We start from the raw sequence: 123,792 nt of genomic DNA on the forward strand, positions 1-123,792 counted from the left end.
GCTCGCTGCTCCAAAGTGAGGGTCCCATGGGAGCCCCGATGGACCAAGGGCTGTGTGGGGCCATCAGGTGCCTGTCAGCCTGCTTGCAGAGCGCCCGTGTCTGGCTCTGGTAGAGCCTTGCCCGCTCTTGGAGAGACCAGGTGGATTTTAATCAAAAACTCTCTATTTTAAAGGTATCCGTAGAATGTGTGTTTTCTGTCGTAGGTACTAGAAGGAGCAAAGCACAGCTGCTAAATCCTAGTTTTAAGAGTAGCTGTCCCTGAACCCTGTGAAAAGACATGGAATTGCTGTAGGAACCAGCTATATTTGGTCACGTAGGACTTGTGATGATGGGGAAGGCTGACGTTTCGTTGCCCACCCCCTTCTACCCATCTTCTCTGCTCTTGCTGTTGGCTCCCATCTTTCCACCCACCCACCCACCGGCCCTTTATTCACCAAAGGGTGGTGAGGGATTTGCAGTAAAAATAAATGGAGTTTGTTTTCAGGCACCCTCCTTGTCGGCTGCGTGGGGGAGCGCTGAGCAGCTCCTGCCGGGAGAGGAGACGTGCAGGAGCATCGTGGCGGTGGCAAGAAGCAGAAAGATGTTACTGCTGGGTGCCCTTTCAGCTCCGTGCACCATCATCTCGGGGGCTGTGTTGACCCCTTTGAGGTTATTTTCTTGTGGTGTGGATGACTTTGAGCCTTGCATCTTCCTGTGCGTCTCCAGTGATGGTCTCAGACCAGGAAGCTTCACAGTGGTGAAGCTGAGTCCATGGACAGCTACATGGTTGGAGTTACTGCTTAGTAAGGGGATGTAGTTTGCCACCGTATGGAGAGATGTTGTTGAAAGACAGACACCCCACAGAGGAGTGGAGAAAGATAAGATAGAGCAGCTGGCCTCTTGCCATCCCAGATACTTGAAATAACTCTAAGAAGGCAACAGATAAGGGAGCCCTGGCTTTGTTTTATCTCCCAATGCGTTTTGTAAGGCTTGTTTATCCCCCTGGGGCATCTCTGTGTTACGCTCGCAGGCCCAGCTAACCTAATCATGCAGGACTCACACTGGTGTTCACGTATCTGCTTGCATTTGTCCTCTGCCTTGTTAGCTGAAGCCTAATTGTGTGGTAGATGGGGGGTGATGCTGGATGATACCAGCCTTTTCAGGAAAAAGTGTTGCCTTCTGGAGCTCCTCTTGCATCTGTAAGCAGTGTCCCTTGGAGCTGGGTTGTAACAGGGGTGGCCTGTCAGGCTGACCACCTTGGAAGTAAGGGGAGAAGACACTGTAGAAAAACAAGGCAGTTTCACTAAATCTGTGAACCATGAACCACCCCCAAATGCCCTGCTGTTCAGGCAAGTCACAACCACTTTGTGCTTTATTGCAACTTTTAGCTATGCACTGCTGAAGCCCAAGCTCTGATCTGAGTGACTGGAGGCCTGAAGGAGCTGAGCGAGGTGGTCCCCCATGGTGGTGTCCCCCATGGGCTGCTCGGTGTGCTCTGTATTCCCAGGGCTCCCCTTCAGCACACCAGGACAGTTGTTGTGGGAGGAGGATTTGGGGGAGCTTAGGGCAGGGCATTGCAAAGAGGCTGGATGGGAAAAGTGGGGAAGACTCTGTTTAGTAAGAGCTGGGATTGTCCTTCCCCAGGTAAGAAGACCTCAACCTGGGGTTACCAAAGGACTTGTGTGTGAAGGCAGCTTGGACCTGAGTCTGGATAGGGGCCAGTACCCTGTACCCAACACCCGTACCCAGTGGGGGTGTCTGAATACCTGGTGTGTGGGAAGGGGAGGCCTCAGTGGTCCTCTCCATGGCTGGGGGTGTCCCTGTGTTTCAGGAAAACAAGTGCTGTTGCTCCCAGTGGTCTGTGGGGCACCACTGGGATGTGGCAGCATCCAACCTGCCATGGGTTGTGTTCACCGTGCAGTTGTTGGCTGTTCAAGAGGGAAGCCTGAACTGAACAAGGTTTAAGCAGGAGTGCTTTCAAGGCGATACATGAAGTGCTGGAGATGACCAGGTCTGTGAGACAGGAGATGTCCTCTGGGATCGAGTCTACTGGTGAGGACTCTGTGGCTGAGAAGATCCTCCAGGAGAAGGGGTGCAAGCGAGGGGTGTTTGCAGGGCAGTGGGAGCTCAGCACGAGGTGTCTAGGAAGAACAGACCTTTGAGAGACTCCTCTTTTAACGGGGTTGAAACCTAAGAGGAGTTGGGCCAGAGTGAGAGGGAGTGATTTGGACCTCTGAAATGGTGAGGGATGGAGGGAAGTGCAGAGTGTGGAGGCAGATGAGGGTCGAGGTGGTGGTGTTGAAGCAGGAGGACTGGCAGTTGTTGGAGTTTGTATTTATCTTTGCAGCAGTGGTGACTTCCAGCTAGTGGCTTGAGAGGATTAAACCTGAGGAATTGAGGTAAGAGCCGAGTTGCCGGTTGCAAGTTCCCCATGCTGAAACCTGCAGGGTTGTCCTCAACATCTCCTGCAAGGGTGTCAGTAGCGAAACACGTGTCGGGGCAGCTCCCAGTGGAGATGTCCGTCCTCCGGAGTGGAATTGGCTCTGGGCTCGCAGCGCCCGTGTGGGGGATCAGGCCAAGGGCGGCGGTGCAGACACCCAGCAGCAGCAACAGGGTAGAGGTCCTTGGGCAAGATGGTGCTGGTGCAGATGGGAGCTGCTTTGTTTGAGCAGATGTGCCCTGTCTGGTGCTAATTATAAGTGTTTCATGCACAACACACACTGGGAGATGTGCCAGATACTCTTTCTTTTCATGTTGAACTCAAAATCATTATAATTAAGGTTTAAAGCTGTAAGTAAAAGCTAATGAGGAGCACAGGTTTGCAGTCATGCTGCTTGCAACAGGGCTGGTGCCCACCAGGGCAGATGGGGGCTAGTGGCCACATCCAGCACAACGTTTGGGGCTAGAAGGTTGCAGGGAGGAGCTGTGCCCATCACGAGGAGCACAGGGAGCTTGCAGCATGGCGAACATCAAGAGACTTGGGGGCTTCTTGTTCATTTGTTTGTTTGAAGATCTAAAAATACTGAAGTTGTGCTGCTTGGCAGCTCCGGGAAGCGCTGTGCCGCGCAAGCTTGGTGTGCCTCCCGCGACGTGCTCCCCGAACAGGGAGAATCAGCACTACGAGTGGGAAGGAACTGTTTAGAGCCTGCCTTGGAAATGGGCTGCTATGTGGGTTTTAGGAAGACGAGCTGCTGTTCCCAGGCCAAGGCGCAGGCAGCGGCGCCCTGGGCTCGCTTGGGAAGCCCTAACGTGCGGAGGAGCTTTGGGGGTGGCCTGACCCAAACGTGGAGGGGAAGGGGCTGTGGGGTCGCAGCCTCCTCGGGCCTCTCATCCCGGTCAGCTGCCCCTGGGGATCGGAGGAGCGTGTGGTGCTCTCAGCGCAGCATCCTCGAGGAGACACTCGAGCCGCTCACAATAAACAGGTCAAGACAGGTCCCTGTGCTTGAAAAATTGGCTGCTGACCTAGATAGCGGCAGCACCTGTGGGTGCTGAAGCGAGTGGCACGTCCATCCCGGCCCAGGTGGGACGGGACGCGCTGAGCGGCCTGGGTTGGCACTGCTGGGCCGAGAGGGGCCGGGGTTCCTATGGGGTAGGTGGCGTGGTCCCTCCTGGTGCATGCGAGTCCCCAGTCACCCATGTCATGAGCTGAGGATAAGCCCCCCGGCCATGCCATGGCACTATGAGCCGGGGAGAAGGCATCCACCCAGTCTGCAGTGCTCAGATGCCCTTGGTAGCAGTTGTGCCCCAGAAAAGGGAACATCTGGGTGCTTCAAAACATTCCCTCAGGGGTCTCCAGCCACCCGTCACCACCCGACACCTCAGCCGGGCATGCGGGGCTGGTTGGGGCCGGCCCGGACTGGTTGGGGCCGGCCCGCGCCGGTTGGCACCGGCCCGCAGCTCCATGTGCTGCTTTATCTCCCTCAGGCTCCTGCTTCTGGGTGGCCGTCCTGGACGGCAACGTGGTGGGCATCGTGGCGGCGCGAGGCAACGAGGAGGACAACACGGTGGAGCTGCGCCGCATGTCGGTCGACTCCAACTACCGCGGCAAAGGCATCGCCAAGGCGCTGGGCCGCAAGGTGCTGGAGTTCGCCGTGCTCAACAACTACTCGTCCGTCGTGCTGGGAACCACAGCTGTGAAGATGGCGGCCCACAAGCTCTACGAGTCCTTGGGCTTCAAACACGTGGGTGTCGTGGAACATTATGCCCTGCCGGGGATGACGCACTCCTTACTAGAGAGGATGTTTTTCCAGCTCCGCTACCACCGCTACCGCCTGCAGCTGCGCGAAGAATAAAACACAACCAAACGCACACACCCACCCCACACACAAAATGATTTTTTTCTCCTTTCCCCACTCCCCGCCCTCAAAAAATAATAAACCCCCCTCCTCTCTCTCGTCGCTGTTTATTTGCCAGGCTCCCTCCCTTCGTCCTCCGTGTCCTGCCCGCTTTGCCGCCGGCCCCTCGCATGCTGCGGCCCCGGGCAGTGCCCGTGCCCGGCCCCGCTCCGTGTACATAGCCGTCCTCGCCCCCTTCCCGTGGGAGAGAGCATAGCGACGCCCCCGCCGGAGCGCAGAAACACCGTCTGAATGCAGGTCTGGGTATCCCATGCACCAGTAAGCAGAATATGCATTCGTCTTGCCCTCATTTACTGGTTATTACTTTTTGCGAAGAAAATGCAGAGAGGAAAAAAAATTAAATCCAACCAGTCGACCCACCCGCTTGCTCCAGTGCATGAAGAGGAGACGTGTGCACGCACTCGACCACATAGCACTACCGCGGTGCTCGTGTTGCACTTTTTGTTATTTTTTGGGTTTTTTTTTTTTTGTATGTGCCTCATTCTGCCAAATAACCTGTGGGAACCTCTGCGCATCCGCCACACCATGACTGCTCCATCCTCATCCTCCTTCCTAAGCCAGCAAGCAGACTCGAAGCGTCGGGACTCGGCCCCGTTGTACCCCAGTGTGACATGAGATCGGACCCCGGCATCTTCCACAGCCCGTGCGCCCCGTCCAGGCGCCGCATGTGCGTTGGACTCTCCTTGCTGCCTTTCTAGGCTGTGTCCTTTGATTCTTTTTCTTCCCTTTTTTTCCCCGTTTATTTTTGGTTATTACAATATTTTTTCCTTCCCCTTTCGGCTTTCGCTGAATGGTGTCGTTGAGGCCTAATGGAGTTTGCAGTTCCTATGGCAACACATTTGCACATTAATGTGCACACGGGATCTCGACACTCGGGAGGAGCAACGTGTGACGGATAATGGCGTTTGGGGGGGAGCGGGGCGGGGGGACGGACTTATTATCTTAACCAGCTGCTTGTTTGATAAATGTAGATGGCCTCACTGCAGCCTGCCATAAAAGGTAATTAACTGCTTTAATGATGTCAGATTTGTGAATTGTACAATGCAAAAAGCAATGCAAAGCAGATTCGGCATGCATCTGTACCTGGTATGTATGTACAGTGCCTGCCAACTAAAGAATAACCGAGACTACAGCTTCTTCTAGCCTGAAATATCAACTTTTATAACTTATTTAAGCAAATAGTAACTTTGCATGAGTTGCGGCTTGGGGAAGAGAAAGCAGTAGGTTTTAACTTTAAAAATGTGGTGACAGAGGTATAAAGAGAAAATATTTCTGGCTGCAATTAATGTGGGTTGGGTGGAGGGATTCAGCAGTGTTAATACGTACAAAGGGAAAAAAATAATATATTTCAGGGTTGGGTTACTCTTCTGTGAAATATTATGGGTATGGGGAAAAAAGGGTTATCATGATGCAACTGATGGAAAGGTGAGAGCAGATGTTACTCGTGCTTGTACTTGGGAACGCTGCAAACGCCTCGGCGCACGGAGCAGCGCTCGGGAAGGGGCCCGAGGGCGACGCAGGGGTGCAAGGAGCAAGTCAAATTGGGGCAGAAGGGGAGGGAAGAGGCAGCCGGGTCGCGGTGCAGCGCCCGGGGTGCGAAAACCGGAGCAATGAGGCCCCAAAAGCTGCCGTGGAGCCAGCGCTCCTTCCTCACGGGCGGCTGGGCCAGCAATAAGGGAAAGGATGAGGATGAGGAAGGGCGCTGTAGCAAGAGGCGGGGAGTTCCCTTAGCAAAACTGCTTTACGGGGTACTATATTTTTTAAAAAAAGTCTTTCTATGCTGTACATTTCTCCTGACGTGGAAATAATGTACTGTTGGTGGGGGGGGTTGTATAGTGTACAGAAATGGGCAGAATATTTTCTTGCTGCTTTCAGTGATTTATTAACCTGAGTAAAATAGACAAATATAAAAGCATTAGCAAAAGTGAAAGAGAAAAAAAAAAAAAACAACTCAAGACAATTTGTGCCTTTTTTAGTTTATTTTTCTGTTGCTATATAACCACTGCACTAAAACCTTTCCAGAGGTAAAAAAGAAATACTAGTCTCTTAATAAGGGAGGAATACATAAAGCCTGAATTTAGCATTAATTTTTTATTGGGATATTTAATTGCAAGAATGTTGCTGGTTTTATTTGAAAGCTGTGCCTTTGTCAGAAAATGCTGTATCCCGTCAGAAGCACCCAAACTGGAATGAATCCCACCAGATCGCACAGACACAGAGGTACCATCTACTTACCAGTATCTTTTCTGAAATGGCCTGAGCTCTGAAGATTGCAGTATCTGTTCGTGCTCCCCGGTGAGTTGCCTGAGGAAGGCGCTTTTAAAACGTGCAGTTCGGAGCGTTGCGGTGTTGGGAGCTGGGGCTGCCCGTCCCCACACCCGGCTTGTCCCTCCTGATGGCCACGGAGGTTTTCCAGCCTTACTTGGGAAACGTAGAGGTAGTGGAAGAGGTTCAGGTTGAGGTGGAAGATGTGCCGAGGTGGCCGTGCGCGTGGGGCCCAGCGCCTGCCCTTCCTGGCGGGTTGTCCCCGTGGGCCCCTGTGTCCCCGTAGGCCGCCCCGCTGCCAGCCCCATGGTAGTTTGGGCAGATTCATCATGAGGCGTCTGAAGAGACGCGTGTCTGAAGCAGGCTGGGTTTAACTGTCATGTAGCGAGACTGTGGCGGTGCCCTGGGCACTCGGGGTCTGTAGCGCTGGTTTTTGCTTTGAGAGGCTGTTACGGGCAGCCTGCGTGGGCTGTGAGTTGCAGTGTACAAAGCAGGGGTTGCTGCAGGAGTCGGGCCATGTACTCGGGGCCAGCTCCAGAGCCCTGTGTGCAGATCAGGGCAAAAATGAGCCGGGAGAGAAAAAGGAGGTAGCCAAACGCGGCACATCCCTGTCGGGATTGGGCCCGTGGGTGCCCGGTCCCCCTCACCTGCCCTGCTCCAGCAGCAGAACGAGGCCTGGAGGCTACAAACCACAACAACAGAAGTCAGTGAAGGCCTCGTGGCTGAAATCCCCACGGGAACCCCAATTTTACCAAACCTTATCACTGTATTTGCTGCCATCCCTTGCCTCACTGAACCTTATCCACCCACCATTTAAGTGCATTCTGCCTTTTAATTTGCCAGTGTCTTTTTTTTTTTTTTTTTTTTTTTTCTGGCTAAGGTGCAAATGGATAGAGACTGACTGCAGGGATTTCACAGTTGCCAAACACACAAGGGCAGGAACCAGCTCCAGTTACCTCTGCATTAACAGCCTGATTTCACGTTCGTTGGCCGCCTGTGTTTCATTAGTGCTAGTTTAATGCTGCTGGTATGCACTCTGTTTAAAGCCTAATGAAAGCATTTCAGTTGCACACTTAACTGGAGTCCTGTGGTAGAACATACCGTGCCACGTGGAGGGAACGAATGGATGCAAAGTACTAAATAAGATCATTTTCTCCTTTCTTTCTCACTCAGACTATCTCCACACAGACCCGTAAGCTGAAAAACTAAATGCTCTTGCCTCCCTAGTGATAGAGCCCATGCACTGAGTTTATCTCCCATTGAAAAAAAACGCTACCTGGATTCTCGCTGTGAGTAGCTTGCGTTGCAAATAAAGTAAGCCGGAGAGTAAGTTGAACAACAGAGGGTTTAGTTAAAACACAGCATCATTCCAAACAGCGAGCTCCAAGTCAGCATTTGGAGTTCAAGCACTGTTTCCAATTAGGGCTCAGTGCGGTCTTTGTGTTACCCGATGGTCAGCTGCGGGAAGATCATGCTCTAAAGTCTAAACAGGAGTTTCAGGTTTAGGTCAAAACATGGGAGTTTTTGAGACCAAGAGCATAAAACAAACATAATACAACTGTATATTTATTTACAAGTAACACATGTTTGAATGTGACGCAGCTACTGCTATTTAAGTGTAATGAGCATATAGCTAACATTGTTTTCAGTTTCTTTTCTTCCAAAGCTTAGACTTTTGACTTATAATATGTATATTTGCTTTTTTTTTAAAAAACTATACGATTAGGTTAAACAAAGCATCCGTTGCTTTGTGGGCTGTACTTAAGATTGTGCTGGGCTGTTTGTTAGCTTTAAGCAGTTTGTGTGCTGTGTTCTTTTACGAAAGCAAAAGTCTCCTTGAGACAAACGCGGTAAAGGTAAAAAATCCTTTTTTGTAGTGCTAAGCGGAGTGTGTGGAATGCGTTTGGAAAATGTCCAATGTCAGTTGAGAAAAAAAAGGGGGCTAAATTGTTTAACAGAACTGCTCATGTCTAAGGCTTTTTAAGCACATGGGTTACGGGTTTGACTCATGCCTAAAGAGAAACTCACATTCCCCTGAATAACCTCTTACTCTGCATCTCTTCACCATTGTACAAGACGGATGTGAAATGAGTCTTGTGTTTTCTATGTTCAGCATAGTATGTACTGTACTTTGTAACGGGAAGCGGCTACAAGTCCTCAAAGAAACATGAGCATATTCTAAAACAGCAATAATTACCAATGTAAAGCAAACGAGCATGTTGGGGCGAGAACAGGGAAAGAGTTAACGACGATGCAGTTGTGAGCACACTGGCATCAAGCGCTGCCGTGGACGTGGGGAGCAGAGCTGGGTGCTGTGAGAGAGGCCGTCGCTCTTTAAGACTGGGCGTCCTGTTTGCAGGTAACTTGCCGGCGTAGATTACCCTGCCTTATGGTGGATACTTATTTAAACATCTTAATCACAGAATCGGAGAGTGGTTGAGGTTGGGAGGGACCCCTAGAGATCATCCAGTCCAACCCCCTGCTCCAGCAGGGACACCCAGAGCACGGGGCACAGGGCGGCATCCAGGCGGGTTTGGAAGATCTCCAGAGAAGGAGACTCCACAACCTCCCTGGGCAGCCTGTGCCCGGGCTTAAAAAGTGGAGGACTTTTTCATGGTAGTCTTTAAGGGTAAGTTACTGCAAACAGTGTTCCGAGTCGGAGAGAGCGCCCCTTTCAAGAGGCACGAGAAAAGCTGTGACAGCCGCACAAAGAGAGGCAAACATTTATTGCAGCCGTCTCCCTAATCCAGCGCACGCCGCCACTGCTGGGATCCCACCACGGCAGAAAAGACGGCGCACGACCCCAGTTGTTGCGAGGGAAGGAACCAGCCGTCAGCCTGCAGCCTGCCCGCGTGCCTCACACCGAGCGGTGCCTGGAGCACGGCAGGAGCGCCACAGATTCAAGTTAGGCCTGCGTGTGCTCCTAGGCGTCCGCGTCCCGCGCGGCTGCTCCGCCGACCGACGGCTCCCAAGGAGCAGCAGCGCGTCCCTAGGGCACCGGGAGGGAATGAATCACTTGTGGGTACTTGAGTGCTGTTCCTGATGGCCGCTGTAACTGTGAAAATTAACCAGACCTGCTGTGATACATTTGGTTATATAAGGTTTATTTGGTTAATTTTTTATAAGTGAAAACTGAACAGATGAAAGAGAATTGTAATATGAAAGCAACTGCTGTAAATACTGTACGAATGAATAAAATCTAAAACTTACATCATTTTTTTCTTAACCTGCATCGCTGTCGAGTTACTGGCTCTGCATGCAGCCCATGCCGGCCCTCAGCACCTGCATTTGGTCCGGGCCTGATCCCAGCCCAACGCCGGTTGTCCCTGTGATGAGCAGGAGTACTTTAGACACCGTGCGTAGCTTTGGATCACTTTTCTACAGCCTTGCAGCTCACTGCCTAAGGCTGTGGTGTTTGGAGGAGCTGATATTCCCACACTGGGCGCCACATGGCCTCGTGTTACGCGATCCGCTAGCGCTGGGAAGCTCGGGAAGCACCCGGCCCTTGGGGCTCGGTGGAGGCCGGGGCCGGCCCCGTTGGGCCGTCGTGGGCCTCAGAACCCGGCCTCCCTGTGGCTGCTGCACGCCCTCAACCATGAAGCGCCCCCGAGCCCCCGTGGGCGGCACGCAGGAGCCCAGGGCCCCACAGGAGCAGACCTGGAGGACGGAGGGGATGGGGAGGGCTTGCCCGTAACAGTGGGGCGGCCGTGACCAGCTCGGGCCCGCTAGGGCGAGTGCCCATCTCACATGGGCGCTGTGGCTAGTGTGGAGCGCCCCTGGCAGGCCAGCCAGCCCCTGCGCCGCTGCCGAAGGCCTCGCCGTCGCCTCCGGCGCTCCTCGTGCCCGCGGCTGCCTCACATCCAGGCTCAATGCCCGCCTCAGATCCAGGCTGCCCTGGGAGGCGCAGGCGGGACCTCCTGGTGCTCATCCCACCTGCAAGGCCTGGCTGGAGGGCGCGTGTTGGGCCTAGCTAAGGCCACAGCGGAGGCCCAGCCCTCCCAGCAGCAGCCTCACGCAGAGGCCCTCGCCCACCACGTTCAAGGCCGGACATGTTTGGTTAGGCCAAGTAACACAGTGCACCCGCAACTGGAATTAAAACTAGGTGACTAGTTTTAGTCACTTTAGGTGAGAGCCTCATCATGAACCATTCCACTACTTTGGGTTTAAGGGAAAACTGTGACTTCTGCAGCCTCCTGCAAAAATTTGGTCTGTGTTTTGTCAAAATGCTCCAATAATTAGAGCCTCAGGTCTTCCATCCCCCATACTGTACTGTACTCCAACAAGCTCGGATGAATCTAACACGCGTTATTGCTATTTTGCCAAGGGAAAATGCAAGGCCGTGACTAGGGAGCTAGGGCGAGCGTGTCCCTGTGGTGGAATGTGGGCACATTTGTAAGGAGATGTAGGTCCAAGCTCAGCAGCCTGGCTGGGATGAACGTTGTTCTGAGGTACCCAGCTCTTGCCAAGGGTTTTCAAGGTCTCCCCAATACCTGCCTTCGTAGCAGGACAGAAAGGAGGGGTATTTGACCTAGCGTTGCCTACCAGACCCACAAAAAACCCTCCTTTGGTGACTTGGCTTCAGCCAAAGGCACCGCTTCTGCATCTGGCCATCACCAGGGCCTGCTTGGAGTGCCGCGGAGAGTGTGCACGGGAAAAGCTGGTTTCTTTTGCACGTGTGGCCACTTTCACCACCTTGTTGGTAGTTCATGGCCTTTCCCAGTTTCCACCTCTGCTCCCTGCAGCACCTCCCTTTTTTACACTACCACTTGCTTCTCAGTCATGCATACACAGATATCATAATATTGACTCTTTCTTCTTAATAAACAGGAAAAAAAGTGTTTTCCAGTAAAGGTGAATGTGTCTTTTCCCCAAAACTGTGCTGCAGCTAATTACAACACTGGTGGTCAAGAACCACAAAACAGACTCTTTTATTCCCTCATCACCTCAAGATAGGGCCACACTCCTCTGAGCTGCAAAGACCCCTGCAAAAACATCCTTTAGAAGTGGGTATCATCTCATCAGGCGGACTTAGCCACCACAGGATGTTTGCTCAGCTCACTGAAATCCACACAGCCCACACGTTGGCATTGGGCTTATGTACTGGTGCCAAGACAGATTCAGAGTGTGAACCCTGGCAGTTCTAGAGTTGCCACCTAGGTTTCCCAGGTGGATCTTGCCCAGGAGATGAATCCCCAAGGAGTCTGTCTGGGTTGGGGGGGGCTGCTAGTTCTCAGCTCTGTCCCTTACTGGAAATTCTAAAAAATGGAGTGATTTTGACTATGAGCACTGTAGGAAGATGGAGCAAGAAGGTTGCACAGGTTTGAAACAGGTTTCATATGTGGTCACAGGTTTGCTCACACAGTTTCTTACAACACTTCGTCTTGAAGCAATCAGCCCTTTAATATCTCTGAGCCACGTTTCCTTTCTCCTCTTTGCTTACGGTATTTGCAACATCAGTAAATTCAGCACCTGGAGTCAGTTATAGCAGAAGAGAAATGAGCACTGCAGGGAGATGCATCTTTTGCTCCTGCGGATGTCTAAAGCAGGTCAGCTGAATCATGCTCTAGATGTGCTCATTTCTCTGCATTAATGAGTCTAGACCAGCGCAGTGGTAGATGTCTGTACAATAAATATCTAAGGTGAGATAAACTCTGTCTATCTAGAAAAGCTTAATTGTCCATGAGAGCTCAGGGAAGCTGAAGGACAAATATTATCTATTTTATCAGCAAATGTTCACTGGGGCTCTAAAGGAAACTACAATCAGCAGTCACCTGAACCTGAAGCCTTAACAGTGAACCTTGCTCCTAAAATAATCTAGTGTTGATGACTCAAAAGTTTGGTGCTGTAGTAAAGACAGATTACTTGACAAAATTTGATGAATTTTATAAACTGGCTCAACTCCTACTGCTTTGGTTACCTGCATCTAGTAGGGAGAAGTATGAACAGCGATTGATATTTATATTACAGTCTAATAGCATTCTCTTAGATTTTTTCCCTAAGCAGGAAGAAGTGATAGAGCAGGGCGAGAAGAACCAGTATCCTGCTGCTCTGTGCTTCTCTGCAGAGCACCAGCTGGGATGGAAGCAGGGAAGACTGCAGCAAACCAAAGTACCTTCCCTGACTCCGCGTCCTTTGTTAGCAGTTGTATTTTGAAAAATAGCCATGAGGATATCAGCATCATCCTTCCAAATTGCAGCTTCCAAATTCTTCCGGATGCTGATGGGCCAGAGGAGTCTGCATTGAAGGGACCTTGCTTCTCAAACAGAGAGGAGAACAAGCTAGGATCAATGCCAAGCCCAATGCAGCAGCCTTAGGCAAAGCTTCCCCAGCCAGCACTGACTCACGTAGGTCAGTCCTGCTGGGTCTCTAACAGGCACAAGTGCACAACAGAAAAGCATTTTAGTGCAGCATGTCCCACGACTCATTACATAATATAACTTTGAGGTTAACCACAGAAAAAGAATAAAGCATTATATTTGATGGGGTTCTGCTTCAAAATCTGCTACAAAGATTAGCCTTCTGTTCAAAATAATCTCTAATGCAAAACCAATGAGGGCTAAAAAAAGCCTTTTTGTGATTATTAGACTGTGCTTGTATGCCAGTTTATCTAGCATCTCATAAAATTATCTCATAAATTTATCTAGCATCTTCTAGCACAAAAATACCAGTTTTCACTTATGAATGTACAGATGGGCAAACACCTTCAGTATTGTCACCAGGAAGAAGACTGCAATTCCCGTTCACGTTTCAGTGCTACGCATTGCTCACAAACACGTTTTTGAGATTTTTTTAGGCATCTTGGCAAGATTCTTCCACTGTGACTTGCAAGAAGATTGCATTCACTGAAGACAGATGCTTATTTTTTCCCTCATTCTAAGACAAGCACAATAGGTTGTGATAAAAATAAAGTCTCCAGAAATACAAAGGACATGATTCAGTTGGCTAAACATAAGCATTTTAGCATCATTTGAGACACCCTGTGTTCACATGGCTCGAACTGAGCCCAACCAGACTGCTGCTTTGGAGAAGCTTCCTGACCTGGAGAAGCGACACATAACCCCGTCCTCTCCCTCACTCCCAGGCTGAGTCATTTAAAGTAATTATATGGTGATATCGCTTAGGAAATAGGAACAAGTCACATAGATAGCTTGGGCATTTACAAGTTACACACTTTAAAACATGAATATCCTACCCTCCTTAGGGATCATTTGTCTTCCTAGCATCTGAGCATGCCAGAGCAGCAAAACTCCATCACAGGATTATCTAGGATTTCTTCAGCATCCTATTAATTAATATCACTGCCACAGTACCTCTGGTTTTAGAAACATGCCCTGCCTATGGGGAATTAAACACCCAGATGGATTTCAGTGGGCAAATAGTAGTGATATGAGCAGGGTGTGTAATACAACGGTTCCTTTGTCTGTGGCTCACTTCTTAAGCAAAATTAATCAAAACACTTTGACATGCTAATAAACAGCAAAATTATTCACTGAGATGGTTTGTTCCTTCACTGCGTCGCAGTGTCAGAGGATTTGTCACCAAAGCTGCTGCAGAGATGAGCAGCACTTTTTGCATACGTAAAGAAGTCTTAAGGGAAAACAGCACAGGATCCTGAACTGCAGAAAAGCTGCCGGGAGGGGTCTGATGTCTAAGATCTGTGAATTTAACCCACCTCGGACACGGAGGTCCTTTAAAAATGTGTAATTAAGATATGAAGAAGTATTTTTTCATCCATGTACAGCAGTCTAATTCTTCCTGTATGCAACTAGGGATTTAATGGAAGGGTATAAATTTAATCTGTAAGGTGCAGGCCAGAAGTCCCAGAGTTATTGCTTGCAGCATTCAATATCGAGGTGTAAAATCTGTGTTAGGTAGAGAATAAGGTCCAAGTCTTATTTCTCCTTCTCCCCACTGCTAGCCAGGCTTGCCAGCTCTGCTGATCATCAGGAGTCTCCATGTGCCCATTAAAGTCATCGGAAAGAGACTCAGCAGAAAAAACCTGGATGCCGCTCAGCTGTCCATGGAAGGGTCCGATAAATGAACGCCTGGACAGGGGCAGGGGAAGAGCAAAGCTGTGCCGTTCAACTGGCTTTTGGCTCCGTTTAGAAAACTCACATCTCATCCTCACTTCATTAAGTCAACCCTAACTCTGCCATTTGTGTCTATTTTAAGAGCCAAAGCAGGAGGGCCAGCACATCTTTGCCTCTCTTCCCTCCTGTCCTTCATGAGTGTGCACCAAGGGAGGCTTTATGGGATCCCTGTGCATCTAACCGAGTTATTACAGCAGGGGCTTTGTGCAGAGCTTCTTGCAAGGCATTCACTGCAATAAATCTTCCTGCTTATTTTGACGTCTTCGGGCTACTGAAATGGTGCTAAGAATGAATTCTTGCTGTGAGTATGGGAGCTTTCGCTGAAACTCACTATAGTAACTTCATTGTTAGTTTTTTGGGGACGTGAAGTTCTTGGAAGTGAGATATCTATCTCGGTGTTATTTTCCTTGTAGAATATTTTAATTAAAGAAAGACTTTTAGAGCCTGCTTATTTGTTACTTCTGGGAACGCTACCAGGGCTAGACATTTAACTTGCAAATGCCAAGTATTTGGTTAATCCTGCTTAGGCTAATAAAACCTATTTATTACTTCTACCCACAAACTGCCTCTATTATTACAAGTTCAAAGCTTTATGAGGGTCATTTTGATTCCCAACACATAAATAACTTAATATAGCCACATATAATTTAATATGTAAACAGAAGAAGCATCTACTTAGTTCTGGCACTGGAGTCCCCGGGCAGGGACTGTCACAGGTCACGGGTTCCGCTGTGTCTGTGCACTCGAGCTCAGGGTCGGCAGCGCTTGTGGACGCTTCAGGGGTGCTGATGCTTCTCATGCTCTGCACGGGTGGGCAGGAGCTCCCTGGCTTCCCCTCACCTGCAGAATCCCTGCGTGAAAGGCTGAAGAAAACGGAGTGAAGACACAGGCAGAATGTACAAATTCACATTATTGCAACACATTACTGTGTTTTAAATCTGTCTTTTCATCCAACAGCTTTACACCTAATTATCTGCTTCCCCTTTTCTCCAATACTGGGAAAGGAGGCACCTGGACATTAAACAGCCTGAAATATGAGGCCCATCTAGCCGGTAAAAGGGTTTAGATTCCTCAGTTTCCTACTATTACTGATGTGTTTAGTAGCATCACAGACAGGACAAGCCTTACAGCTTGCCGGACTGCAAATGGGCACATAGACAAAGAGACTTTGCTGCTGCCGGGAGTGGAAAGCCTTGGGCTAAGAAACCAAACAAATATCACTGGGAAATGTTAGGCAGTGAAGTGTCAGTGAGCAAAAGGGAGCAGGGGATGAATAACAGCCCTTGCAAAGACATGCTATCAAAGAAAGTGAAATAGAAGAAGGCTCAAAATGAGATTTAAGGCCAAGAGGGATGTGAAAACAGCAGACATGCTCACTGCAGAGTCAGGAGGTGAGAGAGGGTAAGTGGGTAAGTGGAGACAAGAAAGAGCACGCTTGTCTCTATACCATTAGTGCAGGGCATGAGGAACATGGAGCATGCATAATACAAGAGTGGTGCTAAGAGAAAAAGCCTCCAGCTCAGGGGCAAGAGATGTGCATTTCACAGGTTTGTACCTACAGGCAATCACACAACACTTAATTCTGCTCTTTTCCAATTTACTTTTTTGTTTTGCATACAACACTGTGTTTAAAACAGTGAAGGACTCACTGGATTGCACACTGGAACCAGTCTCTGCTCGTTTATGGGATCCTTGCAGACCAGGCAGCCACTCTCTGTTTTTTCCCTTTGAGGAAAGGAAGGTAAATATTGATCAGCACAGACCCTGTGGGCAGCCCCAAGAGGGAGCACAGAAAGCTCCTGGGCAGACCATCCTGTCATCTGGTGCTTCGTGCATCCTTGGGGATGATGGATGTTGAAAGGCTTTCGGAGAGAGAGATTTTCTATAATTTTCAGATAAAAGGACAGGAGTGGCGGCATCCATTGCCCTGGCTGCCTTGGCAAGGAAGGAACTGCCTCAGCAGATTTAGAACAGAAAGGCACCAACATCAAACGCGAGGAGGAGAGTCCCAGAAGAAAGGATTTAAGTCCCAGAGAGAGAGAGAGACTCACTCACACTCTTCTATCCAAGGAGGTTTTTTTTGGGTGCAGGCTACTGAAGTACTCCCAGGGATAGTTCTTCGGTGTTTTATGGAGTGCTAAGTGTACATCTGATCCTAAAAATGCTGCCTGACACGAGCAGACTGCCAGCTCCTGCTGCGGCTGCCAGGCTGAGCGGCGCAGAGTAATCCCGGTATTAGCAGCTGCTGAAAACAGGGGTCAGGAGTTCGTGTGCACCAAGCTGGGCTCCTAGATAACCCAAGATAAATTGCCCAGTTCAACAGGTCATTTACAAACTGGAATAACTTGCTACACAGCAATGACATCCGTGCCAAATGCGCGAGCAGTAAATGAAGCGCCGGGGCCGCGTGTGGGATGCACAAACACACTGCGTGGCGCCTAAGGGGAACAAAATAAACTATTTAATAAAGTTGTGCTCTGCCCTTCCGGCCTGCCAGCTGTCCAGAGGCTCGCCGAGAGGTTGGGAGCTCCAGGGGTAGTTACCTGTGCCCCATGTCCAGCATTTGGCACTGCGACCCTTATGCCCATTATGGGAGGTGAGCTCTTGGGCTGCATAGGCACATGTTTGTTTTTTCCCTTCAAAATCAAAGCAAGAATAAAAAAAAAATCTCTAAAAAATCCAGTTAATTGTGTATCCTACATGATATCTATCGATACACAAAAATAATAAGGACACTTAGGTTTCTTTAAGTTTCTTAGGTTACCCAAATTGAAACAAAACCAAAACCAAAAATCAAAACCAAAAGCCAAGCAACAGCTTCTGAAGGAAGACTGATGGTGACCACCTTTCCACCCTGCCCAGTTTTAAGAGTTTTTCTATAAGTGAGTTTTTCTATGAGAGTTTTTCTAGAAGTGTCTTTGGCAGTGACCTGTTGACTTTGCAGCTTGTTCCTAGGGAAAAGGCCCTAGCTTCCACATGGATGTATTTGAGCACTTACACTGTTCACAACGTCACATACATGGGTCTGACCGGGGACAAGGAAGTTACCCAAGCTGAGCGCAGCGGAAGAGCAGGTCATCTACAAAGTGCTCTTGGTCCAGATAAGGTTTCCAGCACTGATGCCTGAAGACGTCCTGCCTGGTCCAGGCAAAGATGCCCCCATGAGACTCGTGTCACTGACTCCCAGATGGTGACGGGTCTGTCTTGCCCCAGAGCTGCATCCCATCTCCTCGGTCCTAGCAGAGCTTACAGAGCATCACAGTCCTGCAGCCATGCAGGGAACACTATCCATAGGAAACTGGAAATATGCAATCAAGTGGCAGGCAGGTGTGTGTGACGAAGGGAAACAAAACAAAAAAAAAGGGGCCTGGACAGCTAAGATGTGCTTAATTTCAAGATATTTGCAGTGTGGTTGTGTTACAATAGCTTTAATTTCCCAATTTAACAACCTTGCCTCACCTGTAAGCCACTCTGCATGCGCTGCATTTCAAACCAGGTTAATGACTGCAGTAATATTTATACCTTAATTTATGAAATATGTAAAGCATTTTGGAGTATTTTATGGAAAGGGGACTCTATAAATATTAAGTTACATCAATAATCAATATATCTACTTATAAAGCATACATATGATTGTTGTTCTTTTTTAACATAGTTATAAGAAGCCCTTATAATTCTTTATTTTACCTATATTTCTTTTTAGAGCACCAGATGGGTGAGCCAATAACAGTCTACCCAAATTGAGCTTGTGCCAAATTGAGCAGATCATGTAAACAGGAAAGTTTACTTGGCTGCTGCTTTGTGGAAATTAGTATGACTATGAGGAAAAAAAGGCAACAAAAGCAAGCAACACTGCCCAAATATCCCATCTGACAGCACAGGCATCAAAATATCAAAAGTTTGGGGCTGTTGCTGAGAAGAACTAAGTCCTATGAGTATGTGAACAAGCTCTTGCTTTCTATATTCAGGATAAAACCAGCACATGTGTCTTGTGAAAGTGATATAGCAAAAATTAATTGAGTCAGTCGCTGAATTCACTTCCCAATGGGAACAACCCAGAAGACCCAAAACATTTACTAAAAATTCAGTTCTGTTCTGGAGCACGGACTGGACCCCTGAGAGGGGGAGCAGTGAAGTGGCTTTCCTGTTGAACCGCATCAGAGCAAATCAGGGAGATGTCCACAGATAACAGCAGTCACCAGAACTAGCCCTGGAAAGGATCCCCATGGGCTTCCCAGCCCATTTTCCCTGCCCTGGGGCAGGATCAGCTAAACATAAGTGGCTTTTCTGACAGATAGTCATCTAACCTGTTAATAAAACTTTCCAGGAAAAAAGATTCCACAAGCTCTGCTCAAGTCCATTCAAATGCTTAATTAACATTTCCATTCATTACAGAGGCTTGCTTAACATCTAGCCTAGTTCACCTTCTCCTTGACAGCCTATCGCCTATTGGATTATTGCTTCCAGGTCTCCTCAGTCTTCTCAAGTTAAATAACTTGAATTCTTTCAGTCTCTCCTCATGGGTGATATTTTCTATACCTTTGAACATCCTTGCTTCTCTCCTATGGATGCCAATTGCTCCACATCTTTTCTGCAATGCAGTTATCAAAACAGGGCTGAGTCTTGTTGGGGCAGAGCAGAGGGGATTGATTATAACACAAACACCTAAAAATCTCCAGATCTTCTCCTAAAATTGTTTTTGCTTATGTGTAACTTGTCCTCAACGAGTTGCTTATTTATTTTATTCTATTGTTTTACTAAGTTAAAACCCCTTTGAATTACCATCCTGATGACTAGAAGAAATTAAACAAGACTTAAATATAGTGACTCTACAAACGAAAGATAAACAAGATTCAGAAGCTTCCCAGAAGAGAAAGAGATGACTCATTAAGAGAAAATATTTGTTTCATCATACAATTATAAATATGTCTGGGAACAAAGAGTAGTACAGCCTAGGTGGGTAAAAAGAGTTAGGAAGGTGACAACCTTTCTGTGGGATAGAAGGTTTCAAGGATCATGCAGAAAGGTAGGAGATTTTTTAGGTTTAGATCATACATTAGATGAAGTTAGAAAACTGAAAAAAATCTGAAAGGTAACGCATTGGAAACCATAGTATCACGGCCCAGCTGTAGAATTTGGCTAAAGCACAAGATGTACGACACTTTTTTAACCTCATCTGTGACCTGCAGAGGCCCCAAGGGAAGATGTTGACTTCTCCCAGCTCAAGTGTTACAAAAGCTCATTATATTTAAGGGAAAAACTCCCTGAGAAGCTCATTTAATTTAACTTCACAGTTCAAGTGAATGGACAGGAAGATAAACAGAGATAGAGACTGCTGGCAGGCAAGAAGGGTGTCCCAGCTTTCAAACTGCTGCAGAATAAATTCATTGTAAAGAAATGAAGTTCCTGTAAGTGTTCTTCATACACAGCTTGGGGCAACCTGTCTGAGCCAGCCTGGGGCACAACTGAGAGTTAAAACATGAAGGAAAGAAAAACCCTATGGCAGAAGACCTAAAGAGATCTGTGCTCTTCAACATGACCAGATACCAACCAGAAATTTAGGCTACATCAGCAAAGGGCCAAGCTGAAGACTCCACTGGATATACACTAACATATCACTGCAAGGAAGCCAAGGTAACCAAGGAAGATATATATTTCACTTCAGCCTTTAAGTAACTCTGCACAGAAATGTAGCATAGCAGGAGGCAGCCACTTTTGGGGGTTGTGGGAAGTTTATTCTCAGGAGCTTGTAAATAAGAGCTTAACACACACATTTGAAAATAGCATTGTAATCTGATGCTTGACACTTCTGATTAATTAAAATGTGAGAAATTCAGTGTGCACAGCAGAAGAAACTGCCAAAGATTGAAGGGGGAAAAAAAAAAAGAGAGAAAACCAAAGAAAATTTATTCAATCTCTTTTTGATACCTTGGAAACACTAAACATGAAAGAAAAATGTAGAAAAAAATAGAGTTAGCCAGGAAATGGTGCCACAGATGCCATCACAGAGTCCCTATCAATTTCTGATGCAGAAGGAGGGAGGGCACAAAAGTTAGAAGTAGCAAGATCCACAATTTCCTCTTTCCACTGTGGACAGCAAACAGTGAGAACCTGACTACCTTTAACAAACACCAGCATCTGTGATGTGCAGGCAAAGAGTGAGCACTGGATCAAATTCACATCGTCAAAGCAAGGTGAGGAAGAAATAATCTAAAAATTGTCAATTAATTAATCTTGAAAGGAGAAGGTGATTTGGAAAAATGCACCACAAAAACTGGAAAACTCAGCTCAAGGTTGGACCTCCAAAATTTAAAAGACAATTATATGCAATTAAGGCAGCAGGTAGGATAATAAACTGTTTGTACTTACACTGGATAATGAAGACACACTTCATACCCTGAGAGGGTCTTACAGAAATGGTTAGTAGAAGTGCACTTTAAGGATGTCTCAAGAGAACCAACTGATTTAGACAGCTGTTTTCAGTAAACAGTCATCCTACCATGCTGTGGAAGCTTCCCAGAAAAGCAAACATAGAAAATGACTGAAGCCCACTTTAAATCCCAGGAATATTTTACCTCCTAAAGCTATGGCAGAATTGGGAATGGATTCCTTTCAGCTTCCTGAGTGCTTCTGACAACCTGCGAACACCAAGAGGAAGGATGGTAGCCAAAAGTGAGCCACTGAATGTAGTAAATGCTGCCACAGAATGAGATAACATATGTGGGAAGGAGGGACAACTTCTTCTCATACGTCAGTGTGTATTTAAATGTATTACAGCGGAATATATGAAGGGAGTTGCTAGTTCATCTTTCAAAGAGAAGTTTGCTGTCGTCCAAATGAAGAATCGTATTAGGATCATTCCTATGATCATGGATCCTAGGATCCTGGGAAAACTGATGTGTGAAGGAACCTCAGCAGATCTCTACCCCAACCTCCTGGTCAAGAGCTCAGACCAAGTACTCAGGGGTCCGTCAAGTCTGATCTTATGCCAGTTGAGTAGAAGAGCTATTTGGGGCCAATAAGGAAGTATATCAGGAAGAAATAATCCAACCTTTAACATGTCCTTTGGCTTCATTTTCAAATAATATTAAACAAGATGTGAGGATCAGGCTCTGTGGTCTCCAAAAAATGAAATTAAATTACTTTGAAGGGCTTTTGCAATATCCTTAAATGATGTCCTGCATGCTCTAGCAAAATAATCCTCTTACTCCACTCTGAAGCTTTCCAATATATGTTAATATGCTGGTTTTTCCCACATGTAAAAATACTGGATATACAAAATCTGCGGCCAAAGTTCAAACTGCAACAAGTTGAACCCACACTGAGGATCAGAGTCCTGCAGTTCCACAGTGCTGTGTGTACATAAAAAGAAATGAAGTTCTGAGCAGACATGCCCATGGCAAAGAGCTGTGCTCTTCCATTTCTCACAGTTTTATAGTGCATTCAGGTAGCAATCCTCCCCACTACTTCACATAGCAAGTCAATAGATTTACACCTTTTGCATTCCTGGTCTAAGGGAACATTCAGGCCTCCAGTGACACAACTGAAACTAAATCCCAGGAGACAGATTAGAAAGGATCATTACTGCATTCAGAGGATCAATTAGGGAAATTTCAAAAGGATAACTGAAGCTAAGCCATCTTTAGAGTCAAGTATGCTCAAAGGTAGTTTGCCAAAGGCCTGGAAAAACTGTACTTCTCTGATTTTATAGTAATACATAGATGAAAATATGAGAGTGGTAAAGCTGATGCTTTGTCCAAATGACTAAAACTAACTGCAAACACACTAATTGCAATCAAGGAGTTTGTTCAAGGGAATGACATTAAGAGGTATCTACTTCTGTACTTCTGTTAATTTGAAAAACACAACTGTTCTTAAAACTTAAATTGCAATATAGGATGGAGGGCAGACGGAATGGACTGCAAAATAAAAGACATCATCCCAAAGAGTCAGTTTTCTTCTCAAAATCTGAGTTCTTATATGAGATCCAGAGAAGAACTTGGAAGTCAGAACACTTCAGTGGGTTCTAAAAACCCAACAATCCACTGAACACAGTAGGGTAAGGCAAATAGTAAAACATAGGCATTTATCCAATTAGTCATGAAGAACAGAATCAAAAGGTCAAAAAACACATCACAGAATCATAGAGTGGTTAAGGCTGGAAGGGACCCCTAGAGATCATCCAGTCCAACCCCCCGCTCCAGCAGGGACACCCAGAGCATGGGGCACAGGGCGGCATCCAGGTGGGTTTGGAGATCTCCAGAGAAGAGACTCCACAACCTCCCTGTGCCAGGGCTCTGTCACCCTCACAGTGAAGAAGTTCTTCCTTAGATGGAGATGAAACTTCATTGGCCACCACCAAGAACAATTTGCCCCAATATTTGCAAATTTTTATAGTATAGTAGATGTTAGGTGAATGTACAGTATCAAAGAACTTTAGTCTCTCCCCTTCCACTATATGCCAACCTATACAAAGTGCATGACAGCCTGTACAAGGTCTGGGGAATTCTGTCTGCCATTCTTTTGTGAAGGGTTCTGCATGCAAATCTGCTCTATATGGTGACCCTGAATTTCTGCAACTTCATAGTCACCTAAATGTCAATTCACAGGACAAATCAGGTTCTTCATTTTCTTAAATGTACATTTGTTTTTTTTTAGGCTGAAGCTGTATGTTGAAAAAAGGCACTACCTTGTTTGAAAGTGCATATCTTTCTTAAGAAATAAATAATGTGGAAGTGAGCTCCGAGACGTATAAAAAATGTTGACATCTGTCATCAAATAGTGAGCTCAGCCTGTAGCCTTTGAGATATAAAGGTCAATGCGTACAAGTGTCCTGGAAGCAGTACATCTTCTAGAGGAATGAAACAAATGAGAGGATAGAACATTTCATGCTTATTCAAGCCCATTCATACATGCAAAGCTTGAAACTTCCATTCTTAACCGCTTTTGAGTTTAGTAAGATGTTTGTGCTCTTATTTATATAAAAATGTCATAAATAACAAGCAGCAGAAAACTGGTGAAAATTTCTTTGTTGGCAAGGTGGAATCAGTCCCTGCTTGCACAGAGCAGCCCCATGGCACAGCCCCGGGAGCAGGACTCACCTCCCTCAACCCAAGATCAGACCCACAGTTGCCAGAGAGAAGGTTCTGGCTTTGCTGACATGACAACCACTAATCTAAAAACTATCATCAGAATCGATTTTTAGAAGCAATAACTGACTCACTTCATCTGACAGGTTAAGTATGATTAACATGCAACATAAGAAAATGATGTTTAGTAGTTTAATGTTTAAACCACAATGCAAAATTGTTCAATGATAAAAATAAAAGAAAATCTCTGTAACTGTGTACATTTAAAATGTAAACTACATTATTTTGATCATTTGAGGTCTAACACTGTAAGATATGGAACATATCTTAAAAGTTTTGTGCCTGTTTTCATCTTCCAGACAGTTGGTCAACTTTAAGGATAGTTTCTTCTTCTACAGGGATGGATCAGCTTGGCTTTGGCAACTAATAATATTTCATAAACTCATTTGAAGAATAAACTCTACAGAACCCTAAAATCACAATCACAAAGCAAAACATTAAAGTTGAAGGCTGTATCTTAAAATTCACTCAAGCAAGTACTTATCACTATTTCAGTAACAAAAAACAATAAATCCTGCAAAGACTCCTCTAGCTCTGCCTCTACAGCAAGCTAAGACTACAGTGTCCGAACCAAGTGTGAAATTAAGGGAACTGACAATACTCTTGCTATTCTTAGTTGGCACTAGGCAATCAGGTTTTGTTTACTTGACTTGCTTTAAAATCCTAAATATAAATTAAGGCTGAGATTCTTCATTTCTAAAGAAAGCTGTCTTAAGGCTGTGGAAAGGACATTTAACATGTGATCGAATGCAAACCAAGCAGCTGCCTTCAACTCACAAACTGTAAAATAAGCTGAACATAACAGTTAAGCAGGCGCTAATGCCGTTCAAACAGTGTCCTTCTGATGCCAGATCACAAGTATATTTATACAAGCACTTCACAGAATACTTAATATTGGAATCTTAAATACCCATCTAATTCACATTTCTCTTCCGTGTTCCCAAAGGGTTAATGCTGTCTTGCCTCATTTCTTACACATCCTAATTGAGCGGTGAACAAAAGCAGCTCCCCACTGGTTACCTTGGCTAAAGGAAACACAACGAACTGGTAAAAACCAGTTTTATCTCCCTGCTGTTGCCTAGGGTACAGACAAAATGAAGTGAAAAAATGCACATGCCGAGCGCGAGGTGCTTAGGAACGATCCAGCAGCGCCGTTGCCTAGTGATCCACCTCACAGCACCCGCATGCACCCCCAGGACTTCCCGGCCGTAAGAATCACTTTCAAGGGAACCTGTCAAAAGAAAAAAATATATAAATATATGTATTTTTAAGCAAGCGCGTCGCATACAGCTGGATTACAATTTTTGTGCTTCTGTTTGGGTGTTGATGCTGATCTAGATTATGTACCTGAGGAGTAGGAAATGCCCTGCGTGCCTGCTAATGATTATCATTAAAAGGTTGATTAAAGGGCCCTAGCAATTAAGAGTAGCCTTTGATTTTGAAACTGCAAATACAGGTCACTGAGTTGCGCACAACATGCAAAGGTGCAAAGCCAAGCTCATCTTGAAGGACTCTCTCCTTCAATGCTGTGCCTTTTCAAAAGAGCTACCAAAAGCAGAGTCCTTATTATAAAAATAAGTCCTATAATACAACAACTTTGTATGGCATGCAAAAACATACATTTTTTCCTTTAACCATCTACTTGTTTAGTTCTGGAGTATTTTTGTTGCTGTTGTTTTGGTTTTATTTCAGTTTGTTTTGCAGTTACTGGGGCTCTGTCATACAGAAGCTTTTCTGACATGAAAGCTGTCTCATTAGCATGGCTGTTTTGGAAGAGAAGCTACTTCAAAGATAAAGCTGCCTTTTCCTCAAAGAAGAAAAAGAAAACTCCCCCCATTTCGACTGTATTTGTGCCCTACTTTAGTGACATTTTTCTCCATCTTAAAAATAATATTCATATTAACAGAGCACAAATACATATTTAGAGGAAGTAAGCGTGCTGAAGGAAACATGTCACAAAAACCTTTTCATCTTTAAGACCTCTAATCCTAAAAGCTGCATTCTTACTGTATAGGAGGACAAAAAACATGAGCACAAATCCTGATTTTTTTAAAAAAAAAATCACTTTAATCTGTAAGATCGAGCTGTTTTTACTCTAAGTTTGATATCTGCCTTCTGCACCGATCCATTCTTGACACTTCAGATGATAATGAAGTATCTTCATGATGTGTGTAGCCTAAAGTACAATAGGATTAAAAGTATGTCATGATTCCTGCAGTAATTTGCCCATGAAAAGGGAATCAAAACAAAGGCGACAGAACATGTGGCTCCAAATGCCTCTACTGCCAAAAAGAAGCCCTAGTATTTCAAACCCCACATGACTACCTACTGTCCAAGCATGTGTTTCCCTTCACCTGCCAAAAATGCAGCTTGCATTTGACAGACCCTTGCCATTCTCTCATAGAAACCAGCCCCCTGAATCCATTTACTAATGCATCTGCATTCATTTGTCCATGTGTTAGAGCAGACACTTCTTCTGAGATGCTGTGTGACATTCTGTCCGTAGGACATTAAAACCTTCTGCCAGTGCTAAGTTTGAAATATGCAACATTAAAATTATATCTTGTTCTATGGGCACTCTGGTTATTCATACAAACATTTGCATTTATTAGAAAGCTATTGCAAGGTTTGTGTTTTGTTTCAGGGCAATGAGTTCTTCAGGCAAAGTGCAAGTGGTGCAACACTAGTGGTGCAACACAGGTGTCAATGTGATTAAAATGTGTTTATATGTAGTACGCCTTAAAAAACACTGGCTGCATTTTCTCAGGACATGGTAACAAAAGAAGTTATGCAAGCAGAGGTGAGTGGCCTACAGAAATGTGCTTTATAAAGCCTGTGAGTATGCAGTGAAAGAAGAATATAATCCCAGCATCACCAAAAGCTATTTCATGGTCAAGTGTGGTAAGCAGGAGGGAACGCTCTTAACAAGGGTTAAATCCAACCCTTGTTGAGGGGGAACATCAAGAGAAAGCAAGTAACTTAGCTCTCAGTTACTTCTCTTTCTCCTCTCATGGCTTTTGGAGGAAGAAATTTTCAATAGTAATGAAAGCTTTACATTTTTTAAAAAGTCTATTTAAGGCACGTATTTCTGTACCACACCAATAAAAATTTCATGGCAAACAATGAAATATATTTCGAAACTAACATAAGTATTGCCAATTGAAAGGGTAGACCTGGCCATGCTTTCTAAAATGAAGATAGGATTTCTTTCCATTGTTTGCATTTGGAATTTATAAAGCTATTTTTAAAAGCTATTTCCTGCAAATAAGCAAATGAAACTACTAAAGTGAATTCAGAGTGGCTGTCTCTAGGTTCATAATTGGAAAACCATCACGTCCAGAACTGTAAATTCAGAAGTGTCCCTACCTTTAGCGGCACTTCCAGCGCTGGGGTTTGCTGCAGGGATTCCATTGTTCTTTTTACAAGTGCTAGAAGGCCAGGGAAGTAGAAAATACACAACCTGAGCTTCCAGATTCAAATTGTTAAAACAGAAAAAACCCACATACTTTATATTCTGTTATATAATACATTCTACATAAAATAACATTTTTTTCCAGATTTTTTAATTTAAAATTTATCAGTTGTGGAAGAGTTGAATTTCTATTTTGTATAAAGTACTATTTCTAAATTGTATTTTAGAGGAAAATTTGGAGCATTCTTTATATATGCAAGATTTATAAAGATACAGCACTAATGTACATCGATTCTGTGCAGATAGGCAGAATGTATGACTGCTGTATTTCTCAGCTTTTAAGGTTAGTATCCTTGGTTAATTGTTTGGTGCCATATTATATATTTTAATTTTTTTGTGTAACCATAAACCATAAAACTCAATCTAAAACAAAATGCTGAGAAAAAAAAATCTGTCTGAACTATCTATAATACATTATTCTTCAAACTAAGAGATCAGTTTCCAATTTTAAAAAATCTTTCCTATGGGATAGCTGAGCTATCAAGAATCTAAAACAATTAAACTTCAGTATGATTTATGGAACTTCATAGCCCATCACATCATAACACTATGCTCTCCATTACTGTGACAAATGTTTCTAGAATTATTCCAAATCGATCATGCAGGACCAGTTTTGTCATCCTTGGTCATGCCAATTTGTGTATCGCTGCTGCAACACATTTATGGTTCTAATAAAAACCAAAGGGACACTCTATAGATAAGCAGCTTTAGAAAAGGAGGTAACGTTTGGCTAGTGAAATGGGAACACCTGGCAGCCCCAGCACAAAAGGTATTGAGTGAACTCCACTGCAGCTGGTCAGATCTGAAATATCTGTCATCGTGTGCCATGCTGAATTGAGAAATATTGATGCATTATGTGGTGAAAACTGCTAGATTGAAAACCAAAGAATTAGAAGTATTCCTTGGAGTTAACTTTACAAACGTATTAACAGTCCTTTTGCAGCTGAGCTCAGACACAAAGAATTAAGTGACAAGAATGTAAGAAGCTGCACATGATTCGTTCTGGTCACCGCCGAGAGCTTTGTGGTGCTGGCAGTGCCCAGGAGCAACATGTGGTGCTGTGGATGGCTGCTGTGCTGCTGAGGTTGCTAATGCTGATGAGCTAAGCACACTTCTGCTTGAAGCTCTCTGTGCTGGTTCACTCAGACTTGCATGCTAATGAGTATCCAAAGATAATTTTCCATGAAGTTCAAACCAAATTTTGCACTAACTCCAAAGCTCTATGGCTTAATTGTCAAGGCAGAGGTAACTGAGACACATTTATGTATGTACTCACAGCTATACCTATACATTTGCTTCACATTGGACCCAAGGTAGCTTATGGTTCAGTGCAGAAAAAAACATGCTAAGCCTGGGCTGTGAAAGCCTCAGGAAGTGCTGGCCTGAGTAAACCCCATTTAAACCCATCCCACATGAGTGTGGCTGTCAGCAGGGGAGCGTTGCACTGGCCCCTTCCTGGGAAGCTCACTCTGAATTCCAGAACTACCATCGGAGCACTGGGACCGGGTGGCCTTCTGATGGCTAAGTGCATGGTCAGTCCCTTGGTAAACAGGTTCTCTGTTGGATAAGCTGTGTACCAGGCTATGACTTTACTAAGCCTTTGTGAGAGCATATTCTGCACGTATAGAGCAGAATCGCTCAGCACTGCATGTTCCAAAACCGATCAAGAACAGTCTAACACTCACCTGAGTGCAAGTTCTGACCATTTTTTAGAGCTGTTAGGCAAATAAGTAACGATGGAGAAACAGGAGGAAGAGGCTTCTTGACAAAAGGAGTGCTGGGGGACACCAAAGAAGGAGCCTGAGTGAGTGGCCCTGATCACAGGCTGACTGAGGTGCTGAGCAGCAGATAAAAAGTGCTCTAGAGCACGAAGCTCGCTGTACACCCACTGAGCAAGACCATTTCTCCCCTAGTCTCCAGATCCCTGAATGTATTTCTCTTTTTAGTTCCTTCCCTGTAATCATTATCTCCTAAGGGGGATTCATGATGGCAATGACAATTCAACACCTTTCTCCAGTGGCTCACACAGTTTCCACTTTGAAGCCTCTGGCACTTGGCAAATGCTGCTGCGTTCCTAACTGCTTTTAATGCTGAGGAGTGCAGATGAAAGTGGCCACATCAGTGAACCTGCTCCTTCACCTTGACAGCGCCTTAAAGAACCTCTCCCTGCGTTTGTTCCGTTTTCCTCGTTCTGTCGTGGTTCTGCTCCGGCTCTCTTTGGGTCATGCTGACTTCTCTGTCTCTCCCCAGTGCTTAGGGGGTGGTACAGTAAATCCACAACCCGAAGTTGTTTGGCCTGCATTTCAGCTTTTTGATGCCATAATTTAAAAATATCCAGAAGATTTGCCTGCATCTACTTTACAAGAGATTTTTTAATAAAATAATAACTATACAATCATAATAAATACCATGAAAAAGCAGCAAATTACCATTCCTGCTTAGTAGTCTCCTAAGAGAGTAAAGAGCAAAGAAGCATTTAAACTAAGTGGCTGTTTTTGCACAAAAATAAACAGGCAAACTGCCTGAATACTCTTAGGTTGGAAATTAAAAGTTGGAGCTTTAAAAGAGATGAAATTCTGAAATAATCTCCCAAAGAAAGTAGTAAGAGAAAAAAGGTTTCATTTTTCATATGGGGATGACCACATATGCACAAATCCTATGTTATGGTGATATATAATCACAGGGGAGGTCCCCTTTACTGCTCTCTATAGAATGTCTCGCCTTCTGTTCTCTAAAATGTTTATGAAACTTTCCTCTTCCTCAGTGCTCAAAATAAGCAATCCAGCCATGCTTAACTTCATCTTCTTTAGCTCACGTAGCTTAGAGTAACAAAATAGATCTCAGTGTTTAAATACCTCTAAGAAACTATTTTGTAATCATACCACTGTATGTGTCTCTATCACTTTTAATTTTGATTCGTTTATATTGGATTAGAATTAGATTAGATTTAGATTGGAAGTTTATGGAGCAATGATTATTCATGTTCTGTCAAGAATCTAGCATATCCAGGACACAAAAATTATTAATTTACAAAGTATTCCTGTGCAACTGGCCCTATCCTGCAGTAGCATCTCTAAAACGCTGTTCTCCCAACCTTCACAACTGATCTTTAAAAGCCCCTGGCCAGCAATTATGGGATTTGTTGACTATGCTCATCCTGGAATGTTTCATAGGTGCTAAGTGTGTCACGTAGAAAATATTACATATTTTGTCGCTATGCCTCCCCAAAATGATGGCAGCACGTGGGGAGACCAGAGAGAACTGAAAACTTAAAGTATATTGGATTTTCTTGCTACCAGCCAGGGTAAATATGCTAACTTGTGAGTGTTGTGAATAGGAATGGAGAGAAGGCACGCATGCCTGCTGGGGAACAAAAGCGTGTTTGTCCCTATTAAACTGAAGACATTTTTCAAGCTCATTCACCTATGAAATTATGACTCCAGAAACATGTCAAAGCTGGTCAGACATATGATCTACGGAATAGGGATTTGCAAATTGAAGGCTATCTGGAGGCATCATGGTTTATGCACCAGTGTCTTTCAAGTTAGAAAAAGACAGCTCAGAGAACAGAATATGTCACTATCTTGTGATGATCAGTTCATTCTTTTGTTCTTCTGCTACTTGGGTCTCCTTTTGAACGAGTGCACTTTTTATGCAGCTGCTTCAGTACTCAATTAAGTCTGAAATTATAGCAGAATAACAGGAAGTTTCATGGAATTTGTACATAAAGCCAAGAATTTCTATTGTCTGCTTTTAAAGAAAATGTAAGAGCAATAATTTCAATATCCATCAACCCACATAACAACAAAATATTTTTTTCTTTAATAGATGTTTTGGTGTTTCTATAGTTAATAAAATACTTGAAAGACTTTTTAAAATGTATGCGTTACATGTTCTTAATACAAAGTTAAATAGAGAAACCAGCTCCTCTAATTCTGTTAGCAAAGAGTGATTATGTGTGATTATAAAAGAGTTCTAAAAAAAAAAAAGTTTAAAATTGTCCTAATGCACTTGGATGTTGAATGGCCCATATGAAATAGTAACGCACATATTTCCACAAGAATATCTACATTATTTCACAGAGCAAGCATTTAATTATGCTTCTCATTAATGAATGCAACTAAGCAAGCATAGTTCATAAGGAAAAGTCCACAGTAATTATTAGTAGGAAAATTTACCTCTCAAAACCACCAGATATATATGAAGAAATATATAATGTATATAATACATATATATATACACATAAGAAATACAAAATGTAAAAGATGTAAAGAAATGTTAAAAATATATTCTACATTTTTCTGCCCCCAAACTGTACTTCCCCACTTAGCAGTCTCTCATTCGGGCTATCACAAGGGCCAATAGTCATTTTACACAGATCATGGTGGTTCTGCAATTCCTGGGTACTTCTGGAGCCCCTAGGAAGACTCTCAGTTTGGTTTAAGGACCGTCTGTCTAGCTGATTACACAGAGTGCAGAACGTCGGGGTGCGGAGCCCCCTCAGATCCAATATGCCAGTTCCTGGCATTGCCAAGATTGCATCTCCAGTTCTGCTGCCTGCTTGATGGGTTGCTGATGTGAGGAAGCCAGAAAGACAAGCTGGCTAGAAACCAGATTAGCGATGATAAGGCTGACAGCTTTTTGTCAAAACCAAACCGTTTTCTGCCAAATGTTTGGATTTCATCTTTCCAAGAACCCTCCAATAAAAAAATAAGGATTTTTAAAACGCTCTTTTTTTTTTTTTTTTTTTTTTTTTTTTTAATCCTGCTCTCTGTCCTAAACAGAGAACTGACACAAATAATATACTGTGTCTTTTGGGAGAGTTAGGCAATTTAGAAAAGTACGCACTTTTAATCTATATACTTGTATATGTTTGATAATAACTTAATAATAACTTGATATACTGATGTATCTACATCAAAGTTGGGGACTCTCACGTTAAAAAAGAAAAGATTTTTTGCCTTTTGCATTCGGAGTAGACAGTAGACATACTGTAACACTGGGTTTTGGATTCTTTTGAAGAAAATAGTCTTCCCAAACATAGATAATAGCTAATTTATGTTATATATATATTTTTTTCATCAAACTAGTTAAAAACAAACCCACAATTGCTTGTCCACTGGTGATCAATCATACATACAATAGACACAGCACAATAGGTGCACCACAAACTGCATTTATGGATAGTAAAAATCCTTTCTGTGGTCTACAAAGTTCTAAGTAGGAATGCAGAAAGCACCAGCATCCCAGGTGCCCTGTGGCAATTCCCAGGCTCCAATTAGGATAGTTTTAGAAGCAAATAGACACTTTACTGTCATAAAATAATACAAGCAAGGGCCTTCCACTGAGGAAAGGGAAGCTGAGAAGGCTCATGTTTTGCCTTAAGATCTAACTGAAGTAATAATTTTTACCTAGACACTCCCCATTTAGAATTCTTAAAAGTATTTTCAGATTTCATACCCATTCTGCAAGTAAGAAAAGCGATACACGGATAAGTGATATTATTTTCCTAAAGAAGTAGATCAGAAGCGTGAAGAGAGTCAGCCAGCAAATATGTCAGACGCTAGGCTAGTGCTTTACTGAATCACATGAAGTGCATGAGAGGAAACACGTCACTGAACTGCAGTCAATTCGAGCCATCAAGCACTGTTGCTCAGCTCTAAATTCATGTCGTTCCCTTACAAGCTGCGTGATTGCACAGCTGAGACTCCGGGATCATTAATCTGCAGGCTGGAATCTGCATGTCAGCATGTTTTGTAATTTACAGTTTCCCAAATGAACCAAACTTTGTCAGGTTTGTAAAGACAACACTGACAGCTAACACATATCAAGAAATAGGAGCAAGAGTGAGGACTTACGGAATAAAGAAGAGAGAGAAAGAAGTTCGGGTAATGAGATTAACACCTTGTATGGACTTCCAAAGCACTAAAATGAGCCAGGAACACACATCCTCCTGACACTCCTTTTTGAGCTTAAAGCTCACGTAACTCTCTCATCTCATTTGCTACATCAGTTAGCAGTTCCTGAAATAACTGGAAAGCACTAGCAGAGAGTCTTTCTATTCAATTTAATCTGAAAGGAATGTAGGTCAAATGCTCTTAGAGTGCCCCGTGATGCGATCCAAAAGTGTTCACGCCATGGGCTGGGGACATCAGGGAGATCTGCTTGATAACCATACTCCCCATTGGAAGGTAGATGCGAATGCAATTGCACTCTCTCTGTCTACTAAATCAAGCAAAATCCTCATTAATGACACTGAAAGAAGAACTAGCTTCAGTCACTTCTAAGGCACCTAGATCAAGCAGTTCTTTTCCTGGTAGGACAACTCATCTCTACTGAAATGAATAGGGCAATAGATGTCATAGGTTGGTCTGCAGTGTTAAATAAAAGGTATTTTATTACTCTACTGCGAGTTACTCTTTTTTCTTTCTTTTTCCTTTGCAAAGTAGAGACAAAATTAAAGACCAATCTTCGACCAGCTTTCACCTTGAATAATCCATCTTTGGTAGCCATCGTAAAGGAAATGGCCATTTTGGGGGTATCACAGACCCCTCAACCACACAGTGTGCATTGGGAAAAGGGAGCAGAATGGAAGGGGTTTGGGACCTGGGAGCTGCCACATCCTGGGAAGAACTTTTTGGAGGAGCAGTGACTCCCAAGCTCCGAGTCTTACCAAGGTTCAAATTCAGCAGCAGCCACTGCTGCTCCCAGATGTCAGGCAGCTAAGGGGCGTTATCTTGCATCCTTTGAGAGATGACATCTACCAACATCTGATGAGTTTCTACTACATCTAATAGGGAAATAAAAATAACATAAGACACTTTCTTCAAAAGCTTGCCCAGAGGCAAAGCATTCTGCTGATGGCTTCATTCTTTTTGAAGTTTCTTGTACGGTAAACTAGGTGGGCAAATGAGGTTTAATGCCCAGGTCCGTTTCCTACGGGTCATGTTAGCAACTTTGATTAGTGGCAACTTTGATTACTTTTATACAGCAGAAGCTTTGAAGCAGGACTCGTGGGTAGATCTGTTGCACGCTGCAGCTAAATGAGAGCGCGTTACACCGTGCGTTGCAAAGCGGGTGTATCATGAGTGTGGAGAACTCCAGGAGACAGAAAGATTAAGGAAATGGATTATCCTTGCTCGAGCATGAGGATTTAGCTGAAGTTCCCTCAAATGGGTTTGCCACATGTAAGGATACAGGTCTGTGGCATTTGGTGGAAAAGGTAAGTGCACATGTGCAAACACACAGGAATCTGGCTGCATTCACTGATTTCCCTTCCAAAACAGAATAGACCCACAAGACTTTGAACTTTATGGCAAGCGGGGCAATAATACTTCAGAGATTCAAGAAACTGTCTCACGTTCAGTGACAAAATGCATTAATGCTTCCATGTCTCATTTAAAACTATAATTATCACTGAAAATGAGTTTGGAAGTCTTATCAGAGTCCCCAGGGTTTCTGTCATTATCTCAACCAAAAAAAAAATTATGTTTTCCAGTCATCTGCCTTGAACGAGGAGGAACTGAAGAGGGTGTAAGCTGGGAGCTCCTAAGTTGGGAGCTCCTAATCAGTAAAAGACATAGAGGAAATTTGCACAATCTTGTAAACAAGCACATTATATATCATGTGTGTTACTTGCACTTTTTAGTTGCTGTTAAGTATTCATACTATTCAAAGTTACTGTTGTTAATTATTTATATTTATAGCAATTAGTTCAACTTTAAAGAAAATTTAAATGCATTTTGTCTTCAGAAAAACATCTAGTCATGTTTTTATAATGAGATAAATTATTACTATTAGTCATAAAGTAACTAAACGTTTCCTCAGGTATACTGGTAAAGGATATATTTTGCTGATTTACTACAAATTTATACCAGAAAAAAAGATCAAAATTCGATACAATGGCTGCAGAATCTATGGGTTTCTACAGATGTAGGCAAGCGTGGATAATTTTTCTCTTTTGAGCATAATATTGTTAGCTTTTTAGTTAATACAGATTGTGTAAAATAAGATTTCCTATGCTGCATTTCAGATTTTATACAATATACCACACTTTCTAACACTGAAACTCTGGCACTTTTGGACCTTTTTGGACCTTTTGGGCCTTTTGTAACCAGGCATTGCAATCTCTGATAAATTGGATGGTGGCTTTTTAATTTAAACCAGATTTGAACTCCTCTACTCAAAGGTCAAATGTTAATATATTAACCTAATTCATTACATTGCCTCTAATAAACTGAACTTAAATATTTTCCAGGTCTTTGGTTTTGATCAGATGGAGGGTTAACATTCTCATTATGAAGTAATACTCACAGGAGGGATCTGTGCTGAAATGAGACTGATACTGCAAATTGTACTGTTTAAATGAATGTAGTGCAAGGAGGAGAAAATAATTTCTACTTAGATGCTTAGGTTATAATGGAAAATATGTCTTGCATTGGTTTGTTTAACTTATTTGTGACCCTACACTGATTATTTCAGCCGCAGGTATTATTCAGCTTCAAACTAAATCAAAGTTTGTGAATAAACATTCAGTGCCAACAGGAATAGCTCTGCTGCTCACGGGAGAAGAGACCCGATGGCCTTACACATGCCCTCCTTCTTTAGCTAAATTTGTACCAGATGCAGAGACAAGCTCTGGCTTAGGAAATAATGTCTGGAAGCAATCCAGATGAGAGGATAAAAAGGTAGACAGGAATGTTCACTAATCCTTAGCCTTGAAAGACTCATCATAAATTTCTCTTAATATAAAAAGCAGTTAATTAGGCTATACCTACATTTGGCATTTCATACTTCTTTATATAATAGGTCCCGCCCCTCACTATTTAGAAAGTTATTTTCTAAGTCATTCTTAAGCTGAATTACTTCCTTCTGGAACCCTGTGAAACCTTGGCAAAAGTATTATTATTTAGCTTTTTAGGATTCACATATTGAATGACAGAACCCTGATTGGAATATTAAAAACAAATAAGCATCTTGATTAAATCCAGATGAGGCTCATATATAATGTTTTTGTCTCCATCAGAGTCAGTGATAGAAAACCTGAAGAAAAATCTGCATAGCATATATTTTCTTTTATTCATGAGAAGCACTGTTGCTCTTGCTGTTATATTAATTATTTATTCTTTAAGAAATAGTACATGATGAAAGAAAAAAAAAATGTGAGAGTAGAGATTATGCCTACCTGAAAATTCCTGAATTTGAGAATCTTCTACTTCAAACAGCAACTCATCATGAATCTGGGCAATTAACCTGAAAAAAAATGCATTTTATTCCAGAGACTTTAGATAACATATGCATTAAATTTCTAGCAGGATTTTGCATGCATATCATCAACTAAGTATTGTCACCTATACAGTGGATACTTTAACATGAAAATAAATATTCCAAGAAAATGAAGCAGGTTAGTGGAGCTAAAAGAATTGTCACTCTGGGAACATACTGGCCATGCTCTTGAACCCACCCTGTGCTTCCTTATAAACATCATTCAGATTTGATGATGGAATGGGTTATTGCCTAAAACCTTTGTAATGCAGGCAAAAAACCAGCCCTGTTGCAAGAAGTTAAATGGACAGATGATGTTTCCTTGATGTAGCTTGTTTTTCTCATTGAGACTGCAATAAATGTGCTTGCAAAGGGGCAGTTTTACTAATAAAGGCAAGGTGAGTGATATGAGGATGTGGTTCACTGGTTTCTGCTAACCTCTATGGTAGGCTTGGCTAGTGACATGCCTCCTTTCCAGGAAAGACATTTTCTCTTAAGTGCAAATTATGCTGACAAAAGAGTAGGCTAAGGAATGAAAATGTGCATATGCAGCCTGATCTGCTGCCTCTGCTATCTGGACAGTTGTCTCCATCAGAAGAACAGAATATACAGCTGAGAGCAGCAACATCCTAAAACCTAGGCAAGTTAACCTACCAGAGCACTGCAGTCAGAGCTGTTTTGCAACAAAGCTATACTGCTTTATTGTTTTCCTCTTTGCCTGCATTACTTCTTTATCTATAGGTCTCTTGCGTATGCAGCGTTTCTTAATTGTTCAGCGCTTCCAGGAATAGCACCCTAAATTACTAGCTTGCATGCAAAGGTATCTTTACAATGGAAATGGTAAATGTATTTGATTGAATCATGTCCAAAGCAGAATTGATATAACATATGTAAAATTGGTTCTCACTTAGGTAAGAGGAATATCAGGCTGTATTCCTACGAGGGACATTATATTACCTCTTTAATTATTGTCTTTGGGGATTCAAGTCATAAAACAGTACCACCTATTTCTGAATTGCTCTCCAATTCATATATAACATTCAAATTAAATATCCACTGTAGGTTTTTCTTATTACCCAGCAGTAATTCAAGTAAATCGTTCCTTAGAAATGGCTGAAGCATCAATATAGTTACTCCTTACAACTTCCACAGCTTTGGGGAAAACTTCCTAAGTTAGTTTCAGACTGCTTTAAATTACAATGTGACATTGACTAACAGCGTGGTAAGATCTAATAATAGATCTTAAATTATTAGTCACTTACACCACAGTGAGGAGCAGAGTGAAACAGATTAACATATTTCAAATAGGAAATTGGGACACAGGATACAAGAAGGAATAGATGAAAGGACCAGGATCATCTGTAGCAGAGAATACAGTTACATGAGGAGTTACAATTTCCAATGTAAGTAAATTAAAGCAAGAGATTCTACATAATCATTCAAACAGCATGTAAAAAGATATAAATCATAAAGAACCATGAATAGTAAAACCTCTGAATACACCATGAATCAATGGAACAAGTGAAAATAATTTACTTGGTTTAAACCAGTGCAATGAAAGTGTGAAATACTGGTTATTATTTGTATTTGTGTTACTGAGTAATGTGTCATGCCTCCAGTCAGGATCAGAGCCCCAGTATTTAGCAAGGAACAGTCCTTTCTTAGAAGAATTTATATATATACATATTTTTATCATCAATTTATCAGGATTAAGGAACAGAGGAAAAAGAATTGGATTTTCAAAGATGCCCAAAACTGCATTCACTGGTCACCTCCTCTAACACTGAAAGTAATACTGACTTCAGGAGCACCAGGTTTAGACCAGAGATACATACTTATATACAGTTATACCCTAGGCAAGGCAGAAACCCCATGAAAGCTCTGTGAATTGAACTCAAAACAGTCCCAAAGAGCTGACCCAGCTGTGTGTGTTCTAGTTCATCTACTGAAAACAGCACAATTATCTTGGTTGTCCATCTGGGCTGAAATTTCCTGCTTCCCAGCGCTCATCAGAATCTATAGCACACTCTAACAACACAACTATATCACCTACAGCTAGTTTAGTAACTACATAGAGTTGCATAAATGCATCTGCCCAGTTTTAAAAACCCTCTTTTGAAGCTCAGGACAATATGCTGTGTCTGTTAAAATAAACAGGAAAAACTATCCTGGAGGGTTCTCTTTCTAGCTCTGTTCTGCTAAGTGATGCATATGTCTCATTTCACTCAGAAAGTGAGGATATTTCTCTCAGACACATGAGATCTAAGAAATCAGAATCTCTAAACACATTTTCAAATGGAAATTATTACCTGTTTAATTAATAACAAATATGATGTCCCAGTATGAAGCCAAGAAAGGGAATCTGTCCGTACTACTTTCTCTTTTTCATTGAAGAAATTTGATTTTTTAAAGCTTTCAGATCTCTTTTGCCTCTTATGTCCACATCACAGGGGTTCTCCTTTTAAAGGTTTATGGTTCAAGGCCTCCTGCATTTTTGCAGAGTTATTGAAGTAATGACATTCTTATTCACTGTTCTGCTCCCAGCAGGGAGCATCAAGGTGACATCCATACAAATAAAAGAAAAATCAGAGTAATCTGCAGGTTCAGAATTCCTACCTCTCCCCACTCCAGTGGGTGCCCACATGTCAACAGCACACACCTTGAGTGAAAAAGGGTGCAAAACTCATATTTGCTTTGCAAAACTCACATTTGGTTTTGTTTACTAGTTTGACTGACTCATCTCTGCTAGGAGGGAATCTTGCAATACCCAGCTCCTGCCGCTGTCTCTTGCTACAACCTTTGGTAAACCATGTTAAGGACTGCAAGTCAAGTAGGGACCAATATTCTTTTTCTTCTACAGATAGATTGCCTGAAGATTATGGATCTTGGAATTTTGGCCGGTGCACATACAATTTCTTCTAAAGGAGAACATGTCCTGCATCAGAGTTTGCCTGTGATGTGGAATGTGGATAGAGTCACAACATGCACCCTCAAATGCTGGAGCATTGCTATGAACACTAGTTTAAACACAGCTTTTGATACCAGTATAGTGTGCCCTGTACACAATATCCTTATAAAACTATTGTCCTGCACTATAGAATTAAAAAAAAAAATCCTTCTAATTCTTTTCCACACCACATTCATGATTCTTCTCGTTTACTATGAAGTAACACAGAGATTAAACCATATTTGGGGTGGCAGAAGAATAAATGAATTTAGTTCAAAACCAGATGCCCTCTGCAAAGAGAATAAGGTTTTTAGCTATCTTTCAGATCTTCAAGGATCCACTCAGTTATCATTATTGTATCATAACCATAAAAGAGACTTGATATGCCACAAAAAATTGTCCTAAGATTTTTTCACCATGTTCTATTTATGAAGTCAGTTGCCTCTGTATAGTACAACTTTTCACAGGAGCAGGCCAGCTGTTTTCCTAACATCAGGACAAATTAAGATTAGCAATACATGCCACATCTGGGCCTCTCTTTTCTAAAGCACAAATCTGCAACTTCTTCCACAACTGTCCATAGAAGCACCTTACTGAACTGATTTCAACAGAACAGCCATCGTGTCAGTGGTTAGCGATGGTATTTCTTTACCATTAAAGGAAGCAACTTTTGTCTAACCTGTAAATGAGAATTCTGTGACATTATATGCTACAGAATCTCTGTTTTAATGCAGTTATGTGCCAAGAGATACTCATACAAAGGAAATTTAGGCTCCTTCTATAGTCAAGGAATGAAGTGAGGTTTTAACTTACACGTTCTGAAGTGACTCCTGGAAGACCCCAGCTCTATGAAATCACTTTGTAGGGAGCCTAGCTCCTAATGTACCTACCTATATTGGATACTTAGCAGTTGTTGAGAGAGAACAACCCTCTACATTTTTCAATATGTTTTTGATTCATCAGGAGATATTTACTGCTATTAACAACACATCTCCGACATCATATTGTGTAGTTTTCCACACTGGCCTACATGTAGATACTACAAAATAAAAAGCCCCTGACTTATGACCTGTCGAAATAAAAGGCAGACTGACCAAGAGCAGGTTAATGAACCTTCCATAGTCTGAAGCAGGCAACACAGCAGCTCCAGAGCAGTCCATTGCAGTAACTGTCCCTACCAGGTTTCCTCCTCACAGCCCTCAAGCTCCCATGGGAGGTCTAGCTAATCACAGGCAGTACAAAGGAAGAGGATGAGACACAGACTAAACCACAGGGGCTAAGTACATTACCTAAAGCATATCTGAGAGGATCTCGCACATCACTTTGAGCTGGCTGCTTTAAGAGTTTGAAAGGAAAATAATTTAAAATGAGGTTTCATATAGGATAAGTGGGAAGCCTTAAATAATAGGGTCTGATTCGCATGTACAATAAGGAATTAATGGCTAAGAACCAAGCTGTGGAGGCTAGATTAAAATAGTTTAAGATTTCCCTATGTCCTGGTGCTTAATGCTTCCTATCAGTGAGTTCCACAGCTTCGGAGAAAAATTGGTGGGCTATCATTAGGTTGTCTGGTTCTGGACTAGAATACTCGGGTATAAACTTGCCATGAAAAATTACTTCTTTATAGTTCAGCAATATGCTGAGAATAAATTAGAATTTTTTAAAACCCAAGGATTCTTTGTAAAGAATGCATAGGAAAAACAATTATTAATAAATCCTACAAAACATTACTTAAGAGCATAAAACAATGCTAACAATGAAGATTTTTATATAGATACAGTGAAAGCTACAGGTACATATAAAAACGTAACCAAAAGCACACTATTTCTTAAAAGCTGTTAATAATCACTCAGCACCAGAACAACACATTCAGAATTACCTAAAGAATCAGTCCTCTTCTGTCACATATAGTTTTCTTCTTATTTAAAGCAGGACTATGTCCCTGATCACTGAATTTGATACCATTTTTCCTACAATAGCACCAGATTTTACATGCCAAATACTACTATCTTTATCTGCCATCCCATGTTATCCCATATTTTAATGAATAAAATAAGCATCCAACTAATAAAGTCACTTTTTTTTTTTTTTTTCAAGTTGAAATGAAGCCTCTACATGCTTACTAGGAGACTGCAACATTGCAATTAGGAGAGCTAACAGTTAAAAACTCTGCATATAACCAGAAGTTAAAAAAATCCCAGAGGAGCAGAAAAGCCAGCAAGTGCTTAGAAAGAATGACAGAACTACTAAGGTGATTTTGAAATCAGATAAACAAAAAAAAATCATAAATCAAAAGTAGATGGGAAATTTCTATTCTCTGCCCTGTAACTCAAGAACGAGATAATATTTATTTTTAGTTTTTGAGAAATTCAAATGTAACAAATTCAAATTTAATAAAAGAAGATATTGTTTTGCAAAGTCTGTAATAAAACACATTTCCAGAAAAGGCTAGAAGAGCCACCCACATAACATCTATGGATTTCATTAAGAAGTTAAAAAAAAATAATTGCAGTGATGTGGGGGGAAGACTTTTAAGTCTCATATCTCAGAACTTAGGCTCACCTCGATAATCACAGAGAGCAAGGTGAAAATTTATAGATGAAAAGGTTCTGTCTACAAAGCTGACACCTTCCTCCTAAAACCTCTGCTCCTGACCACACTTGGAACCGGGCAGATGTTGGATCCAATTCTTCTTAGAAATCTCTGTTCCCTACGCTGACATCCTGTATTTATATACATATATTTTTAGATACTACAAGCCCAACTTGTTGCTTAACTGATGCACAGTTTCCCACCAAAGAACACAAATTCTAGTGGAAATAGTGCCTATTAAATTGTCATACAAAAAAAAAGAAGCAGCTTAAGATAATTTTGTACCTTTTGTACATTTTCCAAGTCTCTCTTGAATCTGCATGTATGAGGATTCTTAACACTATAAAAGCTGTAGTTTAAGATATATCAGGCATGTATAGATGTTACCTGAGTGTACATTAAGCTACTCCTTTCAGTTTCCTTAAGAAGGCCATGACATTTTAACATTTAAACTACAAAAATCAGCTAAATGGTGAGATTTATATTTTGTTGGTGACTATATCACAAAGAACAGGAAACTGCAAAGAATTTTCACATAGACACAAAGTGCTTTATAACCAAGTTAAAAGGTGATCTGTAAAAAACATTTTTATGAAGTTTTTAATATATAAAGTATCACTTGTGCTGAATAATCCATATAAATGAACATTTTAAAATCTGCTACATGACAAATGGCCTTTTCAGCTGTCATCTATAAGCATATTAACCATGTTGAGCAAGAAGGATATGGTTTTGCTAAGGCACAGCAGCCCTAGAAATGGTGTTGGTTGGGCTCTTTGGACAGCAAAGAGCAGCACTGGGCTAGGAGAGGAGCTCTGAGGAGCTCACACTGACTTGTAAAACAGCAACATGACCTGAGATGTTTCCTTCTGCCTACGGTGAAACAAAAGCCCATGGCTGCCCTGTGAACGAAAAATCTGATTCTCCTCTCAAGCAGAGGGAAAAGCATCTATATTTTCCTTCTATTTCCCCATTACCAAGCCAAGGATAAAAGTTAACTCTTTTGCTAGAATTAATAGCTCTGAGCAGATCTTCAACCATAAACTGGGGCTGTGGGCAAAGCAATAAACATTCACTTGAAAATCCCAGATATTAGTCACAGAAGAGACCAGGGTTAAAACAATTCTTTAATTTCTCGAGAAACAGATGAAGGGATATAGGATTTACTTCCAGAACTAAACAAAACCACTGCACGTAGCAGCAGCACTAAGGAGCTGACTGAGTGTATTTGGCTGAAGCTATGAATTAGTCAGTTGGTCTTTGTTTTGAACAAAACTAAAAAAAACTAATATCACTTAATAAAGTATTAATATTTGAATCCCTACACCCTTTATAAAAACGCCCCTGGGCTCTTCTCATGCGTGACTAAAGCCAAGACTTCCAACAAAAGAGCAACTTGAGATTTGTCAAGTGACTTGGTCAGAAAATTATCCAGGCCACCTAATCCAGTGCTTGTTCCTGGCATGGCCAGGGGTCCGTCTTGCTAATTCAGCTTTCTGTGCAGAAGCAACCTGCATTTACAGCTCAGCAACTCAGAAATCATTAGACTGATTAAAGTGTTTGTTCTTGGACAGAGACATATCAAACCTGCAACATCCATTGCTACAAAATATATATATATGGTGAGACCAAGAATAAGATTTTGTCTTTTCCTCTTGCATACTGGCTGCTCTTCCTTATATGATCATTTCCTTATATCTGGCCTGTCGCTGAACCTGTTTCTTTAATTAGGTTCTGGCCACGCTGAGCAGCAAAGCTGTGTTTGTGGCACAGGTCCAGTGCTGCAGGAACAACAAATGGGTGAGAAAGGAGAGCGGCTGGATCCACGCCAAATTACTCAATGTTTCTGTAGACCTGTTCAATTTAATTTGCATGTTGTTGGAATATTACCATCTTTAATGACCGAAAGCTTGCTGAGAAGCCCATGTAGCATCATAAAGACATCAGAGAGCGTCTGTATTATTTTCAGCTTACAAAGCAGTAATTTTAATAGGTATCTATACAGCAGGTTTTCCATAAGTTGCCAGTATCCTTAATTCATACAAAATTTCCATGGATCTGCAACTGTACCAATGTTTTAAACGGAAAATAACTGCAGTTGTCCATCTGAGTTCACTGAGCACCGTTATGCTTTAATAAACACCATAAATTTTTCCTTCGGCTGCTCCCGTGTGCCTTGATCACACTTCAGAAGGGCCTTTGTTATCATCTGCCTGCAGGAAATGCTGTATGGAGGTTTGGTGAATTGCATCAGACAGGTAAAAGCTGCTCCTTGAATAATTTATATGTCAGCCGCTTCTTTTCAGTAAGCAACTTGGCCAGCAGCTGCAAAATAGCATCTAACAAAGATGTGGACAATATGGAAGGAGTCTGAAGAAATCATTTTCGCTCCTCATCAGTGTCATGTGAACTGCACAGATTTGAGCACTGATGCCAGTAACAAACCCACAGTGCTACCATAAATATCATAAATCATAAATATCATAAATATCACATTTATTGCTGCCTCCCTTCTCTTCTGTAAAATTAATTCTAGGCATCTGATTGATTTTTTTTTTTTTTATTGTCAGCAGCCTGAGCTGTGAGGCTGTTATTTGAATTAAAAGGTGAACAAACACAAAGAGGAGGAGGAGGCTGCCAGTTGTCTGAAGAGCCATCGCTCTGTTGTGCTGGAACCTGGTGTTCGCTGGTGAGACCTCTGTGATTGATCTTCATGAAGATGTAACCTGATTTCCTTTCACTAATTTCCAGATGGAATATCATATGTGCAAACAGGAGCTGAAAAGCTACTGCTTATTAGCTGCACAAAAGCCGAAGCTATAGATACTGCTGGATCAGATGTTGCTCACATTAGAACAATTTACAAATACGCAAATTGTATGTAGCTCTACCACTGAAGAAGGCTCTAAACAGACCTGTAAATTAATGTTAAAAACTGAAAGACCTGTGTCTAACCAAATAGGGGCTAACAGCTAACATTTTGTGTCATTACCTTGGAAATTAAAAATAAATAAATAAAAGACAAAATGTTAGCTGTTTGCTACTATTTACCTGTCTTCTACAAGAAACCATCTCTGATAATTGTAAATAAGGGAATATTTCATTCCAGAATATATATAAAAGCAATTTCTCTTTGATATGTTGTTCAAAGTGAAAACCCTGTTTCCAAAATTAGAAGTTCTAATAGGAAAAAAAAATACTTATAGGGAGATGAAGATACAAGGAAAGCTAGTAACGTGCTATCTTTGGAATGAGTATGGTCTGATGTGATGATAATAGCAGACATTGTATTTCTCCTTGTGGAAGCACTCCTGTGAATTCCCACTGCTACAACAACAGCACTGATTCTGCATGCACTTCCTTTTAACAATATTTTCCAAGTGCTTTACAAAGGATCTTAGGATCACGACCATGATTGCAGCACTGCACTGAGACCTCAGTGATGCCCGTGGATCCTGAACTAGCCTCTGTTCAGGGGAGTGTCCACAGGATGCCCAATGCTCTTGTGCTTTCTGACAAGCCTGGTTCTTCAGTTTATCTCCTAAATATTACAGCAAGGAGCCATTAAAGGTCCTCCTTTAGCAAGTCATACAGTTGTTAACAGCTGGCAGGAGATCAAAATCCCAGTTTAAAGTGGTCTGCCTTTTAAATGTCCTTGCAGCCTTGGTCTTTCCAAGCTGTGATATTAAACACTAGTAAGAATAAGAAGCAAAGGCATGATACTCATGTGTCCTGTGCAGCACTTATGCTTCTGCAATGCAAGGGAATTCAGCATGAAAAACATCATGTGTTGCCTCCTTAGCCACACACTCTATAAAAGAGCAACCACAAAGAGCAATCACCATAAAATTTTCTGTTGAGAGAAGGAAACATCCCCCAACATTTGCAGACATGGCAATAGCTGCCAAAAGCTTCAGGTCCCTTCAAGAAGAATTTGGTGGGGGGGCTCTGCACATTTGCCTTCAGAGCATCTTTCTTTCATGGCAAATAGTGATGCTGACTGATTGCCTGCACCTCCGCTCCATACATTACTGTGGGAAAGTTGGGCCTCAGTATTCCTGCTGGGGGTGTGTGAAGTCCATACATTACTGTGGGAAAGTTGGGCCTCAGTATTCCTGCTGGGGGTGTGTGAAGCTCCAGGATGCTCTGTGATCTCTCACCCAGCTACCACAGTCATGACACAAGAGAGTCGTCATGACCTAACTTTTCTTCAGGAAAGGAAAGCCATCTACACAAGATGAAAAAAAATGTTCATTTATTTTGCTTGGGCACTGGTTTCCTGATTCCTGTTTTTTTTTCCCAGCCCGTTGAATGTTCAATTACCATTATACAATACACTCAAAATACAGGAAGGATATGATCAGTGGGCTTGATTTCAAAGATCCTGAACTACCACTGAACTAGATCTGACAGAGTTTAAATGGCCCCAAGGGTAATTCATCATGTCAAGAGAGATTTACAAAAAAAGCCCATTTTAGCACAAAGCTATAACTTTGAATATATAATACCCTCTTACAAGTCCTTGCTTGTTAAAACTCAGAGACATATACAGTATTTCCTCAGCTGCTTAAAATGACAGAAAGACGTTCATTTCAATGTGTTTTTCTTAATTTTAAAATTAAACATTTTTCAGTCATTAATCACTTACCTGGCTGTTAAAGTTGGAGAAATGACAACAGAGGTAAAAATCTCAACCATAGCCATTTTACACAGATCAGCTGCAGATCCTACAAAAGAAAGTGATCTGCTTTTAATTTAAAGCATGCAAAGGGAAAACATACTTTAATAGAAGAATGTCATAGCAATAAAAGATGTTCAAAGATTTTAAAGATTTTGAACTATTAGCATTGACCGTACTAGCAGAGTCAATTGATATAATATATTAAACAGATCATAAGATTAATAAACTAAATACTTAGATGTTCATTTTAAAACAGAAAGCAATAATATACATTTAGAAGTTAACTGTAGTTTAATTTAACTGAAGTCTGGCCAGGAGCTAAGAACTTCCGTTTTATAAAAAGTGTTGAATTTCCAAAATGATCTTGCTTTAAATTTGAATTCAAATCAACCTAAAAATGAATTAAATGATGGAAAAAAGCTCGAAACATTTTTTTTCAAAACTTCTTGTTAACCACATTAGAAGGGGAGATCCCCTGCTGATGAGATGTCCATGCCCAATTGTGAATTTAGCCCAAATTCATATCTTGTTTTCGGGTGCAAATGACATATGTCAGATTGATTCAATACATCAGAAATAGGGACTCTCTGATATAGAAAGTAAGTAGAGATATTTCTGTCAAGGTCAAACAGAAACATTTTTAGTGATCATGAAAATAAAACTATAAAATTGAGTAGTTCATCCACATACATACATATATCACATATGTATTACGTACGTATACATGTAGAATACTATTATGCATTTTTCATGAAACACTGAAAATAAAATACAATGTAACTTTCAAAAGGAATTTTTTTTTCTAATATATGTTTCTTGAAAGTTATAATTTATATATTTTAAAAGAAAATATTTAAATCTTTTTCTGGTTGATTTTGATGCAACTTTTGTATGTTTAACTGAAACAGCATATTTTTTGGAAAAGTATTCTGATTCTGTTTTGCTGAAATACAATCCTTTTAAACAGTCCTTTAAAAAATTAGTCTTACAATCCTTCTTTTTTTAAATCATTTCTTATTATTACCATGATAAAATAATAGACTGGACAGATATTGCTTTCCCATGTGACCCTGGTGGATATAATTATTTTCCCAGTATATTTGGAGCGTACAAACCAGCAAGCTGCCAGAGAAGAGTTCTCCCAAGTAACTGTAATAGCTTTCAGGTTTACTAATACCTTAGGAAAATACATAACTTATTCTACAGATTTAGCTAGAGTTGAATCATGTCTGAAATATCACACTGCACATTCCTGGAGACTATTGAACTGGGAAATACTCAGTAAGAAAAAAAATCCAGCAGATTTTCATCAGGTTTGTCCTCCTCCTCTTCTTTGAGCTTGCAATGAAGCACTGTAATGTTATTATTGTGGGTTGTGCCACAGGCACGTGCAGATTTTGGCAGACTATCCCGTGATAGCATTGCCTCAGCCCTGAGCTCCTTGGACAGATGGCTGGAAGTGCAGGATGTGCCCGAGGAGTCAGGGTCATCGCTCCTGCTGCGCTGCCCGCTCAGCAGGGCTCGCCGGGGCAGCAGAAACCCAGGAAAAGTGAGCACCATCCAGCCCGCAGAACCACCATTACGAATGGTTACTTCTCATAATTTACTATATATATAGTTTGCATCCATACCTATGTATATCTATATACCTATCCATACCTAGAGCTACCGCAGAGCAGGATGACACTGTTTATTTGCACCTTGGAAAGCTAAGATATCTCATTCAACTTGCCTTTTAAAAGGAAATTCATCATGCATTCCTTTGAGATTATGGAACTATTTGCCTAGGAGCATCAAAAATGGACAGATAGATATGTGGACAGGTATGGATGTAGGTATGTATGCAGGTAGATGGTTTTTTACCTTGAACAACAAAATTGACAGCCTGCCTCTCTGCTTGGGTCCGCAGTTTGTAATCCTGTGCGTTGATATTAGCCAGTGGTCTCTTACGGCCCATTATGGAAACCACATAACCTTGAGAGATTTATATAAACATTAGCATTTCTTTCAATGACTAAAAATTAGGATTAAGAAATTCTTTTGTAATATGTTATATGTTTTTGCAGTTACTCAATGCAATTTAATATTTTAATATGGTTAGTGGAAACGGAGCTTTTAAAAACCACTTTGATGTTGTATGGTTATTTCATTGAGAGAACGTTCAGATCTCTCTGATATCCTCAGTTGATCAGAGACAGCACAAGATGCAGCTTGTTCACACTTTTGGAAGTAATTTTGGAGACCATGCCCCTCTTTCAAATCTGTCGGAAACAGTTTCAAAATTCTTGGCCAGGTAGGGGACCAGCAAGCAAAGACAGGCAAACAGCGCAAATGCAAAGCATTTTGCTTTAGGAAATCAGGCTAAAAAGTGATGCTTAACAGTAAAGAACTCTTTGAAAAGTGTAATTTTTATTCACACTGCAAGCTAACATCATGTAGGTGTACAGGCAGACTGGATCCAGCACCATCCAACTCCCTCCCTCCCAGTGTCAGAGCTCAAAGGAGGCAGAAAGGAAGGGCAGGAGCGAATGCTGATGACAGCTACGCACGTTGAAAATTCCAGCTATTGCTAGGAAAAAAAAAGGTGCAATGATTTGCTCAGGTTTGAGAGCAAAAAGTACAAGACAGAGCAAACAGCTAAAAAGCCTTGGAACCATCCTTAAGATATCCTTTCACCAACTCCATGTGAATTGTTGTCTTAGATTCTCCAGAGAACCATATTGCCATCACTACACAGCAAAAACAGATACTGTTTCAATCTGGCAACATGCAAATCTCTCCAGATCTTTCTAACCTTTGCAAGGTATCACCTGAACTAAGAATTTTGTATTAATAAGCACAGATCTCGGGCCATTAGTGTGCTGTGGTATTTACATGCAACAGGTGCTTAACATGTAATCTGCTATTTTACACTCTCACTGCAATTTCTGACAAATTGTTGCTTTGCAGAAAGTAGCTTTAGAAATGAGTGCCTCGCACTGAAAACCTCATGTGACAAGAAGGCTTTTCTTGCCAAGTACCAGAGATAAAAAGTGCCTGCAGTAAATATAACTACCTGGAAAGAAGTAGCTATGGATTTAACAACCTCCTCCTCTTGGAGTTAAAAGAGGACCAACTTGTTTCTACAGGAAGTTATATAATGTTATAGCTTACTAGATCTTTTCCCCTGTCCTTTAAAGACCTGAATTTTGGCTGAGCTGAACCTGTCTTCATTATTATGACACAGTACTGATGAGTAAGCAGAAATACGCTTAAAGACATTGACTTACCTTTATTTCGACATTGTTCAATGGTCATCTTCGTAAATTCATGAACTTTCTTGTATTTTTGCATAAAACTATCTATAAAGTGACTGGCTTGAAGAGAAGTAGTTCCGAGGCATTCAGCAAGTCGTTCCTTACCTGGTGTATAATAAAGCAATACAGATATCCACCAATCTATTACTACATAAAAGGTAGCACCCTTATATTCCACAACTAGTGGACTATTATTAATCTATTTATTTCTACAAAAGAGTATGGATTTGACACACTACAACATATTTCAAAAAAGCAAGTACTTGACTTTTTATACTTTAAGCCTGACTGGTTTACTGAACAGTTAGGGGTTAAGCACGTTCTGAAAATCCTAACTATATTTTATACTTATAATGTGCTTTATACCTTTCTTGTATATAGAATACCGCCTGTGGTTTTAAGTATCATTTACTAATTAAGTGCTGAAATTTACAGAATGATGAAGAACTTGAGGCCAATTTTAAATAAACAGAAATGTGAATAAAAGTCTGGGGAAAAAAAGGCAATGTGGCCAATTGAGTTTGGTAAAAAGTTTTGCATAGGGTGAAAAAAAGTCATAGAAAAGCTGTATGGCCAAAGTAATCAGACAAATTGGTCTGGTCTTAGAAAGGTGTTAGGGAGTTTCAGTTAAACAGATTTCAAACCGTCATGTGCCTAAAATTTTGGACCTTAAACTGGATTCAAGTTTTAAGATATAAGTGTTGAAAAAGGAAGAACAGAAGTGTTTGGATACAGGAATAATAGCTGCTGGACAAGGTATAGATGCACAATATAAGTTATATTGTATACAAAAGCATTTATCAGATAAAAACAGGACGGAAAAATGCTGAAGACAGTTTTCCAGAGTATGAAAATATAAGCTGAAAGCTATAGTTTAAACACATTTATAAGCCAAATAGTTCCAGTAGAAAATAAAACACACATCAATCTTAGTCAGATGAGGTTTGAAAGACAGATATATTTATGTCAGCTACACAGCAAGAGAAAACGAGCACTGTGCTGCAAATAACATAAGCTGAGATGAAATGTCTCAAGGCATTACAGACACAAAATAGTTGTTGTCACGGTAAGATTGTCAAGAGAAATTATCCAACATTTTTGAAAGAGAAGATTTCAGGCACCTAAATGCCATCGCTGTCAGCCTGATGTGCATTTCAGGACAACTCTGTAGCATTTTCTCCTCAGTCATGTCAGGATCTGTAGCGAGATCCAGGAACACCAGTCTGGACAAAGTACTAGAATAGGAAATTCACAATACAGCTAAGATGCCTCTTAGCTGAGCTAAGGGCACAAGTCTGCACTTTCATTAGATATCTAATTAGAAAGGGCTTTTCCTTTGTTGTTCAAAAAATGACACATCTACCTGGTAAAGTACATATCATGAACAGCCAGGATATTGCTCTAGCTTCATTATAGCTCTGCAACACCTAATTTTATCCACATTTCCCATCTAAAGAACTATTGATATACATATCTATATATGATATAGATAGATATCATAGTAGATATGATATACATATCTACTATAATATTTGATATTAAAAAGTGCAGGAAAATTAAACAGCAATAGTAATAAGGAAGTCTGAAAGGTTCCTAGGAAATACAGTTCATGGGGAGCAAAGAGAGGGTCTGTGCAGCTGTGTCAGAACATTTCTGACAAGGTGGAAGCACATGCCCTGCTGAGCAATGTTGCCTTCCAGGTCTCTGTGCCTGGGGAACTGTTAGCAACAGCCCATGACTTTAATGTTCTCCATTCGGTAATATCATATTTCAAAACTGAAAATATCATTATCCATCTCTCTGTTTTTAATCTAACCACTTTGATATATCTCCATGTTCTGTGTAATTCAGGATTTGAACATACTGAAGTTGAATAGAATCAATTCCTTATTTTACAGAGACTTTGGCTGTTATTTGCTCTACTTTACAATATGACTGCAAGCAGGTGAACCAAATTGCTCCTGATCAAACAAACAGATTGTAACACTGACATCCCTCTCAATACCGGGTATATTTATTGAAGTACCAATTCCTAGGCATGGTGACACTCATCTTTCCTTACTAGACTATGTTTTATCCTCTGAGAATATAGAAAATATCTGGAAAATAAGGAAAATAATGTGCAATCTAAAGCTAAGAAAATGGAACACAAATAATTCAAATATTATTTATTAAATAATAATTATTATTTATTCTATTGAATCTAGTAAGCATAATACAAGTAAATTCCTCAGGAATTGGTTCTGCATTTCTTAATCCCAGAAGAAACACAATTAAAAAATAATTATGATTTATACTCTTCAGTTATGACAAAATGTCTCCTTACAAAAAAGTTACCAGTCTTTTGAAGGGAGGAAAAGTTTGTGTAGAATCTAGTACATTAAATTTAGGTATCCTTTTTTCTTTCTCTGTCTACCCAATTTCCATTTAAATAGATTTACTACATCATTCTGTATTATGTCTTAATTAGGGTCCAATCATACTGGCGTTAAATGGGAATATTTTACTATTTGACAGATGCTTCAATGACCCTAATTTGAGAGAGAGGAGGCACAAACAAATAAATGGAGGTACCTAAATAAAGCACCGTGACACTGAAATTTTCAGTGACTAGTTCAGAGGGAGTGCCAATACCATCAGCTTAATCTAATCATTTAGATCCCCTATTGCATGAATACCAAGTGTAGGCTCCTGTGCAGGAGGCTCCAGCCCGGGAACTTGGACATTTGGACATTTCCTTTTCTCTGCTGACTTCATACATCAGGGCATTCAGAAAGGTAGTGAGTCACTCTGATTCAGTTTTAGGCATTTTCCTGTCCCACCGAGAATGAAGGGAGCCAAGGGAAAACATGTAGCAGCTGTATGCATCAAGGGGCAAGGGTGCTATGGCAGCATTCATGCTGGAAAGGGAGATAGGATTCTAGATTCAGACTCTGAAGGGCTGAATCCACATTTCAGGAAGCTCAGCTCTCAGACCTGGCCTTTTTTAGTTACTGTTTTAAAATGCAATAGCTTAATGTAAAATGTAGAAGTGTGCACACATATCTATATGTAAAATAAAATATTTTAGAGACCTGAATCTGAAGTGGGTTTTTTTTTTTTTTTTTGGGGGGGGGGGGGGGGGGGTTGTTTCTTTTGTTTGTTTGTTTTTCTAAAACCCCTTCCCAGCTAAATGCTCTAACCACTAAATTCAATGCCCTTGGCTAACTCTGCATTTGGTTCAATGACCACTGATTACTCAATGCAAATTGAGTGTTTCAGGTTCAAAAGGTGGTCCAGAAAGTGTTCTTACCCTGGAATCCAGGACGTAGATTTAAGTCTCTCTAGGCTGAATAGAGCCTGTAACCTAGGGATGTCATTTCCTGGAGGAATTTTCTAACAGCTCCTCTTTTCTACTGCTTTTACATTTCTCCAGAGGACTTGCATAAAGCTTAGTGAGCTGTTCACTAAAGCAAATATATGAGAGCTTTTATGCAGGTAATAAGTACCTTTTCCCAGAAGAAGTAACTCCAAGCATGTATGAACAGCTAAAGTTATGTATGAGAAATGTTGGGCACCATTTGAAATATGGCAGGCAGTTTTGGAAAGCACACGGAATGTCTTCAGTAAGTTTTAGCTATCTACTACCTAGACAGGGCTGAAGCAGAACTGTTTCTAGAAATGTCTTTTTGCAGGTCCTCTGCAGTTGTGGAGAAATGGAGACATCAGGATCCACTGTGTTTTGAGACCATACTGAAGTAACTTTAATTTCATTGCAGCTATGTCTGTATACACTGACAAAATGTAAAGTCTATTCAAAACTGTACCTATTTTAAAGCCAAACACCTCAGTTAGCAGCAAAGCAACATAAAATTAGAGTAACCCTTGTATATGCCAGTGTGGTTATATTATTTTGACAATTCTCATTCTGAGTATACTATTTAATGATACTTCATAAATGTCAAAATATAATGCTTATAAAGATGAATTGCATTCATCTTTAGAAACATAGTCCACTTGTATAAGTTATGAATAAATAGCAGCTTCATAAAGTATGAAATAAAATCTTTTGCAGATCTATTTGTATTTGTATAAATGCCTACCTGCTCCATAAACTACTGAGTAGACCATACGCTTTGCCTGTTCTCTGTCAGCCTGCTTCACTTGTTCGCTTGGAATCCCCTTCCTAAGTAAACAAGAATGTTATATTTTACAGGTAAAAGTAATTTATATCGTTAGCCTGAAGAAACTGTACTTAAAGTCAATAAAATCTAAAAACACAGAATTATATGAACAGAAGAATAGAGAGGCTGTCATCTTAGGCTGAAAAACTACAACTTACTTTACAAATTATGGCAATGACAGTCCTAAACTAATAAAACTATTCAAACTTCAGTCTTCATCTTCTTCTTGCCCCCACTCCCCCTTTTTTTTCTTGATTAAATTTTTGGCTTGAAAAACTCCTTCTACTATATTATTAGTTCTTAACAGTGAAGAGGCTCCAACATTGACCCATGAGAAAAGCTAAATCTTCGTAGCAATAGCATTTCTTCAAGACATGCAGTATACACAAATTCTATTACTTTCTTAAAATAGTAGTTCTATTATTGTAATAATAGAAACAAAAGTAATAACTATTATTTTAAGGTTACTTAAACAAAGGATATACTAGAACTTTACTAGTAGGAATATCCAACTTTTTATGAAAAATGATGATTGATAAGAGCGTGCACTGAAACCCTCTATATGTGTCACAGAGCTGCACAACAGAGATGCTTCCTAAGGAGGCAGCAGTGGCTGTTTCTTAACCAGTCAGCACAGCTTGGTTAGCAGCAACGAGGTATCATCCCCGCCTAGTTTCCATTCACTCACCACATCATGTAAACTGTCCAGCCAAGCGCTCATGGATTTGGTAATGTGAAAATAAAGAGCTAGCTCTGCACACACCAGGTATGAACCACCAATACCTTTTCTTATCACAGGATCAAAAAATGGTTAAGGTTGGAAGGGGCCTCTAGAGAACCTCTAGTCCAATCCCCCTGTTCCAGCCGGGACACCTAGAGCACATGGCACAGCATGGCATCCAGGTGGGTTTTGAAGACCCCCCTAGGTTATTCCTCCCCAGGTGCAGGACCCTGCACTTGTCCTTGTTGAACGTCATGAGGTTGCTCTCTGCCCAACTCTCCAGCCTGTCCAGGTCCCTCTGGATGGCAGCACAGCCCTCTGGAGTGTCAGCCACTCCACCCAGCTTGGTGTCATCTGCAAACTTGCTCAGGGTGTGCTCCGTGCCCTCGTCCAGGTCATTGATGAACAGATTGAACAGCACTGGGCCCAGCACTGACCTCTGAGGGACACCACTGGCCACAGGCCTCCAACTGGACTCGGCCCCATTTGTCACCACCCTCTGAGCTCTGCCATCCAGACAGTTCTCAGTCCACCAAATCCTTATGCTTATGTTTCCTTATGCTTATGTTTAGGAAAGAACATAGCCAATTATTGACAACTAGCAGCACTGAGCGAATATTCATCTTTTGGTTTAAATGAAAGTACTTCTGAAGAATTCTTGATCCCCTAACTCATACTCAGAAAAGAAATACCTACTTAAACTGTGTTTGAAACTTAAAGATGAACTGCTATCAGAGATGGCTGATGTCATATGTACAGTTTATGAAAAAATCTCCTCATCTTCTCATGCATCTGTTAAAGATGGTTCAACTGCACTTTCCAAACCATAGTGATGCTTTGTAATGAAAGGCTGGGCTGACAAGCTTTGAGAAAGCAGCATATTTCTACACATCTCACTCACCACTATTATGATATTCAAATACCTAGAAATTCAAGAGAAGTCTACATTTGTACTTACCCACTTTGCTAGCTAATATGCTAGTTTTACCCAAGCCTATATATAATACAATTAGACAGTTTGCATAAAGGTACATCAGGTCAATCACAGATGTAAACAGATTTAGATTAGTACAGATATTTTGAAGGGGAAAGATAAAACTGAATATGTTTTCAATGTTTTAAATATGTTTAAATCAGTCAATCTGGTGATTAGAGACTTAGTATTTAGCCTTTTCTGTTGTTTCATTTCAAAAAATCATGACTCTTGAATAAAGTGGGTTGAGATTCCCAAATGTTCTTTATTAAGATGACAGAGTGGCAAGTGGAACTATCAAATACAAATTTAGGAAACCAGACATCATCAAGGATTTCCTGAAGCAACTTCTGGCAGAAAGTCTGCAGGAATTTCCTGAAGGTCCTGGCAGAAACCTATGCATATTCTTGAGAAAGCCAGAAAATCAGAGCCAAGAGGAAAAATGGAATCTGATATGAGTTCCTTAGAGAACTGTGAATAGAGCTCACCAGGGGACCCTTCTGAGCGGAAGAACCAAGACTGCAGAATACTAAAGTTAGGGAAACAATACAAAATCTAATGCTGTTTTCCCCAGCTCATATAATTTAAGCTAGAGGGCTTGGAGAAGGCAAGAGACAGGAGTAGAGCAATAGGATGTGTTACGGATTTATCTGTGTCTGAAGCTAGAGACAACTGAGAGCCACGCAGTGTGCAAAGGATCACCTCTCCAAAAACAAAGCAAAACAAACAGAACCCTGTAACTGAAAGAGCACAGGGTGTTCAGGGGCAGGGAGGCCTGCAGGAGATCCATAGTGATGAGGCAATGACACAGAGCAAGCCATTCACCAGCAAAGAGCCCAAAAAGTCATGCTGGGAAGGGCTGGAATGGTTTTCAACTAGGGGTTCTGAAGTAGTTTTAAGAGTGAAAGACGACATTGGACCAAGATTATGTGCACAGCAAGACTCAGTCGTAGGATTTTAAGGCTGATTTTGCTTCATACTCAAGAAGCTGACTAAGAAAAACAGAAACAGTCTTACTGCTATAATCCTGCAAGGGAGCATCAGGAGAAGGATATTGTCTTGGTACAGTAAGCAATCACAATAAAGCTGAGTTTAATACAGTTATTAGTGCTCAGGTACACACACTTTGTGATCTTAGTCCGAAAAACAGACACTTAGTACTTCCTAATCTTTAGTTAGTCAAGAAATTTCTATACTATAATCTGTATATACTATATATATATACACACACACTATACATATTTATATACTATATATATAAAAATGAGAGGCAACTAAAATTTTGGAGCCTGATGTACATTTCTTTAAAAGTAATGCTAAAAACAAACTGGTCAGTCAGCACATCCTTGTGTGTTAGACTGGCTTATCTGAGCACTTGTCAGGGAGGCATTAAGTCTGGCACTCTGGCATATATTTGTAAATTTATGTATCACATTCAAGAATCCAGAATAATAAAAGAAGCAATTGCCATATAAGTCACACAATCACTTGAGCTAATCCAAGTCATTAATCAAAACTGTTCATTTTTCTTAATAATGGAAATGTTTTTTTTTTTTTTCCTCTAAGTCTTAACAATGATTGGTTTCTAGCTAGCATGCTTGATTCCATGTGTAATTCAGGGTGACATCCCTGCAGTTTGAGCTAAAGATTATTCCTATGAATAATAAAATGGCTTTTGTGGCTCCGTTTCTTATCACTGTAGCTGCTACGTTAGAAATCCTCAATGGTCTCTCCTTCAGGCTGTTTCCTCTAGAAATACACTTATTTTTATGATAATGAATTATTTTGTTATAAAGAGTACTCTACGAATCTATTTAAAGTTTTTTTTTTTTATTTTGATTTGGAATTCATCACGGGAATTCTATGGTACTAAGGAAAATATATTGTTATCTGCTTGCTTGCATAACAGATTTTAAAGCTATAATCACTAACGAAACTAATACAGACAAATACACAATATTGAATTGTGTAAAAAAGATTTCTGATGGAGATGCAGTGTTCGAAGATAAACTTGCCTCAGCAAAAGGAAACTGAATGGACATAAAAATGCCTTAGCTGTCAGGCCTAGACAGTGATGTAGAGACAGACTTCATCTCACTCAGTACTGCAGGTATATCTGAAGGAATAGGAAGAATGTTAATGCATAGGAATGTAATAGAAATTGATGCACAAAAAAGAGAAGAACGGTTTTGCCAGAGATTATATTGGGGAACAGTATCTGTTTCTGAAGTCCTGCTGAAAACACATATATAGTCATTAGTTCTGGCATGAAACACCCATATTCTTCTGTTTTATGACATCCTTCTCATTTCTTTGTCCCTTGAATAAGCTATCTGTTCAAGTTCATAATCAATATTATCATACCCACATCCCTCCTGATTTGCCATCTCCAAACATGCAAGATTTCACCTCTTGCATGCCTGCATTCTTAAATTCCTCTCCATGCCACATACTATTCTCCTCCTATTCCCATAACTCTATCTTGCTTGCCCATTGTTTTCGTTGCTTAATACTGCTTCGTAGTACATTGCTGGATACACATCTATGAAGTAAAATGATCGATTTCTGTGCTGGAAGACACTTACCAAGTTCATGTTAACAGACCACATTATTCTTGGAAGGAGTTAGCAAAGATAAACACCCGGAAAGAACTGTGAGGATAGCAAAAACTTACTGCAGAAAAAAAACCTACAAATGTAGTTGGGTTAGAGATACAATAAGCACTTTAATAAACGGGCTTTACATCAAAAAAATTGAAATACCTGCCTGAGAGAGTCCTTAGAGTTAAAGAATGGAGAAAAAGCTTATAGAGAAACAATGAAGGATAAGATCAAACTGCTAGTAAGAAACATAAATGGCAAGTGTAACTTACTACTTGGCAAAGATAATATCCTGAATATTTTCTATAATTTCTCCAAAATTCAGTACATGATTTCATGCATTAATATGGTCTAATGGACATCACAAAGGGTTTCTGCTGCATTAAGTCTTTCATCTATGACTACTCAGTTTCATTATGCCCAAGGAAGACTTATTTTATCTACGATAAAAATAAATTTAATCTTCAACTTGAAGAACAGTGTAGCAACTTTGATGGATTTTTTTTAAAAATTTGTACAGAATATTTAAAAGAATCAATAAATGCAAATCTTAGTAAGTAGAACTTAGTGCTACAGTACACTTAAGACTTAAGACTACAGTACAAAGGAGTTGATCACAAAGAAAAGAAAATCAAAGAGGGCCACAGCCATAAACTCTGAGTAATGCCAAAAAAAAAAAAAAAAAAAAAAAAAAAAAANAAAAAAAAAAAAAAAAAAAAAAAAAAAAAAAAAAAAAAAAAAAAAAAAAAAAAAAAAAAAAAAAAAAAAAAAAAAAAAAAAAAAAAAAAAAACTTTGAGAACAAGTAGAAGTGGAAGGAAATCATTCTTAAAAGAATGTGATAAAACAATTCAGCATTTCTGGGAAATATTGTGTGGTGACGGAAGTCCTCTGTTTATGTGTTAGAAAAGGCAGAACAAACTCTTCAAACACAATAACTGGCAGACATGCAGCGCCTTGATCTGCACCACTTTACAGCCAAGCAAAGCTCAGTCATAACAGCCATGAAGCTTTTGGCTGCTCTCCTGCATCTGCCAATTAATCCAAGTACTAGCTGGGAGCTGTTGATGTGGGAAATGAGCTGGAGTGCCATTAAATTAATTTTGTACATGGTCATTAATGTGAAATAAATGAGTAAATACAGATTTGCTCATATGACTGTTCCTTTACAGTTCTTTTCTGTTATTTCATCAGTGAAAGGCATATATATGTCATTTTTAATTACCTGTTGCTATTTGATAGCAAATGAAAGTTGTATATTTTGTAAATTTGTGTTTGGAACTTTGTATTGGCACCTGAAACTGCTGAAGACAACTTTAGGTAATTAATGACAACTGCAAGGTTTAGAAAGACTCATTTTTACAGTGACACTGCCACTGTAGTGGCATGCAGTAGTGGCTTCTCCATTTATCATGCAGAAGGTAAATCCTGGATGCTTACCCTTTAAAAGATACCAGTATTATTACGACTAATTCATATTATGACTTATAACTATATACCAATTACAGCATCCTAAACAGATGTAAAGGTTTGGCTACACAATAATCTAGTCTGTTAATGTAACTGGCTTTTTTTTTTTTTTTTTTTTTTTTTTTTTTTTTTTTTTTTTTGAAAGTTGCTAATCCATGACCATGAAAATATTAACAAGCTTCAGGTAAAAAGTTCTCTCATGATTTCAAAGGGGCATGTGGGAGAAATCTTGAAACAACTCTTACCTGGTTAACTTCTGTTACAATATACATAAAAGGAAGCAGTTGAGAACCAGCCTCCCCAAAGCCATTGGCATTCCAAAGTGGATTGTTACTTTTGCCTCAGGTCTCACTCAAGAGCCAGGAATAAGACACGTGCAATGAGCCAGTCTAGAGGTTTTTGTTTTTTATCATCACAGAATATTTCATACATAGTTCTAATATATGATTTGACACAGAATGTAAGGTCCAGTGCAAATACACTGCTAACTGACAGAGAGAGAAAAATAGGAGGGTGGTAAACATGGATTTTATGCCTCCTTGAAACAAAGAGTTTTTTAGGAACCAGCTAGCAGCAGGATATGACTCCTTCTATATCTAAGAGGTATTTACACAACTATGCACCAGTTGAAAAGTATGCTGACAGCAGTAGAAAGATTGTCTTCCTCATGAGGAGGGAACAGAGGCATCAGGATGAAAAAATGAAACTCATCTAGAGTGCCTAGAAGATTATCACTGGTCACTGCATCTCTTTTCACCTTTGCATGCACCAAGCAAGCTGGAGCTACAGGAGCTGCTCTGAAACCAAAACACAGCGTGTCAACTCGGGCAAAAAGACGGAAGGAAACTGTCTATTAGACTTGGATATAGATGAAACAAGGAAGTTTCTTCAATTCTCAAAGTCAATAGGACATTACTGTGCTTTTCACAGGCTGTATTTGATTTCTTGGCAGATAATGAGCTTAATTCCCAGGCATATCATATGAAAACTATCCATTATTTCAACAGTAACTGTTTATAAGCTGTGTCAAAGTGTGTTGTAGAGCTTCAAAACATTTTGGACATGGTGTGGATCTAAAATATCTACCTTCACATTCACCATTTTATCAAGATTTAGCTTGATTAAAGTTAATCAAAATTAATGAAATAAATTGAAAAACTTCATTAAGCGCCGGTGCTTTTTTATAAAATGCAGTATTTTATCAACTTGTTTATCAATGACCCGGACGAGGGCATGGAGTGCACCCTGAGCAAGTTTGCGGATGACACCAAGCTGGGTGGAGTGGCCGACACTCCGGGGGGCTGTGCTGCCATCCAGAGGGACCTGGACAGGCTGGAGAGTTGGGCAGAGAGGAACCTCMTGAGGTTCAATAAGGACAAGTGCAGGGTCCTGCACCTGGGGAGGAATAACCCCAGGCATCAGTACAGATTAGGGGTCGACCTGCTGGAAAGCACCTCCACGGACAGGGACCTGGGAGTCCTGGTTGACACCAAGTTAACCATGAGTGAGCAGTGTGCCCTCGTGGCCAAGAAGGCCAATGGGATCTTGGCTGCATCAGGAGGAGCGTTGCCAGCAGGTCAAGGGAGGTGATTCTGCCCCTCTCCTCAGCTCTGGGGAGGCCGCACCTGGAGTACTGTGTTCAGTTCTGGGCACCCCAGTATAGGAGGGACGTGGAGCTTCTCGAGAGGGTCCAGAGAAGAGCAACCAGGATGATTAAGGGAATGGAACATCTCTCGTATGAAGAGAGGCTGAGCGAGCTGGGCCTGTTTTCTCTGGAGAAGAGACGGCTCAGAGGGGATATGATTAATATGTATAAGTTCAGGAAGGGAGAATGCAGGGAGGAAGGGGACAGGCTGTTCTCACTGGCGGCCAGCGATAAGACGAGGGGTAATGGCCACAAGCTGAAACACAAGAAGTTCCGTCTCCAGGTGAGGAGCAACTTCTTTACTGTGAGGGTAACAGAGCAGTGGAACAGGCTGCCCAGGGAGGTTGTGGAGTCTCCTTCTCTGGAGGTCTTCAAAACCCGCCTGGATGCCACCCTGTGCCACATGCTGTAGGTGTGCCTGCTTGAGCAGGAAGGTTGGACTAGATGATCTGTAGAGGTCCCTTCCAACCTTAAATATTCTGTGATTCTGTGATTCAGTGATCAAAGTCACTGCAGATGAAAATGAATATTAGGAGAAAACTTTTTAAAACCCAGAAAAACTTAACCATTAATTTAGCAAAGCCAAATTACTGTTGGATTCTGTTCGGCACTTGAGGACTCATCACACTTCTCAGAGCTCTGCAGTAACTATGGTGGTGAAAATTGTGCAATTTTGTTTTCCATTTATTTATTATAGAATCCTAAGAGACTATGTGGCGTGCAACAACAACAAGCTTCCAATCTGACATAAAATTAAGCTGTCAGCTGGAACTTTTTGTTAACAACCTGGTTTCTTTAAAGCTATTGTTTACTCTTTTAACAGCAAAAGCCATTGTGGTTCCTAAGGACTTTATTCCCTCTACTTTATCTGTCTAAACACATCATAGCAGCACTTCTCCCAGGGACTGTAAACTATATGGTGAAATTTCCATAAGCTGTCATACAGTCTGTCAGAGAGAAAACCAAGACAAGTGTTTAATTTCATTAATATCAACCTCTACAAGTTTTAAAAAAGATAAAAATTACTTTGCCACAAAAGTAAAACAACTTTGAGGTTCTGAGCCCATTAGAGCTTAACCACTTCTTACTCCGAGGAAACCAACTGAGCCTCCTTCCTCCTCTTCATCGTCAGTATTTATTTACACTGCTTACTGAGGAGGGGAGTGGGGAACAAGGGAGTAGGTCGTGAAAGCAATAGCGAATTAAACTGCATGAATGTGCTTTGAAAAAACATGTGCAGTAAGTACATATCACAAGCCCAAATGCCAAAATCTAGATCTGTCTTGTCCATATCAACAGAAAAACTCAAAAAAAAAGTGGGGAGTGGGAGGAGAAGAATAAACTCTACAAAACTTAAAAATTTTAAACTAGAAATTTCTAAAACTTAGGATATTCACATGGTGTTGACAGCAGGAAGATTTGTGACCTAAAAGCCCTAATCTGAAATCGTGATTCTGATTCAGCTTATTTCTAGCTGTATTTTTCTCATCAGTAATGAAAAATAATGAATTAATGAAATTATATGGAGGGTGTTGTTGCTAGAGCATTTAACCCAGAGTTGAAGCCTAGGCCTGGGGTCTTTACTCTGGCCAGGCAAGTCCTTTCCTCCATTCACGATCATAAACCATGAACTCTTTCTTACTGCTTAGTAAAGGTGCCTAAAGTGATTCACTTCTTAAATTTTCCCTCATTTCCCAAAATAATAATCATGAACACTAAAAATTAAATGAAGAGAGCCATCTAATAAAGAGAGAGATCCTAGCAAACAGTGTAATGGCTTGGGCACCTACCCAGGATATGGATTCAATCTTCATTAACAAGTATTCTGCTCTTTAGCGCTACAGGACAGCACCAACAGGAGAGACTCCAAAATATCCAATCTCCTGATGAATGCAGGCTCCAAAGTAAAATCAGTGTTCACACACATCCCCACAGAGACCTCCTACCCATGGCTGGATGTTTCCCATATCAAGTCCTGACTAGTTTAACCCACTGGATGCTACCAGGGAAGTAACCAAGTTCTGCAGCCAAGTGAGGACTCTGCGCTGGTCATTTGAGGCTGCAGCTTGAATTAGATTCAAAGACAACCAGTAGCTCTGTGGTAATTCCAGCGCTCCTGCAGCTTTGTTTGTAGGCACTTGTGCTGAGGATACTGAAAGCAACTAATGAGAGATTTCAGTATCTAAAAAGCAAAGAAGATACCATGTACCTTTGAGCCTCGGAATGGCTACTAAAAGATTTTAGTATTATTGTTTCAAAATCCTTTCCTTTGACATCATTGTTTGACTGCTAAAATTCTTATACTACAGTTGTAGAAAAAATTACTAGATATTCTCTTACAATATAATACTGCGTTTTCTCAACCAAGTAATGCATCTCAAATCACAATATCTTCACTTTCATTCATCGTTCTGCTAGCTCATTTTCATGGCTGTTCTAAAATTAATTCATGTTTCTGGACCACAGTACAATATACTCAAGACTATTTTCCTTAAAGAATGAATGTTGAGAACACAATTTCTTGCCTTCTCAAGTATTTATACAAATAAACACCAGGAGGGAGCAGAGCTAATAAAAGTAAAGGGCTATGTTGGCATGAACATTTTGAGTACAAAATCTGTATGAATAAGTATAAGCTAGAAAGTAAAAGGAGATTTCTAGCAGAAGAATGGGGAATTGGACAGTTTTTTGATAGAAAAAGCTGGGCTTAAAAAAACAGCTAGTTTTAAGCTCAAGCCTAAATGATCTATAAAAGGGACTATGTAATGTTGTCACCTGCAATGATTTTACGACCAAAAAGGTTGTTCTAGTCTCATGCATAAGACCAGGCCTATTTTTTATCAAGCACAAAGCACTCACCTCATGTCAGGTTGTGCCCTTCCTTTACCCAGAGCTTCTCTTCCAAACACTTCTCCATTTCACAGCAACCCTCACCTTGTCACAGCATCCTTTGCTCTATTTAGTCTCACAGAAAAATCAAATTTCATCACAGTTTTGCAAATTTCTCTAGAACTACCAAAAAAAGGCTTCAGAAGGTTGCTTCTTTATATTTGGAAGTCTTTCAGCTCTATAGAGCTATAACTGCAGGTTCTCAAAACAGTAAAGCCTTCCTCACAATTATTTTACCAGACGAGATATTATTAAGCACCTGATCTACAGTGAATAGTATCTCCACAATTAGATCCACTGTCATAGCATTCTTGCCCTCAACTGTGACTTGAAATAGCGTGTATTCCCATTCAAATCAAATCTGTGTCTGTCTCTGAACTGCATATATGAAACAAAACCTTGCCCTCTCTTTGTCTGTAATACTCAGAATAGAAAAGAAAGATAAAAAAATGAGATATCTGGATCACTAATCGAAATAGAAATGAAACAATGAGATAACAGATAAGTACTAATAATTTTCCAATTAAAAATACTTTCTTCAGAATTGATTTCAATAAAATGGAAAAGGAGCAGCAGCCATGAAACTAATTAAAAAATAGTCATATTATTACAAAACTAGATAATCCAATGTTAATGACAAAAATGTTATGTTAGTTCTCAGTGAAGCCTTTACCAAGTAGAACTGAACTTAGGATTTCTAGAAATCCACAGTAAATTAATACTATAAGAATCTATAATATTACTATAGTAATACTAACAACAGTACTAATGGTACTAATAAATACCATACTAATATTACTCTAGTAAGGAATGCTATAATATGATACTATTATAATGCTTATAATACTCTAAATAAGTGAAATAGCCAAACTTCAGAGCAGAGAGACCAAACAATAATGTATTTCTAAACGTGGACTATTCAAAAACGGGGATATTTGGATACATGACTGGCCTATAACACGCAAGGCTCTTTTTTTTTCTCTCTCTCATCAAGAGAACAGGATGGTAGAAGTCACCCCAAGCATTTCCATACTGGAGATATACTGGTAATTTGTCTTAGCACTGCAAAACAGAGTTTCACAGTTCCAGGTCTACTCAGTGTGACTATATATAATTTCTCATTAGAAGCATATGACACAGTCTCACCTGCCTAAAAACACTTTAGACAAAAAAAAAAGGTTGAACAAAGGTCTTCTGGTAGCTAACTCTTAAATAAAAGCTGAGTCACTTTGGAAGAGTGAACCCTGCTGAGTTATTTCAGAGCACACTCACGAGCAGCTGTCTTCAGGTACAGGTTTTGGACAACAACTGTCTGGCTGCCCTTGCCATCCCGCTTCCGCCTTCTAAGGAGTTCAAACACCGATTTCTGTGATAAGAATTTCTACTAGGCCTCTCTTAGGCAGTTTGCGCTGAGCACATCTTTCCTTTTCGCCCTGTGAGACGCTCTCTTTGGCACTGCGTAGGCGACGTGGGCACCCAACCCTAAACTCCCAGTTCTATTGCAGTCTCAGCAACCTAAAACATTGGAAGTGCATCTAGTTTGCAGATATCAAAGATTATGTCTGTACCACACACTGGAACACAGGGAAGGCTTACAGTGACTCAGCTAGTTCCAGACTATTAAATAGTGTAGTAACAGTAGGCTGTGCTGGGTGCAGCTGTGTTAACCAATACTGGGGATCTCTCTAAGGATTAAGCCATCTAAAAAGAAGACAAGAACTTGCTTGAGTAATAGGCACTCTGAAAAATACTACTCCAATTCAAGGATGCAATCAGATAACAAAGTATAGCTCGTGCAGGTATGACAAATCCCACGTATTTATTATATGCTTGTGTTTAGCTAAATTTAGATTTCTTGCCTGAAGTTTGACCAAATGTTACCAACATCAAAATATATCATGACAGAAGAACATGAACCTACTGAGCTAAAAAGAACAATTCAAAAAACAGCCTAGTAATCTCTATCTCAATTTAAAAAAATGCAAACACCACCCAAAAGACTGCAAACTTATTTTTCATCTTCTCTCTTTGCAAGGGACTTTAAGATATTTGCTGATCTATCTAGTTAGATTTTGACTGTATTCAAATCTTAGCATTTTACTGTGTTTCCCTGCTCTGGAACAGCATTTTAAACAAAAATGATTTATTTATTTATTGTGGGAATCACTAGGCTGAAGGAGTGAAAGCAATTTTATTGAGATTTGTTGTCATCTGGATCCCTGTGGCAGCTACATCTCCTGGCTGGTCAGACAGCTGCCAACGCAGCTCTCGTCGTCTCCAGCACTTGGGTGACAGTTCTGCTCTTCCAGAGCAATGTGACTGTCACAGGGCATCAGGACAACATAACACAAGGTGATCGTGCAGGTAGCTGGCATCAGTTATATAAGGCTTTCTAAAGTAGAAGCTAAACTTCAACTAATTCAGTTCATTTCATGCAAACTTTTTTCTAAATACACGTTTAAGATATTATTTAGCCCTTTTTAAAGAAATAGATATTTATATTAAAAATCTACTAAAAAGCTACTATATTAAAAAACAGTCAAATCCCATATCTTCAGACCTTTGCTATGTTCCGACAATTGGATAATTATGTTATCTAGCAGATATTTTTGTTTTCACTCTGCTTGCTACACTCAAAAGCCACCATACACAGACTTTTCCATAAACTAATTTCTAACCCTTCATGTTTCCATATTTAATAGTGGGCATATACCATGTACAATATAAAGTTACTTCCAAGCATTAGTTTTCCTGAAGCTTAAATGAGAGTCAGCAGTTCTTTGCAGAATCATTATGTAATGATTTTGTAGACACATCATGACACTTCTGTCTGGTAAAAATATTTGCCTGTAATATTTCATTAAATTTAAAGCTACTGTGTAGCAACTATAAGAGGCTGACGCCTGCCAAGAGCTGTGAGCTTGCTGAATAGAATAATATTTCTGGAGCCTTGCCTGGAGCTGAGGCAAAATTTGACTCACACTCATGCATACATTTGCAATATACCTCCAAACTAAAACAAGGATTTAAGTCCATCATGAGATTCTAGTGCCATCATGTCAGAGCTAAGGATTGATTATAATATCAATAGGAGCTTCTAAGGTACTCTAAAGAGCTCTGGTGATCTCTCCACAGCTGCATTTTTGGGATGTTGGTGACCTTGAGCTCTCTCCTCTCACACTGCACATCTCTCAAGCACTGATTCAGTTGCCGGCAGGGGGGTAATTATAATTTTGGCTACATTTTGTTTCTTTTTCTACTTTATAGTAGCAAATGCTGCAGTGAGAAGGAACTGCTACGTCTGAGAGGGAAGGTTGTGCCTACAATAGTAGAGAAACTACAGAAATTGAACTGTAATTAAATTACCTCTATTATTGCTTTCTTTTTTTTGCCTAAAAAAAGTACAAGAGATTTTAAAAAGAGAGTGAGGAAAGCAAGGGCAGTGTATGGAAATCACATGAAATGCACATGGTATCACAGAATATGATTCTATTTAATCTGCCTCTCTGTTATGGCATTTTATTTGATCTTTGTCTCACTTCTTGGATCAAAGCGGGAGACCTACCCTGCCTTTTACTGACGGTTTCTGCACTTCTACCACAAGGGGAGTCTCAGTCTCAGCTGAGATTTTGGGGGGTTCACAGTGGAACAGGAAGCAGTAAGAAACACCTTCAGACACCTATGCAGCTCGTCTCCCTTTGTTTTGATAGCTGATCTTTCAATGTGCAGTCATGAGCTTTACAATCAGTAATGATCAATTAATGATTAATTAACAATAATTAACAAATGAGCAGTATAAGTATTTTTATATTAGAATCTACTACTGTGGGTGACTCTGTTTACATGGGTAATGGAGCCAAAAACTTTTTTAATGCGACTGAAGCATCAAATTTTCATCACAATCTCTATGAATTAAAAGGCATCCCATGAGCCCTAGTCTCTCTGCTTCTTGTAATTAGGTAATTTGTTTCCACTAGCTCTGTCAAATAACCAAGCTGGCTTCAAAATACTTCTCTTTTTATTGAGAAATACAGTTCCACAATCTTTCAGCTTGAGAATCTACTTAACAGTTGATTGGGTATTTTTAAGATGTTTTGGTGAACACAGATACGGTGCAAAAGTACCAGTATGCCCTATTCACAATAAGCGATTCCTTCAGTTCTAGTCACAAGGCTCATATCAGTCACCCGGATTACAATATTTTTAAATATGGCAATTATGACAGTGGAGAACAAATCAGAAAGACAGAAAAGAAATTGTACTTCTTAGTATCTGAAAAAACATTAGATTAACACCAACTATTGGAATAAAACATGGCCTTTTACTACCACTACATAGTAATAAATTAAATTATTTTTGCTGTTTTGTCTACTAACCAAAAATATTTTTTTCTCTTACCATTGAGAAGCCAGTGTGGCAAAGATATCAGTGGTTTCAGGTTCTTGAAATAGTTTCAAAAGTTCTGGATCAGATGTCAGGTCAGCAAGGATCCTCAGTTCAATATGGGAAAAATCTAGCAAACAGAGTGTTAAAACAAATCTATTCCTCTAACAAAACAAAACAAAACAATCTATCTGCATTTTAACTGAACAAATCCAGTTCAGGCCTAGAGTGTTCAGTCATTTCCTCTTGCTCAACAAAACCAGATGTCCATAAAAAGGGTCCAGCTACAGATCACAAAGTGCTTGATTTCTTCATTATTTTCAAGTGTCAATTAACATTATTAGCTCTTTTTTTTTGGAAGCTTCTAATGACACAGCTTGCATGTCAACTTTTTCTAGGACATTAGTCCAAAACACAGTAAGGAGTATACAGCATATAACAATATTAATAATTAATAAGGAATTTCATTGCCTTGCAATATGCAACATTAGGCAAAAAAATAGGAAGACGAGATCGCAGAACTGAGAATATTAATATGTATGAGAATAATAAAAAGAATTATCTTACCTGCTGCTAAAAATGTATAGCCTGTGTTTGAAACAAAGAAGGTTCTTGGGGAAATGGTTATGATTTCCTCTTCTTTTCCTTGAGAATGGGACAAACATATGCTATTCTCAACCCCCAATTAAATATGCTGGCATAGGAAGGGATGATAGTTTGACATACAGTGAAACTCATCTGATCAGTGATTACTGACAGCTGACAGCATAGCAGTGGGGAAAAATAAGCATGTCTTGACACAGGAGAGAAAAACTCTGAAATATAGTTTGGAGAAGCCTGTATTATCTATAAGATCATTAATGAATCTATCGGACTACTTAGACAAATGTGCCACATTTGTACAAAGCTACAGGTTTATACAGCCACTGCTCACATGGCTTTAATAGTTTTAAAGTAATATTTACAAAAATCCATTGGGCAAGTAAATTTAACCTACTATTAACGTTTTCTACTGCCTCCAGTTTCCAAAAAAGGTCCAAAACAGACCCTTGTTTTAGATCTGTACTATAACTTCTAATCCAGGGACTGTATAGCTGTGAGAAGGCAAACCCACCCTTACCTAAGAACCAAGTACAACACATGAGCAGCATGTCCACACCGGGGCTCTTCCAAGAAGGACAGTGTGTGTAGATCAACCTTATATTAGATCCCATTATTATTGTGAGTATCTATTACTTAGGTAGTGCTTTTTTAGGTTGCCCTTTGATCCTCTCTGAATCTCCTCTGCACAGGCCCATTTTCACTATCAAACCCAACACATCTGACTAACTTTTGGGGCTCAGTTGTGAGTTTCATTAAAATGGCTTAATTTAATTTCCCAGGAAAAGCTTTATGAGTTGGACACACACAAAGCAGTCCTGAGGATGATTTGCAAAGTTCAGATGTTTTAATTTTCATCTGGAAAAAGGAACAGTAAAACTGTCAAGGGGAATAGAAAATTTAAAAACTATGAGTATTTAGATCAATGCTGAAGCAGCAATGTTCTCAAGGGAAAAAGCAGCAGAAAGCAATTGGTTTAAATGCTAATGTATAACAGTGCATCAATGAACTGTACTTTTACGTGCTTTTACAGTTTGGGTCATTTAAAATATTTTATCATATAACTCAGTAAAATAATTACATAAGATTGCCTTTCCATGTTAGTAAAAATATAATTTACCTTTTACGTACTGTTTCTTTTTAATTCTGACTGGATGTTTAGAGATAGCTTGAATGTTCTACAAATAAGAAGAACAAAATGCTTAGTAAGTGAAAATTTAAAAATACTTGCTTATGATCAGCTTACAATATGAATAACAATCTTAGTATTACTAATGCTAGAATGACTTCGCTATATAATAAAGACATTTTAAATTTATGTTTAAAAATTCTGATTTATGGGCTTCTATAGAACACAACGAGTAAGTCAAATGAAGACCATTTCCTTTTAACTTTTTTTTTTGTTAATATACGGTGGCAGAAACCTGTGCTTTACTTTCAATACACCCTGCCTTAAGCTATGGGAACTGAGTTTTCTTTCTATAGAAGTTTTTAGAACAGATATATTATATATATATATATGTGTGTGTGTGTGTGTGTGTGTATATTTTAACACTCTTTTTGAAATGCATGAAAAATTATGGAAGGAGCTATTAATAGGAACACAACATGAGTCAGGATTAAAAGAATTAAGTTTATTATTGGACATAACATGCTGGACTGGGTATAGTAGAAGATTACTAGACATTTTTAATGATCTGGGTTCCTACACCTCTAGCCACGCAGGAAACATTGCACAGCAGTTTCCTTCTGTTATTTTGTGTCATTATGTCTCGTCATCTGGAAAGGTGGCACACAGCATCATCATCTCAAAAGGTAGCACATGACAAGAAATAATGTGTCTGAAGCTCAATTTTCATAATTCCGTGCAATTAATTTGCAGATGTCTCAAGAATTAGATGAATATAGTGATATTATGCAATACTGGCAAATTAAAGAGTTGGGAATAGTGATATGTAATTTCCAAATGAAAATGATCACCTTCTATGTAATTTTGAACACAGAATTATTATTTTAAATTTATGAGGGCTGCAATCAAACTGTAAAAGCCACTGAAATTAAAAGGGTGGTATTTTATTCATATTTAATGTGGAAGCTAAAGAACCACTGTGCCCCAAAAAATGATCGTTTCGAGTCTAAGTATGACAGTCAAAGATCCAAGTATATTAAAGTCAAATCTCTGCCACAGTACCACACATGGAGAGTTGGAAAACTACCACAGTACACAATATATTCACAGGGCAAGAAGATTAGGAACATGTCAAACCATCAGTACAAGGTTTGACACAAATGACACAACTCCTTGAATATTTCATTCTTCAGTTCCTAGTAGCAGTCAAGAACACACATGGTCACTGCAAGGCCATGGCACAAGTTGGGCAGCACAGAGCTATATAACCTCTGTGCAGAACTAACACTCCCTTTGAAGAAAATGGGGAGGATCAGTGCTTGGATAACATGCAATTTAAGTGGCAACAGAAGCTAACAGGTTTTCAGGACTTTAAAAAATTATTTAATTTACTACATGTCCAGACAGGAATGTGGGAGCCTAATTTTACCCTTTTTTTGTGCGTGTGTCATAATGTTTTAATTCTGACTTCAGGCAGAATTACAATCTGTAAGAGAACATTTAACAGACTCTCCATTGACCTCTGTATTGATATTTACTTAATAAGCTTATCATCAACACACATTACAGTTCACAGTTACTCCCATGAATTACGACTCCTTAACCAATTAATTTCAAAATTTTGAAACTAAACAAAGTGAAATGGATAAAAATATATTTTAAAATCTATCTTACAATGGTAAAATTGCTGTCTTGCTATATTGCTGTCTTGTTTTCATTAGAAGCATATGCAAGAAGCTTCCCTCAGAAAAAATTTTAAGTATTTTTAGAAGCATTGCTAATAATTCTGAAAAACAATATTATATAATTAAAGAGCAAAAATATACTTTCACTTACCAATTAGTTAATAACTCACGATCTATATAAAACCTCAGAAAAAGAAGCAATTCAAGAAATATTAAAGTGGTAAAGCTGATTTTTAAGCTACTGGGATAGGCTGATATGTTCTATCCCTTGATAGATCCCTAGCCAGAATCTTCTTAGACATAGAATAGGAATTTCCAAAGGGTGATTCTATTTACCTGTGTAAGCCATGTACACTACAACAAATTGGCCTAAGATTCTAAGCTTTAGGTTACCAAATACAATGAGGCAAATTTACATTAGATATTTTAAAGATGGAGAAATAAGGAGACAATAATCTTGGAAGAACCTTCCAAATGAAAAGCCTTCCTTAACTTGAGTTGTAAATTCGCTGTATTGTTATTATTTCAACAGCACAAAACCAATGTGATGAAAACTAAGTGATGATTGTCACCCTGCACTATGTTAAATATAGTCTATATTTATGTTTTTGCATAGTTATTTGAAGTATACTCCCAGAAGACCTTCACAGACCCAATGTGAGATGCGACCATTATGCCTTTTTAGAGTTTACAGAGAAATCGAATCCCTCTTTCCATACAATTACGTTTCAATGGGCAAGAAGTAATACAGCTGAAACAGGAAAATGGAAAACCTACTTTTGAAAGTTAAGTATTATTCATTGTTTGCAGATGAGCAAAAAATTCTAGTGGATTATTAACAAGAGAACACTAGAATTAGTTTAAAATCATCAGTAGCAGCACATGGAAATGCTCAAGAAGTGTTAACCAGAGATATAAACAAACAAACAAACAAAAAGAGAGAGAAATCAGAAGAGAGAAATTTAATTTTACTGCTCCGTTTGGCTCAAGTCTTTAAAAAAAAAAAAAAAGAAAGTTTAACCAAAGCAAAAAGTCTCTGCAAGTTCCAGTGATGACAGAAGGATGATAGCAGCTGAGGTCCTGGTTTGGGATCTCATCTTCTAAGAGGTTACAGAGATTAGAAAGGTTCCTGATGATGGAAAAAAAAAGGGAACATCATTCCTGTTTTCCAGAAAAGCAGAGAGGAGAACTTGGAGAACAATAGACCCATCAGCCTCACCTTGATTCTTGGGAATATTGTGAAGCAAATAATTATGGAAAGCATTTCTAAACATATTAAAGGCAAAGAGATCAAGAGTAGTCAGCTTAGGTTTATATAGAGGAAAGTATGGTTGACCAACCCGACAGTCTTGTAGTCAATGAAATGACTAGCTCAGTGGATAAGGGAAGAGCAGCATATGTTGTTTATCTTGGCTTCAACAAGGCTTTCAAATCCATTTCTGGTAACATTCTCCTAGAAAAGCTGATGAAGCACACACTACAGAAGTGGTCAGCAAAGTGGACTGAAAACTGACTAAACTACCAGCCTCGAAGGATTGCGGGAAACTGCAGCACACTCTAGGGGATCTTTAAGTCCAGCTGTAGGCCAGTCACTAGTGAAGTACACCAGGGAGCAATACCTCGCCAATATCGTTAACATCTCTGCTAATGACCTTAATTCTGAGCCCCTGAGCAAGTTTGTAGATGGTAGAGAAATAGGAAGAGCGGCTGACAGACCAGATGGTTCTGCTGCCATTCCTGCAAGACCTCAACAGACTGGTCAAACACAAATGCCCTGAAGTTCAAAGGGAAGTGTAAAGCCCTGCATCTCCACAGGAATATCCCCACCCACCAGTGGAGATCAATCATCACACAGCTTTGCAGAAAAGGACCTGGGGATCTTGGTGGACATCAAGTTGAACAAGAGCCAGAAATGCGCCCTTGCACCGAGGAAGGCTAACAACATCCTGGGTTACTTTAGGAAGTGCTTCCTCTGTGCTCAGCACTAGTGAAACCACCTCTGGAGATCATGTCCAGTTCTGGGCTCCCTTGTACTGTAGAGATGTAGATTACTTGAGTAAGTCCAGCAAAGGGCTGTGAAGATGATTAAGGGCTTCAGCATGACCTACAAGCAGAAGCTGGGAGAGGACAGATTGTTTAGTTCCAAGAAGAGAAGGTTTGGGGAGATTTTATCAATAGATATAAATGAGAGGGCACAAAGAAGACTGAGACTCTTCTCAGTGGTGTTCAGCAAAAGGACAAGAAGCAAATGGCACAAATTGAAATATGAGAAATTACATTTAAACATAAGAAAACACCTTCTTACTGTGAGGGTGGTTGCTCACGGTAAGGTTGCTCACAAGCTGCCCAAAGAGGCTCTCAAGTCTCCATCTGCACTAGCACACCCAGCTTTCAGCAGGCAGCTTGGACGAGATGATAACTAGAGGTCTCTTCCAACCTCAGCTATTCTGTGTTCCTAAGATTGTTTTATATGACATTGCTATAAATGATTTATTTATTCTAGTACCAACATGTCTTTCCTGTTCTTCACATAATCTGACTGGGCTACAATCGAAGCACTCAATGGAATGAGATGAGGAAAGCCCCAGAAAGACTTTGGTTTCAGTTCCAAACAAGGCTTTTATATGAAGCATGCTTCTTGCATAATATTATAATATATCAAAGATTAAAGACTGATATAAATATTTTTGCAGAAATTATCAGTTGGCACATCATGTCTTAGAATGCAAGCTCTGAGGCAAACGCTTTTAAGACAAAAAAAGGAAAAGGTGAGAAACAGTCAGACTGCAAAGCATTAGAAAAAAAGCCCTTCAAGGCAAAATTACTTAAAATCTCACCTGAAAAGGAGGGAAAAAAATGCAGTATAGAAGCAGGGATCAAGTAAAATCAAATTCTTACATGCAAGCAATCATTGTTACCATTGTATAGTTTTGTTTATACCATTCACTGAAAGTCTAATTAAAACAAAGCTGATAGACTCTTAACGTCTCTGTTAAAGCCTCAACACAGCTTTCTCACAAGACGCCAGCTCTTGCAAATAGGATGCTCTAATGCACAAAGTAGCACCAAAGGAAAGCAGAGCCATCACAGAAAGCAAGACATAGCAAGTTCAACAAACAACACAGAGCTCACAGTTTGATGAACGTATTTACAATCAGCTGAACTCTCTGTTCAATCTTTTGGTCTCCCAGATTCTACAACTACATTTGAAATGTATTTTATCAATATAACTTTTATTTCTTTACATGTTGGTTTGTATCCTTGTGATTCTTTCAGAGGATTACAGTGTATGAATATGTACCACACATATTACTTTTGAAGACAGTAAGATGAAGCATCTCATCATCATAGAGGCTGGTGGTACATTTTAATTACTTCTTACTCTGTGTCAAATTATAGTTGTTGTTAATATATTCGTTGTTAAAGCTCCCTTTCAGTTGATATGTATCAATGAAATTAACCCACACCTCTGGTTACTCCCCTGGTACCTCCCTAGATAAAGATACCTATATATGCTCACAAAGACAATATACACCATGCACACATACCTATATTCTCATACCTATATTCTCTTTTGACCAGAAAATGGCTTTTATTAATCTACTGACTGCTGGATCTGCAAAATTTCTGAAGATATACAGAATATACCTGACTGCCTGAAGACCTACAAATTTCCGAGACGAAACAAAAGAAAAGCAATAATTTACTGCAAAAACACGACTGCACAGAGATTACTACAGGCTATTCAATGGCCATTTGATTCTGCTGAATTTCTGCATTGATCCAGAGCCTATTTTAGAATCTTTATTCAAAAATAGGCACAGAGATGAAGTGTATTCACTGCAGTAAATATATCCATTCATAAACGTACACAGTGTGAATGTGTTCTCATCAGGGAAGCTGAAAACTACCCAAGGAGATGACTGAGCAGGAGCCTTTTCCCTTCACTGTTGGCTGTCTTTGGTAGAGCTGTAACCCACAGCCTTGCTGATGCAGCAGCTAGTCCAGTGCAGCATGATGCCAAATTCTCCAGCAAAATATCAGACATTAGTGTCAACAATATTGTTTTACTGAGGCTACCCGTATCCGTAGAAAGCAAACTCTAATCGCATTTCTTATATGAAGGAATATTTATTGGGTTTGTGATCTTGTCAGATTCAGTTTCTCTAATGCAGGTTGCTTCGGAAATTGTTTTTTTTTCCTCTAATACTTAAGGAAAACCCAGACTTTCTTTCCTGTTTGAAGAAAAATCACAGTAGCAAAATTCTTTGTTTTTTTAACTTTATGTACTCTACCTTTCTACCAAAAAAAACCTGAAGCATTAAAGAAAAAAAGATTGGAGTTGCTCTTAGTATCACGTTCCCCAGGAAGTTTAAAAGAATTAGGGTACAACTGTCCTCTTTGAACAAAAAAAGTTGTTATACAAAATGAAACTCAAAAATGTATTTTTTTAATTCATGGCAACTATTTGATGCTTAACACTGTATTGCTCCTGGACCACTATTTGTTACAACGACTGTAGATTGGTGGTGACTCCTGTGAGCTTTATATTCCATATTCCCAAAGTTATTTCTTTCTATTCTTGCAGGCCTTTTCCCCCCTTTCTTTAAAATTTCTCACTGCTTTGGGAATTGTCTTTTCTTGCTCTAAGTGGGACTGCACCTATTGGGAACCCTGTGGGAATCAATTGTGCTCTCACAGCTCAGTTAATTACTTGGAGAAGAAATGTAAGCAGAGGCTCAGGGAGCTACTTCCTTAATCTTCAACACTCTGCTTGCTCCTTTGTTAAAGGCCAAAGCTAATGGAGGAATCACGAGGAAAAGTGCATGTTGCTCAGAACAGTATTCTTGCAGCCAAGAACAATGAGACTTTTGAGGCTTGAGGGCACCCTCAACTCTAATGCATTCAGTTTAACTGGCATCTCTAAAGTTGATGCAAGATAAGAAATTTACACAGAAAAAAAAAAAAAAAAGTTGATGATTTATCTTCTGGAAAGCCACATTTTCAATTTTTGTCCATAGTGGGATCTATTAACCACAAAGGAATAAACAGTTATTTTGTATTAAGGTTTCTACGTGAGAAATAATTTCAAGACAGTTTGAAGGTTTTTTTTTTTTTTTTTTGTAAACTACAACATATAGCTCAACAGGGATTATATGAAAAGGGACAAGGTCACCATAGCAATACCAGAGTTTCGTACCTACAGTCCCAGGCACTGCTTAACTTGTGTGCAATTGCCACCTAGTGGCTACTTAAAGATTAAAGACATTTATTTTCCCGACTCATACATCAGAACAACAGAATCATGTTGGTAAATATTCCTGAATTTTTGGTAATAGATAAAGCTTTTCAGCAACTGCAGAGGATTCAGAAGTAATGACTTGGGGTCTATCACGCTCTTTCTCCCAAGCACAGAATTATAAGGGTTTTAGACTTGCCAGTCAAGCATGGGACTCAACCCACCAACTTTTAACAAGCTTACGGAGCTTGTCCATAATATTATTATTATTAATACAAAGAATGATTAAAAATACTTTTTTTCTGTAGATAGGTGTCATGAAAAAACAAATACTGTATTTAACTATGACTAATCCCCTTTTGCTATATTCTTCCAAAAGCAGAGGTTGTCAGTGACCTCAGGTAATAACAGCAATGTGTAACATGAAGAATCATGGAATCCTTCAGGTTGGAAGGGACCTTTGGAGATCATCTAGTTCAACCTGCCTGCACGTGCAGCACAGGGTCACCTAGGAGAAAGACTAGATGAACTGTTTTCAATATAAGATTTTTTTGTGTGGTTTGACAAGTTTTAGGACAAATGCTGACAGACAACAGGTTGAGCCCAGAGGCTTGGTTACACTGTGACAAGTAACTTGCACAGCAAGCAATAGTGCATATTCTCCTAACAGACAAGGATACTCAGAACACAAGCTCAGTTAAATTAGTATATATTAATATAAAAGACCCTTAAACTCAGAGATGTAGAACGTACTCCAGAAAGATATGACTTGGTTTTGGTGAAAAACAGTGCTAAGGCATAGAGTAACAACCCTTTGATTACCTATTAAAGCCAGTAAATATTGCCTTAGTTGTACATCAAATATACACTCTAACTTCAAAGCAAGCAGTTTCAAGATAATATTGCCAAAAAGTACAAATATTGGACCTTTAAACATATGGAAGATGACAAGTTTCCAGACAGGAAGAATTTATTTTCTAAAGAAAGATGTAATATAAGGGTGCTTTGTATAAGGGTGAAATTCAGCATCCCAAACAAGATTATTCCACATCCTAAGGAATTTACTGAGCATACGCAAGCAGAAAATTCCTCTTAAGGGCTACAAAAGCCTCTGAACAGGAGGCTGATTGAAGGAATTAAAGGGAACCATAATCAATGTCTCACTCTTACCAGCAAGAAGTGTCAAATAGTATTTCAAACTTAGAAGATCCAACTCAGAAGATTTTCCTGAAGACAACGTAAAGCAAGGGTTAGAGGAGGTCTCGCCTCCTATCTTCAAAGGCAGTGATTCCAGCTGAAGTAAGGGCAGAGGCCTGAAGTGGAATGCCACATGCTGGTCCTAGAAAGCACCAACACTTGGTGTTGAAGGCACTGCAAGGGGTTCAACAATGTGTGGGTTGAGCCTTGTGTGGAAAAACAGAAATTCTAGTCGCTAACATGCAAGCTGCTTAAAAAAATATGCAGTTTAAAAAAATTTGCAAAACGCAGATTTTGGTCTCCAGCCCCTAGGACATATATCACAGCCTGCTTCACATCTATTCTGATAAATATTTCATTTTGTCCATATTGTCTTTTTGGAAAGGCTCCTGCCACATTCTATCATTTGAATCGGGTCCAGATGCTGTCTTGGAGCATTTGGCAGGGACTGTGCACAGCCCCACGGCAGCGAGGGTGCTGACAGGTACCTACCACGCACAGTAACAAGACAGGGCTTCAGTCTGGTCCTTGGCTCTGCAGCATCTATTAGCAAGGATGAAACCTTTGTGTCTTGGCATCCGAAGAGAGGTACCAAAACGTCGGGGATTTCAGTCTTCAAAGCAGCATCAGAATTGGCTTACTATTTCCTTATACCTCCTTTCTGCAATATTCACTTCAGTTAATATCTGAACACACTAGTTTTAGGCTTAGGATTGTAACAAATTCCAAAGGAATTCCAGCTCTCTCTCCTGTAGAAGTCTGCTTCGTTTATTTTTGTTGTTGAAGGGTTCATTTTATTACTTTCCCTCGTTGCAAACTATCATAGTCCTTTCAAAAAAAAAATCCAAATTTGACAGCTACAAGAACAAGATAAAACATCTCACTTCTGAGAGTGTGTGAGATAACATTATTTGTGTGTCTGACTCTTTTTTTGAATTGTTTATCAGTGCAGGAAATATCAGTGCTTAAAATAGTGAATTTCTGGGAGTATCACCCAGAATGCTTCATATGAAAAAATAATCTGTAAACAGAACTTCTAATAACATAGTCAACTCACAAGAAGTACCCACAGGCTACATCCGTAAGAAAGAGGCTTTAATACAAAGCTGAGAGGTAATTTCCTGCACGTTGCTGAAGATGCACTGTCTGCACACTGTTCACAGGCTAAGTATCGCTCCTGTTGACCAAAGCAGCTTCTATTTTTGTTTCTTGCTTGAGTTATATTCAGGTTAGAGAAAATGAAATGCAGTAATACAAGCTATACTCCATCATGGATTTCTGGACAGTGATCAGTACACAGTTTTGGCTTCTACCTGCAGATCTAACTGCATCGCTGGCAGAAGCCTTCCAAGGACAACATGAATCAGCACATATCTATTTACCTTAAAAAGAGCCATTCAAGAATGATAGGTGCTCAAGTGCTGGTAATTTATTTTGCGTATAGTGTATTGAAATGTTGTATCTAAAAATTTGAATGGAACAAATGGCAGTATACAGTGTCATCATCTTGCTAGCACAGGAAATCTTCACAGGAACTTTTTTTTCTCCATTTTCTAGAAGTCTAAGCTTCTCTGAGGAGCTTTTTGCTAGAAACTAAAGGAGAGTGAGGGAGGAATTCAGCCTCCACAGTGAATATTTCATAATGCACTAAAAATACTCCAGTTCGTATTACCCTGACTTGCACGGAAGCCTTCTTTTTTGAGCTGTTAGTTTTAAATGCTCTTTACATTTCTGTGATGATTTTTAGCTTATAGAAGAACTAATGATAGACTCCCTATCTTTGCTGCATTATGCAAGCATTTTTATGTTGATTTATGTATAGAAGCCAATTCATACTGAGTTCACATTACCCTTCTTTAAATACCACCCAAAACATAATTATACATAATCCTAAATAGAAGAGATGTTATCTACATGATTGAACTCCCCTTATCACTACAGAACTACAGCTCAGATGACACTCCAAGATTTACAAAGCCAGACTGTAAGCTCTATTCTAGAAAATGCAGCCTATGCATTGGAAATACTACACTCACCGTAAGATTCAGAAGCACGTTATATGAACATGCTATACAAACCTACTGCAAGGTTGACACTATATAAATGTGTAGCTAATAGTCTTGCCAACATGCTCATTCTTTCATATTTAAATTAAATTTCACTATATCACACACCGAAAAGCTGGGGCAGTGAGGAAGGAGATGCAGTGCATGTGTGTGGGGGAGCTGAGGATGTGAAACCTGCTGGGACTGCAGCACAAAGGAGGTTGGGCTGAGGGAAGCAGAGAGGCAGCCCCTCGTTCATACCAGCACAGATCACAGCATAAACTAGCCCAGAACCATGATCCATGTTTTATCTTGGAAGGAATTAGTCAATTTGCACCAAAGAACAGTCCAGAAGGAAACTAACACATCTACAGTGAGAAAAGAGACTTCTTCATATACTGATTATAAATTAATTGCCTGAACAGGCTCATTTTTGGTGGCAGTTATACAGGACGGCCTCTACTTCCAGAGATTTGTCTCTTCTGTTGGAATTGAAAGGAGTTGGTAATTCATTATTCCAAATACAGATAGTAGCACGCATTTTCTAATGCATAAGCACACAAATCTCTACCATGGATACAATGCCAGAAGACACCTGGATCTGCTGGAGAGTCTGAGGTGTATTCAACATTTCAGGCTTCTCCTGGTTTCACTTTCAGCACATGAATATTCAACTATACTCTAGGTAGCTTCTCTAACAAGATCCCTGCTTTCCAAATCAAAGTAATGGCTAATCTGTTTTTCTGGTTGATATATTATTTTATTTCTCAGCCTTTTCGGACAAGCTGGTAAAAACAGTTTTCCTTCCTACCAACAAATAGAAATGCTTTGATTCTTGATCTGTCTTGAAGAGGTAAGCCAGTTTGCTTATCATTAGCGTGCCTTTTTGTCACTAAAAAGAAGAAAATGCCCTTGAAGCCTATCCACCTATCCTTTCTAGTTTAATGATAGGAACATCTTCCTAAGTGCAGAAGAGTAAACTCATCAGTTGTATTTCAGTTCTCTCTGCTGCAGAAGCCTATGGGGAAGAAACGAAATACAGAATATCCGACCATAGTACAGAAGTTTACGTCTTAAACCGAATTATACCACACAGATATATGCAATCTTTACATCTAGGATAGGACTCTTCTCATTCTAGAAAAGGCTTTATCTTAATTGACTTTATGCCTCACCACCTGTGTCATGGCTTAACATTTGCTTTAAAAGGCGAGAAGCTGTAGGGTGATATTTTACAGTAGGCTTGGAAAATAGAAATCAAATTTTTATGGATATATGATATTAATATGATAGTTCTTGACAAGCGATACAATAAAGGACCATGCAAATGTAGGGAAGACTAATATATTCATACAAATAATAATTAAAAATATTCAAATAAGGAACTCAATTAGCCTTTCCTTATAGTCACAGGTAATTCAAAATAGAAGGGAAAAATAACTAGAATATGGTTACGTTATTAAGTAATTTGACTGAAGAATTGAAGTATTTATATTTATTTTTAAGTTTCACATATGCCTATTCTCCTACAGAAGCAAACAGACACAATGCTAGGGCAGGAAATTACAATGGCAAATGTGTCCTGTTTAATGGTGTACTATATTATTATATAGCATTTCTTGTTATTGGTGAAAAACACTTTAATTATGTAGAGCATTCATAGTGCAGAATACGAAATCAGAAGAAAAAAAAGGATGCATTTAAACCAAAGCCGATGTTTAAGAGGAAAAAAATCAGTAAAATTCTACAAAAAAAACCCCACACCTCTAAGTTCCTGAACACAAAAGTCATAAAAATTAATATGAAGAAGCTTGAAAGTACCCTGCTTAATATCAAAAATATACACCATACATCAGATTACAGAATTGGCAGGAAGGAGATGATAGAATGAAAGAGAAGTTTTGCTCTGCTGTCTATGTCTGGTCATTTCCCCTAAAGCCTGTAAAGCTAAATCCTTCCTGGACTCTATTTAAGGATAGTTCAATCTATGATGTTTATGAAAACAATTTTAAAAAAAATCAAAAATAGAAACCTTTCCTTGCAATCCCATCACCCACTACCAGTGCAGCGAACAAGAAAAAGGGATTCTATTCTCATTTTATCTGATCTAGTTTATATATGGTTTGCTTCAATCACTCTAAGGAATTTTAAAACACTGTTAAACTACCTAAGCAGACTCTCAGCTCAAATTTGACATATCATTGTGGTGACTGTAGAAATACTTACAACGTTTATGATTTGGGGGAGAATCTGCCAATCCCCTCATCACTAAGTGCAGTGTCTGGGCACAGCGGTTATGTCTTATATGTCAATAAATTAGCCCTGCTCTGAAACAGATGGTAAAAGTTCAGTAAACATTTCACACAAAAACGTGTGCCATGCCAGTGTTTATAAAAATTCAGCATTAGGCAACTGACTGCAGCAGCATTATTTTGGAGAAAAACAACCTTTCAGGAAAGTAGAGCCCATGCCATTCATAGCATGTCAGGCCAAAAGTCACCTCGCAGTGTCTGTGACCCCCAGGATTGCTGTCTATTCAGCTCTGACCTGCAAGATCTGTACATGAGATCAAAACATTTAGCAAGCTGTGACCTTCATGATCTGCTTTTGTGTTCCCTGCTGTCACTTCCCCAGTCTGGGTGCATAAGTGGGAGCAGCAATAATATTCCTCAGTGCCATGGCTTACTCAGAATCACAGACTGTTTTTTACTCAGCATGAAGCATGAGCACTTCCTCTAAAATTCTGATGACAAATGGTGCACAAATACACACCACGGAGGCAAGAAGACATAAGAGAATCCTGGGCTGCCAAGGCAAGTAAGAGAGAAGTTAAGTCACCAGTACTGTGGAAAAAGAGAGTGTCAGGACAACTCATCATTGACGACTTGCAAGGAGCCTCAGGGGCTCCCAGAGTGTGTTACCACAAATGAAGAGGTAGTTTTAGTATCTAACTCCTAAACAGTGCTGCAGGTAACCATGATCTTGCACCTGTACCAACGGATGAGCATGGACAAGAGCTGACTGTGCTTTTGGACGCAAGTTAGCAGGAGAGCAGCCTCTCCAGCTCCCACCAGCTTCATGAGCCCAGTTCTGGCCCCTCCAGCACCCTGGGACACGAGTGCAGGGGTCCATCTGCAGCCCTGCCCTGGTACCAGGGCACTGCCCACTCATCTGGGCAGCTTTGGCTCCAAAATGCAGCTGAAATGCAAAGTGCTTCACCAGGCCTACAAAGAGCAGCACACTCAAATTCCAAGCAAAATGTCACAATAAAATACATTCACCCATGTACTTCAAAGGCCACACCGGTAAAACCCAAAGTTTCTAGCTGTCCAGAAACTCAAATAAAAGCTCTTCCAGCCACAAAGAGCAGTACAGCCAAAGCCATAGAAGGAAACACAAAGCCTAATATCACAGCCCCACAGGCAGCTGGTGGGTTACTAAAGCAACAGCCCTGGCCTGCTACACAGCATGAAGCTGAAGTCTAGAAGAAATCACCTTTTGACTTGCTCCTGTTCCTCCTATTTCCTCCTATTTTTTTCTGGAATCCTCTTGGCTGTTTCCAAGGCCTGCCCATCTTTTACAGGGAAGAGTTTGCATGCATTAGGAATTGTTACACACACACACACACACACACGTATTTATCTATATATTCTGCAAAGATTTGGAATTTGTATGGCTTATAGTCATATCCTCCCACTTTAGGTAAACTTCTGGTAAAGAATAGTAAGTTCTGATCAGGAGAAAGAAAATATTCATAAAATTAACTGTTCTGGAATGAAACACCAGTTTAATACACTTATTCAGTCTTCCATTTACATAAAATGTTGCAATTGTTAGAAGAAAATTGGAACAGAACATCTCATAAGTTAAAAGCATGGCAATACTTTATATAAATAACATTATTTTTAAAGTCATAAAAGGCTCACCGGATGTTTGGCTGAAAGTCTGCCAGTCGCGGTTCCTGTCTGATTCCACGTAGAGGAAATAAATCCCTTTAAAGCAAATAAAGTAAAAGTCAAAAAGAAAAAAAAAGTACTCATACATGTAATAGGGATACGTTTCTCTAAAGTTTAATTAATGCAAATATTAGTAATGAGTAACTGCAAACATTTGCCGTGATTTTGCAGCAAACTGCAATGCCAACAAGAAATGTTTTATCATTTTTATACAAAACATCTTAAACTGTAAATGTTGCTATTATTTCATATCATTTTAGGACCTCTTTGAAATATCACATTTAACAGGCTATGAGTTGCATTTTTACCTTTTTCATGCATGTTAGTAGGCCGTCCACATAGGTTGATTTTATCTTATGAACCTAGATCACATAAACATGAAATAAAAAGGCAAATTCTTATCCATAAATATAAAACATTTTCAAAATAAAGATACTCTTTAAATACTTCTTTTCTTAAAAAAAAAGCATACAAAAAGCTCTATTTTGAAAATATTAGATTCAAGTCAGCTGTCGAGTTGTATCTCAAAGCCAGATCTATGCAAATGAATCAACAAACGAATCAGAATTTATATTGCCAATGAATGACATAAAAGGCACCCCAAACCTTCACTTTTTGCCTTTATCTTGGAAATACATCTCCTGAAAGCCTAATTAATGTTTATTAAGTAAAAGAGCATACTAAATAGATTGGTTTGAATTTTCAGGAAGTTCTGTCACCTGAGAAAACAACCTAACGAGTCATGTCCTTACTTTATTCATTATATTACTTTAGAGCTCAACTTTTTTTTAGAGGGTTTTATAGCACTAGACAAATTTAACAGCAAACCTTTCCAAATGCTTTTGCAAAAGTGTTTTATTAGCTACAGTTAATATAGCACAAAACAGAAAAATAAATTTTAAATTTAGAAACCCTTCAGAATACCTATAACTTAAAAATATTTAATAAATTTAATAAATATTTAAATGAATTCAAATAACACCCTAGCCAATATTTTTTCACTTAGTTACAAATATGTTATTTCTTGCTTAGTTTTGATCCAGCACAACTGCGATATGTAAAAAATACATCTCACCTGGCGGTATTCTAAAATTATCTTTGGCAATGGATGAAGATCTTGCAACTTATTTAACTGCAAAATAACAAACTTGAATTACTCTTATACTTTTCTGTTAACTGGTATTATTTAACTATTTAAATTTAATCTCTAGATCACAGTTTATGGGGTTTTTTTAATATTTAAATGAAAATGCCTCAGTCAGTAAATAAAATGCAGAATCCTTTTTTTGAGGAAGAAATTCTCTCTCCAAAATGAATTGACTAAATAATATTCTAGAGAGGAGGACTGGAGGACTGAAGAGTGTCCTTCCCTTCCAATTTCTCAGAGAGGGATCAAAAGGTACATAGAGATAAAAAAAAAAAAAAACTTTTCCACAAGTTTCCACAAGGATATTGAAAACACAGGGGGTTGTGAGGGATTGTGGTTGTTGTCTTTTTTCTTTTTTTTCCCTCTATTTTCTGTCTTTCTTTCTATCTTTTATTTTTCTTTTTTTTTTCTTCCTTTCTTTCTTTTGCTGCTGAACAGCATCTACATACAAGGGAACATAATAAAAGTACATAAAAAAAAGCAAAGAAATGGGTTATTTTATTCTGTCCTATAATGGAAGGTCTGGGAGACTTTCAAGAAAAAGTTGAAATTGTAAGATCAAAATCAATAAAATTATGTATATTTCTGTTTAACGTGCTTATAAATTGTAATAAAATATTACTAAGAAAAACAATTAAATCTTTCAAAGACAGATTGGATGCATAATAATACAACAAAGATACCCGGAACTACAGTAGATCAGGGTGCAAAACAGACATGACTTTACCAAAAGAGATTTAAAAGGACAGATTTCTTTATCACTACGAGAGAGAGACAACATATTAATTAAGGTTTCAATTTACTGTTTTTTAATTAAACCAGCCTTGGCAATCATTGGAAACAGAGAACCGGACTAAGTAAAAACCTTACTTTGATCTACTGCAACAAGTTCTATGTTCCCAGAAAAAGAAGACATTCATTCTATTTCAGAAATCCTTCCCATGTCGCAAGGCCCACTTGCTGCTATCCAGTATTACAAGATTTGATCTCTAGCACCTCCTTCTCCTTGAATGTGGTGTGATTCATATCGTTATACTGTTGATATTGTCTCAGGGACACTAGTTGACCTGAAAACTGAATTTCCACTTCATACATAAGAAGCAAATACTACATTTTTACCTTTCCAAAACGTGTTTGTTTTGTGCTCTGAGTTTATTATTTTAAATTTAATCCCCAAGCTGGACTAATCCAATTACTACATCAAATCATAGAAATTGATTCAGGTACCCAGAGGTCTCCTCCAGTATGAAGGAATTTTACTATTATTTTAACAAAAGAAAGGGGAATCTACCTATGCCTCTCAAAGTTATCAGTATGTCTGCAATCTGATCTTGACTTCATAATTTTCAGACAAGTGTTTCTGGCCAGGCTCTTGCACTTGTGGGTGAGCACACGCTGAACGACTGCATTGCTGAAAATGATCTGCTGCAACGACAACAGAGCTGGAAAAGCTTCCCAGAAGTAATAAATAATGCACTGGATTTGAAGATGCATTTGATCTTTTGTGCAGGCATATCAAAATGCTAAGACTGTTTGGTCACCTACGTTCTAGGGAAACAAGATTCCACGACATACATGCAGATCTCACACCAAATATAACCTCTCCTAATGAAGGTAATCATCTCCACAGAGAAAACAAAAATGAGGAAAATCCAGGCACAGGAAAAGTAAAATGGACTATACAAAGAATGTGACGATTCCCAATTCAAATTATAGATTGCCAGTTCTAAAACTGATTTAAGAGAATCTGTCTATAGGAAAGACAAAACTTGGTATTAGAATAGACCTACCTGTAAAGTCATTGCAATGTGTTTCAAAATTCTAAGAACTGATTTCTGAGAACTCTGAAAACCTCTTTTTTTCCCCCTTTATTTCTGACAAATCTGTACATAGTATAAAAGCTGTCCTTGTATATTAAGCCTAATAAATGTCAAGGGCAGCAGAATTCTTCTCTTACCATTCTCAATATATGCTAAGATAGACAAACTCCCTCCCCTTCATTGACGGCCCAAGTTAAATAAGTTTGATAAGTGCAATACAAAAACAAACCAAAACCATTACACAGAACAGCTTCCGAATTAGGCATAAAGTTTAAAAACCGCTCCCAGTCTCACCACAGCTTCTGAAGTGGATTCAACTTGTTGTATCTCAGTTTTGGGAATTTTCTCACACAATGTATGCAGTTTTAATTTTTCAAATAATACCTGTATTAGGAAAAATATAAAAGAAAAGTTTCAGTGTTTCCAATCCTGAAAGCAGAATGGAATATGTTTGAACTTAAGTTTCAGAAAACAGATTTCCAGGAGAATCTAGCTAATCATGCTTTAGCAGGGTGAATAGATCATACGATCTCCAGAGGTCCCTTCCAATCACATCTAACCTATAACTCTGAAAACAGAGCTGAAACAAATAGAGAAATAAATATATAGAATTTAAAAGATCAAATTATTTCATTATTTGTAAAATTAGTGTATTTGCCAAAATCATTTTTCTTGCAAGCGATTTCAACACAGATTAGCCAACATTGTCAAATTTATGACAAAAATGTTGTATCCTCCATTACAAACAAAAGACAATAATTTTTATGTAAAAAGATTGCTGAAGTTGTAACAACAACTTTATATGCTTTATAATTCTTCTGTATTAAAATTGCCTAATCTTAATAGTGTAGGCATTACCTCTCTAAGCTGAGCACTGCTCGTCACAAGGAACTGCTCTCCAGCCACTTGATGGGCTTCCTGCTCAAGTTCTTTCAGTCGCAACTAGAAATAATTAATTGGAGTTATTCTGCTCCTAGGTTAATAAGTATATTGAAGTTCTAGCTACAAATTGGTACTTCCTAAATGCATAATCAGTTTGGGCTATCAATATTTGTTTCAGTGGATTGCTCATGTACTCTTCAAGCCATGTTTCACCACAATCTGAGAAGAGGATTTACTGCAGTAGGAAGTACCAAAATTTCAAGGAAAATAATTTAGATTTTTGATGGATGATGAAGGTCTGTCAGAAGCACAGCTATGCAAATTATTCTGGCAAACTTCTGGTAAGCCTGCCAGACCACTAAGATTATTTATTTAGACTTCAAAAAAGCATATTCTTGTTATGTTGCAAAATTGTGTTCTCTTGTATGTATTTTAATTGACCAGGAAACAACAAACTTAGAACTATAAGAATACATAACTTAGAGTGTTTTATAGGCAAAACATACATATATAGAAATAGCTATCTCTTCTCAGAAAGATGGTTACTAGTAACTGTAAAATATTCAGTAGGATTTCTATTCTACAACACATCTAAACTAAAAGAAGCAAGGATTTGGAAAGCATTCTTTGTATGGGGCAAGGCCAATGAGGTAAATGTGCCTCTAACTTCTACAGATAAAACAGAATTATCCTAATATGCAGACTTTGTTACCTATGTTTGTATATAAAAATCTAAGAAACCCAAAACTTGAGTTGGAAAACATGACAAAACAGAAAAGATTTCTCTTTTTAATGCAGTTATTCTCCATATCCAATCAGAAAAAAAATCTCCAAGAAAAAAGACCAGTAAAATTTACCCCCAAAATTTCTGATGTTTTTTTCAGTTCTTGTTTGTTCACATGTATTTTGTGTGTCTCCATCACTGTAAATACAAATACGTATTGAGAACAATTATATACCTCTTTAAAAAAAAGTGTATTGTTATACAATGAACTAAGCACTACAATAAGAAAGAAAAACTTAAGATTCTATTTTCCATTTGACACTGACTTGCTTGAGACCCTGATCAACTTGGCTGTGTCCAGTTAAATGCTCTAAATAAAGCATGAATGATGTCTGTAAAGTGCAAGACAAAGTATGTAAATAGCTTGACTTTTAGCGGGACTTGTGGCAAAAGATTTAAATACATTTAAATAAGCATTTTTTTCCCTAAGTTTGGGCATTTACAGTTCATGCTTTTGATCTTACATGCCTTTTAGTCTGTAAAATGGAAACTCTGGAACTCACACAGGTTTCCGAAGGAAAGGCAACATTTTGTATTCCAAGTTATAACATTCTATTAAAATATGGTAAGTAGGTTGTGTGAAAATGGTAAAGAATCATATTTGGAACCAAACTTTCATACCTGCCAGAATTTTGATCAGTGGAAGCTCTAATGTGCAAAATAATTTCCACAAACCTTGAACCTGTAAAGCAAGACGGAAACACAATCATCAGTACCAAAGAATGTCATTTAAAATGTATGTATGTGAACCTATTTTTCCAGCAAGTAGTATTTCATTTTTATATGACAAGATTGCTTGTGGAATGAAATATCGCTTAGTATGAACTAAGATACCTAAATACAGACCATTTTATCATTTTGTGGGGAGAAGTACAGGGATAGTAAAAAAAAAATATGCATCTCTTTTCTAAACTGTTGAATTTCAGAGTAAGCTCCATTATAATAGTGCCTACACTTGTGTCTTTTCTTTTTTCACATGAACAGTTAATCAATGACTCAATATGCACTGTTTTATTGCCATTAGGAAGAAAACAATGAGCAATGTACACTGTTTCTTTATAAGAGCAGGCAAATCTTTTTTTCCTCTAATGAAGCAATCGGGCAGCAACATCCATCTAGAAACTCCTCCTGTAGGGTGGCTATCTGTGCTCCTGAGTCCTTGGTGTTTCCCCGTTGCCCTCCTTTGCAGACTGTCTCATCACGCTGCTGGGCCACTTACATGTACAGACTAGTACCTAGAACACTAATACTCTTGTCAGTAAATCTCAGCCCTACACTTGCTGTATCAATTTCAATGAAAAATACTAGAATCTTATACTGTACCATCCATTGGAACCTGAACATAACTCTACATTCTGATACTCTTCCAGCCATATGACTACAGGGAAAAAAAAAAGGAGTAGTAATGCTTAACACAATCTACTGAAGTTTTTGCTCCCAAGAAAAACACATTATAATACTCTTATCTGTAACAAAAACCAGCTACATGATTTTTTAAGAAATAGGAAATAGAAGATCATCCCATATATCTTCAAAATGCCAAATGAAAATATAGTCTCAATCTAAACATTTCTTGCTCTTAGAATATTCATATAAATGTGTAAATTAACTGTTCATAGGAAAAACTATTCTAAAGATTATCCTAAGACTAAATGCTTCCCTCTAGTAAAAAGTAGATTTATTAGACAACATTTTAATGTTGACCAGAAGTGTAAATCAGGAATGTTTGAACCTTCCATTTCACTTGTACAGATTCTGATCTGAATGAGGCACATCACCAATGTTTTCTAGTTCCTCTTACTACTGCTGAAATTATCAGGATTTCTTCTTTTCAAATTTTACCTGTAAGTCATGAGCAAGATCCATCATTACACTGTAAAGTTTCTCCAAATGTAAACCTATGTTTTGATACTGAAAAAAAATCAAGACTATTATTAACAAATTCAGAACACTATCTGACCTAAAAGAGATTAAATTGTAGATTTTTCCATATTTGTCTCCTATTACATTTAGCATTTTAGCAATATTTTTAGAGTTGTGATAAACACAATTCAGACACATGCAGAAATGCAGACACGAGCATTCAATATTTTACCTGTTCAATAATTTACATTCTGCACAAGTATGGAGAAATGGTACCACTATGCTACCTTTGACGCTGAGCAAGAATTCTAATACTACTTCTAAAATACAGAAAATCTGGTTTGCAGTTTCATTTCTACTGGCAGAATTGCCCCCTTTCATGTGCTTTCCTACTATTTCAGCAAGCCCAGAACCGAGAATGAAAGACACAGTTATGTGAGGCACAGGGCAGTAGCATTTGCAGATCCCTGTCCATGACAGTTTAGGAAAAATCTGTAGAAAATAGAACTGTAGGGTGCTCAGGCTTATTATTTTGTTTGACAACATCAGCTTAATATACATCAGATGGAGGATCTGTTAAGAGCTGAACTCAATAGTGAAGCCAATAGAACGTTCACCACTTCAAAAGACAAACTGATTAAAATTACTCATTCTCTCTCTCAATAGCAAAAATGCTGGAGACTGACCTAGATTTGACTACATACTTGCTGAAATGGGTACTCCAAGATCGTTTATATTAAATTAACATAGGCAGAGTTAGAGCTCAACTTAAAATCTGCTTTCCACATGAATTTCATCTTTCTGTCAAGAATGGAAAACACTGATTGACAGGAAAGCACATGGCCATGAATTCCAATGGAAGACTTCCAAATTGGAGGGGAAAAAAAAAAAAAAAAAAACCCCACAAAATCTGTTCCTTGACCATTTTATAAGTAAACTTGGTTTACTTATACTGGGTTTGTCTTAAACTTATATATACTTTGTAAGTATACTTATAACCTGGGTTTGTCATTCATTCAATTTGTGTTTTAAAGGAATCGTAGTGGTTCTAAGTCTATTTTATTATTTCCATTCCTATCTTTGAGCTGATGGAGCATTAGGCTGAGACTCTTCTGCTAAGAGTTGCAAAAAGTCTCTTTTCTCTACAAGCCTCCACTTGTCCTCCAGCTTCCCTCCTTCCTGCCTTACTTCCTTCATTAAATACCTATAATTAAAAATATATATGGTAATTTATTATACAAATCATGTATAATGATTTATAATATGTATGGGAATTATGCAAATCATGAAATGTTGCAGCTACATCAGCAGGCATTTCTGACCAGCATGGGAACTTAGTCATGTTGATTCAACATCAATTTTTAAGAAAAGAGGGGAAGTGTCTAGGTAGCAGAAGAATGGGAGACACTTCGTACTTATAGGAAGTCAAAATTCATTCTAGAAGCAAAACTGATAACGTGTGTACGGTGCCTCAAGTAACAAAACATTAGCAAAATAAAATTTTAAAATTTCAAAGAAAAAGATCATACATAATTGCCTTAATAGGCTTGCCAATACATGCATCCCTCTACTATTGTGCTTATGATATTGGGAAAGTAACTAGCTTTAAAATACACCCCACCTCATTCTCCTTGATATCAGCCACACAGAAATCGCCCTCTTGCCTTAAAAAATGCCCTTTTTATCCTTTTCTCATCACTAGATTAATGTCATGGTGGGGTGTTTTTTTTTTTCTCTTTTTTTTTTTTTTTTTAAATGTAAACCTGCGCATGCATGCTAGTCACTACTTACAAGTTTCTCTTCATGGATCTTTTGGACTCTGGCTTCAAATGGTTTAGTTCTTAATTATTTGCCAAGATCATTTCTTGCTCAGTTCCATTATGATACCCCAAGGTGCGCAGTGCAGTGTGTGCCAATTGCCCTGAACTCCACTGCATGTTAAAAGAAGACGCAACTATTTCTCTATGGGTAAGTATGTTTTTAGTCAGAAAACTATTACACAGCAATGAATCTGCTTCACTCTGAGCAGGTAAGTATTATTCTAGTCTTTCTGCTACATAAAAGCTTTAATTTCTTGTTGTAAACACCTCTGCAATATTTTTCATAATAAAACTCTACACTGAGTTATCTTTAAACGTTATTTTTAACTTTTCTACTCTTAACTGATTCAAGACCATCTTATTTGTACAGCTGGTTGTTTGCTTTGAGCTACAAAAATAAAGTTTCACTAAACAACAAACTAATCTTCTGGTTAATAGATTTCTTTCAAATCCTAATATTTAAAGGGTAAAGAAAAACTAGTAACTCATGTGTAATTCATAGAGGGGGGAAAAAAAAGAAGAAACAAGAAACAGATTACAGAGAGGAGTGGATTGGATGGATACTCTGTGTGATTCTGTGATACTAGTCTAGTAAAACCTGGGCTGGAATTTGTAAGAGTGAAAAAAATGGAAAAGGGAGATAAACTGGCAAAAGAGGCTCTGATTGAAATGCAGAAAAGAGGAGATATTAAATGAAATGATGAATGTATCTGCAGGGCATGCAGGGAGAAAAAGAAGGAAAGCCACCCAGTCAGTCAGCCAGCCAGCAGAAGGAAAACGATGTCAACTGCGAATAGTGAGCAGAATAGACTAGAAAAGGTCACTGTGTGTCCACGTACCAGGCTAGTTCTTTCCTAACCTCTGCACAGCACCACAGTGCTACCCTCTGGCCTCATGCACACCTCTGCATGCCCTCTTATCAGTTTCTGATGGTGAAAAATAGGCACCAGGAGCAATATATTGGTTAAATATAAACTGGGAGTTTATATATAAGCAAGGAGTCAGCAAAAAAGCACTTGGAAGCCTTTCCAAGTGTAGGGCAAGAAAATAAAATTAGACCTAGAGGAGTTTAAAACAAACTACTTACCAGTGCATTTCTCAGAGAACCTGTGTCTGTATTTACTTTTTTCATGGAAAAAGACTTTTCAAAATACTTCTGGATTAAACACTCAAAAGAGGGAACTGTGTCACTAGGGTTTATCAGCCATGCTGCAATTCTTGGATCTAAGATGACACTGTCAGCAACTACAAAAAATATAAATATTATTTTTGTTTTAATCAAAATATTTCCATTACTTCCAATATTACCAAATATTTGCAAAGATTTGCCCACCTTTCCTACAGATACAGGTCATAAAGGGACAAGCACATAAGCTACAAGAACATTAGAACACTGAACTGGCAGCTGCAATCTATACCATGACTGCATAGGAATAAGCTCAACACTAAAAAGAAAATTTGGGGGAAAAATTGTAAAATTTGTAAATTTTACATTTTTTTACTTTTATTTTTGTAAAAAAAAAAAAAAGTGGCTTGTACAAGTCTCTCTTCCTTATCCCTGACAAATCTCAAACTGAAGTTTTTCTTATGGGCATGTCAGAAGCAGTTTTGCTGTTGACGTTACCCGAGTCAACATCCATTACATTGGTATAGTGGGGGCAGTAGATTTACTTCCCAGTAATCAGACTTTTGAGTTCTGCAATGCATGTATAAATTCACATATTGGGTGCACAACACTGTTCTCATAATGAGAACCTTTAGTCTTGCTGAAACTTCTGTCCTTATGGTGCACTTTCACTCATATTCATCTAGTTACCCAAGATGGTGCAAACCTAGTGCTATTTCATTTCCCTCTTACCCACAACAGCCACATATTCATGGTAGTACCACAAAGAAAGTGACAGAAACTAGTCAGAATTGAGATATAACCAAGTATAAGCATAAGTAACCTCTTAAGTAACCATTAAATATTTTTAACTATTACTTAAATGACACCTCTTGGGTACATTTATCACTCAGTGATACCTAGAAGCAAGTTTTAATGTCCATAATGCAAGATACAGCTGCAGAACTACCCCAAGTAAGAGCTGTACTAGCCTTGTTTTCCTCTAACGGTACAATTGGTGCTGAAAAGAAATCCATGTGGCTGCTCAGCAGATGTTAGGATGGGAGACACTCAAGCGGCTTAAGCTCTGCTGGAGTGCCCTCAGAAAACTGAAGGGTGCTTCATGTGCAGGGCCTCACATGGATAGATGATGTAGGTTGTTATCCCCTTCTTTCAGTGGAAATAGCTCTTCATCTCAGAAGCTCGCAGATGCCAAGGAACAGCCTCGGAAATCGTCTCACTCCTAAGAGCAAGGGACTAAGGGGGCTCTGTCATTCGGAAGGACGCTCTTGGCCTTGGAATCACACAGCTGAGGAAGTCTGTGCAGCTCAGAATTCACTCCAAAAGGAATCCTGGATCTACAGGATTTCCACTGCTCCTTCAGCAAGAAGCGCTACAGAATAAACCAGTCTTTGACAACTGCAGCAGACAGGTTTGCCAGCAACACAGATGATGCATTGTGAAGAGGCAAACAGAGCAATGCTCCAGGCAGCAGATGGAGTAGGAGAATGTCTAAAAAGCTGCAGAAAAGCGCTCTCTTCAAGCAGGGCGACACTGGACATTCACAAGCTCAGGACTTCATGAAATAAGCACTGACTTCCCTAATAAGAGTAAGGGAATCTTACCACAGCTACATGGAAGAAAACTGCAACAGAATAGCCTTGGTGAGATCTCCTAACAATCCTTTTTTCACATCTTTGCTTATGATGAGCACACAAAACAGGCTCTAGTGAAAAAGGACGAAAGAAATCAAACATCCCTGGCTCATCTATCCCTTCTTCCCTGACAGGAAGGATAGTAGCAATGAGAACTAGCCAAAGTCCTGAGATGCTCGATTCAGAGAGCAAGAATATATGGGAACAGAAACCTCTGCCAACTTTCTCTGGAGAGTAACCCAGGGAATAGACTTAAGCCTATGACTCAGCACTGCAGGATTTAGTAGGTACCAGTGCAGCACAGTAAGATCACACCAGGATTAGACCCATCCAGGCAATAGGGACTAAGAAGGTTATCATCAAACACTGGAAATGTTTCTGTAAAACTCTGATCATCTCTTCTATTGTTTCTGTGTTAACTGGGAGGACAACAGTTGGAATCACATTGTCACTTAGACAGTAAAGAGAATAAATGTGAGGTCAGCAAATGGAAAGTGGCCACGAGGTGTCCTTACAAAGTCAAGACCACAGAAGCTTCCCCTCTTCTCTGTAATAAAAATAACTGGCACAAAAGATACAACTTCAGTAATGAAGAGGTGAAAACAACAAGTTCCACACAGAGGAAGGCTGCCTGTAACGGAGCGCTCTCAGCAGCAGGTGAGGGCTTCTCGTGGCACCAGACAAGCTATGACCAGGAAACCAACCTACCACCCTTAGTGACAGAGCTAGGGGTTCCACTCTCAGGAGCATCACCCTACGTCTCTTTAAGCTCATAATGACATCTCAGTGCTTGCTTCACTTGGCAATGGCAGGATTTTATCTTTAGAACACACAAGTTACACAAACTATTTCTTACCATGGCAGAGACGTGAGTGAAAAAACTTGTGTACAACTTCTGAGGCTTAAAGAAATTAAACAGGAATTCTTTGCTGTTCCTTCAGATTAGTATTCTGTGACTCAGAGGATAACACAGATCTACTATTTCCTATCATGAAATCTTCTCCAACAACAGTTCCATTACAACATTCTCACTGTGTGCACAATTTTCCCCCTTTCCCAGGGCTAAATAGCCTTTCTACAGATCCTTGGACCAGATCCTAAGCAAGTTCAAATAAACTGCAAGTTTATTGTCATTTTCTGATGATGCCTTTCAGATGCTGAACACAGCACGTAGAAAGAGTGCCCTCTAAAGGGACAAAAAAATGTCATGTTATAGGTCCACCCACAGATCAAAAAAAAATCATTATTTTTAGATCTTAATTTACTTTTTTTTAAACCATACACAAGAGTCTTATTTATTTCTATCAACTAATTGAGGACCCAGTCACACAATTTCCAATTTTGACAGCTGTGAACCTTTCTGGATTTTATTTTAGCGTCTCCTCTTGAGCAGAGGGAGTTTTCTTAGGAACACAAAACATGAAGCAATTGGATCTTTTCAGCTGCAGTCAGCACTTCGTCAAAAGCTTTCATTTTCCACTCAAAGTTGTCCTTAGTTATTCACCATTTTATTCCTACTCCTGGAAGAAATACATCATCTTGACATATCACCTCCCAGAAGGAGCTTTCTTTTCCATGCTACTAGAAGTCTGTTTTCCCAAATATTACTCAATCTCCCAAATATTATTCAATCTAGTTACTTCTATATCTAGTAATTTTAACAGAAACATTACCAGCAAAGACAGCATAGGATTCAATAATAAATTAGTTCCAATAGTTACCTTGTTTCCAGCTAATTTCACTATCATAAACTGCAAGTAGCGTCCTCAGGAAATCTTTTGCATTGAAGCAAATAACTGGAACTTTGCAATGCAGCATTTGAAATAATATTTGCCTGCGTAAAAGAGATCAAATAACAAGAACTATGTCTTGTAACTATGTAGGGAACACATTTAATTTCACTCATGCATTTAATCAGTACCACTAAACAGTTAATACAGGGTTTTTCTTTATTCCTGGAAGAACAGGATACCTTAGCTTAATATTTAGTTCTCAGTTTAATAATGCTAGAAACTTCATTTGGCTCTAAATGAAACATATTCACAGATGTGCTTTATCATACAGTCATAAAGAAAATAAATCTTTACTTGACATTCAGAATTAAAGGCAAGTTTAACGCAAAGCAGCAACTGGCATCCCTGTAATATTTCAATGTACCCAAACAGATTCACAGAGGATTCTGATTAAGTTAATCAAGGTTAGTAAAATCACAAATTAAAAATTACTGCACAGCCTAAATTGTCACAATTATCTACTATTAACATGCTGTTCAAGTGCAGAATGCTTCATCTTATGTTGCAAGTTCTCTGACCATGCTGTTTGAAATAGAAATATGTATAATCTGTGCTAACTCTGAGTGTGGTATATTTGAGTAGGTCTATTTTGAGCAATATAAGAAAACAATTGTTACTTAAAGAGCTTTCAAGATTATTTATCTTTGTTAATATGAAACAATAGCAAGCTTTTAGACAGATCAAAATTTGTCAGATCATATGATCTTATTTTACACTACATAGGTCCAATGTTACGTATCTCCACCAATCTAAAACCTAATAAAATTAACTTGTTTATTCTTGAATTCCTTTTATTCACCAGAACTTGATGTACTAATATGTCGACCTTAATTCCTAACAATCTATAATCAAACTAGCAACAAATTAAAAGATTACTTTTTATATTTCCAGTATTACAACTGGAGAAATAAAGATAAGTGAAGTGACTTGTGCTGGAAGAGTAGAAGCTAGGCAGCTAGAAAGCAAGTCAAAGATCTTAAAAATAAATTGTTGATGCTACATAATTTATTTAATTAAGCTGCTATTAGTTATGTGTCAAGCCTGGGCTAAGGCAACCAACATGGACTTCAAGCACAGGGAGATTAAACCTGGACTAATGTGTAATCTGTAAGAAACAACAGACCCAACATTATAGTTGCTAACAACATACCTAAAAAAAACCTTATTTTTTCCTACACACACTCACCCAACATACTTCTTGTGAGTCTCCTCTTGTTTCCAAACGGATGAACATTCCATTTTTAAATAAAGTAATTTATCATTTTGATTAGAAGCATCCCAAGTATAGGCAGTTGAAGAGTTACTGGGAGAGCAAAGGCAATTTGTCTGCCTCTTCACTAAGACAACAATTCCTTTTACTGATGAGGTTAAGACCTGTCAAGTACAATAATAATAGTGTTCCCTCAGACAAATTTACACTATCCTATAGAAAAAAAAAATCCACACATATTTTAGGATATGAAGCCCACTGATACATGCGTTACTACATACACTATGAACATTTATGTTATGTATGACAATATTTGTATATTGTCATACAAATGCTTCAGATTTGCAACAAAAGTCACTGTGATGGATGCACTATAAAACAGAAAAGGTGCTAATTCAAACATTCTCATTTTAGCACGCAAATGAATATTCAGCCTAAATGATTCCCTTTTCTGCAGCTTTTACTTGGTAAAAAAAATGTAGTCAGAAGCATTAAGGTTTCCCTCCTACATTTACATTTTGGTAAGCAACATCCTACATAATTGTTCCAGATTCTGGACATTTAACAGTTTTCTGTTTATTGAAATCACATGCAAGTTTCAAATATCTCTGAAAAACTAATTATGCCTAAAACAGATGATTCACTAACCTGTTCTGAGTTGAGCAGTGAAGAACCATCTTGAAACACCATAGTAGTTACAAATGCCCCTGCCTGTTTTATAGTTGCAATCAATTCTCTTTTTTCTTCATATCTCAAACTTGTGATATCCCGAGGACAATTCTCGGATGACTCTGCTTTACCAGAAGCCCAATTATACCTTCCTTCATATGAAGGCAAGGAGTTCTTTACAAGAAATTTTCTTGTTTTCTCTGAGCAAGATGTACATGCATCCTGCTTTCTTTTAAGGGATGTAGCTACATTCTCTTCACCATTCTTCACTTTTTTTGCTTCTACTGAGAAGTTTCTTTCCCTGTGTACCCATTTTGGCAAGCCTGGATCCTGGTAATGTACAGGGGCACTCAAAGCAGACTGTGACAATGAAGAGCCCGCTGTTTTGGTCTCTTGACCATGAAACGTTTTGTTGACAGGCACTGCCCTGGCTGTTTGAGCAGCGGTAATTTCTTCAGAGTTGATAGAGGTGTTTATAAGCACAGAATCACAAATCTTCTGGAAAAAAAATGCATATTTTTTATTGAACCAATTATTCAACTTATTATGAGCCGTAAAAACAGACATCCATGAGTTAATTTGGAAAAGCTCTTCAGAAAGTGACATTCCATGAAAAAATGTTATTGATGCTAACAGACCAAAGAGATAGTTTGGGGAGGAGAAAGGGAGAAGACAGACTATATTATAGGACGTGAAATTCAAATATATATCAAAAAAAGGTTAATTTGATTTATATTGCCCGTGTTAATAACCACTTTTTTGTTGTTAATTCAATACTGACAATGCCAACTTGGCAGACAGAACAATCATTTAGTCTACTAGTCCGTCTAATAAAGCGAGCGGGACACCAGCAACGTTTGTCTGAAGAAAGAGGTGAACATTTATTGCCATGTCTGGCTTTAGCATTCAGAGCTTTTTTTTCACGACCACTTAGGGTCTTAAAGAACATCTGCTTTAGAATGACTGCTTTGCAGATTCAAGTTCACCGGGCCACCTGATCTCTACTAACTTCTTTGAAAAACTTACCCATCATAAAACCCAACAAAATATATACAGAAGTTGTATGGGAATAGTATTATCAGGCATAGGGATAAATAATCTATTCCATTCTATTTAAAACCAGTGGGCCTAGAAGAGCTATCAAGATGGCTGGTCTTTTGTACTCCCGACACCTCCAGATCTCTTTTTAGCACCTATTTTCTTTTCTTCTGCTACTGAACAGCATTAAAGAAAATATTACATGCCAGTGCTGTGATTCTGTCATCACTCTTGATTTCTTTTAGTGAGTTCCTATCTATCTATATATATATATATACCCACACATGCCCACACATATACATATATAGCCTCGTGTGTGTGTATTTATAATATATATATATTTCCCATAAGGCTTTATACAGTTAATAAAATAAAGCTGGTAGTTTAATTTATGCAGGCATTTAAAATACTAAATGATATACTGATTTAGAAATTATACAAAGGCCACAGAATCTTACCACTCTGCTGCAGGCCATGTGGGCATTACATGGGCCACATTGGCTATGGATGATGCAAGAGGACAGTTCACATAACACAAGCCATTTCCATCTTGCTCTGAAAAGTGGTCTGCCGGATTTCAGGGAAGTTCTTTTGAGTGTCAAGGATTTTTCAGTGATAGAGATTTATGAACATTTTTTAAATCCTTACACCTGCCTGAATGCAGTTACCTTATGTATTTCTAAGCAATCTTGCCATGAGAGACTAATTTCCTGTTAAAAGGAGAAATGCAGCATTGCAAGGCTCACAGACATAAGTGCAACACAAGAGAACAGAGAAAAGTTTTTATCTGCATCATGAGTATGCACAACTCAGTGACATGTCCTCTTAGAAAAAAGTATTCTATAAAAACTGTTTTGATAATTTCTTCACTCTTACAGTATGCCTTAGAGCTTGCCTTTTCATTTTCCAGATGCGCATCATTATCACCTAGTTTATTTTCCTTTGTCTTCTCTATACCTTTAAAAAAAGAATGCAAAAAATTTTACAATACGGTCACCTTTACAAAGGTGACAGCAATATACATAATTTAGCTAACATACAGTGTTAAATCCTTCACATTTTTACCAAACAAAATATTTGCAATCGAGTTTTCCATGGCAACTGTTTTCCTCAAATTAATACCACTTATGCTAAAAATGGCCCTTCATGTTCTTAAATGTGCGTATGTAAAAATGCGTCCTTTCCCCATTAAAAAAACAAAAACAAACAAGAACAACCACTTTGCTACCAAGCAGACAAATATTATATTCACTCTGTTCTCAAGAACCATTAGCATAAGACTACAATTATTGTGGGGGAGGAAAAAAAAAAATAAAGACATACATTTCACACAGCTTATCTGTTTTGGGGGAATTAGGATGAATTTTCTTCTCCAAAATTTTATTCTGTACAATGCTTTATTTACATACACATCTTTACCACACCAAGCCCTGCAGAGTTGTGCATGTTCCACCTTGGGAAGACAGATTTTTTTTTTACTTTGTTTATCCTAGCAAGAACATGTTACCATGAGGAAAGAACAACAGAGAACAAGAATTCAGATATATGAAAACTGTAGGGAGTTTATATAATGACAGGCTAATATACTGACTAACACAACAAGAAAAGAGAAGGCTCACTAGAAAACCTCACTATTAAAAAAAAAAAAAAAAAAAAAGAAACCTCACTAGAAAAACATGTATTTTTTACCATTCTAATTCCTGGTCCATATGGAGTATAATATTCAACCACTCTTTTCACAGATCAGCTATAAAATTTGCATTACCCTCAGCAATCCATATTATGAAAGTGAACATCTCAAACACGCCAATAACCAACATCTAACCAAATATAAGGGAAATTGCTCCCATTTACTGAGTTCAGTCTTTAAAAATTTTAACAAGGTAAACCAAGATCAAATCATCTCAGACTATAACATGAGCTTTATAAATAAGAGATCGAGCATTGCTGTATCTGTAGCTTCAAACGTTTGAGATTAGTTTTTCTTGACAGGACATTTAGCAACACTACTGTATAAACAGTTTGTATACTGCATAGTAACATGTATAGTAACTCAGTTTACATTCACTTTTTACATGTCTTTACAATTACATTCACTGCTTCATTACATCTAGTAACTTTTTCTTTACAAATTCAGCTTGCAGGGACCATAAGGGTTTCATTTCTCTCTCTGAATACACAGTACTCAACATGACATGTATCTAAACACGCAGGCAACCTCCAGCTTTTAATTTATGAAAAGCATCACCAGATGGCAGTAGAAGCCCATTCTTACCTTCAAAGTCCTTTTTAAGGCTGAACGGGCCTATTACAGGCACTGCTGCCAAGACAACCTTAATTTCAACCACTATTACAACATCGCAGATATTTCTCTTACCTGAGCACAGTATTGATCACTTAAAGACAACTAGATTTTTCTTAAGTAGAATTTAATTTAAAGATTCTATCAATAAAATGCAGTTCAATACAGTTGAAAACAGACCAACTTGATGTTTAAGGTAGTCACATTTTTTCTCTTTGGTCAGCTATTGCTATTCCTAAAAGCAATTCAAGTTGTACATTTGTTCTTAAGTCTGTATGCCAGAAACAATCATAAGTAATCACTAAACAGGAAACAAGAACAAAAAAGCCAGTCATGGGGCATGTGCAATACTAAATGCTTACACAGATCTTTCCCTCCCCAAGTAAGGATTTAGGAGAGAACAAGCTCATTTGGCTAAAGCTACTGGATTCCTTTATGTTATATTAAAAAAAAAAAAATACAGCTTGGCAAGAGTTAATAGATCAAGAGCAGATAATACAGCATGAGGCAGGGAGTTCATAGCTGTAAAACAGGGAACACTGAACAGGGAAATTATGGAGAAGAAATCATAAGTAAAAAGCAATTATATTAATACAGAACAGGGATCTGATTTTCTGTAAATAACTTTTTTTAAAGATTAGTCTGAATTACTACTTATGCAAAACCAAGGTTGCAGTGACATGATGCACGCAGTAGTGAGACTTAAATCTAGTTAGCCAAATAATGTTTTGGATTACAGCTGAAAAGTAGTTTTCAGAATACTGAAATTAAGCAAAAAATCCAGCTTTTATTATCAGGTTATTTCTCAGGCTCCCAGACTGACAGAAGAAAACATGTTTGAGATTTAAAATTTCACCTTCCAAGACCCTCCTACCATCCACTGTGTTCTGAGCAAAGCATTGGGCTTTGCTCAAGGACCTGCTTAGGCCCTCCTAACCTGCCCTGCTTTGCTCCATCTCTGGGACTCCTGCTAGCTCTTCCTTTGTAATTTCACACATTTTAGGCGCTGTTTTACTAACAAATGTGCATTTAAAAACAGACACAAATTTAGTGAGCTCTAGGCATTCTTGCAAGTTCCCATCTTTTCCAATCATCTTCAAATATCTGGTCCAGATTATAGTTAACATATACATTTATTAGTTAATTCACAGTTTGAGCTTGGCTGTATGCAGCAAAAATGGTTAAGAGGAAAGAAACAGTGCAATTGAGGATAGTTGCCAGATCCTAGGTGCTTGTGCAGCATTATTAATCAGAAGAATCCCAGAATATTTCTCTAAGTCATTACAGCTAAAATCAGCATTCAGCAAACACACTCTACCAAAGTACCCTGTAACTATCTGTATTTGAATACAGATATAGATATATTTGATTTTACATACACAACCAAGTATACGTACAAAGTATACAAAGAGAGGTGACTAGAGGTCTACGACTAGAGGTTTAAAGGCCAAGCCATGTGATGAGGTGGGAAGACCCTGAGCACCTGGAGGATGGTGAGACAGGCTCATTACTTTGATTTTTTTTTATTTTTTTTTTTTTATAGAAGTTAGACACAGGGATTGTTTCTAGGTTTTTCAAACCTGATATTTTCACTGCAGTGTCTATCCTCTACACAAAAACTTTTATTTGCACTTTTGCCACATCTCTCAGCTGCAACTATAGCTCAAAACGTTTGGAATCAGTTTAGTTTTTATTTTTCATCTGAAAATGGAAATACTTAAACAGACCAAGGTTTACTCACTCCGGTCATTTTTTCTGCTAGTCTGAGCTTCTGCTACAGGAATAGACCGCAAAGCTGACATAATCCTCTGAGCGATATCAGATAAAGGCACTTTAGAAATCTCACATCCTACATATGATGTGCAATGCTCCATTTTTATGATTAAACCTAAACACAGAATATACATATACATAAATATTCAAAATATTAGGGCCACAAAATACAAATTTTATTAATAAAGTACTAACTATATCTGTAATATACCCCCCCAAACACAGTATCTTTAAACAAGTGTATTGCTAGTGAACACATACATTTACTAGGTTACTGCTATGTGTTCCAGGATATAAATATGTTGCTCACATTCTAAGAAAACAATACATTACTTCACGAAAGAACTGAAAAACAAAAACAGATAAAACAAAAAAGGGTTACTATCATCTATCAAATATTTTTCACCAGAAATCACATAACTACAAAGAGACTCCACTATTCCTTAAATTGTCATTGATATAATCACGTACTAATCAAAATATTAAAAGTTTCTATAGTTCATTTCTTGATTTGAGAAATCTCTTTCATATGTTTTTCTATACAAAAGGTTATTTGCTAAAGAATAATATTGACGATCCATGCAAGTTTTTACTGAGGTTATTACTGTCCTGAACTTTATCCTTTAATGCTTTTCTAGTTGTAACTTTTCTAGTTGACCTGTAGTCATATTCTGCAATGTGTCTAGAAAGAGTACCAAGATCTTTGGAAGAATTAAAGATACTCATAGAGATTTTTCTTAAATTAGGACCACAGAGAGATTGCAAGTTTGAGTATTCACAAATACAGACACTGTATATGAATTCAAAGTATACCTATACAGCTACATTACTATCAGTTAGCTTATGTCTATCTCAAACACACCTAGACCTATATACGTAATATCTGTCCCAAGATCTTTGTAATAGTCCTTAATTTACAAGCCCATTATCAGTTAAAGACTTGAGAAGAATCTCAAAATTCTTGGTAGTGCCTAGTACGTTACTAGCAGCAACTGGTCCCAGACAGGGGAAATTTCTAAAGCCTAGCAAATGAACAGCATAGCATTTAAGAGCCTTAAACAAAGAGGGAGGTATCCTAGCAGTTGTACTATACATGTATATATAGCTGTACACATACTATACACATGACCATAACCCTTGAAGAGAAAGTATTCTGATAATGCATGTCATGCAGTCCTAAGAACCAAGGAAACTTTCATGGAAACTACTGAAGGAAATAATGAAAATATACAATTTTGCTGGACAAGACACTGCACTCCAGGGCACTAGCTAGTTTCTTTTGATAGTACACATGCAAATGGGGAAAGGTGAGAGAATGACTTTTTTTTCCTTGACATTATTACACTCAAAAGTATAATTTCTCTCCCCTGCCCACCTTCTTCTGACTCTTTTTATTAAAAAAATAGCAATATTTCTGTCCTGAGCAGAATAAAAATCCTCCTTGAGTTTTCCAAGATGGGCAGTAACAAATCAGGAATCAGGGAACCCAAATTAGGGGAGGAAAAAATAAAATAAAATCAGAACCATTATACTAAACATAAAACATACAACAAGCATTAGAATACACATCAAACCAACATAGAGATTTGTCCAATGTTACAACATTGATCTTAAAGTGTAATATTTAACTTTTAATAATAAACATGACATATAGAATTAAAGAGCACAAAAATCAACCAGCAAGTTTAAGAAACACAGAAATTTAAAACACGTTATGTAATAGGTAGAAATCTGCAATCAAAATACAAAGTTAGTGTTACTGAAGACAAAGTTAGCACTAATTTTCCATCCATTATTGTTGCATGACATTTGAAAGGAAAAAAAAAAGCTGACCCACCAATAACCCATCAATATAAAAAATGACCAAAGGTATTATACTTACACGCATAACATTTAATTACATCACTATATTAGGATACAAGAGTTTAAATAAACAGTCAAAGCAGTGAAAAGAGAATTCCAAAAAACACTAATAATTTGAAGGTCAAAAGCACATTATTTTAAATGATGGAGCAAATTCCCGAGTTGCTCCAACCAAAGATTCTCAGGTACTAAGTCCAAAAAAAAAAAAAAAAAACCACCCACACTCTGCAACATATTCCTAAAAGACACCTTATCTTCAGAGAAACTGGATCACAATTTTTTTGCCTTGGAGAGCTTTCCTATTTGAAAGGGGCAAAGTGTGTTTCCATTCAAAAAGCTGGAATGCCCTCTCTACATTTACTTTACAAATCACATACGAAAAGGTTCTTAGCATGCACAAAGACATATCTCAAGGGCATGAAACCTTGTTTTATACTATGCTGTACATAATGGAAATCAAAACACAGCTTAGCAGAAGAGCATTCCATTATATAACTCATTAAGTACCCAGTGTATTTTCTCCTATCAAAAAAACTTAAATTGAAATACAAACTCAACAAGCAGATGCCAAAACTTATAAAACGGTATATAATCCAAACTTGATAACTGTGGCAGCTAAACATACATTGTAACAACAAATAAATGCTATCTCTGAGCACCTAAGATGTATTTTTTCCATAAACTTGAAAACAGAATGTTTTTCCATATTTTAAGAGTACATTTAAGTTTAAATATCAAGCACTTCATTGGTAGTGAAACTTTGATCTTCTAGAGCAGTGGTTTTCGCCTTAGATTGTTGCTCAAGCTCCTCAACAATCTTTTTCAAGTGGTCCTCATCTTGGAGATAATACACATACAACTTTCTTTCCATCTGAAGCAGCTTATTAGATTCTAAAGCAATTCTCTTTTCCTTTACATCATCAAGAAGATCGATGGTGAGCTTATTTAATTCATTTAAATGACCTTCTATTTCTTGAAACTGATCGGTAAGTTCCTAAAAAAGACAAAGTTTATTACTTTAACATCGTTAATACAAGTATACAAATAGAAAAGCTTTTTGTTTTTAGAAGCCACCTGCTTTGATAAATTACTTTTATTAAAATAATTCATCAGAAGCAACAGAAATACAGGATATAAAGAATTCTATTCCCTTTGTGCAGTTTTTGAAGTACACATACATATACTTGCACAAGGTTAAGAACTTAGTTTCATTTACTTCTCTAGGAACCACAAGAATCTGACCATCTACCTGATACAGATGGTCATGAATGAACAGATGAACAACATTTCTATTCAAGGATTTATAGCCAGTCAAGTCTTAAAGGAAAAAAAGAGAACAAAAAAAAAAAAAAAAAAAAAAGAAACCTTTAAATTGAAGCCTCTAATAAGCAGGTAGAATTTTCTCATTATTATTAATAGCAGGTAGGTTAGTCATCTGCTTGCACATTCTCTCCTAATTAAAGGAAATAAACTACTTTTCCTGAGAAACAGTAGTAGTACAGATATCTCAAGAGAAAGAGATACCATTAAGAGTTAATACTGCTTGAAAAAACAGAATACATATTTGATGGATTTAGTAGCTATAATATCGAAATAGGTATTGTCTTAAACACAAAATTTCATTTTTCAGTAAAAAATGTTCTGTATGTTGCAAATTCAGTTTACAAATGGCAGTTTTTAAATATACTTTTATGTACTGAAGTAAAGAAGCATCAATTAAGGCATAACAGAAGCTTTCTCTCAATCTACTTTAGAACTATTTATTTGGAAATTGTTACAAATTGCATTTAAATTCCTATCTTTTTTTAAAAGATGGTCTAAATGAACACCTAAGAATTCTGTAGTGGGACTTTCCACTTCCCAATTCTGGTGTGCTTATTTTGTCCACAAGGAGCCACTCAAGGCCAGACTTTTTTAAGGGGCAAAACTGAATTATATTAGCTACCAGAGGTAATGGGGGTAATTAATTTCTGAATTAACTTCTTAATTAATTACCTTTCTTAATTAAGAGGTAATTAGTTACTGAAAAGAAAATAATTTTCTATGACATATTAATCATAAAGCATACTTTTCATAAATTTACTAGTAATGGATGGTTGCACTAGCTTTTAAAGGATTAAAAAATGGATGGAACTATTTTCTCAGAATCAAAGCTATCTGCGTAAATATAAATATATTGCAGTGTGCTAAGAACAGTAGAGATCTTCAAAACCTGTCTGAATGTGACCTGTGCCACATGCTCTAGGTGTCCCTGCTTGAGCAGGGGGCTTGGACTAGATGATCTCTAGAGGTCCCTTCCAGTCTCAATCCTCCTCTGATACTGAGCCCATCACACTCATTATTATAATAAAATGCAGTAACCAGTTTGTCAACAATTCATCTTAGCAAATGACACGTATGAACATAATTTTAGAAGCTACTGCATAAGGACTTACCTGACTACTAAGTAATACTTGATTTCCTCCACAATACAGAGCTTCACATAGGGCATCTATATCACTGTTTAGCTTGGATAAAAACAGAGACTGTTCTTGAGAAGACGCTGCTAGCTGATCTTGTACTATAGCACAGTCCTCCTCTAATTTTTGAGCCATCTGCTGGAGGCCTTCATATGTTTTAAACAATTCTACTTTCTTGTTTTTACCTTCCAGAAGCTGGTACAGTCTGTAACAAATAAAGTTAGACACATAAGCACTATGCATTCCAGGCATTATTTGATTAGTGAGGAAGAAGCATTTTCACATTCACTGAAGTTTCAAACTTAGGACTAGCAAAAGACAGAACTGCTCAAGTACTATTACTAAAATGCATTATCTAGTGCATAATTATAAGCCTAAAGTATTTCACTATTAAAGTAAAAAAATATGGAATTTCAAAAATAAGTTCATAACTCACACCAAATGGCAAAGGAAGTTGACAAAATGTGCTTTCACAACCCATTTCTCTATATTTCTAGGGCAGCAAAATAGGACCCAATTTTCTTAAGTGTTGAAAAACAACAGACTTCAATGGCCAATGAAAAATAAGAGAAGTGTCTATGACATTTTCAAGTTAACTGGACTAATTCCCATTTTCTATCTTTGGAGAGACTGCTATGAAATTCTCCAAGAAATTATGAGTCACACAAAAGACAGCAATACTTGCTATACCAAACGGTATTCTTAACCACACGAGGAAGAGTCTAAAATGATTACTTACAACTTTTCTGTTGTTCCTACCAACTCTGCATATTAAAATCATCATGAATTGGATCCCAGTGAGGAATCAGTTTGGCTTTTATAAGAGCAGGAGTTATGTTTCAAAAGCAACCAAGCTTCTTGCAAGAGTCGTCTGTTTACAGACCCTTTAGTGCTTATAATTTTTTTTTTTTTTAACCTCTCTTCATAATCCTGAACACTAGATCCAACCTTTAAAAGGTGGTCAGATAGCATTCAGATTCAATGATTTGGAGGTTTATTAATAAGCCTGAGCAAAAACAACTTATTGGCATCAGGGTAGCAAAATTAATGCTACCTAATTCTAGCAGTCCCTGCTTGAGACCATATCCAACTATCACTTAATATAAGTTATATAAAGATACTTAAACCTCCTTTATAAGGGAGGGGGAAAAGTCTGACAGTAGAACACCTACGATTATACAACATACCTCACGGCTCAGTTTTAAAGCAACAGTAAGACAGCATCAATTCCAACTACCCTACAGTCACCTAAGCTACCAGGAGACTTAATCAATTGCTAAAACAAACAAACAAACCCACACAAAACAACAAACAAGCAAAAAAAAAAAAAAAAAAAAAAAGGTGACAGGTGACAATGCAGGGAGGAAGGGGATAAACTGTTTTCGCTGTTTTCACTGGTGGCCAGCGACAGGACGAGGGGTAATGGCCACAAGCTGAAGCATAAGAAGTTCCGTCTCCAGGTGAGGAGCAACTTCTTTACTGTTAGGGTGACAGAGCAGTGGAACAGGCTGCCCAGGGAGGTTGTGGAGTCTCCTACTCTGGAGGTCTTCCAAACCTGCCTGGATGCCACCCTGTGCCACATGCTCTAGGTGTGCCTGCTTGAGCAGGAAGGTTGGACTAGATGATCTCTAGAGGTCCTTTCCAACCTTAAATATTCTGTGAATCTGTGATTCTGTGAATCTGTGACTCAAAAGCCAAATGGCAAATCGAAGAGCAGTAATAGTCTACACACATTTATCTACAAGGATAAATCCACAAGAGGATTTGATCCTCTCTTCAGCAGCATTGGAAGTTTTACAAGCTACGCTGATGAAGCCATATGCATAATCTGGAAAAATCACTCTATTAGCAGCTCTCTACATCTACACTTATAAAATAACTCGCAAGAGGTCCTAGATCAGCATGTAAAACAGGACTGGCTTTGCATATTCATTTTATTCTGGATATCACTTAAGAAAGCTTCAGCAAGATTAACAAACTGAAAACTTGAACAGCTCTTCCTCAGTTGAAACTGATCAGAACTTTCTGAAGTTTACCCAAGAGGAAAATCACAGGTCTCCAAACCTATAGATTTGTGGACTTTCAAATTTTTGCTGTAGGTAATCAGAAGTTCTTGGGAACTAAGAACCAAACAATCTAGGAACTTAACCTAAGTCTCTATCACCCCAGTATTAGTTCATAGCCAATCAAAGTTCAACAGTGACTATAACACTTACCTACGAGAGAAATCATCCTTTGAATCAATAGTGGTCCTTGGCTGTGCAGGCTGGTCTAGCTCAGACATCACCTTCAGTCTCTGTTCCAGCTCATCACTGGTCTGCTTCAGATACTCTATCAAACTTTCAAATTGACAATGGAGGTCTTTATGTTTCCTCAGTTCAATTTCATAAGCTAGCTCAATAAGGTCAAATGATGCTTTCTGATTTATCAAATGGTGGTATATTTCATCTTGTCTTGCAGCATAGTAGTCCTGCTGAGCAATCCGACGATCAAGAACTGCTTTCACCACTGGTGCAATCCACTGTCGAGCATTCTCTTTCAAAAGGGCAGGCAGATCTTCATTGTTTATCTTAGCTATTTGCTTTTTAAGTGTTGAAATTTCATCATTTAAACTAGATACTTCGATGTCAAGGGTTTCTTTTTCAATTCCCTGCACAAAGCAAAATTTATGTCATTTTTTTCATGGCTCCCTAACATTTTTGCTCATCTTCCATTGCACCACTTCCATAGCATATCTCACTTCAGTTTACTGAAGGATTATGCACTCATGTCATGTAAAAAGTCACCGACAAGATACAGATTTAAATGCAAATTCTACAAGCAGTTTTACAGATCTGTACAACATATCATAAAGCAGATTTAAAAGTCAGGTACCAGTATTTTTCTTTTTTATTATGTTTTACCAATCAGGTAAAAGTATTTCAATAAATATGAATTCCATTCAGCAAATATGAATTCCATTCTATTGCAGTGCTGGAAAACAGCTTATTGTGGAAAAAGCCAAGACCTATATTTTGCTTAGCGCACAAGCTTCAAATATGGCTAACACATCTCAAATGCAAACATACCTATTTCTAATACTCAGCTGAATAGACTCAACACTACTATGCGAATCTATCTTATTCTAATTAGTTTAATCGATCAGGCCCTATGAGCTAGTCATCTATAACTGAAAACAACTCAACTGACATGATGTCACCTGCAAGACAGGCAATGACCGTAAGTTACCTGTAAGGCGTAAGTCAATTTTCCTCCCTTTGTTAGGGCTCTTCACATTCTTAAACAGCACTAATCATATTTGCTTGCCATGCACTTGTTGAGAGAGATTTTGGCACTTTCGCTATCTATTTATTTGATAGGTAGTATGCAGCAGTATAATGCCAAAATACCACAAATCCTTGAGTTTCGAAAGAGTCAGCAAAGTAGAACTTTTCAAATTTATGCTATGCAAAATAAACAGGAATACATTTACCATAGTAGCTTCCTAATACCCCCAAGATTTTAAGTTTTGTTTGTTGCATAAAGGAGAACTCCTTATAATATGAAATTTGGAATTTCATAATAAATTAAAAAGTACTAAAAATCATTAGTACATTTACAGTTTAGTTTAAGTTCCATTGCTTAAAGTAATAATTATAGAAATTGGTAAATATGGCAGAGCAGCTGCCATATAGCCATGCATAAAGCCATGCAGTTTTAGTTCAAAAGATAGAACACGGAGGTATTTCACAAGGCAGGTTTGTAGAGCATGACAAACATTTTTATAAAGTGTGGCTTCATTATGTAAATATTAGTGTAAATAATACCCCGGCAATTCTTTTTAACATAGCAGATCCAATTTAACATGCCTGCCTCTGTGTAAAACTCCACTTTCTTATATTATCTTTTACACCTTACCTTAGTCTTTAAGGAATGAAGTATTTTCTCTGCACACTGTATAGCTGACTTGATACTCTCTTCTTCGGCTTTCGATTGAATTAGCTGATGTTGAGCACAAATATATGCTGTTTGCAGACGAACCAACTCACGACTTTCTTCACAAACTTCATTAGCTTCATTGCAAGTCACCTGTTTGCTTTTATTCCCAAATTGAGAGTTTTCATCATGTGAATTTTCAGCTAATTCAGACGCACCTTGAGAAAAATGTTTTTTTACATATGAGGCAATTGCTAGAGTTCTTTGTTCCTCCTGAGCCAAATACTTGTCCAAAGAAAGCTGGGAAAAAAACACGGGATGTGGGCCGTTTTCTGATTCTGAAGCAGTCAAGAAAGAAGTCAGTTTCTTAACTTCATCAAAAAAAGATAGTAGCTCACTGTGAAGCTTACTGTTTGCCGCAGTAAGCGCTCCCAGGCCTTCTTTCATTTCTTTAAGTGCTTCCTCCTCTGCATCCTTCAATGCCTGTGAGATCTGGCTGGTTTTGGAAGACATCATTTGAAGCTTTTTAGATCGATGAATGGTAAGATTTTTCATCTTCTCAAGAGTTTGCAATTCGTCCTCTAATCTCTTACGTTCCTCCTTTTCTTCTTCCTCTCGCTGACTATTGCTCTTTGAATCTGCAGAACTGCAGGTTTTAAGAACTTCATCCAGTGCATCACCTTCTAGAATAGGCTTACCCGACTCAAGAAGATTATTAAAATCTTGCAGTTCTTTTTCAGATATCACATGCTGCTCATTTATATTTCCACAAAACCATTCCAAAAATGATCTGTCTTCCTCAGATTCAAACAGCCAGTCAAAATCTTCTCCATTAAGCTCATCAGCTTTTGGATATCCAATTTTCTTAAGAGTTTTTACAAACTCATTTCCACAACTCATGATTAAAATATTTTTGTAAGCAGAAAAGATCCCAATATATGAAAAACCTGAGCTATTATTCCAGTGGTATATTTTTGTTGTTTTTAGTGAGTGTTCAGTATTTTAATAAAAAACAGTCTGCACAGGAAAAAGCAAGTGTCAGATCAGAAAATCAAATCCTGGATTAGAGTGGCTACTCAAAGTATAAAAAGTTATTTTCTATTTCAGATACGCCTTAACATATTTTGGTCATCAAATTAGAAGGAATACTTCTGACAACAACTGAACCACAGATCCTTACAAACATTTATGTTTTTAAGTCTTTTAAAAATCTTTTTAGCTCTTCTAAAATGAGGGAAGGTCGGCTCATTCTAAAAACTGAGTCAAAATGATATTACTTTGCACTTAAAGATCTTAGTTATGGAGTTGTTGGGTTTGTTTTTTTTTTTTTTTTTTTTTAGCAGAAACTTGTTTTCCAAACTTTCATTTAAAATTTTCCTCTGACAATGGACAAAAATCCTCCAATATGACATCAGAAAGTAATAATGCAGTGATTTATTCACATTTATGCAAAAAACAAACAAACAAGCTGCGCATAATGCCTATACTCTACACTATGGGAGGAATCTTAGTTTAAAAGATACAAGAAAAAGGGACTTTTTTTCCCCAGAATGCAAGATGCAAATGATCAGCTTTGTGGTTTGGTAACAAAAGTGAAAGTACAGAACACACTATCAAGAAATTCAGCAGGCTTCGCTTGCATTTTTGGAGTAAAACATTCAAATACTTTTTTTAGAGTTCAGTCCTAACAAACACCTCGGGTCTAAAGCAGACATTTCTCCGGGGAGGAGAAACGGGAGGGGGGAGGCACCTTGCCAATTTTACAGGGAGCCGTGAGCGTTAAAAAAGCAAATGCATTCTGATTTTTTAACCTGTTTTTACTTGGCGCTATAACTAAATAGTAGATTGGCATTTGGATCCAAGCGTCCTGCCACGCTCCAGGTCCACCCAACACCCCCCACACCCAGCACCGCCGCCAACCTACGGGATAGCGGGGAGAAGGAGCGGGCAGGGGGACCCGCGGCCCCTCCGGGCTGCTCTGAGAGAGCCGGCAACGCACGCGGTACTCACCACAACACCCGGCGCAACCCGGTACTCACCACAACACCCGAACGCTCCCTCAGGCGCGCAGAAAATGGCGGGAAGAGCGGCCGGGCGGGCGCTGCCCGCGGGGGGCGGGGCGGGGCGCGCGGCCGGCGCCAGCGACTCAAACCGCCCGCCGCGCACCGGAGGGAGGCGGCTGCGCACGCGCGCCAGGGGGCGGGGCCGCTCCTCGACGGCCGCAACGGCTGTAACGGCTGTAACGGCTGTAACGGCCGCGCGTGGCGTGCTCTGCACTGCCCGCGCGCAGGAGCGGCCCGGAGCGGGTGGCAGCTGCTGCGAGGGGAGCCCATCGGTGGAGCTGAGCGTTGATGGGGGGTGTTCCTGCCTTCTCACACGGCTCTTCCTCACTCTCATACCCTCCTATTTTGAAATTGTCTTAAATGCATCCTCCATAATTGCCAGTGATTCCCGAGGAGGGGCTGTGGAGTTCTCAGCCCTTGGTTCAATCCATCCAAGGTGCAGAAGGAGGGCTTGCAGGAGCCCGCCAGCCCTAGTCGTGGCTCCTGTCCCTTGTGCTGCTCCAGTTCCCTGCAGCAAGAGACAAGGCATCCTGGTTGCTTGTCCCTTTCCTCTAGCAGCTCAGTGCATTTCCTGCCTCAGGGTGGAACTGTCCTGGGAAAACGCCCTCAGAATTGTGTTTTTATACAGGCTTGAAGAGCCAAGGGGTCTCGCCTGTGGAAGGCACACTTGAAGGGGCCGTGGTTGTGGGGATGTTGGAAACCGTGAGCTGAAGAACATCGGAAATGTCCGGTTAGGTCACTCATCCAAACAACTAGCCAAGGAGTCCTGGCATGAGCAGTAATTCCATAAACACAGTTTAGGAAAGGCCTCACCACTTTTACCGCCTCTGTCTCCAAAATTTCACTATTAATGATTCTAGAACCTATGTCCCTGCCAAGTAATTTTAGTGTTTATTCACAGACTTTGATGGCCATGAATTTTTCTAATCCATTTGGGAACCCGCTGATACCGTGTAACTGTAGAAACATCCTGAGACAACAAATTCCTAAACTTCACCGTGCACCACATAGAAAAGCACTTCCTATTATTGATTTTTAGACAGCTGTGGGCAGTTTTACGGCAGGGATATCACGCCCCATATCTTGTTCACAATACCTGTTCTTACAAAGCCCACCATCTTGGTGGCTTTGGGGGTGCCACTGTCCATTAAACCAGCAGAAAACTGTAAGCAAGGACTCCAGACCCTCTTTTCCGAATTATAAAGGCCGGTTTTGAGCTGTTCATCAAGTAAAATTTTAATAACAGGTTGAGCATCTTTTGTAAGACACTCATCAAATTCTTTTTTTGCCCTTATTTTCCTGTTAACATTGCACATACCATGGTTTTCTGGGTTTTCCTGATTGCCTTATCATAACTTCTCTTCACATTGAATCATGTAGAGTTTGGGGTGGTCTTTTTTTTTTTTTTTTTTTTTTTTTTTTTTTGGCTGCTTTGTTTCCTACCTGTAATTCTTATTTTACCTATTTTACCTCAGCTTTCAGTACATTATTTTTAAGAGCTTTCTGGCTAGCTGTAGGCTTCTTCCTTTCTGAACTGCTCTTTTCGTGGAGGGGGGAATTTGTCCCATTTTTACATAGTTCCTTTTCTTAAAATTGAGTATCTATATGCACTATTTTTTGGCTTGTTCTCCCTTGTTGCAATGTGAAGCCTAATTATACTGTGGGTGCTACTACAAAGCCGGTCGCCCACTCCTGAATCAGCTCCTCTGCACTGCTCAAAACTAAGTTCAGAATGATGTGTTTTGTTGCGAGTTCTAAGTCAGCCATTTAGTGAATCCAGCAACATTATCGTTACATCTCACCCTGATGAGGAATTCACCCGCTCTGCATGCAGGGAGTTGGACCCAAGTATATGTGGGCTTCTCTAATGTGCAGCTTCTCTAATCTAATGCAGTTGTTGAGGTGAATCAGCGAACGGAAATGAGCAACCTCTTCTGTTCAGCACAGCTAAGAATAACTCAATTTTTGTAGTACAAAATCACCACCAGTATTGCCTGGACAAATTGAAGAATGTTCATTTCTGGTTCATATAAAATATACTTTTAAATAAACCCTGATCTTGCAGTGAGTTCTCACAGGCAAAATAGGCTGTATCACTGAATCGCTCACCTTAGGATTTCTCTCAGATTTGCAGCTGAAGTTAAGACCAGCTCAAGTTTTCACATGTTCCTGCAGATACAGTGCAGGATACAGAGCATCCTTCTGCTCCGGAAGCAGCAGAATTATTCACCGGCTTATTTCACGAGGCAGCACAGCTTCATTCAGTTCAATTACTGTCACTGAAACCTGCCTGTCCTTTAGAGAATCAAAAATCCCGCTATCTGGCAACTATTCAAATCTGCCCTTGAAGTCAGCATCCCAAGAGGAACAAGATCGGAGGCAACGGAGGATTTAGCAAACCGGTGGCGGGCAACATTACTTGTTGTAGTTGGGGCCTTCAGTTCCTGGAGTTGGTAGCTCCCCTTTCCACCCTCCCCCGGGCTCACACACATATATTTGTGTCCCACCTCCCGTGCGCGCCAGTCTCATCCTCATAGAGGTGAGGAGCTCAGCTCCACCTGCCCCCAGCCGTACGGAGTATAGGGGATAATGGATCTCTCTGCTCAAACACTGGAGTTTCATAGAGGTTTTCACCACTTAGTAACTTTGCAGCCTCCATCCTGTCTCTGCTTTGTCAGCTTTGGTTAAAATTAGCCTGCAGGTTCAAAAGTCATCAAGGAAGGGAGGAGGGGAACAGATGGATGAAAGGGAAGTTGACGGACAACATAATCTCATAATGCCATCGGCATAGGAATTTGGGCTACAAATGGAACATTTTAGCTCATAACGCTGTGCATTTAAACTTCTTGTTTTGAGAGAACAAGCCTCTAACATGAAATAATTTTGCTTTATCAGATTGCACTGGCTTTTAGGAGTAGACATTGAACATTGCCTTTCCCTAACTGCTGACACAAAAGTATCTTTGCAATTCCTTGTAGCCCTTTTCTCCGTGTGGCCACAGCCCCCTACGCTTCAGTATAGTCTCTTTTGCAGCTATTTCATGCATCAAGAACCCCTATCTCCAGATCATTTTATTTCTTGCCTGTACCCTCTCAGTACATAAAGCTCTGCCGTACTCTGTTTTGTTTTTGTTGTTGTTTCTGTAGGAGCCCTTGTTTTGCATCTGTGTGGGAGAACCGGAGAGCGGCTTCGACAGTGCACTGCGTTACAAGGCACTGGACGGTGGATTCCGAGAGATGAGGACGTGGGCACTTGTGCAGGGAGCTCTGCAAGGTCTCTGCTCTTCCGCAGATGCTGCGTTGCGTTTGTGTGACACCCATGCGGCACTGAGAAGCTACCGAATGCCCGGGAGCCAAGGCCGTAAGACGAAACCCCTAACACTGCATTTCATGTCACATGAAAAACACCCTTATCTAAGTGCTTCGCTTATCACCGCTTTTTGTTTTGTTTTGTTTTGAGAAGTAAAAATTGAAATAAAAGACTCAGAAATAAGTCCCTTTACCCAGGGAACTGTAACGGTGTTAAAGGTTTTCAGTTTTGCATCCTACTGTTCATGGGCATGGTCACATCTGCCAGGAGCAGTAGGATTTTATGGATCTCTGATACAGATCGCTGCAGTATCAACCACTATTTGGAAACACACTGGACTAAAAATAGGTCTTTAAGGTAATTTATGTTCTGGATTAAGCACAGCTTCTGAAGTGTGATTTTTATAGCGATAAAGTAACAATAACCATAGTCCTAACTTCACCACTGAAACCACTATAAACTACCAGTTCTAGGAGATGCTGATGGCTGTATCATCGTGAATTTGTTTCTGATTTATAGCGCTTCTCCATTTAAATTCATTTGGAAGATAGAGCATTTCCATCCTGACAAGCTTGTGCACTTTTAATATTAAAAACTGAAACATCCACTGTTAGTAAGGTATTGAAATATATGTTCTTATAAACAGATCACAAGACATTGCAAATGTCTTAAAAGAGGCTGTACAGCTCATAAAGTGTACAGGATTTACAAAAATAGTGGCATAACATTTATCTTAATTCTTTAACTCCATTTGATTAATTCTTGGGCAGAGTGCAGAATAACGTGCTGCCCGAAGTACAGCACTGCTTATTTTATCTCTTTTCCTGTCAGAGATCAGTTTAGAATAATCTAATGATTTTCTGCATTGTATATTATGCTTTTTCTGTGACTGGTATTTTCAAAAAAAGAGCTCTGCTACAAAAATAGCTTTACTGTTTTGTGCATGAACGTTTTTACTCATTTAGCTGCTTAACTGATTTGAATTAAGCATAAATCTATTGACAGACTAGGTGCCATGATTTCAAGCTAAAACTGCTACTTACATATATTTAAGAACTCTCTATATTAAAATGCAACTTTCTTGTTGCACTAGAAAATAAAGATGTCACACGTTACACCTGAAAGTAAAATGATACAAACTGCAAAAGCATTTTAGTTGTTGCCCACCCCCTTTCCTTGCCCTAGGAACAAGCTGAAGTTTTCATCTTTTGTCTGGTTCTGTGTTGCTGGTGATGTGAATTTCATATTCATTTTAACAAAATATATATGCAGAATTTGTAGAATGTCTTTTAATGTTTCTATTTTGGTGTCTTGTTCAGAGGTGAAGTGATTTCAAGTGTAATTATTTAGAACAAAGGCTAACGTATTTCAGTCTGCACTTCAGTTTGGTTTGTCTGCAGAAATGCAACAGTGGAAATTTATACAGCACCTATGGTTAGAAACAAATAATGACTATTAGAATTACATTGGGCCAGTATATGTAATAACTTTCACTTAAATAGCGCTCCAAACTTAATGCCATACTATTGATTTGAATAGGTAAAAGTCAGTGAGCTCCATATTAAACGTTCATTAAACCTGTATGAAGAGATTTGCCAAGAGGAGAAGCTCTGTACACAAAAACGGATGAAGGAGAAAAAAGAAGAAAAAGGTATAAAAATTGGTATTTATAGCATGACAAGCTAATGATAGAAGGCAGTGCTGTGTGTGCTACAGACATAGCTGTGTGCACAGAGCAAGGACCACGGCCCTGGGTACAACTGCATCCCCACAGCACAGCACATCTCCCAGGCTCTGAACTGGCCATTTTGGCTCTGGGTCCCACTGGCCCTCACTCAAAAGGAGTCTCTTGCTGGGATTAATTTGTAACATTTGTAACATTTTAGATAAAAAGAACGGCCAAGATTACCAAATGGTTTCTAATGGTCTGCTTTGTATATGCCCTGCATTTTAATTCTAGATAGCTGCATAACACACTTAAGTTGTTGTTTTGCAGCTCGCAATTAAGAATATTGCAGTTAGTCACTTATGCAAATTGCCTAATTTCACTGCTGAGGAAACTTCTATTAACTTCTGATATGTTTGCCTCATTAGTTTTAATAGGGCTGCAACTGTTCTTTAAAAAAAGAAATCCAATTCCAGTCTCCTTCCACAAATTTGGAAAGCACTGTTAGTGCCTTAAGTATCAACGCTGTTCTTGGTTCCTACACATATGAAACCATTGGCTAGTAATAAACAAACACATTTCTGAAAGAATCTGCTTTGCAGACATTACTTTTATCAATGTCAGCATAAAATAGAGGAGTGTTGGGTTTTTTTCCATAGGGATGATCTGGGAGGATGAAAAATTGCAGGGGCAGTTTTGAGTCTGAGTTTCTCATCTGCTGGCACCAAAGTTCATTCACAGCCATCGGCTGAGCACAGTGTACAGCAAAGTGCTCCAGGTGCTGATACTCATCGCAATTTATTTGTAGCACCTAGAGCAACAGAAATAAGTCTCTTACAAATAATATTATGAAGCTGAATTTATATAGCTGAATTTCTACCCATGAATGTCAAGAAGGGAAATGCCCTTGAAGGTCAAGAAAAGTCTTAGTTAGATGCAAGTTGTATTGGCATCCAAGCAAGCAAGAAATTATTTTTGTCATCTCGTATCTTACCCTAAGAAATTAATGTTTTGAATACAAATTCATCCAAAAATAATCAGATGAAAATTTTGACCTTGTGGATTCTTCGTGGCCTTTTCATGTCTTGTTTTAATCTGATAAACCTTGCGCTGGACTCGGTTGTTTTTGCACAAGCACAGGATCCAGTCCTTGGCTCACTACATATCACAGGGCTGCCGCTCGCCAAACCTCCCTCTTTTGGGCAGATAAATAAGCCAAGCTCGGCTGGTTGGGAGGACGGGGCAGGGTGGGAGCGAGGGAACATGCCCTGGCCTGGCTGCAGCCGAGAAGCTGCACAAAGAGGCAGCCACTTCTGGCCACGCTTTCCCTGCCGTTCCAGACATCCTACGGACCCCTGCATGGTGCAGGCAACGGCTGCCTCCGCTTCTCGAGACAGACAGGCACCCGGCCAGCCTGCATCTCCACAAAAAGAACTGCTTGATGACTTCATCTCTCCGGAGCCTTTTCCACAGAGGAAAAGATCTCGCCCTGTAATCTTTTCTCTGCTCATTCTTTCCCCTGGTGGTAATTGCAGAGGAAAAAGAAGTCAGCATAGAAGTAAAATACTCTCACCTGTTGAAGGCAGGGTCACGACACAGACCTGCCGGGCAGCGGGAGTGTTTAATCTGGGAGCAAGCAGTGTTCCCTCTGCAGCAGTGTTCCCTCTGCAGCCGCGTTCCCACTGCAGCCACAGCTGCACCCTGATGCCTCCACGTACACACGCAGCACGCACCCCAAAGCCCAGCTTCACTCTCTCCAAAACAGAAGGCTATTTCCATCCCTTGGTGGCACATCCGAGGGCTCTGGGGCCACAGGTGATGCTGCACTGGATGCTGTGGAGAACCGTGGGGAAAGCTCCTTTGCAGCAGCCTGCTGGGCCCCTCTTGTCCCCGCTGCAGGTGGCGAGAGCAGGACGGGGCCCGGGGAACGGAGCCACTCAGGACGTGGCCAAATCCCAAACTTGGAGCTACTGCGCCCTCCGCTTCAACCGGCCTCCTGCGTCTGGAAGCGCCACCTCAGAGCGGGCTCTGCTTAAGGGAGAGCAACCCAGGCAGTGTGGGCACCGCTGCTCCGCGTACAGCCCCGCAGCAGCAACTGGAAAAAGGAAATACAAATAAACCCTTTTCATTTCCACTCAAGATTATTCGAATAATTTTTATTGAAAATATAAGATCTACAAAGCCATGGATACCCAGCGTGGAAGAACTCATTAAGTTAGCACATTCATCTTTAAAAGGAAAATTTCAGGTTGACCTAAGGTACAATAATGTTCAATTTAAAATCTTGTCTTTCCTTCTGTGAGTTTCAAATCTCTTTTCATTAGGAGGTTCTGTGCAAGAGCTGCTTGTCATGAAAGGAAACACTTTACAATTCACGAATGTGTTCATTATATAATAAATGAACAGCAACAATATACTAGCCTTTTTTTTCTCCTGTTAACAGTCGTGTGTTAAAGTAAACTCTTAATTTTTTCCATGATTTGGAAATTAGTTACATATGCACCAAAGGAGCTAGTAATTTCTGCTGCTTGTCAGCTACACACCATGAGTATATTGCTGTGTGCTTTCCCCAACAATGAGGATTTTATTAATATGCAAGGTGTAGATAACATAATACCAAAACCTGCATCACAGAAAAGGTTAATTGTTTTCGTATTCAGCTGCCAGAGTTTATAACCTTCGGCCCCTCCCCAAAGCCAAAGTAGGGGTGGCCCTCGATTAGGTTATTTAACTTAAAAGTATACATTTTCCTTGTTGGCAAGTTCTGAGCAGTAAGCGAGAGTGCAAACAAGGATCTGTAAGCTGCCACAAAATGTATTCATATTTCTACTCCGTGTTGTAAGAGCCAAAGGGAGGACACATGTCAGATGCGGAAAGAACAACTGAATCTTTGTTTTTGATCATTACGGTCAGTGTGTCATGAGGTCTTATATATGAATGCTAAAAATGGCACCACACTTGGACATCCCATAGCTTTACACAGTACGTTTGTGTTTCCCTAGCCACCGAACGCTGGTCTCACAGAGACCCTGACTTTATCAGCTAACAAAATAGAGATTTGGGTGCTGAAGAATTGAAGGGAGGGCTCGTATAAAGACAGTTCACCCTCGTACCAACACCTAATTTTAATGATTTTACTTAAAGCCAGACTGAATCAGTTGTGAGAGGGTGAGGATATGAACACCCCTCTCTACTTCAGCTGTAAGAAGCGGGACAACTGACCATCCGTACAGAGAGTCTTGAAGGAAACAAAGCTTAGTTGTCCTTTGACAATGGAAAGGAGAGGCAAACATAAATGGTCACCAAGGCACAATATGACAAAGGTGGAGAGTCCCTGAGACTCTGGTCTGGGTTGGTACCATTTCCCTCCCTATACAAGTAAATGAGAACATTTAGGAAAATATAATACAAAATCTCTTACAGGAAATATAGACTACACTTGCTAAAATCACTTCCCTAAAAGTGTTTATAGCTTTTTTTCTCCTTTTTTTTTCTTTTTTTTTTCTTTTTTTTTTTTTTTTTTTTACCTTCTTTAAACAGATAATGCAAAGACTGGTCCGTTTTTCTTACCCGGCAAGCCAAGCTCTAATGACTTCACTAAGCAGAAGTTGTATTAAAATACATCTTCATAGTATTGCTACAATTTGGGTAAATATGTTTTGAACAGCTTGATGAGTACTAAATAAACTTTGCTGTTTTACAGCATACATTTTAATTTTTTGCACTTTTTTTAAGAATAGAAAATGCAATTATAGTGTGCAAAAGAAAAAAGATTAATTATCTCCTAGCTGAATACTGTAACTTTAAGCCATGCCTTCCATAAAAATGTACTGACATCCGTAAATAGGAAAAAAAAACAAAAAACAAACAAA

The 123,792-nt window shown here is 39.3% G+C and overlaps 3 protein-coding genes across 3 annotated transcripts in view; 1 reads left to right on the forward strand and 2 right to left on the reverse strand.

Moving 5' to 3' along the window:
* The window catches only part of NAT8L (N-acetyltransferase 8 like), a 20,757-nt gene extending 15,725 nt beyond the window's left edge, over nt 1-5,032 (forward strand). The window contains exon 3 of the mRNA XM_026034110.1: nt 3,905-5,032. Coding sequence (XP_025889895.1) covers nt 3,905-4,272 — 368 coding nt within the window. The 3' untranslated portion in view covers nt 4,273-5,032. The remainder of the gene's footprint in view (nt 1-3,904) is intronic.
* A 19,978-nt stretch (nt 5,033-25,010) lies between these two features.
* POLN (DNA polymerase nu) lies at nt 25,011-104,915 on the reverse strand. The gene is made up of 25 exons (XM_026034060.1): nt 104,907-104,915; nt 104,614-104,760; nt 101,454-101,527; nt 99,512-100,030; nt 98,840-99,027; nt 97,582-97,694; nt 94,188-94,345; nt 91,260-91,328; nt 90,039-90,099; nt 89,491-89,555; nt 88,610-88,693; nt 88,046-88,135; nt 85,860-85,916; nt 85,093-85,146; nt 84,755-84,820; nt 70,654-70,711; nt 69,501-69,578; nt 68,949-69,063; nt 54,174-54,256; nt 50,065-50,196; nt 48,659-48,769; nt 46,763-46,841; nt 36,496-36,563; nt 27,206-27,267; nt 25,011-25,070 (listed from the first exon to the last, which is right to left on the reverse strand). Exons 2-25 carry the CDS (start codon nt 104,744-104,746, stop codon nt 25,011-25,013), a joined length of 2,577 nt encoding a protein of 858 aa, XP_025889845.1. The 5' UTR covers nt 104,747-104,760; nt 104,907-104,915.
* Nucleotides 104,916-105,658: 743 nt separating this feature from the next.
* Nucleotides 105,659-114,117, reverse strand: HAUS3 (HAUS augmin like complex subunit 3). Its single transcript, XM_026034127.1, has 4 exons — nt 112,865-114,117; nt 111,184-111,617; nt 108,944-109,172; nt 105,659-107,502 (listed from the first exon to the last, which is right to left on the reverse strand). Exons 1-4 carry the CDS (start codon nt 113,780-113,782, stop codon nt 107,236-107,238), a joined length of 1,848 nt encoding a protein of 615 aa, XP_025889912.1. The 5' UTR covers nt 113,783-114,117; the 3' UTR covers nt 105,659-107,235.
* Between the last annotated feature and the right edge of the window lie 9,675 nt (nt 114,118-123,792).

This window comes from Nothoprocta perdicaria, unplaced genomic scaffold, assembly GCF_003342845.1.
Source record: "Nothoprocta perdicaria isolate Ctin4 unplaced genomic scaffold, notPer1 scaffold_14, whole genome shotgun sequence".
NCBI lineage: Eukaryota > Metazoa > Chordata > Aves > Tinamiformes > Tinamidae > Nothoprocta > Nothoprocta perdicaria.

What these genes read in the sequence shown, in the direction of transcription:
- POLN (XM_026034060.1), bottom strand. Translation starts at nt 104,746, where the DNA reads ATGGAGCATTGCACATCATATGTAGGATGTGAGATTTCTAAAGTGCCT. An exon ending in CACTGCTCAACTCAGAACAG is followed by an intron (nt 99,028 to 99,511) that starts GTTAGTGAATCA and finishes TGTACTTGACAG; the next exon opens with GTCTTAACCTCATCAGTAAA. An exon ending in GCAGTGCTCAGCTTAGAGAG is followed by an intron (nt 88,136 to 88,609) that starts GTAATGCCTACA and finishes TTCCTAATACAG; the next exon opens with GTATTATTTGAAAAATTAAA.
- HAUS3 (XM_026034127.1), bottom strand. Translation starts at nt 113,782, where the DNA reads ATGAGTTGTGGAAATGAGTTTGTAAAAACTCTTAAGAAAATTGGATAT. An exon ending in TTCATTCCTTAAAGACTAAG is followed by an intron (nt 111,618 to 112,864) that starts GTAAGGTGTAAA and finishes TGCTTTGTGCAG; the next exon opens with GGAATTGAAAAAGAAACCCT. An exon ending in AAGTATTACTTAGTAGTCAG is followed by an intron (nt 107,503 to 108,943) that starts GTAAGTCCTTAT and finishes TGTCTTTTTTAG; the next exon opens with GAACTTACCGATCAGTTTCA.